This window comes from Dromaius novaehollandiae, chromosome 5 (assembly GCF_036370855.1).
Source record: "Dromaius novaehollandiae isolate bDroNov1 chromosome 5, bDroNov1.hap1, whole genome shotgun sequence".
In the NCBI taxonomy this organism is placed as follows: domain Eukaryota; kingdom Metazoa; phylum Chordata; class Aves; order Casuariiformes; family Dromaiidae; genus Dromaius; species Dromaius novaehollandiae.
Window position 1 is genome coordinate 74,704,204 of NC_088102.1, and position 137,205 is coordinate 74,841,408.

Below are 137,205 nucleotides of genomic sequence, written 5' to 3' on the forward strand. Positions count from 1 at the left end.
CTGCTGGTTGTGCTACAGAGGTCACAGCAGCCTCAGTGCTTCCTAGGCCAGTGGCAGGCTCATGGCTGCTGGCTGTGTTTGTGAGGTCACAGCAGCCTCAGTGCTTCCTAGGCCAGTGGCAGGCTCCTGGCTGCTGGTTGTGCTTGTGAGGTCACAGCAGCCTCAATGCCTCCTACACCAGTGACAGGCTTCTGGCTGCTGCCTGTGCTTGTGCGGTCACAGCAGCCTCAGTGCCTCATAGGTTAATATCTAGCGCCCCCTGCTGGCTGTGCTTGTGAGGTCACAGCAGCCTCAGTGCCTCGTAGGCCAGTGGCAGGCTCATGGTTGCTGGCTGTGCTTCTGAGGTCACAGCAGCCTCAGTGCCTTCAAGCTTAGTGTCTAGCGACCCCTGCTGACTGTGCTTGTGAGGTCACAGCAGCCTGGGTGCCTCGGAGGCCAGTGGCAGGCTCATGGCTTCTGACTATGCTTGTGACATCAAAGCAGCCTGAGTGCCTCCTAGGCCAGTGTCAGGATCATGGCTGCTGGCTGTGCTTGTGAGTTCACAGCAGCCTCAGTGCCTCATAGGTTAGCGACTAGTGGCCCCTGCTGGCTGTGCTTGTGAGGTCAAAGCAGCCTCAGTGCCTCATAGGTTAGCGACTAGTGCCCCCTGCTGGCTGTGCTTGTGAGGTCAAAGCAGCCTCAGTGCCTCTGAGGCTGTCCCGAGCCAATATCGGGAGGGTTTCGTTACGATCCCAACGACGAGATTAAGACACTAAAACCGGTCAAATATCGTACAACCTTTTACCTTTATTTTTCACCAAGTGGGGAGAAAAGGCGTGTGTGTGTGTGGGGAGGGGGACGAAGGGGAGGCGAAGGGAAAAAAGGGAACAAGGGTAAGGGGAAAAGATAGAGAAAAGTTGGAAAAGGAGAGAGGAAGCTAGCTACCACCACTCCGAGGCCGATGATGTTCCGCTGACTCCGCTCGAATCACAGCTCAAGCTGGGGGGCCTCCGGCGAGGGACGAGGAGCGAGGGCCGAGAGAGGGAGTGAGAAAGAGGGTGGAAGTTTTCCCACCCCTCCCGTGGTAGTTCAGACCAATAGTAATATTTGGGTCTGGGGTCTCCTGCTCCTTATTGGGTCTCATCACTGTCCCTAGGTAGGCCGTTGACTCTTGCCGTTTCTGCTGACAGGTGTGTCTCCATTCTTAGGTCCAGCCATTAGCTCTCAAGGTCCTGACAAAGAAGGTGATAACTCCAGCAATTAGCACTCTTTCAGCAGTGCACAGGAATGCAAATTGCTGGTGACGCCCTTATCATTCCCGCCTGCAGCAGCTCTGGGCCCTTTCTCACTGTACTAGGGAGTGCGGCCTAAGGCTTCAGCAAATTTAGCCATTCATGCCAAGCAGGTTTTATAGAAGTTCTCGTTCAGTGCAGGCTTGGTGTGTCCCGGGTGGTCGCAGGGAGACCATCTCAGGGGTCGCAGCAGCCCAGTGGTTGTGGCCTGCCTGCACCCCATGCACCAAGAAATGTTTAAGGCAAAAAAATCATTCATCAGTCCGCCACAGAGGCCAGTGGCAGCCTCCTGGCTGCTGGCTGTGCTTGTGAGGTCACAGCAGCCTCAGTGCCTCATCGTTTAGTGTCTAGCGCCCCCTGCTGGTTGTGCTACAGAGGTCACAGCAGCCTCAGTGCTTCCTAGGCCAGTGGCAGGCTCCTGGCTGCTGGCTGTGTTTGTGAGGTCACAGCAGCCTCAGTGCTTCCTAGGCCAGTGGCAGGCTCCTGGCTGCTGGTTGTGCTTGTGAGGTCACAGCAGCCTCAATGCCTCCTACACCAGTGACAGGCTTCTGGCTGCTGGCTGTGCTTGTGCGGTCACAGCAGCCTCAGTGACTCATAGGTTAATGTCTAGCGCCCCCTGCTGGCTGTGCTTGTGAGGTCACAGCAGACTCAGTGCCTCTGAGGCCAGTGGCAGGCTCATGGTTGCTGGTTGTGCTTGTGAGGTCACAGCAGCCTCAGTGCCTTCAAGCTTAGTGTCTAGCGACCCCTGCTGACTGTGCTTGTGAGGTCACAGCAGCCTGGGTGCCTCGGAGGCCAGTGGCAGGCTCATGGCTTCTGACTATGCTTGTGACATCAAAGCAGCCTGAGTGCCTCCTAGGCCAGTGTCAGGCTCATGGCTGCTGGCTGTGCTTGTGAGGTCACAGCAGCCTCAGTGCCTTATAGGTTAGTGCCTAGTGGCCCCTGCTGGCTGTGCTTGTGAGGTCAAAGCAGCCTCAGTGCCTCATAGGTTAGCGACTAGTGCCCCCTGCTGGCTGTGCTTGTGAGGTCAAAGCAGCCTCAGTGCCTCCTAGGCCATTGGCAGGCTCATGGCTGCTGGCTGTGCTTGTGAGGTCACAGCAGCCTCAGTGCCTCTGAGGCTGTCCCGAGCCAATATCGGGAGGGTTTCGTTACGATCCCAACGACGAGATTAAGACGCTTAATCTGGTCAAATATCGTACAACCTTTTACCTTTATTTTTCACACAGTGGGGAGAAAAGGCCTGTGTGTGTGTGTGGGGAGGGGGACGAAGGGGAGGCGAAGGGAAAAAAGGGAACAAGGGTAAGGGGAAAAGATAGAGAAAAGTTGGAAAAGGAGAGAGGAAGCTACCTACCACCACTCCGAGGCCGATGATGTTCCGCTGACTCCGCTCGAATCACAGCTCAAGCTGGGGGGCCTCCGGCGAGGGACGAGGAGCGAGGGCCGAGAGAGGGAGTGAGAAAGAGGGTGGAAGTTTTCCCACCCCTCCCGTGGTAGTTCAGACCAATAGTAATATTTGGGTCTGGGGTCTCCTGCTCCTTATTGGGTCTCATCACTGTCCCTAGGTAGGCCGTTGACTCTTGCCGTTTCTGCTGACAGGTGTGTCTCCATTCTTAGGTCCAGCCATTAGCTCTCAAGGTCCTGACAAAGAAGGTGATAACTCCAGCAATTAGCACTCTTTCAGCAGTGCACAGGAATGCAAATTGCTGGTGACGCCCTTATCATTCCCGCCTGCAGCAGCTCTGGGCCCTTTCTCACTGTACTAGGGAGTGCGGCCTAAGGCTTCAGCAAATTTAGCCATTCATGCCAAGCAGGTTTTATAGAAGTTCTCGTTCAGTGCAGGCTTGGTGTGTCCCGGGTGGTCGCAGGGAGACCATCTCAGGGGTCGCAGCAGCCCAGTGGTTGTGGCCTGCCTGCACCCCATGCACCAAGAAATGTTTAAGGCAAAAAAATCATTCATCAGTCCGCCACAGAGGCCAGTGGCAGACTCCTGGCTGCTGGCTGTGCTTGTGAGGTCACAGCAGCCTCCGTGCTTCCTAGGCCAGTGGCAGGCTCCTGGCTGCTGGCTGTGCTTGTGAGGTCACAGCAGCCTCCGTGCTTCCTAGGCCAGTGGCAGGCTCCTGGCTGCTGGCTGTGATTGTGAGGTCACAGCAGCCTCAGTGCTTCCTAGGCCAGTGGCAGGCTCCTGGCTGCTGGTTGTGCTTGTGAGGTCACAGCAGCCTGAGTGCCTCCTACACCAGCGACAGGCTTCTGGCTGCTGGCTGTGCTTGTGCGGTCACAGCAGCCTCAGTGACTCATAGGTTAATGTCTAGCGCCCTCTGCTGGCTGTGCTTCTGAGGTCACAGCAGCCTCAGTGCCTTCAAGCTTAGTGTCTAGCGACCCCTGCTGGCTGTGCTTGTGAGGTCACAGCAGCCTGGGTGCCTCGGAGGCCAGTGGCAGGCTCATGGCTTCTGACTATGCTTGTGACATCAAAGCAGCCTGAGTGCCTCCTAGGCCAGTGTCAGGCTCATGGCTGCTGGCTGTGCTTGTGAGTTCACAGCAGCCTCAGTGCATCTGATGCCAGTGGCAGGCTCCTGGCTGCTGGCTGTGCTTGTGAGGTCACAGCAGCCTCAGTGCCTTATAGGTTAGCGACTAGCGGCCCCTGCTGGCTGTGCTTGTGAGGTCACAGCAGCCTCAGTGCCTCTGAGGCTGTCCCGAGCCAATATCGGGAGGGTTTCGTTACGATCCCAAGGACGAGATTAAGACGCTTAATCTGGTCAAATATCGTACAACCTTTTACCTTTATTTTTCACCAAGTGGGGAGAAAAGGCGTGTGTGTGTGTTGGGGGGGCGGGGTATGAAGGGGAGGCGAAGGGAAAAAAGGGAACAAGGGTAAGGGGAAAAGATAGAGAAAAGTTGGAAAAGGAGAGAGGAAGCTAGCTACCACCACTCCGAGGCCGATGATGTTCCGCTGACTCCGCTCGAATCACAGCTCAAGCTGGGGGGCCTCCGGCGAGGGACGAGGAGCGAGGGCCGAGAGAGGGAGTGAGAAAGAGGGTGGAAGTTTTCCCACCCCTCCCGTGGTAGTTCAGACCAATAGTAATATTTGGGTCTGGGGTCTCCTGCTCCTTATTGGGTCTCATCACTGTCCCTAGGTAGGCCGTTGACTCTTGCCGTTTCTGCTGACAGGTGTGTCTCCATTCTTAGGTCCAGCCATTAGCTCTCAAGGTCCTGACAAAGAAGGTGATAGCTCCAGCAATTAGCACTCTTTCAGCAGTGCACAGGAATGCAAATTGCTGGTGACGCCCTTATCATTCCCGCCTGCAGCAGCTCTGGGCCCTTTCTCACTGTACTAGGGAGTGCGGCCTAAGGCTTCAGCAAATTTAGCCACTCATGCCAAGCAGGTTTTATAGAAGTTCTCGTTCAGTGCAGGCTTGGTGTGTCCCGGGTGGTCGCAGGGAGACCATCTCAGGGGTCGCAGCAGCCCAGTGGTTGTGGCCTGCCTGCACCCCATGCACCAAGAAATATTTAAGGCAAAAAAAATCATTCATCACTCCGCCACAGAGGCCAGTGGCAGACTCCTGGCTGCTGGTTGTGCTTGTGAGGTCACAGCAGCCTCAATGCCTCCTACACCAGTGACAGGCTTCTGGCTGCTGGCTGTGCTTGTGCGGTCACAGCAGCCTCAGTGATTCATAGGTTAATGTCTAGCGCCCCCTGCTGGCTGTGCTTGTGAGGTCACAGCAGCCTCAGTGCCTCGTAGGCCAGTGGCAGGCTCATGGCTGCTGGCTGTGCTTGTGAGGTCACAGCAGCCTGGGTGCCTCGGAGGCCAGTGGCAGGCTCATGGCTTCTGACTATGCTTGTGACATCAAAGCAGCCTGAGTGCCTCCTAGGCCAGTGTCAGGCTCATGGCTGCTGGCTGTGCTTGTGAGTTCACAGCAGCCTCAGTGCCTTATAGGTTAGTGCCTAGTGGCCCCTGCTGGCTGTGCTTGTGAGGTCAAAGCAGCCTCAGTGCCTCATAGGTTAGCGACTAGTGCCCCCTGCTGGCTGTGCTTGTGAGGTCAAAGCAGCCTCAGTGCCTCCTAGGCCATTGGCAGGCTCATGGCTGCTGGCTGTGCTTGTGAGGTCACAGCAGCCTCAGTGCCTCTGAGGCTGTCCCGAGCCAATATCGGGAGGGTTTCGTTACGATCCCAACGACGAGATTAAGACGCTTAATCTGGTCAAATATCGTACAACCTTTTACCTTTATTTTTCACACAGTGGGGAGAAAAGGCCTGTGTGTGTGTGTGGGGAGGGGGACGAAGGGGAGGCGAAGGGAAAAAAGGGAACAAGGGTAAGGGGAAAAGATAGAGAAAAGTTGGAAAAGGAGAGAGGAAGCTAGCTACCACCACTCCGAGGCCGATGATGTTCCGCTGACTCCGCTCGAATCACAGCTCAAGCTGGGGGGCCTCCGGCGAGGGACGAGGAGCGAGGGCCGAGAGAGGGAGTGAGAAAGAGGGTGGAAGTTTTCCCACCCCTCCCGTGGTAGTTCAGACCAATAGTAATATTTGGGTCTGGGGTCTCCTGCTCCTTATTGGGTCTCATCACTGTCCCTAGGTAGGCCGTTGACTCTTGCCGTTTCTGCTGACAGGTGTGTCTCCATTCTTAGGTCCAGCCATTAGCTCTCAAGGTCCTGACAAAGAAGGTGATAACTCCAGCAATTAGCACTCTTTCAGCAGTGCACAGGAATGCAAATTGCTGGTGACGCCCTTATCATTCCCGCCTGCAGCAGCTCTGGGCCCTTTCTCACTGTACTAGGGAGTGCGGCCTAAGGCTTCAGCAAATTTAGCCACTCATGCCAAGCAGGTTTTATAGAAGTTCTCGTTCAGTGCAGGCTTGGTGTGTCCCGGGTGGTCGCAGGGAGACCATCTCAGGGGTCGCAGCAGCCCAGTGGTTGTGGCCTGCCTGCACCCCATGCACCAAGAAATGTTTAAGGCAAAAAAATCATTCATCAGTCCGCCACAGAGGCCAGTGGCAGACTCCTGGCTGCTGGCTGTGCTTGTGAGGTCACAGCAGCCTCCGTGCTTCCTAGGCCAGTGGCAGGCTCCTGGCTGCTGGCTGTGTTTGTGAGGTCACAGCAGCCTCCGTGCTTCCTAGGCCAGTGGCAGGCTCCTGGCTGCTGGCTGTGATTGTGAGGTCACAGCAGCCTCAGTGCTTCCTAGGCCAGTGGCAGGCTCCTGGCTGCTGGTTGTGCTTGTGAGGTCACAGCAGCCTCAATGCCTCCTACACCAGTGACAGGCTTCTGGCTGCTGCCTGTGCTTGTGCGGTCACAGCAGCCTCAGTGACTCATAGGTTAATGTCTAGTGGCCCCCTGCTGGCTGTGCTTCTGAGGTCACAGCAGCCTCAGTGCCTTCAAGCTTAGTGTCTAGCGACCCCTGCTGGCTGTGCTTGTGAGGTCACAGCAGCCTGGGTGCCTCGGAGGCCAGTGGCAGGCTCATGGCTTCTGACTATGCTTGTGACATCAAAGCAGCCTGAGTGCCTCCTAGGCCAGTGTCAGGCTCATGGCTGCTGGCTGTGCTTGTGAGTTCACAGCAGCCTCAGTGCCTCATAGGTTAGCGACTAGTGGCCCCTGCTGGCTGTGCTTGTGAGGTCAAAGCAGCCTCAGTGCCTCATAGGTTAGCGACTAGTGCCCCCTGCTGGCTGTGCTTGTGAGGTCAAAGCAGCCTCAGTGCCTCATAGGTTAGCGACTAGTGCCCCCTGCTGGCTGTGTTTGTGAGGTCACAGCAGCCTCAGTGCCTCTGAGGCCAGTGGCAGGCTCCTGGCTGCTGGTTGTGCTTGTGAGGTCACAGCAGCCTCAATGCCTCCTACACCAGTGGCAGGCTCATGGCTGCTGGCTGTGCTTGTGAGGTCACAGCAGCCTGGGTGCCTCGGAGGCCAGTGGCAGGCTCATGGCTTCTGACTATGCTTGTGACATCAAAGCAGCCTGAGTGCCTCCTAGGCCAGTGTCAGGCTCATGGCTGCTGGCTGTGCTTGTGAGGTCAAAGCAGCCTCAGTGCCTCATAGGTTAGCGACTAGTGCCCCCTGCTGGCTGTGCTTGTGAGGTCAAAGCAGCCTCAGTGCCTCCTAGGCCAGTGTCAGGCTCATGGCTGCTGGCTGTGCTTGTGAGGTCACAGCAGCCTCAGTGCCTCTGAGGCTGTCCCGAGCCAATATCGGGAGGGTTTCGTTACGATCCCAAGGACGAGATTAAGACACTAAAACCGGTCAAATATCGTACAACCTTTTACCTTTATTTTTCACGAAGTGGGGAGAAAAGGCGTGTGTGTGTGTGGGGAGGGGGACGAAGGGGAGGCGAAGGGAAAAAAGGGAACAAGGGTAAGGGGAAAAGATAGAGAAAAGTTGGAAAAGGAGAGAGGAAGCTAGCTACCACCACTCCGAGGCCGATGATGTTCCGCTGACTCCGCTCGAATCACAGCTCAAGCTGGGGGGCCTCCGGCGAGGGACGAGGAGCGAGGGCCGAGAGAGGGAGTGAGAAAGAGGGTGGAAGTTTTCCCACCCCTCCCGTGGTAGTTCAGACCAATAGTAATATTTGGGTCTGGGGTCTCCTGCTCCTTATTGGGTCTCATCACTGTCCCTAGGTAGGCCGTTGACTCTTGCCGTTTCTGCTGACAGGTGTGTCTCCATTCTTAGGTCCAGCCATTAGCTCTCAAGGTCCTGACAAAGAAGGTGATAACTCCAGCAATTAGCACTCTTTCAGCAGTGCACAGGAATGCAAATTGCTGGTGACGCCCTTATCATTCCCGCCTGCAGCAGCTCTGGGCCCTTTCTCACTGTACTAGGGAGTGCGGCCTAAGGCTTCAGCAAATTTAGCCACTCATGCCAAGCAGGTTTTATAGAAGTTCTCGTTCAGTGCAGGCTTGGTGTGTCCCGGGTGGTCGCAGGGAGACCATCTCAGGGGTCGCAGCAGCCCAGTGGTTGTGGCCTGCCTGCACCCCATGCACCAAGAAATGTTTAAGGCAAAAAAATCATTCATCAGTCCGCCACAGAGGCCAGTGGCAGACTCCTGGCTGCTGGCTGTGCTTGTGAGGTCACAGCAGCCTCAGTGCCTCATCGTTTAGTGTCTAGCGCCCCCTGCTGGTTGTGCTACAGAGGTCACAGCAGCCTCAGTGCTTCCTAGGCCAGTGGCAGGCTCATGGCTGCTGGCTGTGTTTGTGAGGTCACAGCAGCCTCAGTGCTTCCTAGGCCAGTGGCAGGCTCCTGGCTGCTGGTTGTGCTTGTGAGGTCACAGCAGCCTCAATGCCTCCTACACCAGTGACAGGCTTCTGGCTGCTGCCTGTGCTTGTGCGGTCACAGCAGCCTCAGTGCCTCATAGGTTAATATCTAGCGCCCCCTGCTGGCTGTGCTTGTGAGGTCACAGCAGCCTCAGTGCCTCGTAGGCCAGTGGCAGGCTCATGGTTGCTGGCTGTGCTTCTGAGGTCACAGCAGCCTCAGTGCCTTCAAGCTTAGTGTCTAGCGACCCCTGCTGACTGTGCTTGTGAGGTCACAGCAGCCTGGGTGCCTCGGAGGCCAGTGGCAGGCTCATGGCTTCTGACTATGCTTGTGACATCAAAGCAGCCTGAGTGCCTCCTAGGCCAGTGTCAGGATCATGGCTGCTGGCTGTGCTTGTGAGTTCACAGCAGCCTCAGTGCCTCATAGGTTAGCGACTAGTGGCCCCTGCTGGCTGTGCTTGTGAGGTCAAAGCAGCCTCAGTGCCTCATAGGTTAGCGACTAGTGCCCCCTGCTGGCTGTGCTTGTGAGGTCAAAGCAGCCTCAGTGCCTCTGAGGCTGTCCCGAGCCAATATCGGGAGGGTTTCGTTACGATCCCAACGACGAGATTAAGACACTAAAACCGGTCAAATATCGTACAACCTTTTACCTTTATTTTTCACCAAGTGGGGAGAAAAGGCGTGTGTGTGTGTGGGGAGGGGGACGAAGGGGAGGCGAAGGGAAAAAAGGGAACAAGGGTAAGGGGAAAAGATAGAGAAAAGTTGGAAAAGGAGAGAGGAAGCTAGCTACCACCACTCCGAGGCCGATGATGTTCCGCTGACTCCGCTCGAATCACAGCTCAAGCTGGGGGGCCTCCGGCGAGGGACGAGGAGCGAGGGCCGAGAGAGGGAGTGAGAAAGAGGGTGGAAGTTTTCCCACCCCTCCCGTGGTAGTTCAGACCAATAGTAATATTTGGGTCTGGGGTCTCCTGCTCCTTATTGGGTCTCATCACTGTCCCTAGGTAGGCCGTTGACTCTTGCCGTTTCTGCTGACAGGTGTGTCTCCATTCTTAGGTCCAGCCATTAGCTCTCAAGGTCCTGACAAAGAAGGTGATAACTCCAGCAATTAGCACTCTTTCAGCAGTGCACAGGAATGCAAATTGCTGGTGACGCCCTTATCATTCCCGCCTGCAGCAGCTCTGGGCCCTTTCTCACTGTACTAGGGAGTGCGGCCTAAGGCTTCAGCAAATTTAGCCACTCATGCCAAGCAGGTTTTATAGAAGTTCTCGTTCAGTGCAGGCTTGGTGTGTCCCGGGTGGTCGCAGGGAGACCATCTCAGGGGTCGCAGCAGCCCAGTGGTTGTGGCCTGCCTGCACCCCATGCACCAAGAAATGTTTAAGGCAAAAAAATCATTCATCAGTCCGCCACAGAGGCCAGTGGCAGACTCCTGGCTGCTGGCTGTGCTTGTGAGGTCACAGCAGCCTCAGTGCCTCATCGTTTAGTGTCTAGCGCCCCCTGCTGGTTGTGCTACAGAGGTCACAGCAGCCTCAGTGCTTCCTAGGCCAGTGGCAGGCTCCTGGCTGCTGGCTGTGTTTGTGAGGTCACAGCAGCCTCAGTGCTTCCTAGGCCAGTGGCAGGCTCCTGGCTGCTGGTTGTGCTTGTGAGGTCACAGCAGCCTCAATGCCTCCTACACCAGTGACAGGCTTCTGGCTGCTGCCTGTGCTTGTGCGGTCACAGCAGCCTCAGTGACTCATAGGTTAATGTCTAGCGCCCCCTGCTGGCTGTGCTTGTGAGGTCACATCAGCCTCAGTGCCTCGTAGGCCAGTGGCAGGCTCATGGTTGCTGGCTGTGCTTGTGAGGTCACAGCAGCCTCAGTGCCTTCAAGCTTAGTGTCTAGCGACCGCTGCTGACTGTGCTTGTGAGGTCACAGCAGCCTGGGTGCCTCGGAGGCCAGTGGCAGGCTCATGGCTTCTGACTATGCTTGTGACATCAAAGCAGCCTGAGTGCCTCCTAGGCCAGTGTCAGGCTCATGGCTGCTGGCTGTGCTTGTGAGTTCACAGCAGCCTCAGTGCCTTATAGGTTAGTGCCTAGTGGCCCCTGCTGGCTGTGCTTGTGAGGTCAAAGCAGCCTCAGTGCCTCATAGGTTAGCGACTAGTGCCCCCTGCTGGCTGTGCTTGTGAGGTCAAAGCAGCCTCAGTGCCTCTGAGGCTGTCCCGAGCCAATATCGGGAGGGTTTCGTTACGATCCCAAGGACGAGATTAAGACGCTTAATCTGGTCAAATATCGTACAACCTTTTACCTTTATTTTTCACACAGTGGGGAGAAAAGGCCTGTGTGTGTGGGGGGGGGGAGGGGGACGAAGGGGAGGCGAAGGGAAAAAAGGGAACAAGGGTAAGGGGAAAAGATAGAGAAAAGTTGGAAAAGGAGAGAGGAAGCTAGCTACCACCACTCCGAGGCCGATGATGTTCCGCTGACTCCGCTCGAATCACAGCTCAAGCTGGGGGGCCTCCGGCGAGGGACGAGGAGCGAGGGCCGAGAGAGGGAGTGAGAAAGAGGGTGGAAGTTTTCCCACCCCTCCCGTGGTAGTTCAGACCAATAGTAATATTTGGGTCTGGGGTCTCCTGCTCCTTATTGGGTCTCATCACTGTCCCTAGGTAGGCCGTTGACTCTTGCCGTTTCTGCTGACAGGTGTGTCTCCATTCTTAGGTCCAGCCATTAGCTCTCAAGGTCCTGACAAAGAAGGTGATAACTCCAGCAATTAGCACTCTTTCAGCAGTGCACAGGAATGCAAATTGCTGGTGACGCCCTTATCATTCCCGCCTGCAGCAGCTCTGGGCCCTTTCTCACTGTACTAGGGAGTGCGGCCTAAGGCTTCAGCAAATTTAGCCACTCATGCCAAGCAGGTTTTATAGAAGTTCTCGTTCAGTGCAGGCTTGGTGTGTCCCGGGTGGTCGCAGGGAGACCATCTCAGGGGTCGCAGCAGCCCAGTGGTTGTGGCCTGCCTGCACCCCATGCACCAAGAAATATTTAAGGCAAAAAAATCATTCATCACTCCGCCACAGAGGCCAGTGGCAGACTCCTGGCTGCTGGTTGTGCTTGTGAGGTCACAGCAGCCTCAATGCCTCCTACACCAGTGACAGGCTTCTGGCTGCTGGCTGTGCTTGTGCGGTCACAGCAGCCTCAGTGATTCATAGGTTAATGTCTAGCGCCCCCTGCTGGCTGTGCTTGTGAGGTCACAGCAGCCTCAGTGCCTCGTAGGCCAGTGGCAGACTCATGGTTGCTGGCTGTGCTTGTGAGGTCACAGCAGCCTCAGTGCCTTCAAGCTTAGTGTCTAGCGACCCCTGCTGACTGTGCTTGTGAGGTCACAGCAGCCTGGGTGCCTCGGAGGCCAGTAGCAGACTCATGGCTTGTGACTATGCTTGTGACATCAAAGCAGCCTGAGTGCCTCCTAGGCCAGTGTCAGGCTCATGGCTGCTGGCTGTGTTTGTGAGGTCACAGCAGCCTCAGTGCTTCCTAGGCCAGTGGCAGGCTCATGGCTGCTGGCTGTCTTTGTGAGGTCACAGCAGACTCAGTGCCTCTGAGGCCAGTGGCAGGCTCCTGGCTGCTGGAGGTGCTTGTGAGGTCACAGCAGCCTCAATGCCTCCTACACCAGTGGCAGGCTCATGGCTGCTGGCTGTGCTTGTGAGGTCACAGCAGCCTCAGTGCCTTCAAGCTTAGTGTCTAGCGACCCCTGCTGGCTGTGCTTGTGAGGTCACAGCAGCCTGGGTGCCTCGGAGGCCAGTGGTAGGCTCATGGCTTCTGACTATGCTTGTGACATCAAAGCAGCCTGAGTGCCTCCTAGGCCAGTGTCAGGCTCATGGCTGTTGGCTGTGCTTCTGAGGTCACAGCAGCCTCAGTGCCTTATAGGTTAGTGTCTAGTGGCCCCTGCTGGCTGTGCTTGTGAGGTCAAAGCAGCCTCAGTGCCTCATAGGTTAGCGACTGGCGCCCCCTGCTGGCTGTGCTTGTGAGGTCAAAGCAGCCTCAGTGCCTCCTAGGCCATTGGCAGGCTCATGGCTGCTGGCTGTGCTTGTGAGGTCACAGCAGCCTCAGTGCCTCTGAGGCTGTCCCGAGCCAATATCGGGAGGGTTTCGTTACGATCCCAAGGAGAAGATTAAGACACTAAAACCGGTCAAATATCGTACAACCTTTTACCTTTATTTTTCACCAAGTGGGGAGAAAAGGCGTGTGTGTGTGTGGGGAGGGGGACGAAGGGGAGGCGAAGGGAAAAAAGGGAACAAGGGTAAGGGGAAAAGATAGAGAAAAGTTGGAAAAGGAGAGAGGAAGCTAGCTACAACCACTCCGAGGCCAATGATGTTCCGCTGACTCCGCTCGAATCACAGCTCAAGCTGGGGGGCCTCCGGCGAGGGACGAGGAGCGAGGGCCGAGAGAGGGAGTGAGAAAGAGGGTGGAAGTTTTCCCACCCCTCCCGTGGTAGTTCAGACCAATAGTAATATTTGGGTCTGGGGTCTCCTGCTCCTTATTGGGTCTCATCACTGTCCCTAGGTAGGCCGTTGACTCTTGCCGTTTCTGCTGACAGGTGTGTCTCCATTCTTAGGTCCAGCCATTAGCTCTCAAGGTCCTGACAAAGAAGGTGATAACTCCAGCAATTAGCACTCTTTCAGCAGTGCACAGGAATGCAAATTGCTGGTGACGCCCTTATCATTCCCGCCTGCAGCAGCTCTGGGCCCTTTCTCACTGTACTAGGGAGTGCGGCCTAAGGCTTCAGCAAATTTAGCCATTCATGCCAAGCAGGTTTTATAGAAGTTCTCGTTCAGTGCAGGCTTGGTGTGTCCCGGGTGGTCGCAGGGAGACCATCTCAGGGGTCGCAGCAGCCCAGTGGTTGTGGCCTGCCTGCACCCCATGCACCAAGAAATGTTTAAGGCAAAAAAATCATTCATCAGTCCGCCACAGAGGCCAGTGGCAGACTCCTGGCTGCTGGCTGTGCTTGTGAGGTCACAGCAGCCTCAGTGCCTCATCGTTTAGTGTCTAGCGCCCCCTGCTGGTTGTGCTACAGAGGTCACAGCAGCCTCAGTGCTTCCTAGGCCAGTGGCAGGCTCCTGGCTGCTGGCTGTGTTTGTGAGGTCACAGCAGCCTCAGTGCTTCCTAGGCCAGTGGCAGGCTCCTGGCTGCTGGTTGTGCTTGTGAGGTCACAGCAGCCTCAATGCCTCCTACACCAGTGACAGGCTTCTGGCTGCTGCCTGTGCTTGTGCGGTCACAGCAGCCTCAGTGACTCATAGGTTAATGTCTAGCGCCCCCTGCTGGCTGTGCTTGTGAGGTCACATCAGCCTCAGTGCCTCGTAGGCCAGTGGCAGGCTCATGGTTGCTGGCTGTGCTTGTGAGGTCACAGCAGCCTCAGTGCCTTCAAGCTTAGTGTCTAGCGACCCCTGCTGACTGTGCTTGTGAGGTCACAGCAGCCTGGGTGCCTCGGAGGCCAGTGGCAGGCTCATGGCTTCTGACTATGCTTGTGACATCAAAGCAGCCTGAGTGCCTCCTAGGCCAGTGTCAGGCTCATGGCTGCTGGCTGTGCTTGTGAGTTCACAGCAGCCTCAGTGCCTTATAGGTTAGTGCCTAGTGGCCCCTGCTGGCTGTGCTTGTGAGGTCAAAGCAGCCTCAGTGCCTCATAGGTTAGCGACTAGTGCCCCCTGCTGGCTGTGCTTGTGAGGTCACAGCAGCCTCAGTGCCTCTGAGGCTGTCCCGAGCCAATATCGGGAGGGTTTCGTTACGATCCCAAGGACGAGATTAAGACGCTTAATCTGGTCAAATATCGTACAACCTTTTACCTTTATTTTTCACACAGTGGGGAGAAAAGGCCTGTGTGTGTGGGGGGGGAGGGGGACGAAGGGGAGGCGAAGGGAAAAAAGGGAACAAGGGTAAGGGGAAAAGATAGAGAAAAGTTGGAAAAGGAGAGAGGAAGCTAGCTACCACCACTCCGAGGCCGATGATGTTCCGCTGACTCCGCTCGAATCACAGCTCAAGCTGGGGGGCCTCCGGCGAGGGACGAGGAGCGAGGGCCGAGAGAGGGAGTGAGAAAGAGGGTGGAAGTTTTCCCACCCCTCCCGTGGTAGTTCAGACCAATAGTAATATTTGGGTCTGGGGTCTCCTGCTCCTTATTGGGTCTCATCACTGTCCCTAGGTAGGCCGTTGACTCTTGCCGTTTCTGCTGACAGGTGTGTCTCCATTCTTAGGTCCAGCCATTAGCTCTCAAGGTCCTGACAAAGAAGGTGATAGCTCCAGCAATTAGCACTCTTTCAGCAGTGCACAGGAATGCAAATTGCTGGTGACGCCCTTATCATTCCCGCCTGCAGCAGCTCTGGGCCCTTTCTCACTGTACTAGGGAGTGCGGCCTAAGGCTTCAGCAAATTTAGCCATTCATGCCAAGCAGGTTTTATAGAAGTTCTCGTTCAGTGCAGGCTTGGTGTGTCCCGGGTGGTCGCAGGGAGACCATCTCAGGGGTCGCAGCAGCCCAGTGGTTGTGGCCTGCCTGCACCCCATGCACCAAGAAATGTTTAAGGCAAAAAAATCATTCATCAGTCCGCCACAGAGGCCAGTGGCAGCCTCCTGGCTGCTGGCTGTGCTTGTGAGGTCACAGCAGCCTCAGTGCCTCATCGTTTAGTGTCTAGCGCCCCCTGCTGGTTGTGCTACAGAGGTCACAGCAGCCTCAGTGCTTCCTAGGCCAGTGGCAGGCTCCTGGCTGCTGGCTGTGTTTGTGAGGTCACAGCAGCCTCAGTGCTTCCTAGGCCAGTGGCAGGCTCCTGGCTGCTGGTTGTGCTTGTGAGGTCACAGCAGCCTCAATGCCTCCTACACCAGTGACAGGCTTCTGGCTGCTGGCTGTGCTTGTGCGGTCACAGCAGCCTCAGTGACTCATAGGTTAATGTCTAGCGCCCCCTGCTGGCTGTGCTTGTGAGGTCACATCAGCCTCAGTGCCTCGTAGGCCAGTGGCAGGCTCATGGTTGCTGGCTGTGCTTGTGAGGTCACAGCAGCCTCAGTGCCTTCAAGCTTAGTGTCTAGCGACCGCTGCTGACTGTGCTTGTGAGGTCACAGCAGCCTGGGTGCCTCGGAGGCCAGTGGCAGGCTCATGGCTTCTGACTATGCTTGTGACATCAAAGCAGCCTGAGTGCCTCCTAGGCCAGTGTCAGGCTCATGGCTGCTGGCTGTGCTTGTGAGTTCACAGCAGCCTCAGTGCCTTATAGGTTAGTGCCTAGTGGCCCCTGCTGGCTGTGCTTGTGAGGTCAAAGCAGCCTCAGTGCCTCATAGGTTAGCGACTAGTGCCCCCTGCTGGCTGTGCTTGTGAGGTCAAAGCAGCCTCAGTGCCTCTGAGGCTGTCCCGAGCCAATATCGGGAGGGTTTCGTTACGATCCCAAGGACGAGATTAAGACGCTTAATCTGGTCAAATATCGTACAACCTTTTACCTTTATTTTTCACACAGTGGGGAGAAAAGGCCTGTGTGTGTGGGGGGGGGGAGGGGGACGAAGGGGAGGCGAAGGGAAAAAAGGGAACAAGGGTAAGGGGAAAAGATAGAGAAAAGTTGGAAAAGGAGAGAGGAAGCTAGCTACCACCACTCCGAGGCCGATGATGTTCCGCTGACTCCGCTCGAATCACAGCTCAAGCTGGGGGGCCTCCGGCGAGGGACGAGGAGCGAGGGCCGAGAGAGGGAGTGAGAAAGAGGGTGGAAGTTTTCCCACCCCTCCCGTGGTAGTTCAGACCAATAGTAATATTTGGGTCTGGGGTCTCCTGCTCCTTATTGGGTCTCATCACTGTCCCTAGGTAGGCCGTTGACTCTTGCCGTTTCTGCTGACAGGTGTGTCTCCATTCTTAGGTCCAGCCATTAGCTCTCAAGGTCCTGACAAAGAAGGTGATAGCTCCAGCAATTAGCACTCTTTCAGCAGTGCACAGGAATGCAAATTGCTGGTGACGCCCTTATCATTCCCGCCTGCAGCAGCTCTGGGCCCTTTCTCACTGTACTAGGGAGTGCGGCCTAAGGCTTCAGCAAATTTAGCCACTCATGCCAAGCAGGTTTTATAGAAGTTCTCGTTCAGTGCAGGCTTGGTGTGTCCCGGGTGGTCGCAGGGAGACCATCTCAGGGGTCGCAGCAGCCCAGTGGTTGTGGCCTGCCTGCACCCCATGCACCAAGAAATGTTTAAGGCAAAAAAATCATTCATCAGTCCGCCACAGAGGCCAGTGGCAGACTCCTGGCTGCTGGCTGTGCTTGTGAGGTCACAGCAGCCTCAGTGCCTCATCGTTTAGTGTCTAGCGCCCCCTGCTGGTTGTGCTACAGAGGTCACAGCAGCCTCAGTGCTTCCTAGGCCAGTGGCAGGCTCCTGGCTGCTGGCTGTGTTTGTGAGGTCACAGCAGCCTCAGTGCTTCCTAGGCCAGTGGCAGGCTCCTGGCTGCTGGTTGTGCTTGTGAGGTCACAGCAGCCTCAATGCCTCCTACACCAGTGACAGGCTTCTGGCTGCTGCCTGTGCTTGTGCGGTCACAGCAGCCTCAGTGACTCATAGGTTAATGTCTATCGCCCCCTGCTGGCTGTGCTTGTGAGGTCACATCAGCCTCAGTGCCTCGTAGGCCAGTGGCAGGCTCATGGTTGCTGGCTGTGCTTGTGAGGTCACAGCAGCCTCAGTGCCTTCAAGCTTAGTGTCTAGCGACCGCTGCTGACTGTGCTTGTGAGGTCACAGCAGCCTGGGTGCCTCGGAGGCCAGTGGCAGGCTCATGGCTTCTGACTATGCTTGTGACATCAAAGCAGCCTGAGTGCCTCCTAGGCCAGTGTCAGGCTCATGGCTGCTGGCTGTGCTTGTGAGTTCACAGCAGCCTCAGTGCCTTATAGGTTAGTGCCTAGTGGCCCCTGCTGGCTGTGCTTGTGAGGTCAAAGCAGCCTCAGTGCCTCATAGGTTAGCGACTAGTGCCCCCTGCTGGCTGTGCTTGTGAGGTCAAAGCAGCCTCAGTGCCTCTGAGGCTGTCCCGAGCCAATATCGGGAGGGTTTCGTTACGATCCCAAGGACGAGATTAAGACGCTTAATCTGGTCAAATATCGTACAACCTTTTACCTTTATTTTTCACACAGTGGGGAGAAAAGGCCTGTGTGTGTGGGGGGGGGGAGGGGGACGAAGGGGAGGCGAAGGGAAAAAAGGGAACAAGGGTAAGGGGAAAAGATAGAGAAAAGTTGGAAAAGGAGAGAGGAAGCTAGCTACCACCACTCCGAGGCCGATGATGTTCCGCTGACTCCGCTCGAATCACAGCTCAAGCTGGGGGGCCTCCGGCGAGGGACGAGGAGCGAGGGCCGAGAGAGGGAGTGAGAAAGAGGGTGGAAGTTTTCCCACCCCTCCCGTGGTAGTTCAGACCAATAGTAATATTTGGGTCTGGGGTCTCCTGCTCCTTATTGGGTCTCATCACTGTCCCTAGGTAGGCCGTTGACTCTTGCCGTTTCTGCTGACAGGTGTGTCTCCATTCTTAGGTCCAGCCATTAGCTCTCAAGGTCCTGACAAAGAAGGTGATAGCTCCAGCAATTAGCACTCTTTCAGCAGTGCACAGGAATGCAAATTGCTGGTGACGCCCTTATCATTCCCGCCTGCAGCAGCTCTGGGCCCTTTCTCACTGTACTAGGGAGTGCGGCCTAAGGCTTCAGCAAATTTAGCCATTCATGCCAAGCAGGTTTTATAGAAGTTCTTGTTCAGTGCAGGCTTGGTGTGTCCCGGGTGGTCGCAGGGAGACCATCTCAGGGGTCGCAGCAGCCCAGTGGTTGTGGCCTGCCTGCACCCCATGCACCAAGAAATGTTTAAGGCAAAAAAATCATTCATCAGTCCGCCACAGAGGCCAGTGGCAGACTCCTGGGTGCTGGCTGTGCTTGTGAGGTCACAGCAGCCTCAGTGCCTCATCGTTTAGTGTCTAGCGCCCCCTGCTGGTTGTGCTACAGAGGTCACAGCAGCCTCAGTGCTTCCTAGGCCAGTGGCAGGCTCCTGGCTGCTGGCTGTGTTTGTGAGGTCACAGCAGCCTCAGTGCTTCCTAGGCCAGTGGCAGGCTCCTGGCTGCTGGTTGTGCTTGTGAGGTCACAGCAGCCTCAATGCCTCCTACACCAGTGACAGGCTTCTGGCTGCTGGCTGTGCTTGTGCGGTCACAGCAGCCTCAGTGACTCATAGGTTAATGTCTAGCGCCCCCTGCTGGCTGTGCTTGTGAGGTCACATCAGCCTCAGTGCCTCGTAGGCCAGTGGCAGGCTCATGGTTGCTGGCTGTGCTTGTGAGGTCACAGCAGCCTCAGTGCCTTCAAGCTTAGTGTCTAGCGACCCCTGCTGACTGTGCTTGTGAGGTCACAGCAGCCTGGGTGCCTCGGAGGCCAGTGGCAGGCTCATGGCTTCTGACTATGCTTGTGACATCAAAGCAGCCTGAGTGCCTCCTAGGCCAGTGTCAGGCTCATGGCTGCTGGCTGTGCTTGTGAGTTCACAGCAGCCTCAGTGCCTCATAGGTTAGCGACTAGCCCCCCCTGCTGGCTGTGCTTGTGAGGTCAAAGCAGCCTCAGTGCCTCATAGGTTAGCGACTAGTGCCCCCTGCTGGCTGTGCTTGTGAGGTCAAAGCAGCCTCAGTGCCTCTGAGGCTGTCCCGAGCCAATATCGGGAGGGTTTCGTTACGATCCCAAGGACGAGATTAAGACACTAAAACCGGTCAAATATCGTACAACCTTTTACCTTTATTTTTCACACAGTGGGGAGAAAAGGCCTGTGTGTGGTGGGGGGGAGGGGGACGAAGGGGAGGCGAAGGGAAAAAAGGGAACAAGGGTAAGGGGAAAAGATAGAGAAAAGTTGGAAAAGGAGAGAGGAAGCTAGCTACCACCACTCCGAGGCCGATGATGCTCCGCTGACTCCGCTCGAATCACAGCTCAAGCTGGGGGGCCTCCGGCGAGGGACGAGGAGCGAGGGCCGAGAGAGGGAGTGAGAAAGAGGGTGGAAGTTTTCCCACCCCTCCCGTGGTAGTTCAGACCAATAGTAATATTTGGGTCTGGGGTCTCCTGCTCCTTATTGGGTCTCATCACTGTCCCTAGGTAGGCCGTTGACTCTTGCCGTTTCTGCTGACAGGTGTGTCTCCATTCTTAGGTCCAGCCATTAGCTCTCAAGGTCCTGACAAAGAAGGTGATAACTCCAGCAATTAGCACTCTTTCAGCAGTGCACAGGAATGCAAATTGCTGGTGACGCCCTTATCATTCCCACCTGCAGCAGCTCTGGGCCCTTTCTCACTGTACTAGGGAGTGCGGCCTAAGGCTTCAGCAAATTTAGCCATTCATGCCAAGCAGGTTTTATAGAAGTTCTCATTCAGTGCAGGCTTGGTGTGTCCCGGGTGGTCGCAGGGAGACCATCTCAGGGGTCGCAGCAGCCCAGTGGTTGTGGCCTGCCTGCACCCCATGCACCAAGAAATGTTTAAGGCAACAAATTCATTCATCAGTCCGCCACACCACCCCGTGACTTAAACATTGATTGGTATGTCTCCTTCCTGAAGTCTTCATAGCCTTTGTTCACAGTGGTGATAGGAGATAGAGATCAGAAGGAAGTATAGAAAGTGTAGAACACGTCGCGGGAAGAGTAAAAGGAAGGATATAGGTTCGGGTAAAAGGTGCTTAACAGTGATTAAACAGAGGTGTTGCCCGATGCAAGTTCATGCTTTAACAATTTTAGCAACATTTAACTTCACAGAATAGACATCAAAATTGAGTTAATGAAGGTAAGTGATTGTTACAACAGGTATAACAGCTGGCAGATACGGCATGAATGTCAATATGCAATTTCCTCCTTCAGGAGAAACTGGGAATGGGTTTAAATGATGGGTACTGTGGTTGGCTGCGGCCGATGGATGGCATGGATTTTCTTTATGTCGTCGGGTGAGGTGGTAGGAGCAAATTGCATATTTGACACAACATGTCGGATTAATTGAACAAAGCAAGGAATTATACAAGGTAAAAAACATTAAAGCGGCAACTGCACCTAACAAATACAATATTAACTGTTTCACCCATGGTGCCTCTGGTAACCAGGACCACAAATTGCCACTCCAGCCGTTCCAGGTTTGGACGGGGACGTGGGCTATTTTTCTAATATCTTTGGTTAACTGGAGAACTACCTTGCCTACATCATCTATTTCTAAACAACAGTTGGAAATATTTAATTTCCCACACACCCCTCCCTCTTCAGCTAACAGATAGTCTAAAACCATGTGGTGCTGAAGGATTGCCGTGCGCATCTGTTGGGACTGGAGAGTTAAAAGATCTATTGCATCAGCGGTTTTGTTGGTAATAATTTCTAGAGCCACTTTTAGGTTGTAAATTGGTTCTCTCGCTCCCGATATTAGTTCATTAGGATTCCAGGTTGCAGGCCCATAATGTTGAATTATTTGTTCAGGAGGCCACTCATTATTTCCCCATTTTTGCATCCCACCCAAATCTACCTTAATGGATCGCGTCTTACGGGCAACCCTTCTGTCTCCGAGGTTATCATATACCTTTATGCCTAACCGAGGTCCGCCTGTTTCTGGTAAAAGGAAAAACAACGGTCTGATAATCCCTATGTAACAAATTCCCGACCACCCCACGGGTAAAAATTTATATGCTGTGTGTCCACAGATCCAATAATGCCCCTTCTTAGCTCCGATGCCCTGAGCAAATGGCCCGTTTATCCCCGGTGGGAATTGAAAGTAAGTTGTGTCTCTGTCACCCAGAGGGCTGAAAAATGTGGTTGCCCCATCACCTATTCGGCCGGTACAATACCAAGCCCCAGAAGTGTCTTTCCATTCGCAGGTTCGCTTGTAAGGGGGATAATTGGGTCGTTGGTGAGTTACAGTTTCATTTTTGTTTGACCGGTATCCCTCAAGTCCCCAATTGTGCCCCGTTTCATCGAGCCACATCCATAGCTGGAGATTCCTGTCTTTATCGAGTAGCTTACAAGTGAGTGTCTATTGACTTTCCCCCACTTCAATCCCTCCCTCCTGGGTACAATTTAAACAATATTGTCCCATGGCTGGGAACTGAATTGGCCAGGTCCCACCGTCGTTCCACGTGTCATCCGCGGTTTCGCTGTAATTGCTTACGATCTGGTCTGGGGTGAGGGATGTGGACATCCACGGCCAGCTTGATAACCCTATCGGTCCTCTGCAAACCCAGCAGTGGCTTAAATTGAAAGTTTGGCTTACTGCTTTTGCCAGCAACACGAACTCGTTGTTCTCGAAGGGATTAAATGGGTGGGGGGAGTGGTCATTCGTCACCCTCGTGGATGCATCCTTGAATCAGGATGGTCCAGGGCAGTAGGTGCATCTTGGTCAGACCGCCGCCCTTGAAAACAGGAATAAGAACAAACTCGCTCCTTGGGTCAGAAGGAGGGAATAATCCATTTTGTGTGAATCTTGTGGGTTTTCCCACTAGCTCTCCAAGTACATTTATTATTCTATTAACCTCCCAGCTGTTTTGCTCCTGAAAAGGAAGCCATTCCGGGCAGCCTTTGAACACCATATATGAGTCCATGTAGATGTGTACAGGGGAAGTAGCCTGGCCTTTGCATTGGAATACACTCCACACTGCAGCCAGCTCTCCCACCTGTATGGGGACAGTTTTGAGCTCTTGTGCTAGCGCATGATGGGCTAGCACAGGGGAATGCTTGTACCCCTGAGGTAGTCGAGTGAATGTGTATTGCTGTCCCTCCCACGTGAAGGCAAAACGCTCTTGGTCCTCAGGCTGTAAAGGGACCATAAAAAACATGTCTTTGACATCAGTTGTTGCCATCACAGGGTGGGACTGCTCCTGGATAGTCGCTATTAATTCAGCAATGTTTGGCACAGCTGCCATCAATGGGCCTGTATTGTTATTTAATTGCCAATAGTCTACAGTTAGTCTCCACTTCTCATTTGGTTTTCGAACTGGCCATACAGGGGAATTGAAGGGGGACTGTGCTGGGATCACAACTCCCTGTTTTTTCAGGTCCTCCAATACTGGGCTAATTCCCTCTCTCGCTCCCAAAGGTAACGGATAGGGTTTTACACTAGTCAGCCGGGAAGGGGGGAGGGGAGGTGTCGCTTGCAGCGAGCGCACTGCCACACCGAAATCTCCGGTCAGTCTTCTGACCTGAGGAACGCCGAAAGACCACGAATTCCCCTGGGAATCCCGCCACTGTTTCCCCTTCAGGACGTCTATGCCTAAGAGGTTCATTTGAAAAGGCCCCACAGCCACCATGCTGTCCACAGGACTCTCTTCCCCTGGTAACCACAATGTTACCGGGGTCATGGGCACAGTCTGGGTCTTCCCCAGAGCACTTAAAACTATTAGGTGTTTGGAGGGGACCGAGATGCCACACCGTTCCGCCTCACTCCGTGTTAGCGCTGTAATTTGGGCCCCTGTGTCAATTAAAAAAGTTACAGGCCTTCTCTTCGGCCCCACTGCTAGGGTGATTAACAAGTCTCCTTTGTTCTTGCAGGTGAGCTGTCTTATAAACATCCGTCCTCCGCCTCCCCCCTCACCCTGAGGGGGCGGAGGAGCCAGTTTTCCCACCACCCTTTTGTCCTCCTCGAACTCCTCCCCCACGTTTAACGCCGGTCCGGGGGGTGGTTTCGGTCTGGGCGGGGGTCTCTGTCCAGACCACCTCCGTACCAGGAGCTCTAGTTTTTTGGTCAGGAGCCCGTCCATCAAATCTCGGGGCACGCCTTTTTGCAGCCCCAATTGCCATAGTCCCTGCCGGGTCAGGGATCTTTCTTTTCTGGCTAAATCTGGGCTCCTCCCAGAAAATGCCAGCGGCTTGTTTGCTGGCTCTGCCGCCTGCACGGCCCTAGTTTCTACCCTTTGGTAAATCCAGCTGACTGGCCCGTATTTTCTCTCATAATTAATCAATTCCTGGGCTATCTCCCCCCAGGTCCACACCTTTTTCCCTAGCCGCCCATGCTCGGGGGTTACCATCCCCTCCAGGGCAGCCGCGATTCTCTCCTCGCGGGGCACATTTTGGATTCTCCCCTGCAATTGAATCCCAATAGGTTTCAGGGAATCAGGAAGTCCCTGTATTAGGGGAGTCATCCGCTCGGGATCTACCGGCAATAACATCGGAGAGCTCAAGTTCGGCTTGAGTTCCCGATCGTACATCATTTGCAGACAAGCTGCCTTTTGTACACTCTCCAGCAATTGATCGACGGAACCTGTTATAGCTAGGGGATCCCCCCCTTTCCAAAGGGTTCAGCCCCCCCGCCCAATACGCGGCCCTCTGAGTCAGGGACCATGGGGCTCTGCGATCGCCGGTTGTGAGGAACACGCCCGGGCCCCAATATCCCTCTGCCTCCTTTTCAGATAGCAGGATCCCGTCCCCCCCCAACAGGGATACCCTCCACACGTATTCGGTTTTGGATTCCCTAGCCGTTCTGGCAAAATCCTTTCGCAGCTTGGCCAGTTCGGTAGCTGTGAAAGGGATTTCTTTGGTAACAACCTGGGGGCGGTTGTCGCTGTCATCCTCGTATACATATTCCGTTTTGACTAGTGGGCACATATGGCGGGGGCCGTCTACGGCCTCCTTTAATCTTTTTAGGTCCCTTTGGGGGTAAAATTGGCGTACCCCTTTTTCCTCGAGCAGCACCTCAGTTTTGGTGAGGGTGTCTGCCTCCCTCAGGAGCTGGTTTCTTAGCTCCTCTTTCAGTATCAGATTTTGGTGCTTCCCTTCCTCCAGTGCCCGCTTGGTTTCCCGTAATTGTTCTTGCAGCGGCGTTAGCGGGGGCCGTCTACGGCCTCCTTTAATCTTTTTAGGTCCCTTTGGGGGTAAAATTGGCGTACCCCTTTTTCCTCGAGCAGCACCTCAGTTTTGGTGAGGGTGTCTGCCTCCCTCAGGAGCTGGTTTCTTAGCTCCTCTTTCAGTATCAGATTTTGGTGCTTCCCTTCCTCCAGTGCCCGCTTGGTTTCCCGTAATTGTTCTTGCAGCGGCGTTAGCGCCGCTTGCAGCGCGGCAACCACGGCCTCTGCCTGACAAGGTGCCGGCTGCCTGTCCTCCACCGCAGCTGCTAAGCACGCTCCTAGCACAGCGCAAACAGTAGCTTTCCCTTTTCCTCTCTTAACTTTAGCTTCTTTTTGCAAGACCGCTATTCGGTCCACTACACTTTGCAATTGGAACCAATGGTCCCGTGCCCAGTCTCGTCCCGGGGGCGAGGGACGAGAACGGTGTACTTCCAAAAGGTCATATAATTTCTCGATATCCTCACAAAAATCGCCTGCCTTCTGGGCAGCCATATCCTACAAAGGGGATTTCGTCCCGGGAGGGCCAGACCTCAAAGGAGTCCAGGTTTCCCCTATATGCTACCGGGAGGCCAAACTATAAGCTGTAAGACCATCCCAGGGGTCGCAGCAGCCCACTGGTTGTGGCCTGCCTGCACCCCATGCACCAAGAAATATTTAAGACAAAAAAATCATTCATCAGTCCGCCACAGAGGCCAGTGGCAGACTCCTGGGTGCTGGCTGTGCTTGTGAGGTCACAGCAGCCTGAGTGCCTCGGAGGCCAGTGGCAGGCTCATGGCTGCTGGCTGTGCTTGTGAGGTTACAGCAGCCTCAGTGCCTCTGAGCCCACTGGCAGGTGCATGGCTGCTAGCTGTGCTTGTGAGATCTGAGCAGCCTCAGTGCCTCTGAGCCCACTGGCAGGCTCATGGCTGCTGTCTGTGCTTGTGAGGTTACAGAAGCCTCAGAGCCTCCTAGGCCAGTGTCAGGCTCATGGCTGCTGTCTGTGCTTGTGAGGTCACAGAAGCCTCAGAGCCTCCTAGGCCAGTGTCAGGCTCATGGCTGCTGTCTGTGCTTGTGAGGTCACAGAAGCCTCAGAGCCTCCTAGGCCAGTGTCAGGCTCATGGCTACTGGCTGTGCTTTTGAGGTCACAGCAGCCTTAGTGCCTCGCAGGCCAGTGGTAGGCTCATGGCTGCTGGCTGTGCTTGTGAGGTCAGAGCATCCTCAGTGCCTTATAGGTTTGTGTCTAGCGCCCCCTGCTGGCTGTGCTTGTGAGGTCACAGCAGCCTCAGTGCTTCCTAGGAAGTGGCAGGCTCATGGCAGCTGGCTGTGCTAGTGAGGTCACAGCAGCCTCGGTGCCTCCTAAGTTAGTGACAGACTCCTGGCTGCTTCCTATGTTTGCGAGGTCACAGCGGCCCTAGTGCCTCCTAGGCCAGTGGCAGGCTCCTGGCTGCTGGCTGTGCTTGTGAGGTCACAGACGCCTGAGTGCCTCAGAGGCCAGTGGCAGGCTCATGGCTGCTGGCTGTGCTTGTGATATCAAAGCAGCCTGAGTACCTCCGAGGCCAGTGTCAGACTTCTGGCTGTTGGCTGTGCTTGTGGGGTCAAAGCAGCCTGAGTGCCTCATAGCTTAGTGTGTAGCGCCCCATGCTGGCTGTGCTTTTGAGGTCACAGCAGCCTCAGTGTCTCCTAGACCAGTGGCAGGCTCCTGGCTGCTGGCTGTACTTGTGAGGTCACAGCAGCCTGAGTCCCTGCAAGGCCAGTGGCAGGCTCATGGCTGCTGGCTGTGCTTGTGAGGTCACAGCAGCCCTAGTGCATCTGATGCCAGTGGCAGGCTTCTGGCTGCTGGCTGTGCTTGTGAGGTCACAGCAGCCTCAGTGCCTCTGAGGCTGTCCCGAGCCAATATCGGGAGGGTTTCGTTACAATCCCAACGACGAGATTAAGACGCTTAATCCGGTCAAATATCGTACAACCTTTTGCCTTTATTTTTCACCAAGTGGGGAGAAAAGGCGTGTGTGTGTGTGTGGGGAGGGGGACAAAGGGGAGGCGAAGGGAAAAAAGGGAACAAGGGTAAGGGGAAAAGATAGAGAAAAGTTGGAAAAGGAGAGAGGAAGCTAGCTACCACCACTCCGAGGCCGATGATGTTCCGCTGACTCCGCTCGAATCACAGCTCAAGCTGGGGGGCCTCCGGCGAGGGACGAGGAGCGAGGGCCGAGAGAGGGAGTGAGAAAGAGGGTGGAAGTTTTCCCACCCCTCCCGTGGTAGTTCAGACCAATAGTAATATTTGGGTCTGGGGTCTCCTGCTCCTTATTGGGTCTCATCACTGTCCCTAGGTAGGCCGTTGACTCTTGCCGTTTCTGCTGACAGGTGTGTCTCCATTCTTAGGTCCAGCCATTAGCTCTCAAGGTCCTGACAAAGAAGGTGATAGCTCCAGCAATTAGCACTCTTTCAGCAGTGCACAGGAATGCAAATTGCTGGTGACGCCCTTATCATTCCCGCCTGCAGCAGCTCTGGGCCCTTTCTCACTGTACTAGGGAGTGCGGCCTAAGGCTTCAGCAAATTTAGCCACTCATGCCAAGCAGGTTTTATAGAAGTTCTCGTTCAGTGCAGGCTTGGTGTGTCCCGGGTGGTCGCAGGGAGACCATCTCAGGGGTCGCAGCAGCCCAGTGGTTGTGGCCTGCCTGCACCCCATGCACCAAGAAATGTTTAAGGCAAAAAATTCATTCATCAGTCCACCACAGAGGCCAGTGGCAGACTCCGGGCTGCTGGCTGTGCTTGTGAGGTCACAGCAGCCTCAGTGCCTCATCATTTAGTGTCTAGCGCCCCCTGCTGGCTGTGTTTGTGATGTCACAGCAGCCTTAGTGCTGAAAAGTTAGTCTACAGCGCCCCCTACTGGCTGTTCTTGTGAGGTCAAAGCCGCGTCAGTGACTCCGAGGCCAGTGGCAGGCTCCTGGCTGCTGCCTGTGCTTGTGAGGTCACAGCAGCCTGAGTGTCTCCTAGGACAGGGGCAGGCTCATGGGTGTTGGCTGTGTTTGTGAGGCCACAGCAGCCTGAGTGCCTCGTAGGTTAGCGACTAGCGCCCTCTGCTGGTTGTGCTTGTGAGGTCACAGCAGCCTCAGTGCCTCCGAGGGCAGTGGAAGGCTCATGGCTGCTGCCTGTGCTTGTGAGGTCACAACAGCCTCAGTGCCTCATCGGTTAGTGTCTAGCACCCCCTGCTGGCTGCGCTTGTGAGGTCACAGCAGCCTCCGTGCCTCCTAGGTTAGTGGCTAGAGAATCCTGCTGGCTGTGTTTGTGAGGTCACAGCGGCCTCACTGTCTCATAGCTTAGTGTTTAGCGCTCCATGCTGGCTGTTCTTGTGAGGTCACAGCAGCCTCCGTGCCTCTTAGGCCAGTGGCAGGCTCATGGCTCTTGGCTGTTCTTGCGAGGTCACAGCAGCCTCAGTGCCTTCTAGGCCAGTGTCAGGCTCCTGGCTGCTGGCTGTGCTTGTGAGGTCACAGCAGCCGAAGTGCCTTCAAGCTTAGTGTCTAGCGACCCCTGCTGGCTGTGCTTGTGAGGTCACAGCAGCCTGGGTGCCTCGGAGGCCAGTGGCAGGCTCATGTCTTCTGACTATGCTTGTGACATCAAAGCAGCCTGAGTGCCTCCTAGGCCAGTGTCAGACTCATGGCTGCTGGCTGTGCTTGTGAGGTCACCGCAGACTCAGTGCCTCTGAGGCCAGTGGCAGGCTCCTGGCTGCTGGTTGTGCTTGTGAGGTCACAGCAGCCTCAATGCCTCCTACACCAGTGGCAGGCTCATGGCTGCTGGCTGTGATTGTGATGTCACAGCAGCCTTAGTGCTGAAAAGTTAGTCTACAGCGCCCCCTACTGGCTGTTCTTGTGAGGTCAAAGCCGCGTCAGTGACTCCGAGGCCAGTGGCAGGCTCCTGGCTGCTGGCTGTGCTTGTGAGGTCACAGCAGCCTGAGTGTCTCCTAGGACAGTGGCAGGCTCATGGGTGTTGGCTGCGCTTGTGAGGTCACAGCAGCCTCCGTGCCTCCTAGGTTAGTGTCTAGAGAATCCTGCTGGCTGTGTTTGTGAGGTCACAGCAGCCTCACTGTCTCATAGCTTAGTGTTTAGCGCTCCAGGCTGGCTGTTCTTGTGAGGTCACAGCAGCCTCCGTGCCTCTTCGGCCAGTGGCAGGCTCATGGCTCTTGGCTGTTCTTGCGAGGTCACAGCAGCCTCAGTGCCTTCTAGGCCAGTGTCAAGCTCATGGCTGCTGGCTGTGCTTGTGAGGTCACAGCAGACTCAGTGCCTCTGAGGCCAGTGGCAGGCTCCTGGCTGCTGGTTGTGCTTGTGAGGTCACAGCAGCCTCAATGCCTCCTACACCAGTGGCAGGCTCATGGCTGCTGGCTGTGCTTGTGAGGTCACAGCAGCCTGGGTGCCTCGGAGGCCAGTGGCAGGCTCATGTCTTCTGACTATGCTTGTGACATCAAAGCAGCCTGAGTGCCTCCTAGGCCAGTGTCAGGCTCATGGCTGCTGGCTGTGCTTCTGAGGTCACAGCAGCCTCAGTGCCTCATAGGTTAGCGACTAGCGCCCCCTGCTGGCTGTGCTTGTGAGGTCAAAGCAGCCTCAGTGCCTCCTAGGCCATTGGCAGGCTCATGGCTGCTGGCTGTGCTTCTGAGGTCACAGCAGCCTCAGTGCCTCTGAGGCTGTCCCGAGCCAATATCGGGAGGGTTTCGTTACCATCCCAAGGACGAGATTAAGACACTAAAACCGGTCAAATATCGTACAACCTTTTACCTTTATTTTTCACACAGTGGGGAGAAAAGGCCTGTGTGTGGTGGGGGGGAGGGGGACGAAGGGGAGGCGAAGGGAAAAAAGGGAACAAGGGTAAGGGGAAAAGATAGAGAAAAGTTGGAAAAGGAGAGAGGAAGCTAGCTACCACCACTCCGAGGCCGATGATGCTCCGCTGACTCCGCTCGAATCACAGCTCAAGCTGGGGGGCCTCCGGCGAGGGACGAGGAGCGAGGGCCGAGAGAGGGAGTGAGAAAGAGGGTGGAAGTTTTCCCACCCCTCCCGTGGTAGTTCAGACCAATAGTAATATTTGGGTCTGGGGTCTCCTGCTCCTTATTGGGTCTCATCACTGTCCCTAGGTAGGCCGTTGACTCTTGCCATTTCTGCTGACAGGTGTGTCTCCATTCTTAGGTCCAGCCATTAGCTCTCAAGGTCCTGACAAAGAAGGCGATAGCTCCAGCAATTAGCACTCTTTCAGCAGTGCACAGGAATGCAAATTGCTGGTGACGCCCTTATCATTCCCGCCTGCAGCAGCTCTGGGCCCTTTCTCACTGTACTAGGGAGTGCGGCCTAAGGCTTCAGCAAATTTAGCCACTCATGCCAAGCAGGTTTTATAGAAGTTCTCATTCAGTGCAGGCTTGGTGTGTCCCGGGTGGTCGCAGGGAGACCATCTCAGGGGTCGCAGCAGCCCAGTGGTTGTGGCCTGCCTGCACCCCATGCACCAAGAAATGTTTAAGGCAAAAAAATCATTCATCAGTCCGCCACAGAGGCCAGTGGCAGACTCCTGGCTGCTGGCTGTGCTTGTGAGGTCACAGCAGCCTCAGTGCCTCATCGTTTAGTGTCTAGCGCCCCCTGCTGGTTGTGCTACAGAGGTCACAGCAGCCTCAGTGCTTCCTAGGCCAGTGGCAGGCTCCTGGCTGCTGGTTGTGCTTGTGAGGTCACAGCAGCCTCAATGCCTCCTACACCAGTGACAGGCTTCTGGCTGCTGGCTGTGCTTGTGCGGTCACAGCAGCCTCAGTGACTCATAGGTTAATGTCTAGCGCCCCCTGCTGGCTGTGCTTGTGAGGTCACAGCAGCCTCTATGCCTCCTACACCAGTGACAGGCTTCTGGCTGCTGGCTGTGCTTGTGCGGTCACAGCAGCCTCAGTGACTCATAGGTTAATGTCTAGCGCCCCCTGCTGGCTGTGCTTGTGAGGTCACAGCAGCCTCAGTGCCTCGTAGGCCAGTGGCAGGCTCATGGTTGCTGGCTGTGCTTGTGCGGTCACAGCAGCCTCAGTGACTCATAGGTTAATGTCTAGCGCCCCCTGCTGGCTGTGCTTGTGAGGTCACAGCAGCCTCAATGCCTCCTACACCAGTGACAGGCTTCTGGCTGCTGGCTGTGCTTGTGCGGTCACAGCAGCCTCAGTGACTCATAGGTTAATGTCTAGCGCCCCCTGCTGGCTGTGCTTGTGAGGTCACAGCAGCCTCTATGCCTCCTACACCAGTGACAGGCTTCTGGCTGCTGGCTGTGCTTGTGCGGTCACAGCAGCCTCAGTGACTCATAGGTTAATGTCTAGCGACCCCTGCTGGCTGTGCTTGTGAGGTCACAGCAGACTCAGTGCCTCGGAGGCCAGTGGCAGGCTCATGGCTTCTGACTATGCTTGTGACATCAAAGCAGCCTGAGTGCCTCCTAGGCCAGTGTCAGGCTCATGGCTGCTGGCTGTGCTTGTGAGTTCACAGCAGCCTCAGTGCCTCATAGGTTAGTGCCTAGTGGCCCCTGCTGGCTGTGCTTGTGAGGTCAAAGCAGCCTCAGTGCCTCTGAGGCTGTCCCGAGCCAATATCGGGAGGGTTTCGTTACGATCCCAACGACGAGATTAAGACGCTTAATCTGGTCAAATATCGTACAACCTTTTACCTTTATTTTTCACACAGTGGGGAGAAAAGGCCTGTGTGTGTGGGGGGGGAGGGGGACGAAGGGGAGGCGAAGGGAAAAAAGGGAACAAGGGTAAGGGGAAAAGATAGAGAAAAGTTGGAAAAGGAGAGAGGATGCTAGCTACCACCACTCCGAGGCCGATGATGTTCCGCTGACTCCGCTCGAATCACAGCTCAAGCTGGGGGGCCTCCGGCGAGGGACGAGGAGCGAGGGCCGAGAGAGGGAGTGAGAAAGAGGGTGGAAGTTTTCCCACCCCTCCCGTGGTAGTTCAGACCAATAGTAATATTTGGGTCTGGGGTCTCCTGCTCCTTATTGGGTCTCATCACTGTCCCTAGGTAGGCTGTTGACTCTTGCCGTTTCTGCTGACAGGTGTGTCTCCATTCTTAGGTCCAGCCATTAGCTCTCAAGGTCCTGACAAAGAAGGTGATAGCTCCAGCAATTAGCACTCTTTCAGCAGTGCACAGGAATGCAAATTGCTGGTGACGCCCTTATCATTCCCGCCTGCAGCAGCTCTGGGCCCTTTCTCACTGTACTAGGGAGTGCGGCCTAAGGCTTCAGCAAATTTAGCCACTCATGCCAAGCAGGTTTTATAGAAGTTCTCGTTCAGTGCAGGCTTGGTGTGTCCCGGGTGGTCGCAGGGAGACCATCTCAGGGGTCGCAGCAGCCCAGTGGTTGTGGCCTGCCTGCACCCCATGCACCAAGAAATGTTTAAGGCAAAAAAATCATTCATCAGTCCGCCACAGAGGCCAGTGGCAGACTCCTGGCTGCTGGCTGTGCTTGTGAGGTCACAGCAGCCTCAGTGCCTCATCGTTTAGTGTCTAGCGCCCCCTGCTGGTTGTGCTACAGAGGTCACAGCAGCCTCAGTGCTTCCTAGGCCAGTGGCAGGCTCCTGGCTGCTGGCTGTGTTTGTGAGGTCACAGCAGCCTCAGTGCTTCCTAGGCCAGTGGCAGGCTCCTGGCTGCTGGTTGTGCTTGTGAGGTCACAGCAGCCTCAATGCCTCCTACACCAGTGACAGGCTTCTGGCTGCTGGCTGTGCTTGTGCGGTCACAGCAGCCTCAGTGACTCATAGGTTAATGTCTAGCGCCCCCTGCTGGCTGTGCTTGTGAGGTCACAGCAGCCTCAGTGCCTCGTAGGCCAGTGGCAGGCTCATGGTTGCTGGCTGTGCTTGTGAGGACACAGCAGCCTCAGTGCCTTCAAGCTTAGTGTCTAGCGACCCCTGCTGACTGTGCTTGTGAGGTCACAGCAGCCTGGGTGCCTCGGAGGCCAGTGGCAGGCTCATGGCTTCTGACTATGCTTGTGACATCAAAGCAGCCTGAGTGCCTCCTAGGCCAGTGTCAGGCTCATGGCTGCTGGCTGTGCTTGTGAGTTCACAGCAGCCTCAGTGCCTTATAGATTAGTGCCTAGTGGCCCCTGCTGGCTGTGCTTGTGAGGTCAAAGCAGCCTCAGTGCCTCATAGGTTAGCGACTAGTGCCCCCTGCTGGCTGTGCTTGTGAGGTCAAAGCAGCCTCAGTGCCTCTGAGGCTGTCCCGAGCCAATATCGGGAGGGTTTCGTTACGATCCCAACGACGAGATTAAGACGCTTAATCTGGTCAAATATCGTACAACCTTTTGCCTTTATTTTTCACACAGTGGGGAGAAAAGGCCTGTGTGTGTGTGGGGGGAGGGGGACGAAGGGGAGGCGAAGGGAAAAAAGGGAACAAGGGTAAGGGGAAAAGATAGAGAAAAGTTGGAAAAGGAGAGAGGAAGCTAGCTACCACCACTCCGAGGCCGATGATGTTCCGCTGACTCCGCTCGAATCACAGCTCAAGCTGGGGGGCCTCCGGCGAGGGACGAGGAGTGAGGGCCGAGAGAGGGAGTGAGAAAGAGGGTGGAAGTTTTCCCACCCCTCCCGTGGTAGTTCAGACCAATAGTAATATTTGGGTCTGGGGTCTCCTGCTCCTTATTGGGTCTCATCACTGTCCCTAGGTAGGCCGTTGACTCTTGCCGTTTCTGCTGACAGGTGTGTCTCCATTCTTAGGTCCAGCCATTAGCTCTCAAGGTCCTGACAAAGAAGGTGATAACTCCAGCAATTAGCACTCTTTCAGCAGTGCACAGGAATGCAAATTGCTGGTGACGCCCTTATCATTCCCGCCTGCAGCAGCTCTGGGCCCTTTCTCACTGTACTAGGGAGTGCGGCCTAAGGCTTCAGCAAATTTAGCCATTCATGCCAAGCAGGTTTTATAGAAGTTCTCGTTCAGTGCAGGCTTGGTGTGTCCCGGGTGGTCGCAGGGAGACCATCTCAGGGGTCGCAGCAGCCCAGTGGTTGTGGCCTGCCTGCACCCCATGCACCAAGAAATGTTTAAGGCAAAAAAATCATTCATCAGTCCGCCACAGAGGCCAGTGGCAGACTCCTGGCTGCTGGCTGTGCTTGTGAGGTCACAGCAGCCTCAGTGCCTCATCGTTTAGTGTCTAGCGCCCCCTGCTGGTTGTGCTACAGAGGTCACAGCAGCCTCAGTGCTTCCTAGGCCAGTGGCAGGCTCCTGGCTGCTGGCTGTGTTTGTGAGGTCACAGCAGCCTCAGTGCTTCCTAGGCCAGTGGCAGGCTCCTGGCTGCTGGTTGTGCTTGTGAGGTCACAGCAGCCTCAATGCCTCCTACACCAGTGACAGGCTTCTGGCTGCTGCCTGTGCTTGTGCGGTCACAGCAGCCTCAGTGACTCATAGGTTAATGTCTAGCGCCCCCTGCTGGCTGTGCTTGTGAGGTCACATCAGCCTCAGTGCCTCGTAGGCCAGTGGCAGGCTCATGGTTGCTGGCTGTGCTTGTGAGGTCACAGCAGCCTCAGTGCCTTCAAGCTTAGTGTCTAGCGACCCCTGCTGACTGTGCTTGTGAGGTCACAGCAGCCTGGGTGCCTCGGAGGCCAGTGGCAGGCTCATGGCTTCTGACTATGCTTGTGACATCAAAGCAGCCTGAGTGCCTCCTAGGCCAGTGTCAGGCTCATGGCTGCTGGCTGTGCTTGTGAGTTCACAGCAGCCTCAGTGCCTTATAGGTTAGTGCCTAGTGGCCCCTGCTGGCTGTGCTTGTGAGGTCAAAGCAGCCTCAGTGCCTCATAGGTTAGCGACTAGTGCCCCCTGCTGGCTGTGCTTGTGAGGTCACAGCAGCCTCAGTGCCTCTGAGGCTGTCCCGAGCCAATATCGGGAGGGTTTCGTTACGATCCCAAGGACGAGATTAAGACGCTTAATCTGGTCAAATATCGTACAACCTTTTACCTTTATTTTTCACACAGTGGGGAGAAAAGGCCTGTGTGTGTGTGGGGGGGGGGGGACGAAGGGGAGGCGAAGGGAAAAAAGGGAACAAGGGTAAGGGGAAAAGATAGAGAAAAGTTGGAAAAGGAGAGAGGAAGCTAGCTACCACCACTCCGAGGCCGATGATGTTCCGCTGACTCCGCTCGAATCACAGCTCAAGCTGGGGGGCCTCCGGCGAGGGACGAGGAGCGAGGGCCGAGAGAGGGAGTGAGAAAGAGGGTGGAAGTTTTCCCACCCCTCCCGTGGTAGTTCAGACCAATAGTAATATTTGGGTCTGGGGTCTCCTGCTCCTTATTGGGTCTCATCACTGTCCCTAGGTAGGCCGTTGACTCTTGCCGTTTCTGCTGACAGGTGTGTCTCCATTCTTAGGTCCAGCCATTAGCTCTCAAGGTCCTGACAAAGAAGGTGATAACTCCAGCAATTAGCACTCTTTCAGCAGTGCACAGGAATGCAAATTGCTGGTGACGCCCTTATCATTCCCGCCTGCAGCAGCTCTGGGCCCTTTCTCACTGTACTAGGGAGTGCGGCCTAAGGCTTCAGCAAATTTAGCCATTCATGCCAAGCAGGTTTTATAGAAGTTCTCGTTCAGTGCAGGCTTGGTGTGTCCCGGGTGGTCGCAGGGAGACCATCTCAGGGGTCGCAGCAGCCCAGTGGTTGTGGCCTGCCTGCACCCCATGCACCAAGAAATGTTTAAGGCAAAAAAATCATTCATCAGTCCGCCACAGAGGCCAGTGGCAGACTCCTGGCTGCTGGCTGTGCTTGTGAGGTCACAGCAGCCTCAGTGCCTCATCGTTTAGTGTCTAGCGCCCCCTGCTGGTTGTGCTACAGAGGTCACAGCAGCCTCAGTGCTTCCTAGGCCAGTGGCAGGCTCCTGGCTGCTGGCTGTGTTTGTGAGGTCACAGCAGCCTCAGTGCTTCCTAGGCCAGTGGCAGGCTCCTGGCTGCTGGTTGTGCTTGTGAGGTCACAGCAGCCTCAATGCCTCCTACACCAGTGACAGGCTTCTGGCTGCTGCCTGTGCTTGTGCGGTCACAGCAGCCTCAGTGACTCATAGGTTAATGTCTAGCGCCCCCTGCTGGCTGTGCTTGTGAGGTCACATCAGCCTCAGTGCCTCGTAGGCCAGTGGCAGGCTCATGGTTGCTGGCTGTGCTTGTGAGGTCACAGCAGCCTCAGTGCCTTCAAGCTTAGTGTCTAGCGACCCCTGCTGACTGTGCTTGTGAGGTCACAGCAGCCTGGGTGCCTCGGAGGCCAGTGGCAGGCTCATGGCTTCTGACTATGCTTGTGACATCAAAGCAGCCTGAGTGCCTCCTAGGCCAGTGTCAGGCTCATGGCTGCTGGCTGTGCTTGTGAGTTCACAGCAGCCTCAGTGCCTTATAGGTTAGTGCCTAGTGGCCCCTGCTGGCTGTGCTTGTGAGGTCACAGCAGCCTCAGTGCCTCATAGGTTAGCGACTAGTGCCCCCTGCTGGCTGTGCTTGTGAGGTCACAGCAGCCTCAGTGCCTCTGAGGCTGTCCCGAGCCAATATCGGGAGGGTTTCGTTACGATCCCAACGACGAGATTAAGACGCTTAATCTGGTCAAATATCGTACAACCTTTTACCTTTATTTTTCACACAGTGGGGAGAAAAGGCCTGTGTGTGTGTGGCGGGGGGGGGACGAAGGGGAGGCGAAGGGAAAAAAGGGAACAAGGGTAAGGGGAAAAGATAGAGAAAAGTTGGAAAAGGAGAGAGGAAGCTAGCTACCACCACTCCGAGGCCGATGATGTTCCGCTGACTCCGCTCGAATCACAGCTCAAGCTGGGGGGCCTCCGGCGAGGGACGAGGAGCGAGGGCCGAGAGAGGGAGTGAGAAAGAGGGTGGAAGTTTTCCCACCCCTCCCGTGGTAGTTCAGACCAATAGTAATATTTGGGTCTGGGGTCTCCTGCTCCTTATTGGGTCTCATCACTGTCCCTAGGTAGGCCGTTGACTCTTGCCGTTTCTGCTGACAGGTGTGTCTCCATTCTTAGGTCCAGCCATTAGCTCTCAAGGTCCTGACAAAGAAGGTGATAGCTCCAGCAATTAGCACTCTTTCAGCAGTGCACAGGAATGCAAATTGCTGGTGACGCCCTTATCATTCCCGCCTGCAGCAGCTCTGGGCCCTTTCTCACTGTACTAGGGAGTGCGGCCTAAGGCTTCAGCAAATTTAGCCATTCATGCCAAGCAGGTTTTATAGAAGTTCTCGTTCAGTGCAGGCTTGGTGTGTCCCGGGTGGTCGCAGGGAGACCATCTCAGGGGTCGCAGCAGCCCAGTGGTTGTGGCCTGCCTGCACCCCATGCACCAAGAAATGTTTAAGGCAAAAAAATCATTCATCAGTCCGCCACAGAGGCCAGTGGCAGACTCCTGGGTGCTGGCTGTGCTTGTGAGGTCACAGCAGCCTCAGTGCCTCATCGTTTAGTGTCTAGCGCCCCCTGCTGGTTGTGCTACAGAGGTCACAGCAGCCTCAGTGCTTCCTAGGCCAGTGGCAGGCTCATGGCTGCTGGCTGTGCTTGTGAGGTCACAGCAGCCTCAATGTCTCCTACACCAGTGACAGGCTTCTGGCTCCTGGCTGTGCTTGTGCGGTCACAGCAGCCTCAGTGACTCATAGGTTAATGTCTAGCGCCCCCTGCTGGCTGTGCTTGTGAGGTCACAGCAGCCTCAGTGCCTCGTAGGCCAGTGGCAGGCTCATGGTTGCTGGCTGTGCTTGTGAGGTCACAGCAGCCGAAGTGCCTTCAAGCTTAGTGTCTAGCGACCCCTGCTGGCTGTGCTTGTGAGGTCACAGCAGACTCAGTGCCTCGGAGGCCAGTGGCAGGCTCATGGCTTCTGACTATGCTTGTGACATCAAAGCAGCCTGAGTGCCTCCTAGGCCAGTGTCAGGCTCATGGCTGCTGGCTGTGCTTGTGAGTTCACAGCAGCCTCAGTGCCTCATAGGTTAGTGCCTAGTGGCCCCTGCTGGCTGTGCTTGTGAGGTCAAAGCAGCCTCAGTGCCTCTGAGGCTGTCCCGAGCCAATATCGGGAGGGTTTCGTTACGATCCCAAGGACGAGATTAAGACGCTTAATCTGGTCAAATATCGTACAACCTTTTACCTTTATTTTTCACACAGTGGGGAGAAAAGGCCTGTGTGTGTGGGGGGGGAGGGGGACGAAGGGGAGGCGAAGGGAAAAAAGGGAACAAGGGTAAGGGGAAAAGATAGAGAAAAGTTGGAAAAGGAGAGAGGAAGCTAGCTACCACCACTCCGAGGCCGATGATGTTCCGCTGACTCCGCTCGAATCACAGCTCAAGCTGGGGGGCCTCCGGCGAGGGACGAGGAGCGAGGGCCGAGAGAGGGAGTGAGAAAGAGGGTGGAAGTTTTCCCACCCCTCCCGTGGTAGTTCAGACCAATAGTAATATTTGGGTCTGGGGTCTCCTGCTCCTTATTGGGTCTCATCACTGTCCCTAGGTAGGCCGTTGACTCTTGCCGTTTCTGCTGACAGGTGTGTCTCCATTCTTAGGTCCAGCCATTAGCTCTCAAGGTCCTGACAAAGAAGGTGATAACTCCAGCAATTAGCACTCTTTCAGCAGTGCACAGGAATGCAAATTGCTGGTGACGCCCTTATCATTCCCGCCTGCAGCAGCTCTGGGCCCTTTCTCACTGTACTAGGGAGTGCGGCCTAAGGCTTCAGCAAATTTAGCCATTCATGCCAAGCAGGTTTTATAGAAGTTCTCGTTCAGTGCAGGCTTGGTGTGTCCCGGGTGGTCGCAGGGAGACCATCTCAGGGGTCGCAGCAGCCCAGTGGTTGTGGCCTGCCTGCACCCCATGCACCAAGAAATGTTTAAGGCAAAAAAATCATTCATCAGTCCGCCACAGAGGCCAGTGGCAGACTCCTGGCTGCTGGCTGTGCTTGTGAGGTCACAGCAGCCTCAGTGCCTCATCGTTTAGTGTCTAGCGCCCCCTGCTGGTTGTGCTACAGAGGTCACAGCAGCCTCAGTGCTTCCTAGGCCAGTGGCAGGCTCCTGGCTGCTGGCTGTGTTTGTGAGGTCACAGCAGCCTCAGTGCTTCCTAGGCCAGTGGCAGGCTCCTGGCTGCTGGTTGTGCTTGTGAGGTCACAGCAGCCTCAATGCCTCCTACACCAGTGACAGGCTTCTGGCTGCTGGCTGTGCTTGTGCGGTCACAGCAGCCTCAGTGACTCATAGGTTAATGTCTAGCGCCCCCTGCTGGCTGTGCTTGTGAGGTCACATCAGCCTCAGTGCCTCGTAGGCCAGTGGCAGGCTCATGGTTGCTGGCTGTGCTTGTGAGGACACAGCAGCCTCAGTGCCTTCAAGCTTAGTGTCTAGCGACCCCTGCTGACTGTGCTTGTGAGGTCACAGCAGCCTGGGTGCCTCGGAGGCCAGTGGCAGGCTCATGGCTTCTGACTATGCTTGTGACATCAAAGCAGCCTGAGTGCCTCCTAGGCCAGTGTCAGGCTCATGGCTGCTGGCTGTGCTTGTGAGTTCACAGCAGCCTCAGTGCCTTATAGGTTAGTGCCTAGTGGCCCCTGCTGGCTGTGCTTGTGAGGTCAAAGCAGCCTCAGTGCCTCATAGGTTAGCGACTAGTGCCCCCTGCTGGCTGTGCTTGTGAGGTCAAAGCAGCCTCAGTGCCTCTGAGGCTGTCCCGAGCCAATATCGGGAGGGTTTCGTTACGATCCCAAGGACGAGATTAAGACGCTTAATCTGGTCAAGTATCGTACAACCTTTTACCTTTATTTTTCACACAGTGGGGAGAAAAGGCCTGTGTGTGTGGGGGGGGAGGGGGACGAAGGGGAGGCGAAGGGAAAAAAGGGAACAAGGGTAAGGGGAAAAGATAGAGAAAAGTTGGAAAAGGAGAGAGGAAGCTAGCTACCACCACTCCGAGGCCGATGATGTTCCGCTGACTCCGCTCGAATCACAGCTCAAGCTGGGGGGCCTCCGGCGAGGGACGAGGAGCGAGGGCCGAGAGAGGGAGTGAGAAAGAGGGTGGAAGTTTTCCCACCCCTCCCGTGGTAGTTCAGACCAATAGTAATATTTGGGTCTGGGGTCTCCTGCTCCTTATTGGGTCTCATCACTGTCCCTAGGTAGGCTGTTGACTCTTGCCGTTTCTGCTGACAGGTGTGTCTCCATTCTTAGGTCCAGCCATTAGCTCTCAAGGTCCTGACAAAGAAGGTGATAACTCCAGCAATTAGCACTCTTTCAGCAGTGCACAGGAATGCAAATTGCTGGTGACGCCCTTATCATTCCCGCCTGCAGCAGCTCTGGGCCCTTTCTCACTGTACTAGGGAGTGCGGCCTAAGGCTTCAGCAAATTTAGCCACTCATGCCAAGCAGGTTTTATAGAAGTTCTCGTTCAGTGCAGGCTTGGTGTGTCCCGGGTGGTCGCAGGGAGACCATCTCAGGGGTCGCAGCAGCCCAGTGGTTGTGGCCTGCCTGCACCCCATGCACCAAGAAATGTTTAAGGCAAAAAAATCATTCATCAGTCCGCCACAGAGGCCAGTGGCAGACTCCTGGCTGCTGGCTGTGCTTGTGAGGTCACAGCAGCCTCAGTGCCTCATCGTTTAGTGTCTAGCGCCCCCTGCTGGTTGTGCTACAGAGGTCACAGCAGCCTCAGTGCTTCCTAGGCCAGTGGCAGGCTCCTGGCTGCTGGCTGTGTTTGTGAGGTCACAGCAGCCTCAGTGCTTCCTAGGCCAGTGGCAGGCTCCTGGCTGCTGGTTGTGCTTGTGAGGTCACAGCAGCCTCAATGCCTCCTACACCAGTGACAGGCTTCTGGCTGCTGCCTGTGCTTGTGCGGTCACAGCAGCCTCAGTGACTCATAGGTTAATGTCTAGCGCCCCCTGCTGGCTGTGCTTGTGAGGTCACATCAGCCTCAGTGCCTCGTAGGCCAGTGGCAGGCTCATGGTTGCTGGCTGTGCTTGTGAGGTCACAGCAGCCTCAGTGCCTTCAAGCTTAGTGTCTAGCGACCCCTGCTGACTGTGCTTGTGAGGTCACAGCAGCCTGGGTGCCTCGGAGGCCAGTGGCAGGCTCATGGCTTCTGACTATGCTTGTGACATCAAAGCAGCCTGAGTGCCTCCTAGGCCAGTGTCAGGCTCATGGCTGCTGGCTGTGCTTGTGAGTTCACAGCAGCCTCAGTGCCTTATAGGTTAGTGCCTAGTGGCCCCTGCTGGCTGTGCTTGTGAGGTCAAAGCAGCCTCAGTGCCTCATAGGTTAGCGACTAGTGCCCCCTGCTGGCTGTGCTTGTGAGGTCACAGCAGCCTCAGTGCCTCTGAGGCTGTCCCGAGCCAATATCGGGAGGGTTTCGTTACGATCCCAAGGACGAGATTAAGACGCTTAATCTGGTCAAATATCGTACAACCTTTTACCTTTATTTTTCACACAGTGGGGAGAAAAGGCCTGTGTGTGGGGGGGGGGAGGGGGACGAAGGGGAGGCGAAGGGAAAAAAGGGAACAAGGGTAAGGGGAAAAGATAGAGAAAAGTTGGAAAAGGAGAGAGGAAGCTAGCTACCACCACTCCGAGGCCGATGATGTTCCGCTGACTCCGCTCGAATCACAGCTCAAGCTGGGGGGCCTCCGGCGAGGGACGAGGAGCGAGGGCCGAGAGAGGGAGTGAGAAAGAGGGTGGAAGTTTTCCCACCCCTCCCGTGGTAGTTCAGACCAATAGTAATATTTGGGTCTGGGGTCTCCTGCTCCTTATTGGGTCTCATCACTGTCCCTAGGTAGGCCGTTGACTCTTGCCGTTTCTGCTGACAGGTGTGTCTCCATTCTTAGGTCCAGCCATTAGCTCTCAAGGTCCTGACAAAGAAGGTGATAGCTCCAGCAATTAGCACTCTTTCAGCAGTGCACAGGAATGCAAATTGCTGGTGACGCCCTTATCATTCCCGCCTGCAGCAGCTCTGGGCCCTTTCTCACTGTACTAGGGAGTGCGGCCTAAGGCTTCAGCAAATTTAGCCATTCATGCCAAGCAGGTTTTATAGAAGTTCTCGTTCAGTGCAGGCTTGGTGTGTCCCGGGTGGTCGCAGGGAGACCATCTCAGGGGTCGCAGCAGCCCAGTGGTTGTGGCCTGCCTGCACCCCATGCACCAAGAAATGTTTAAGGGAAAAAAATCATTCATCAGTCCGCCACAGAGGCCAGTGGCAGACTCCTGGCTGCTGGCTGTGCTTGTGAGGTCACAGCAGCCTCAGTGCCTCATCGTTTAGTGTCTAGCGCCCCCTGCTGGTTGTGCTACAGAGGTCACAGCAGCCTCAGTGCTTCCTAGGCCAGTGGCAGGCTCCTGGCTGCTGGCTGTGTTTGTGAGGTCACAGCAGCCTCAGTGCTTCCTAGGCCAGTGGCAGGCTCCTGGCTGCTGGTTGTGCTTGTGAGGTCACCGCAGCCTCAATGCCTCCTACACCAGTGACAGGCTTCTGGCTGCTGCCTGTGCTTGTGCGGTCACAGCAGCCTCAGTGACTCATAGGTTAATGTCTAGCGCCCCCTGCTGGCTGTGCTTGTGAGGTCACATCAGCCTCAGTGCCTCGTAGGCCAGTGGCAGGCTCATGGTTGCTGGCTGTGCTTGTGAGGACACAGCAGCCTCAGTGCCTTCAAGCTTAGTGTCTAGCGCCCCCTGCTGACTGTGCTTGTGAGGTCACAGCAGCCTGGGTGCCTCGGAGGCCAGTGGCAGGCTCATGGCTTCTGACTATGCTTGTGACATCAAAGCAGCCTGAGTGCCACCTAGGCCAGTGTCAGGCTCATGGCTGCTGGCTGTGCTTGTGAGTTCACAGCAGCCTCAGTGCCTTATAGGTTAGTGCCTAGTGGCCCCTGCTGGCTGTGCTTGTGAGGTCAAAGCAGCCTCAGTGCCTCATAGGTTAGCGACTAGTGCCCCCTGCTGGCTGTGCTTGTGAGGTCAAAGCAGCCTCAGTGCCTCTGAGGCTGTCCCGAGCCAATATCGGGAGGGTTTCGTTACGATCCCAAGGACGAGATTAAGACGCTTAATCTGGTCAAATATCGTACAACCTTTTACCTTTATTTTTCACACAGTGGGGAGAAAAGGCCTGTGTGGGGGGGGGGGGAGGGGGACGAAGGGGAGGCGAAGGGAAAAAAGGGAACAAGGGTAAGGGGAAAAGATAGAGAAAAGTTGGAAAAGGAGAGAGGAAGCTAGCTACCACCACTCCGAGGCCGATGATGTTCCGCTGACTCCGCTCGAATCACAGCTCAAGCTGGGGGGCCTCCGGCGAGGGACGAGGAGCGAGGGCCGAGAGAGGGAGTGAGAAAGAGGGTGGAAGTTTTCCCACCCCTCCCGTGGTAGTTCAGACCAATAGTAATATTTGGGTCTGGGGTCTCCTGCTCCTTATTGGGTCTCATCACTGTCCCTAGGTAGGCCGTTGACTCTTGCCGTTTCTGCTGACAGGTGTGTCTCCATTCTTAGGTCCAGCCATTAGCTCTCAAGGTCCTGACAAAGAAGGTGATAACTCCAGCAATTAGCACTCTTTCAGCAGTGCACAGGAATGCAAATTGCTGGTGACGCCCTTATCATTCCCGCCTGCAGCAGCTCTGGGCCCTTTCTCACTGTACTAGGGAGTGCGGCCTAAGGCTTCAGCAAATTTAGCCACTCATGCCAAGCAGGTTTTATAGAAGTTCTCGTTCAGTGCAGGCTTGGTGTGTCCCGGGTGGTCGCAGGGAGACCATCTCAGGGGTCGCAGCAGCCCAGTGGTTGTGGCCTGCCTGCACCCCATGCACCAAGAAATGTTTAAGGGAAAAAAATCATTCATCAGTCCGCCACAGAGGCCAGTGGCAGACTCCTGGCTGCTGGCTGTGCTTGTGAGGTCACAGCAGCCTCAGTGCCTCATCGTTTAGTGTCTAGCGCCCCCTGCTGGTTGTGCTACAGAGGTCACAGCAGCCTCAGTGCTTCCTAGGCCAGTGGCAGGCTCCTGGCTGCTGGCTGTGTTTGTGAGGTCACAGCAGCCTCAGTGCTTCCTAGGCCAGTGGCAGGCTCCTGGCTGCTGGTTGTGCTTGTGAGGTCACAGCAGCCTCAATGCCTCCTACACCAGTGACAGGCTTCTGGCTGCTGGCTGTGCTTGTGCGGTCACAGCAGCCTCAGTGACTCATAGGTTAATGTCTAGCGCCCCCTGCTGGCTGTGCTTGTGAGGTCACATCAGCCTCAGTGCCTCGTAGGCCAGTGGCAGGCTCATGGTTGCTGGCTGTGCTTGTGAGGACACAGCAGCCTCAGTGCCTTCAAGCTTAGTGTCTAGCGACCCCTGCTGACTGTGCTTGTGAGGTCACAGCAGCCTGGGTGCCTCGGAGGCCAGTGGCAGGCTCATGGCTTCTGACTATGCTTGTGACATCAAAGCAGCCTGAGTGCCACCTAGGCCAGTGTCAGGCTCATGGCTGCTGGCTGTGCTTGTGAGTTCACAGCAGCCTCAGTGCCTTATAGGTTAGTGCCTAGTGGCCCCTGCTGGCTGTGCTTGTGAGGTCAAAGCAGCCTCAGTGCCTCATAGGTTAGCGACTAGTGCCCCCTGCTGGCTGTGCTTGTGAGGTCAAAGCAGCCTCAGTGCCTCTGAGGCTGTCCCGAGCCAATATCGGGAGGGTTTCGTTACGATCCCAAGGACGAGATTAAGACGCTTAATCTGGTCAAATATCGTACAACCTTTTACCTTTATTTTTCACACAGTGGGGAGAAAAGGCCTGTGTGTGGGGGGGGGGAGGGGGACGAAGGGGAGGCGAAGGGAAAAAAGGGAACAAGGGTAAGGGGAAAAGATAGAGAAAAGTTGGAAAAGGAGAGAGGAAGCTAGCTACCACCACTCCGAGGCCGATGATGTTCCGCTGACTCCGCTCGAATCACAGCTCAAGCTGGGGGGCCTCCGGCGAGGGACGAGGAGCGAGGGCCGAGAGAGGGAGTGAGAAAGAGGGTGGAAGTTTTCCCACCCCTCCCGTGGTAGTTCAGACCAATAGTAATATTTGGGTCTGGGGTCTCCTGCTCCTTATTGGGTCTCATCACTGTCCCTAGGTAGGCTGTTGACTCTTGCCGTTTCTGCTGACAGGTGTGTCTCCATTCTTAGGTCCAGCCATTAGCTCTCAAGGTCCTGACAAAGAAGGTGATAACTCCAGCAATTAGCACTCTTTCAGCAGTGCACAGGAATGCAAATTGCTGGTGACGCCCTTATCATTCCCGCCTGCAGCAGCTCTGGGCCCTTTCTCACTGTACTAGGGAGTGCGGCCTAAGGCTTCAGCAAATTTAGCCACTCATGCCAAGCAGGTTTTATAGAAGTTCTCGTTCAGTGCAGGCTTGGTGTGTCCCGGGTGGTCGCAGGGAGACCATCTCAGGGGTCGCAGCAGCCCAGTGGTTGTGGCCTGCCTGCACCCCATGCACCAAGAAATGTTTAAGGCAAAAAAATCATTCATCAGTCCGCCACAGAGGCCAGTGGCAGACTCCTGGCTGCTGGCTGTGCTTGTGAGGTCACAGCAGCCTCAGTGCCTCATCGTTTAGTGTCTAGCGCCCCCTGCTGGTTGTGCTACAGAGGTCACAGCAGCCTCAGTGCTTCCTAGGCCAGTGGCAGGCTCCTGGCTGCTGGCTGTGTTTGTGAGGTCACAGCAGCCTCAGTGCTTCCTAGGCCAGTGGCAGGCTCCTGGCTGCTGGTTGTGCTTGTGAGGTCACAGCAGCCTCAATGCCTCCTACACCAGTGACAGGCTTCTGGCTGCTGCCTGTGCTTGTGCGGTCACAGCAGCCTCAGTGACTCATAGGTTAATGTCTAGCGCCCCCTGCTGGCTGTGCTTGTGAGGTCACATCAGCCTCAGTGCCTCGTAGGCCAGTGGCAGGCTCATGGTTGCTGGCTGTGCTTGTGAGGTCACAGCAGCCTCAGTGCCTTCAAGCTTAGTGTCTAGCGACCCCTGCTGACTGTGCTTGTGAGGTCACAGCAGCCTGGGTGCCTCGGAGGCCAGTGGCAGGCTCATGGCTTCTGACTATGCTTGTGACATCAAAGCAGCCTGAGTGCCTCCTAGGCCAGTGTCAGGCTCATGGCTGCTGGCTGTGCTTGTGAGTTCACAGCAGCCTCAGTGCCTTATAGGTTAGTGCCTAGTGGCCCCTGCTGGCTGTGCTTGTGAGGTCAAAGCAGCCTCAGTGCCTCATAGGTTAGCGACTAGTGCCCCCTGCTGGCTGTGCTTGTGAGGTCAAAGCAGCCTCAGTGCCTCTGAGGCTGTCCCGAGCCAATATCGGGAGGGTTTCGTTACGATCCCAAGGACGAGATTAAGACGCTTAATCTGGTCAAATATCGTACAACCTTTTACCTTTATTTTTCACACAGTGGGGAGAAAAGGCCTGTGTGTGTGGGGGGGGAGGGGGACGAAGGGGAGGCGAAGGGAAAAAAGGGAACAAGGGTAAGGGGAAAAGATAGAGAAAAGTTGGAAAAGGAGAGAGGAAGCTAGCTACCACCACTCCGAGGCCGATGATGTTCCGCTGACTCCGCTCGAATCACAGCTCAAGCTGGGGGGCCTCCGGCGAGGGACGAGGAGCGAGGGCCGAGAGAGGGAGTGAGAAAGAGGGTGGAAGTTTTCCCACCCCTCCCGTGGTAGTTCAGACCAATAGTAATATTTGGGTCTGGGGTCTCCTGCTCCTTATTGGGTCTCATCACTGTCCCTAGGTAGGCCGTTGACTCTTGCCGTTTCTGCTGACAGGTGTGTCTCCATTCTTAGGTCCAGCCATTAGCTCTCAAGGTCCTGACAAAGAAGGTGATAGCTCCAGCAATTAGCACTCTTTCAGCAGTGCACAGGAATGCAAATTGCTGGTGACGCCCTTATCATTCCCGCCTGCAGCAGCTCTGGGCCCTTTCTCACTGTACTAGGGAGTGCGGCCTAAGGCTTCAGCAAATTTAGCCACTCATGCCAAGCAGGTTTTATAGAAGTTCTCGTTCAGTGCAGGCTTGGTGTGTCCCGGGTGGTCGCAGGGAGACCATCTCAGGGGTCGCAGCAGCCCAGTGGTTGTGGCCTGCCTGCACCCCATGCACCAAGAAATGTTTAAGGCAAAAAAATCATTCATCAGTCCGCCACAGAGGCCAGTGGCAGCCTCCTGGCTGCTGGCTGTGCTTGTGAGGTCACAGCAGCCTCAGTGCCTCATCGTTTAGTGTCTAGCGCCCCCTGCTGGTTGTGCTACAGAGGTCACAGCAGCCTCAGTGCTTCCTAGGCCAGTGGCAGGCTCCTGGCTGCTGGCTGTGTTTGTGAGGTCACAGCAGCCTCAGTGCTTCCTAGGCCAGTGGCAGGCTCCTGGCTGCTGGTTGTGCTTGTGAGGTCACCGCAGCCTCAATGCCTCCTACACCAGTGACAGGCTTCTGGCTGCTGGCTGTGCTTGTGCGGTCACAGCAGCCTCAGTGACTCATAGGTTAATGTCTAGCGCCCCCTGCTGGCTGTGCTTGTGAGGTCACATCAGCCTCAGTGCCTCGTAGGCCAGTGGCAGGCTCATGGTTGCTGGCTGTGCTTGTGAGGACACAGCAGCCTCAGTGCCTTCAAGCTTAGTGTCTAGCGCCCCCTGCTGACTGTGCTTGTGAGGTCACAGCAGCCTGGGTGCCTCGGAGGCCAGTGGCAGGCTCATGGCTTCTGACTATGCTTGTGACATCAAAGCAGCCTGAGTGCCTCCTAGGCCAGTGTCAGGCTCATGGCTGCTGGCTGTGCTTGTGAGTTCACAGCAGCCTCAGTGCCTTATAGGTTAGTGCCTAGTGGCCCCTGCTGGCTGTGCTTGTGAGGTCAAAGCAGCCTCAGTGCCTCATAGGTTAGCGACTAGTGCCCCCTGCTGGCTGTGCTTGTGAGGTCAAAGCAGCCTCAGTGCCTCTGAGGCTGTCCCGAGCCAATATCGGGAGGGTTTCGTTACGATCCCAACGACGAGATTAAGATGCTTAATCTGGTCAAATATCGTACAACCTTTTACCTTTATTTTTCACACAGTGGGGAGAAAAGGCCTGTGTGTGTGGGGGGGGAGGGGGACGAAGGGGAGGCGAAGGGAAAAAAGGGAACAAGGGTAAGGGGAAAAGATAGAGAAAAGTTGGAAAAGGAGAGAGGAAGCTAGCTACCACCACTCCGAGGCCGATGATGTTCCGCTGACTCCGCTCGAATCACAGCTCAAGCTGGGGGGCCTCCGGCGAGGGACGAGGAGCGAGGGCCGAGAGAGGGAGTGAGAAAGAGGGTGGAAGTTTTCCCACCCCTCCCGTGGTAGTTCAGACCAATAGTAATATTTGGGTCTGGGGTCTCCTGCTCCTTATTGGGTCTCATCACTGTCCCTAGGTAGGCCGTTGACTCTTGCCGTTTCTGCTGACAGGTGTGTCTCCATTCTTAGGTCCAGCCATTAGCTCTCAAGGTCCTGACAAAGAAGGTGATAACTCCAGCAATTAGCACTCTTTCAGCAGTGCACAGGAATGCAAATTGCTGGTGACGCCCTTATCATTCCCGCCTGCAGCAGCTCTGGGCCCTTTCTCACTGTACTAGGGAGTGCGGCCTAAGGCTTCAGCAAATTTAGCCATTCATGCCAAGCAGGTTTTATAGAAGTTCTCGTTCAGTGCAGGCTTGGTGTGTCCCGGGTGGTCGCAGGGAGACCATCTCAGGGGTCGCAGCAGCCCAGTGGTTGTGGCCTGCCTGCACCCCATGCACCAAGAAATGTTTAAGGCAAAAAAATCATTCATCAGTCCGCCACAGAGGCCAGTGGCAGACTCCTGGCTGCTGGCTGTGCTTGTGAGGTCACAGCAGCCTCAGTGCCTCATCGTTTAGTGTCTAGCGCCCCCTGCTGGTTGTGCTACAGAGGTCACAGCAGCCTCAGTGCTTCCTAGGCCAGTGGCAGGCTCCTGGCTGCTGGCTGTGTTTGTGAGGTCACAGCAGCCTCAGTGCTTCCTAGGCCAGTGGCAGGCTCCTGGCTGCTGGTTGTGCTTGTGAGGTCACAGCAGCCTCAATGCCTCCTACACCAGTGACAGGCTTCTGGCTGCTGCCTGTGCTTGTGCGGTCACAGCAGCCTCAGTGACTCATAGGTTAATGTCTAGCGCCCCCTGCTGGCTGTGCTTGTGAGGTCACATCAGCCTCAGTGCCTCGTAGGCCAGTGGCAGGCTCATGGTTGCTGGCTGTGCTTCTGAGGTCACAGCAGCCTCAGTGCCTTCAAGCTTAGTGTCTAGCGACCCCTGCTGACTGTGCTTGTGAGGTCACAGCAGCCTGGGTGCCTCGGAGGCCAGTGGCAGGCTCATGGCTTCTGACTATGCTTGTGACATCAAAGCAGCCTGAGTGCCTCCTAGGCCAGTGTCAGGCTCATGGCTGCTGGCTGTGCTTGTGAGTTCACAGCAGCCTCAGTGCCTTATAGGTTAGTGCCTAGTGGCCCCTGCTGGCTGTGCTTGTGAGGTCAAAGCAGCCTCAGTGCCTCATAGGTTAGCGACTAGTGCCCCCTGCTGGCTGTGCTTGTGAGGTCAAAGCAGCCTCAGTGCCTCTGAGGCTGTCCCGAGCCAATATCGGGAGGGTTTCGTTACGATCCCAACGACGAGATTAAGACGCTTAATCTGGTCAAATATCGTACAACCTTTTACCTTTATTTTTCACACAGTGGGGAGAAAAGGCCTGTGTGTGTGTGTGGGGGGAGGGGGACGAAGGGGAGGCGAAGGGAAAAAAGGGAACAAGGGTAAGGGGAAAAGATAGAGAAAAGTTGGAAAAGGAGAGAGGAAGCTAGCTACCACCACTCCGAGGCCGATGATGTTCCGCTGACTCCGCTCGAATCACAGCTCAAGCTGGGGGGCCTCCGGCGAGGGACGAGGAGCGAGGGCCGAGAGAGGGAGTGAGAAAGAGGGTGGAAGTTTTCCCACCCCTCCCGTGGTAGTTCAGACCAATAGTAATATTTGGGTCTGGGGTCTCCTGCTCCTTATTGGGTCTCATCACTGTCCCTAGGTAGGCCGTTGACTCTTGCCGTTTCTGCTGACAGGTGTGTCTCCATTCTTAGGTCCAGCCATTAGCTCTCAAGGTCCTGACAAAGAAGGTGATAGCTCCAGCAATTAGCACTCTTTCAGCAGTGCACAGGAATGCAAATTGCTGGTGACGCCCTTATCATTCCCGCCTGCAGCAGCTCTGGGCCCTTTCTCACTGTACTAGGGAGTGCGGCCTAAGGCTTCAGCAAATTTAGCCATTCATGCCAAGCAGGTTTTATAGAAGTTCTCGTTCAGTGCAGGCTTGGTGTGTCCCGGGTGGTCGCAGGGAGACCATCTCAGGGGTCGCAGCAGCCCAGTGGTTGTGGCCTGCCTGCACCCCATGCACCAAGAAATGTTTAAGGCAAAAAAATCATTCATCAGTCCGCCACAGAGGCCAGTGGCAGCCTCCTGGCTGCTGGCTGTGCTTGTGAGGTCACAGCAGCCTCAGTGCCTCATCGTTTAGTGTCTAGCGCCCCCTGCTGGTTGTGCTACAGAGGTCACAGCAGCCTCAGTGCTTCCTAGGCCAGTGTCAGGCTCATGGCTGCTGGCTGTGCTTGTGAGTTCACAGCAGCCTCAGTGCCTCATAGGTTAGCGACTAGCCCCCCCTGCTGGCTGTGCTTGTGAGGTCAAAGCAGCCTCAGTGCCTCATAGGTTAGCGACTAGTGCCCCCTGCTGGCTGTGCTTGTGAGGTCACAGCAGCCTCAGTGCCTCTGAGGCTGTCCCGAGCCAATATCGGGAGGGTTTCGTTACGATCCCAAGGACAAGATTAAGACACTAAAACCGGTCAAATATCGTACAACCTTTTACCTTTATTTTTCACCAAGTGGGGAGAAAAGGCGTGTGTGTGTGTGGGGAGGGGGACGAAGGGGAGGCGAAGGGAAAAAAGGGAACAAGGGTAAGGGGAAAAGATAGAGAAAAGTTGGAAAAGGAGAGAGGAAGCTAGCTACCACCACTCCGAGGCCGATGATGTTCCGCTGACTCCGCTCGAATCACAGCTCAAGCTGGGGGGCCTCCGGCGAGGGACGAGGAGCGAGGGCCGAGAGAGGGAGTGAGAAAGAGGGTGGAAGTTTTCCCACCCCTCCCGTGGTAGTTCAGACCAATAGTAATATTTGGGTCTGGGGTCTCCTGCTCCTTATTGGGTCTCATCACTGTCCCTAGGTAGGCCGTTGACTCTTGCCGTTTCTGCTGACAGGTGTGTCTCCATTCTTAGGTCCAGCCATTAGCTCTCAAGGTCCTGACAAAGAAGGTGATAACTCCAGCAATTAGCACTCTTTCAGCAGTGCACAGGAATGCAAATTGCTGGTGACGCCCTTATCATTCCCGCCTGCAGCAGCTCTGGGCCCTTTCTCACTGTACTAGGGAGTGCGGCCTAAGGCTTCAGCAAATTTAGCCATTCATGCCAAGCAGGTTTTATAGAAGTTCTCGTTCAGTGCAGGCTTGGTGTGTCCCGGGTGGTCGCAGGGAGACCATCTCAGGGGTCGCAGCAGCCCAGTGGTTGTGGCCTGCCTGCACCCCATGCACCAAGAAATGTTTAAGGCAACAAATTCATTCATCAGTCCGCCACACCACCCCGTGACTTAAACATTGATTGGTATGTCTCCTTCCTGAAGTCTTCATAGCCTTTGTTCACAGTGGTGATAGGAGATAGAGATCAGAAGGAAGTATAGAAAGTGTAGAACACGTCGCGGGAAGAGTAAAAGGAAGGATATAGGTTCGGGTAAAAGGTGCTTAACAGTGATTAAACAGAGGTGTTGCCCGATGCAAGTTCATGCTTTAACAATTTTAGCAACATTTAACTTCACAGAATAGACATCAAAATTGAGTTAATGAAGGTAAGTGATTGTTACAACAGGTATAACAGCTGGCAGATACGGCATGAATGTCAATATGCAATTTCCTCCTTCAGGAGAAACTGGGAATGGGTTTAAATGATGGGTACTGTGGTTGGCTGCGGCCGATGGATGGCATGGATTTTCTTTATGTCGTCGGGTGAGGTGGTAGGAGCAAATTGCATATTTGACACAACATGTCGGATTAATTGAACAAAGCAAGGAATTATACAAGGTAAAAAACATTAAAGCGGCAACTGCACCTAACAAATACAATATTAACTGTTTCACCCATGGTGCCTCTGGTAACCAGGACCACAAATTGCCACTCCAGCCGTTCCAGGTTTGGACGGGGACGTGGGCTATTTTTCTAATATCTTTGGTTAACTGGAGAACTACCTTGCCTACATCATCTATTTCTAAACAACAGTTGGAAATATTTAATTTCCCACACACCCCTCCCTCTTCAGCTAACAGATAGTCTAAAACCATGTGGTGCTGAAGGATTGCCGTGCGCATCTGTTGGGACTGGAGAGTTAAAAGATCTATTGCATCAGCGGTTTTGTTGGTAATAATTTCTAGAGCCACTTTTAGGTTGTAAATTGGTTCTCTCGCTCCCGATATTAGTTCATTAGGATTCCAGGTTGCAGGCCCATAATGTTGAATTATTTGTTCAGGAGGCCACTCATTATTTCCCCATTTTTGCATCCCACCCAAATCTACCTTAATGGATCGCGTCTTACGGGCAACCCTTCTGTCTCCGAGGTTATCATATACCTTTATGCCTAACCGAGGTCCGCCTGTTTCTGGTAAAAGGAAAAACAACGGTCTGATAATCCCTATGTAACAAATTCCCGACCACCCCACGGGTAAAAATTTATATGCTGTGTGTCCACAGATCCAATAATGCCCCTTCTTAGCTCCGATGCCCTGAGCAAATGGCCCGTTTATCCCCGGTGGGAATTGAAAGTAAGTTGTGTCTCTGTCACCCAGAGGGCTGAAAAATGTGGTTGCCCCATCACCTATTCGGCCGGTACAATACCAAGCCCCAGAAGTGTCTTTCCATTCGCAGGTTCGCTTGTAAGGGGGATAATTGGGTCGTTGGTGAGTTACAGTTTCATTTTTGTTTGACCGGTATCCCTCAAGTCCCCAATTGTGCCCCGTTTCATCGAGCCACATCCATAGCTGGAGATTCCTGTCTTTATCGAGTAGCTTACAAGTGAGTGTCTATTGACTTTCCCCCACTTCAATCCCTCCCTCCTGGGTACAATTTAAACAATATTGTCCCATGGCTGGGAACTGAATTGGCCAGGTCCCACCGTCGTTCCACGTGTCATCCGCGGTTTCGCTGTAATTGCTTACGATCTGGTCTGGGGTGAGGGATGTGGACATCCACGGCCAGCTTGATAACCCTATCGGTCCTCTGCAAACCCAGCAGTGGCTTAAATTGAAAGTTTGGCTTACTGCTTTTGCCAGCAACACGAACTCGTTGTTCTCGAAGGGATTAAATGGGTGGGGGGAGTGGTCATTCGTCACCCTCGTGGATGCATCCTTGAATCAGGATGGTCCAGGGCAGTAGGTGCATCTTGGTCAGACCGCCGCCCTTGAAAACAGGAATAAGAACAAACTCGCTCCTTGGGTCAGAAGGAGGGAATAATCCATTTTGTGTGAATCTTGTGGGTTTTCCCACTAGCTCTCCAAGTACATTTATTATTCTATTAACCTCCCAGCTGTTTTGCTCCTGAAAAGGAAGCCATTCCGGGCAGCCTTTGAACACCATATATGAGTCCATGTAGATGTGTACAGGGGAAGTAGCCTGGCCTTTGCATTGGAATACACTCCACACTGCAGCCAGCTCTCCCACCTGTATGGGGACAGTTTTGAGCTCTTGTGCTAGCGCATGATGGGCTAGCACAGGGGAATGCTTGTACCCCTGAGGTAGTCGAGTGAATGTGTATTGCTGTCCCTCCCACGTGAAGGCAAAACGCTCTTGGTCCTCAGGCTGTAAAGGGACCATAAAAAACATGTCTTTGACATCAGTTGTTGCCATCACAGGGTGGGACTGCTCCTGGATAGTCGCTATTAATTCAGCAATGTTTGGCACAGCTGCCATCAATGGGCCTGTATTGTTATTTAATTGCCAATAGTCTACAGTTAGTCTCCACTTCTCATTTGGTTTTCGAACTGGCCATACAGGGGAATTGAAGGGGGACTGTGCTGGGATCACAACTCCCTGTTTTTTCAGGTCCTCCAATACTGGGCTAATTCCCTCTCTCGCTCCCAAAGGTAACGGATAGGGTTTTACACTAGTCAGCCGGGAAGGGGGGAGGGGAGGTGTCGCTTGCAGCGAGCGCACTGCCACACCGAAATCTCCGGTCAGTCTTCTGACCTGAGGAACGCCGAAAGACCACGAATTCCCCTGGGAATCCCGCCACTGTTTCCCCTTCAGGACGTCTATGCCTAAGAGGTTCATTTGAAAAGGCCCCACAGCCACCATGCTGTCCACAGGACTCTCTTCCCCTGGTAACCACAATGTTACCGGGGTCATGGGCACAGTCTGGGTCTTCCCCAGAGCACTTAAAACTATTAGGTGTTTGGAGGGGACCGAGATGCCACACCGTTCCGCCTCACTCCGTGTTAGCGCTGTAATTTGGGCCCCTGTGTCAATTAAAAAAGTTACAGGCCTTCTCTTCGGCCCCACTGCTAGGGTGATTAACAAGTCTCCTTTGTTCTTGCAGGTGAGCTGTCTTATAAACATCCGTCCTCCGCCTCCCCCCTCACCCTGAGGGGGCGGAGGAGCCAGTTTTCCCACCACCCTTTTGTCCTCCTCGAACTCCTCCCCCACGTTTAACGCCGGTCCGGGGGGTGGTTTCGGTCTGGGCGGGGGTCTCTGTCCAGACCACCTCCGTACCAGGAGCTCTAGTTTTTTGGTCAGGAGCCCGTCCATCAAATCTCGGGGCACGCCTTTTTGCAGCCCCAATTGCCATAGTCCCTGCCGGGTCAGGGATCTTTCTTTTCTGGCTAAGTCTGGGCTCCTCCCAGAAAATGCCAGCGGCTTGTTTGCTGGCTCTGCCGCCTGCACGGCCCTAGTTTCTACCCTTTGGTAAATCCAGCTGACTGGCCCGTATTTTCTCTCATAATTAATCAATTCCTGGGCTATCTCCCCCCAGGTCCACACCTTTTTCCCTAGCCGCCCATGCTCGGGGGTTACCATCCCCTCCAGGGCAGCCGCGATTCTCTCCTCGCGGGGCACATTTTGGATTCTCCCCTGCAATTGAATCCCAATAGGTTTCAGGGAATCAGGAAGTCCCTGTATTAGGGGAGTCATCCGCTCGGGATCTACCGGCAATAACATCGGAGAGCTCAAGTTCGGCTTGAGTTCCCGATCGTACATCATTTGCAGACAAGCTGCCTTTTGTACACTCTCCAGCAATTGATCGACGGAACCTGTTATAGCTAGGGGATCCCCCCCTTTCCAAAGGGTTCAGCCCCCCCGCCCAATACGCGGCCCTCTGAGTCAGGGACCATGGGGCTCTGCGATCGCCGGTTGTGAGGAACACGCCCGGGCCCCAATATCCCTCTGCCTCCTTTTCAGATAGCAGGATCCCGTCCCCCCCCAACAGGGATACCCTCCACACGTATTCGGTTTTGGATTCCCTAGCCGTTCTGGCAAAATCCTTTCGCAGCTTGGCCAGTTCGGTAGCTGTGAAAGGGATTTCTTTGGTAACAACCTGGGGGCGGTTGTCGCTGTCATCCTCGTATACATATTCCGTTTTGACTAGTGGGCACATATGGCGGGGGCCGTCTACGGCCTCCTTTAATCTTTTTAGGTCCCTTTGGGGGTAAAATTGGCGTACCCCTTTTTCCTCGAGCAGCACCTCAGTTTTGGTGAGGGTGTCTGCCTCCCTCAGGAGCTGGTTTCTTAGCTCCTCTTTCAGTATCAGATTTTGGTGCTTCCCTTCCTCCAGTGCCCGCTTGGTTTCCCGTAATTGTTCTTGCAGCGGCGTTAGCGGGGGCCGTCTACGGCCTCCTTTAATCTTTTTAGGTCCCTTTGGGGGTAAAATTGGCGTACCCCTTTTTCCTCGAGCAGCACCTCAGTTTTGGTGAGGGTGTCTGCCTCCCTCAGGAGCTGGTTTCTTAGCTCCTCTTTCAGTATCAGATTTTGGTGCTTCCCTTCCTCCAGTGCCCGCTTGGTTTCCCGTAATTGTTCTTGCAGCGGCGTTAGCGCCGCTTGCAGCGCGGCAACCACGGCCTCTGCCTGACAAGGTGCCGGCTGCCTGTCCTCCACCGCAGCTGCTAAGCACGCTCCTAGCACAGCGCAAACAGTAGCTTTCCCTTTTCCTCTCTTAACTTTAGCTTCTTTTTGCAAGACCGCTATTCGGTCCACTACACTTTGCAATTGGAACCAATGGTCCCGTGCCCAGTCTCGTCCCGGGGGCGAGGGACGAGAACGGTGTACTTCCAAAAGGTCATATAATTTCTCGATTTCCTCACAAAAATCGCCTGCCTTCTGGGCAGCCATATCCTACAAAGGGGATTTCGTCCTGGGAGGGCCAGACCTCAAAGGAGTCCAGGTTTCCCCTATATGCTCCCGGGAGGCCAAACTGTAAGCTGTAAGACCATCCCAGGGGTCGCAGCAGCCCACTGGTTGTGGCCTGCCTGCACCCCATGCACCAAGAAATATTTAAGACAAAAAAATCATTCATCAGTCCGCCACAGAGGCCAGTGGCAGACTCCTGGGTGCTGGCTGTGCTTGTGAGGTCACAGCAGCCTGAGTGCCTCGGAGGCCAGTGGCAGGCTCATGGCTGCTGGCTGTGCTTGTGAGGTTACAGCAGCCTCAGTGCCTCTGAGCCCACTGGCAGGTGCATGGCTGCTAGCTGTGCTTGTGAGATCTGAGCAGCCTCAGTGCCTCTGAGCCCACTGGCAGGCTCATGGCTGCTGTCTGTGCTTGTGAGGTTACAGAAGCCTCAGAGCCTCCTAGGCCAGTGTCAGGCTCATGGCTGCTGTCTGTGCTTGTGAGGTCACAGAAGCCTCAGAGCCTCCTAGGCCAGTGTCAGGCTCATGGCTGCTGTCTGTGCTTGTGAGGTCACAGAAGCCTCAGAGCCTCCTAGGCCAGTGTCAGGCTCATGGCTACTAGCTGTGCTTTTGAGGTCACAGCAGCCTTAGTGCCTCTGAGGCCAGTGGCAGGCTCATGGCTGCTGGCTGTGCTTGTGAGGTCAGAGCATCCTCAGTGCCTTATAGGTTTGTGTCTAGCGCCCCCTGCTGGCTGTGCTTGTGAGGTCACAGCAGCCTCAGTGCTTCCTAGGAAGTGGCAGGCTCATGGCAGCTGGCTGTGCTAGTGAGGTCACAGCAGCCTCGGTGCCTCCTAAGTTAGTGACAGACTCCTGGCTGCTTCCTATGTTTGCGAGGTCACAGCAGCCCTAGTGCCTCCTAGGCCAGTGGCAGGCTCCTGGCTGCTGGCTGTGCTTGTGAGGTCACAGACGCCTGAGTGCCTCAGAGGCCAGTGGCAGGCTCATGGCTGCTGGCTGTGCTTGTGATATCAAAGCAGCCTGAGTACCTCCGAGGCCAGTGTCAGGCTTCTGGCTGTTGGCTGTGCTTGTGGGGTCAAAGCAGCCTGAGTGCCTCATAGGTTAGTGTGTAGCGCCCCATGCTGGCTGTGCTTTTGAGGTCACAGCAGCCTCAGTGTCTCCTAGACCAGTGGCAGGCTCCTGGCTGCTGGCTGTACTTGTGAGGTCACAGCAGCCTGAGTCCCTGCAAGGCCAGTGGCAGGCTCATGGCTGCTGGCTGTGCTTGTGAGGTCACAGCAGCCCTAGTGCATCTGATGCCAGTGGCAGGCTTCTGGCTGCTGGCTGTGCTTGTGAGGTCACAGCAGCCTCAGTGCCTCTGAGGCTGTCCCGAGCCAATATCGGGAGGGTTTCGTTACAATCCCAACGACGAGATTAAGACGCTTAATCCGGTCAAATATCGTACAACCTTTTACCTTTATTTTTCACCAAGTGGGGAGAAAAGGCGTGTGTGTGTGTGGGGAGGGGGACAAAGGGGAGGCGAAGGGAAAAAAGGGAACAAGGGTAAGGGGAAAAGATAGAGAAAAGTTGGAAAAGGAGAGAGGAAGCTAGCTACCACCACTCCGAGGCCGATGATGTTCCGCTGACTCCGCTCGAATCACAGCTCAAGCTGGGGGGCCTCCGGCGAGGGACGAGGAGCGAGGGCCGAGAGAGGGAGTGAGAAAGAGGGTGGAAGTTTTCCCACCCCTCCCGTGGTAGTTCAGACCAATAGTAATATTTGGGTCTGGGGTCTCCTGCTCCTTATTGGGTCTCATCACTGTCCCTAGGTAGGCCGTTGACTCTTGCCGTTTCTGCTGACAGGTGTGTCTCCATTCTTAGGTCCAGCCATTAGCTCTCAAGGTCCTGACAAAGAAGGTGATAACTCCAGCAATTAGCACTCTTTCAGCAGTGCACAGGAATGCAAATTGCTGGTGACGCCCTTATCATTCCCGCCTGCAGCAGCTCTGGGCCCTTTCTCACTGTACTAGGGAGTGCGGCCTAAGGCTTCAGCAAATTTAGCCATTCATGCCAAGCAGGTTTTATAGAAGTTCTCGTTCAGTGCAGGCTTGGTGTGTCCCGGGTGGTCGCAGGGAGACCATCTCAGGGGTCGCAGCAGCCCAGTGGTTGTGGCCTGCCTGCACCCCATGCACCAAGAAATGTTTAAGGCAACAAATTCATTCATCAGTCCGCCACACCACCCCGTGACTTAAACATTGATTGGTATGTCTCCTTCCTGAAGTCTTCATAGCCTTTGTTCACAGTGGTGATAGGAGATAGAGATCAGAAGGAAGTATAGAAAGTGTAGAACACGTCGCGGGAAGAGTAAAAGGAAGGATATAGGTTCGGGTAAAAGGTGCTTAACAGTGATTAAACAGAGGTGTTGCCCGATGCAAGTTCATGCTTTAACAATTTTAGCAACATTTAACTTCACAGAATAGACATCAAAATTGAGTTAATGAAGGTAAGTGATTGTTACAACAGGTATAACAGCTGGCAGATACGGCATGAATGTCAATATGCAATTTCCTCCTTCAGGAGAAACTGGGAATGGGTTTAAATGATGGGTACTGTGGTTGGCTGCGGCCGATGGATGGCATGGATTTTCTTTATGTCGTCGGGTGAGGTGGTAGGAGCAAATTGCATATTTGACACAACATGTCGGATTAATTGAACAAAGCAAGGAATTATACAAGGTAAAAAACATTAAAGCGGCAACTGCACCTAACAAATACAATATTAACTGTTTCACCCATGGTGCCTCTGGTAACCAGGACCACAAATTGCCACTCCAGCCGTTCCAGGTTTGGACGGGGACGTGGGCTATTTTTCTAATATCTTTGGTTAACTGGAGAACTACCTTGCCTACATCATCTATTTCTAAACAACAGTTGGAAATATTTAATTTCCCACACACCCCTCCCTCTTCAGCTAACAGATAGTCTAAAACCATGTGGTGCTGAAGGATTGCCGTGCGCATCTGTTGGGACTGGAGAGTTAAAAGATCTATTGCATCAGCGGTTTTGTTGGTAATAATTTCTAGAGCCACTTTTAGGTTGTAAATTGGTTCTCTCGCTCCCGATATTAGTTCATTAGGATTCCAGGTTGCAGGCCCATAATGTTGAATTATTTGTTCAGGAGGCCACTCATTATTTCCCCATTTTTGCATCCCACCCAAATCTACCTTAATGGATCGCGTCTTACGGGCAACCCTTCTGTCTCCGAGGTTATCATATACCTTTATGCCTAACCGAGGTCCGCCTGTTTCTGGTAAAAGGAAAAACAACGGTCTGATAATCCCTATGTAACAAATTCCCGACCACCCCACGGGTAAAAATTTATATGCTGTGTGTCCACAGATCCAATAATGCCCCTTCTTAGCTCCGATGCCCTGAGCAAATGGCCCGTTTATCCCCGGTGGGAATTGAAAGTAAGTTGTGTCTCTGTCACCCAGAGGGCTGAAAAATGTGGTTGCCCCATCACCTATTCGGCCGGTACAATACCAAGCCCCAGAAGTGTCTTTCCATTCGCAGGTTCGCTTGTAAGGGGGATAATTGGGTCGTTGGTGAGTTACAGTTTCATTTTTGTTTGACCGGTATCCCTCAAGTCCCCAATTGTGCCCCGTTTCATCGAGCCACATCCATAGCTGGAGATTCCTGTCTTTATCGAGTAGCTTACAAGTGAGTGTCTATTGACTTTCCCCCACTTCAATCCCTCCCTCCTGGGTACAATTTAAACAATATTGTCCCATGGCTGGGAACTGAATTGGCCAGGTCCCACCGTCGTTCCACGTGTCATCCGCGGTTTCGCTGTAATTGCTTACGATCTGGTCTGGGGTGAGGGATGTGGACATCCACGGCCAGCTTGATAACCCTATCGGTCCTCTGCAAACCCAGCAGTGGCTTAAATTGAAAGTTTGGCTTACTGCTTTTGCCAGCAACACGAACTCGTTGTTCTCGAAGGGATTAAATGGGTGGGGGGAGTGGTCATTCGTCACCCTCGTGGATGCATCCTTGAATCAGGATGGTCCAGGGCAGTAGGTGCATCTTGGTCAGACCGCCGCCCTTGAAAACAGGAATAAGAACAAACTCGCTCCTTGGGTCAGAAGGAGGGAATAATCCATTTTGTGTGAATCTTGTGGGTTTTCCCACTAGCTCTCCAAGTACATTTATTATTCTATTAACCTCCCAGCTGTTTTGCTCCTGAAAAGGAAGCCATTCCGGGCAGCCTTTGAACACCATATATGAGTCCATGTAGATGTGTACAGGGGAAGTAGCCTGGCCTTTGCATTGGAATACACTCCACACTGCAGCCAGCTCTCCCACCTGTATGGGGACAGTTTTGAGCTCTTGTGCTAGCGCATGATGGGCTAGCACAGGGGAATGCTTGTACCCCTGAGGTAGTCGAGTGAATGTGTATTGCTGTCCCTCCCACGTGAAGGCAAAACGCTCTTGGTCCTCAGGCTGTAAAGGGACCATAAAAAACATGTCTTTGACATCAGTTGTTGCCATCACAGGGTGGGACTGCTCCTGGATAGTCGCTATTAATTCAGCAATGTTTGGCACAGCTGCCATCAATGGGCCTGTATTGTTATTTAATTGCCAATAGTCTACAGTTAGTCTCCACTTCTCATTTGGTTTTCGAACTGGCCATACAGGGGAATTGAAGGGGGACTGTGCTGGGATCACAACTCCCTGTTTTTTCAGGTCCTCCAATACTGGGCTAATTCCCTCTCTCGCTCCCAAAGGTAACGGATAGGGTTTTACACTAGTCAGCCGGGAAGGGGGGAGGGGAGGTGTCGCTTGCAGCGAGCGCACTGCCACACCGAAATCTCCGGTCAGTCTTCTGACCTGAGGAACGCCGAAAGACCACGAATTCCCCTGGGAATCCCGCCACTGTTTCCCCTTCAGGACGTCTATGCCTAAGAGGTTCATTTGAAAAGGCCCCACAGCCACCATGCTGTCCACAGGACTCTCTTCCCCTGGTAACCACAATGTTACCGGGGTCATGGGCACAGTCTGGGTCTTCCCCAGAGCACTTAAAACTATTAGGTGTTTGGAGGGGACCGAGATGCCACACCGTTCCGCCTCACTCCGTGTTAGCGCTGTAATTTGGGCCCCTGTGTCAATTAAAAAAGTTACAGGCCTTCTCTTCGGCCCCACTGCTAGGGTGATTAACAAGTCTCCTTTGTTCTTGCAGGTGAGCTGTCTTATAAACATCCGTCCTCCGCCTCCCCCCTCACCCTGAGGGGGCGGAGGAGCCAGTTTTCCCACCACCCTTTTGTCCTCCTCGAACTCCTCCCCCACGTTTAACGCCGGTCCGGGGGGTGGTTTCGGTCTGGGCGGGGGTCTCTGTCCAGACCACCTCCGTACCAGGAGCTCTAGTTTTTTGGTCAGGAGCCCGTCCATCAAATCTCGGGGCACGCCTTTTTGCAGCCCCAATTGCCATAGTCCCTGCCGGGTCAGGGATCTTTCTTTTCTGGCTAAGTCTGGGCTCCTCCCAGAAAATGCCAGCGGCTTGTTTGCTGGCTCTGCCGCCTGCACGGCCCTAGTTTCTACCCTTTGGTAAATCCAGCTGACTGGCCCGTATTTTCTCTCATAATTAATCAATTCCTGGGCTATCTCCCCCCAGGTCCACACCTTTTTCCCTAGCCGCCCATGCTCGGGGGTTACCATCCCCTCCAGGGCAGCCGCGATTCTCTCCTCGCGGGGCACATTTTGGATTCTCCCCTGCAATTGAATCCCAATAGGTTTCAGGGAATCAGGAAGTCCCTGTATTAGGGGAGTCATCCGCTCGGGATCTACCGGCAATAACATCGGAGAGCTCAAGTTCGGCTTGAGTTCCCGATCGTACATCATTTGCAGACAAGCTGCCTTTTGTACACTCTCCAGCAATTGATCGACGGAACCTGTTATAGCTAGGGGATCCCCCCCTTTCCAAAGGGTTCAGCCCCCCCGCCCAATACGCGGCCCTCTGAGTCAGGGACCATGGGGCTCTGCGATCGCCGGTTGTGAGGAACACGCCCGGGCCCCAATATCCCTCTGCCTCCTTTTCAGATAGCAGGATCCCGTCCCCCCCCAACAGGGATACCCTCCACACGTATTCGGTTTTGGATTCCCTAGCCGTTCTGGCAAAATCCTTTCGCAGCTTGGCCAGTTCGGTAGCTGTGAAAGGGATTTCTTTGGTAACAACCTGGGGGCGGTTGTCGCTGTCATCCTCGTATACATATTCCGTTTTGACTAGTGGGCACATATGGCGGGGGCCGTCTACGGCCTCCTTTAATCTTTTTAGGTCCCTTTGGGGGTAAAATTGGCGTACCCCTTTTTCCTCGAGCAGCACCTCAGTTTTGGTGAGGGTGTCTGCCTCCCTCAGGAGCTGGTTTCTTAGCTCCTCTTTCAGTATCAGATTTTGGTGCTTCCCTTCCTCCAGTGCCCGCTTGGTTTCCCGTAATTGTTCTTGCAGCGGCGTTAGCGGGGGCCGTCTACGGCCTCCTTTAATCTTTTTAGGTCCCTTTGGGGGTAAAATTGGCGTACCCCTTTTTCCTCGAGCAGCACCTCAGTTTTGGTGAGGGTGTCTGCCTCCCTCAGGAGCTGGTTTCTTAGCTCCTCTTTCAGTATCAGATTTTGGTGCTTCCCTTCCTCCAGTGCCCGCTTGGTTTCCCGTAATTGTTCTTGCAGCGGCGTTAGCGCCGCTTGCAGCGCGGCAACCACGGCCTCTGCCTGACAAGGTGCCGGCTGCCTGTCCTCCACCGCAGCTGCTAAGCACGCTCCTAGCACAGCGCAAACAGTAGCTTTCCCTTTTCCTCTCTTAACTTTAGCTTCTTTTTGCAAGACCGCTATTCGGTCCACTACACTTTGCAATTGGAACCAATGGTCCCGTGCCCAGTCTCGTCCCGGGGGCGAGGGACGAGAACGGTGTACTTCCAAAAGGTCATATAATTTCTCGATTTCCTCACAAAAATCGCCTGCCTTCTGGGCAGCCATATCCTACAAAGGGGATTTCGTCCCGGGAGGGCCAGACCTCAAAGGAGTCCAGGTATCCCCTATATGCTCCCGGGAGGCCAAACTGTAAGCTGTAAGACCATCCCAGGGGTCGCAGCAGCCCACTGGTTGTGGCCTGCCTGCACCCCATGCACCAAGAAATATTTAAGACAAAAAAATCATTCATCAGTCCGCCACAGAGGCCAGTGGCAGACTCCTGGGTGCTGGCTGTGCTTGTGAGGTCACAGCAGCCTGAGTGCCTCGGAGGCCAGTGGCAGGCTCATGGCTGCTGGCTGTGCTTGTGAGGTTACAGCAGCCTCAGTGCCTCTGAGCCCACTGGCAGGTGCATGGCTGCTAGCTGTGCTTGTGAGATCTGAGCAGCCTCAGTGCCTCTGAGCCCACTGGCAGGCTCATGGCTGCTGTCTGTGCTTGTGAGGTTACAGAAGCCTCAGAGCCTCCTAGGCCAGTGTCAGGCTCATGGCTGCTGTCTGTGCTTGTGAGGTCACAGAAGCCTCAGAGCCTCCTAGGCCAGTGTCAGGCTCATGGCTGCTGTCTGTGCTTGTGAGGTCACAGAAGCCTCAGAGCCTCCTAGGCCAGTGTCAGGCTCATGGCTACTAGCTGTGCTTTTGAGGTCACAGCAGCCTTAGTGCCTCGCAGGCCAGTGGTAGGCTCATGGCTGCTGGCTGTGCTTGTGAGGTCAGAGCATCCTCAGTGCCTTATAGGTTTGTGTCTAGCGCCCCCTGCTGGCTGTGCTTGTGAGGTCACAGCAGCCTCAGTGCTTCCTAGGAAGTGGCAGGCTCATGGCAGCTGGCTGTGCTAGTGAGGTCACAGCAGCCTCGGTGCCTCCTAAGTTAGTGACAGACTCCTGGCTGCTTCCTATGTTTGCGAGGTCACAGCAGCCCTAGTGCCTCCTAGGCCAGTGGCAGGCTCATGGCTGCTGGCTGTGCTTGTGAGGTCACAGACGCCTGAGTGCCTCAGAGGCCAGTGGCAGGCTCATGGCTGCTGGCTGTGCTTGTGATATCAAAGCAGCCTGAGTACCTCCGAGGCCAGTGTCAGGCTTCTGGCTGTTGGCTGTGCTTGTGGGGTCAAAGCAGCCTGAGTGCCTCATAGGTTAGTGTGTAGCGCCCCATGCTGGCTGTGCTTTTGAGGTCACAGCAGCCTCAGTGTCTCCTAGACCAGTGGCAGGCTCCTGGCTGCTGGCTGTACTTGTGAGGTCACAGCAGCCTGAGTCCCTGCAAGGCCAGTGGCAGGCTCATGGCTGCTGGCTGTGCTTGTGAGGTCACAGCAGCCCTAGTGCATCTGATGCCAGTGGCAGGCTTCTGGCTGCTGGCTGTGCTTGTGAGGTCACAGCAGCCTCAGTGCCTCTGAGGCTGTCCCGAGCCAATATCGGGAGGGTTTCGTTACAATCCCAACGACGAGATTAAGACGCTTAATCCGGTCAAATATCGTACAACCTTTTACCTTTATTTTTCACCAAGTGGGGAGAAAAGGCGTGTGTGTGTGTGGGGAGGGGGACAAAGGGGAGGCGAAGGGAAAAAAGGGAACAAGGGTAAGGGGAAAAGATAGAGAAAAGTTGGAAAAGGAGAGAGGAAGCTAGCTACCACCACTCCGAGGCCGATGATGTTCCGCTGACTCCGCTCGAATCACAGCTCAAGCTGGGGGGCCTCCGGCGAGGGACGAGGAGCGAGGGCCGAGAGAGGGAGTGAGAAAGAGGGTGGAAGTTTTCCCACCCCTCCCGTGGTAGTTCAGACCAATAGTAATATTTGGGTCTGGGGTCTCCTGCTCCTTATTGGGTCTCATCACTGTCCCTAGGTAGGCCGTTGACTCTTGCCGTTTCTGCTGACAGGTGTTTCTCCATTCTTAGGTCCAGCCATTAGCTCTCAAGGTCCTGACAAAGAAGGTGATAGCTCCAGCAATTAGCACTCTTTCAGCAGTGCACAGGAATGCAAATTGCTGGTGACGCCCTTATCATTCCCGCCTGCAGCAGCTCTGGGCCCTTTCTCACTGTACTAGGGAGTGCGGCCTAAGGCTTCAGCAAATTTAGCCACTCATGCCAAGCAGGTTTTATAGAAGTTCTCGTTCAGTGCAGGCTTGGTGTGTCCCGGGTGGTCGCAGGGAGACCATCTCAGGGGTCGCAGCAGCCCAGTGGTTGTGGCCTGCCTGCACCCCATGCACCAAGAAATGTTTAAGGCAAAAAATTCATTCATCAGTCCACCACAGAGGCCAGTGGCAGACTCCGGGCTGCTGGCTGTGCTTGTGAGGTCACAGCAGCCTCAGTGCCTCATCATTTAGTGTCTAGCGCCCCCTGCTGGCTGTGTTTGTGATGTCACAGCAGCCTTAGTGCTGAAAAGTTAGTCTACAGCGCCCCCTACTGGCTGTTCTTGTGAGGTCAAAGCCGCGTCAGTGACTCCGAGGCCAGTGGCAGGCTCCTGGCTGCTGCCTGTGCTTGTGAGGTCACAGCAGCCTGAGTGTCTCCTAGGACAGTGGCTGGCTCATGGGTGTTGGCTGTGTTTGTGAGGCCACAGCAGCCTGAGTGCCTCGTAGGTTAGCGACTAGCGCCCTCTGCTGGTTGTGCTTGTGAGGTCACAGCAGCCTCAGTGCCTCCGAGGGCAGTGGCAGGCTCATGGCTGCTGCCTGTGCTTGTGAGGTCACAACAGCCTCAGTGCCTCATCGGTTAGTGTCTAGCACCCCCTGCTGGCTGCGCTTGTGAGGTCACAGCAGCCTCCGTGCCTCCTAGGTTAGTGGCTAGAGAATCCTGCTGGCTGTGTTTGTGAGGTCACAGCAGCCTCACTGTCTCATAGCTTAGTGTTTAGCGCTCCATGCTGGCTGTTCTTGTGAGGTCACAGCAGCCTCCGTGCCTCTTAGGCCAGTGGCAGGCTCATGGCTCTTGGCTGTTCTTGCGAGGTCACAGCAGCCTCAGTGCCTTCTAGGCCAGTGTCAGGCTCCTGGCTGCTGGCTGTGCTTGTGAGGTCACAGCAGCCGAAGTGCCTTCAAGCTTAGTGTCTAGCGACCCCTGCTGGCTGTGCTTGTGAGGTCACAGCAGCCTGGGTGCCTCGGAGGCCAGTGGCAGGCTCATGGCTTCTGACTATGCTTGTGACATCAAAGCAGCCTGAGTGCCTCCTAGGCCAGTGTCAGACTCATGGCTGCTGGCTGTGCTTGTGAGGTCACAGCAGACTCAGTGCCTCTGAGGCCAGTGGCAGGCTCCTGGCTGCTGGTTGTGCTTGTGAGGTCACAGCAGCCTCCGTGCCTCCTAGGTTAGTGTCTAGAGAATCCTGCTGGTTGTGTTTGTGAGGTCACAGCAGCCTCACTGTCTCATAGCTTAGTGTTTAGCGCTCCAGGCTGGCTGTTCTTGTGAGGTCACAGCAGCCTCCGTGCCTCTTCGGCCAGTGGCAGGCTCATGGCTCTTGGCTGTTCTTGCGAGGTCACAGCAGCCTTAGTGCCTTCTAGGCCAGTGTCAAGCTCATGGCTGCTGTCTGTGCTTGTGAGGTCACAGCAGACTCAGTGCCTCTGAGGCCAGTGGCAGGCTCCTGGCTGCTGGTTGTGCTTGTGAGGTCACAGCAGCCTCAATGCCTCCTACACCAGTGGCAGGCTCATGGCTGCTGGCTGTGCTTGTGAGGTCACAGCAGCCTGGGTGCCTCGGAGGCCAGTGGCAGGCTCATGTCTTCTGACTATGCTTGTGACATCAAAGCAGCCTGAGTGCCTCCTAGGCCAATGGCAGGCTCATGGCTGCTGGCTGTGCTTGTGAGGTCACAGCAGCCTCAGTGCATCTGATGCCAGTGGCAGGCTCCTGGCTGCTGGTTGTGCTTGTGAGGTCACAGCAGCCTCAATGCCTCCTACACCAGTGACAGGCTTCTGGCTGCTGGCTGTGCTTGTGCGGTCACAGCAGCCTCAGTGACTCATAGGTTAATATCTAGCGCCCCCTGCTGGCTGTGCTTGTGAGGTCACAGCAGCCTCAGTGCCTCGTAGGCCAGTGGCAGGCTCATGGCTGCTGGCTGTGCTTGTGAGGTCACAGCAGCCTCAGTGCATCTGATGCCAGTGGCAGGCTCCTGGCTGCTGGCTGGGCTTGTGAGGTCACAGCAGCCTGAGTGCCTTATAGGTTAGTGTCTAGTGGCCCCTGCTGGCTGTGCTTGTGAGGTCAAAGCAGCCTCAGTGCCTCATAGGTTAGCGACTAGCGCCCCCTGCTGGCTGTGCTTGTGAGGTCAAAGCAGCCTCAGTGCCTCCTAGGCCATTGGCAGGCTCATGGCTGCTGGCTGTGCTTGTGAGGTCACAGCAGCCTCAGTGCCTCTGAGGCTGTCCCGAGCCAATATCGGGAGGGTTTCCTTACCATCCCAACGACGAGATTAAGACACTAAAACCGGTCAAATATCGTACAACCTTTTACCTTTATTTTTCACGAAGTGGGGAGAAAAGGCGTGTGTGTGTGTGGGGAGGGGGACGAAGGGGAGGCGAAGGGAAAAAAGGGAACAAGGGTAAGGGGAAAAGATAGAGAAAAGTTGGAAAAGGAGAGAGGAAGCTAGCTACCACCACTCCGAGGCCGATGATGTTCCGCTGACTCCGCTCGAATCACAGCTCAAGCTGGGGGGCCTCCGGCGAGGGACGAGGAGCGAGGGCCGAGAGAGGGAGTGAGAAAGAGGGTGGAAGTTTTCCCACCCCTCCCGTGGTAGTTCAGACCAATAGTAATATTTGGGTCTGGGGTCTCCTGCTCCTTATTGGGTCTCATCACTGTCCCTAGGTAGGCCGTTGACTCTTGCCGTTTCTGCTGACAGGTGTGTCTCCATTCTTAGGTCCAGCCATTAGCTCTCAAGGTCCTGACAAAGAAGGTGATAGCTCCAGCAATTAGCACTCTTTCAGCAGTGCACAGGAATGCAAATTGCTGGTGACGCCCTTATCATTCCCGCCTGCAGCAGCTCTGGGCCCTTTCTCACTGTACTAGGGAGTGCGGCCTAAGGCTTCAGCAAATTTAGCCACTCATGCCAAGCAGGTTTTATAGAAGTTCTCGTTCAGTGCAGGCTTGGTGTGTCCCGGGTGGTCGCAGGGAGACCATCTCAGGGGTCGCAGCAGCCCAGTGGTTGTGGCCTGCCTGCACCCCATGCACCAAGAAATGTTTAAGGCAAAAAAATCATTCATCAGTCCGCCACAGAGGCCAGTGGCAGACTCCTGGCTGCTGGCTGTGCTTGTGAGGTCACAGCAGCCTCAGTGCCTCATCGTTTAGTGTCTATCGCCCCCTGCTGGTTGTGCTACAGAGGTCACAGCAGCCTCAGTGCTTCCTAGGCCAGTGGCAGGCTCCTGGCTGCTGGCTGTGTTTGTGAGGTCACAGCAGCCTCAGTGCCTCCTAGGTTAGTGACACGCTCCTGGTTGCTGGCTGTGCTTGTGAGGTCACAGCAGCCTCAGTGCCTCCTAGGTTAGTGACAGGCTTCTGGCTGCTGGCTGTGCTTGTGCGGTCACAGCAGCCTCAGTGACTCATAGGTTAGTGTCTAGCGCCCCCTGCTGGCTGTGCTTGTGAGGTCAAAGCAGCCTCAGTGCCTCCTAGGCCAGTGGCAGGTTCGTGGCTGCTACCTGTGCTTGTGAGTTTACAGCAGCCTGAGTGCCTTGGAGGCCAGTGGAAGGCTCATGGCTGCTGGCTGTGCTTGTGAGGTCACAGCAGCCTCAGTGTCTCTGAGCCCACTGGCAGGCTCATGGCTGCTGTCTGTGCTTGTGAGGTCACAGAAGCCTCAGAGCCTCCTAGGCAAGTGTCAGGCTCATGGCTGCTGGCTGTGCTTGTGAGGTCACAGCAGCCTTAGTGCCTCGCAGGCCAGTGGCACGCTCATGGCTGCTGACTATGCCTGTGTGGTCACAGCTGCCTTAGTGCCTCCTACACTAGTGTCAGGCTCATGGTTGCTGGCTGTGCTTGTGAGGTCACAGCAGCCTCAGTGCCTCCTAGGCAGTGGCAGGCTCATGGCAGCTGGCTGTGCTTGTTAGGTCACAGCAGCCTCAGTTCCTCCTAGGTTAGTGACAGACTCCTGGCTGCTTCCTATGCTTGCGAGGTCACAGCAGCCCTAGTGCCTCCTAGGCCAGTGGCAGGCTCCTGGCTGCTGGCTGTGCTTGTGAGGTCACAGCAGCTTGAGAGCCTCTGAGGCCAGTGGCAAGCTCATGACTGCTGGCTGTTCTTGTGAGTTCACAGCAGCCGCAGTGCTTCTGAGCCCAATGTCAGGCTCATGGCTGCTGGCTGTGTTTGTGAGGTCACAGCCGCCTCAGTGCCTTCTAGTTTAGTGTCTAGCACCCCCTGCTGGCTGTGCTTGTGAGGTCACAGCAGCCTCAGTGCCTCCTAGGCCAGGGTCAGGCTCATGGGTGCTGGTTGTGTTTGTGAGGTCACAGCAGCCTCAGTGCCTCATAAACCAGTGTTAGGCTCATGGCTGCTGTCTGTGCTTGTGAGGTCACAGCAGCCTCAGTGCCTCGGAGGCCAGTGGCAGGCTCCTGGCTGCTGGCTGTGCTTGTGAGGTCACAGCAGCCTGATTACCTCTTAGGCCACTGTCAGGCTCCTGGCTGCTGGCTGTGATTGTGATGTCACAGATGCCCCAGTGCCTCGGAGGCCAGTGGCAGGCTCATGGTTCCTGGCTGTGCTTGTGAGGTCACAGCAGCCTGATTACCTCTTAGGCCACTGTCAGGCTCATGGCTGCTGCCTGTGCTTGTGAGGTCACAGCAGCCTCAGTGCATCTGATGCCAGTGGCAGGCTCCTGGCTGCTGGCTGTGCTTGTGAGGTCACAGCAGCCTCACTGCCTCCGAGGCCAGTGGAAGACTCATGGTTGCTGCCTGTGCTTGTGAGGTCACAACAGCCTCAGTGCCTCATCGGTTAGTGTCTAGAGACTCCTGCTGGCTGTGCTTGTGAGGTCACGGCAGCCTCACTGTCTCATAGGTTAGTGTTTAGCGCCCCATGCTGCCTGTTCTTGTGAGGTCACAGCAGCCTCAGTGCCTCTTAGGCCATTGGCAGGCTCATGGCTGCTGGCTGTTCTTGTGCGGTCACAGCAGCCTCAGTGACTCATAGGCCAGTGTCAGGCTCATGGCTGCTGGCTGTGCTTGTGAGGTCACAACAGCCTCAGTGCCTCATCGATTAGTGTCTAGCGCCCTCTGCTGGCTGTGCTACAGAGGTCACAGCAGCCTCAGTGCTTCCTAGGCCAGTGGCAGGCTAATGGCTGCTGGCTGTGTTTGTGAGGTCACAGCAGCCTCAGTGCCTCTGAGGCCAGTGGCAGGCTCCTGGCTGCTGGCTGTGCTTGTGAGGTCACAGCAGCCTCAGTGCCTCCTAGACCAGTGGCAGGCTCCTGGCTGCTGGCTGTGCTTGTGAGGTCACAGCAGACTCAGTTCATCGGGTGACAGTGGAAGGCTCCTGGCTGCTGTCTGTGCTTGTGCGGTCACAGCAGCCTCAGTGACTCATAGGTTAATGTCTAGCGCCCCCTGCTGGCTGTGCTTCTGAGGTCACAGCAGCCTCAGTGCCTCGTAGGCCATTGGCAGGCTCATGATTGCTGGCTGTGCTTGTGAGGTCACAGCAGCCTCAGTGCCTTCAAGGTTAGTGTCTAGCGGCCATTGCTGGCTATGCTTCTGACATCACAGCAGCCTGGGTGCCTCGGAGGCCAGTGGCAGGCTCATGGCTGCTGACTATGCTTGTGATATCAAAGCAGCCTGAGTGCCTCCTAGGCCAGTGTCAGGCTCATGGCTGCTGGCTGTGATTGTGAGGTCACAGCAGCCTCAGTGCGTCTGATGCCAGTGGCAGGCTCCTGGCTGCTGGCTGGGCTTCTGAGGTCAGAGCAGCCTCAGTGCCTTATAGGTTAGTGTCTAGTGTCCCCTGCTGGCTGTGCTTGTGAGGTCAAAGCAGCCTCAGTGCCTCCTAAGCCAGTGGCAGGTTCGTGGCTGCTACCTGTGCTTGTGAGGTTACAGCAGCCTGAGTGCCTTGGAGGCCAGTGGAAGGCTCATGGCTGCTGGCTGTGCTTGTGAGGTTACAGCAGCCTCAGGGCCTCTGAGCCCACTGGCAGGCTCATGGCTGCTGTCTGTGCTTGTGAGGTCACAGCAGCCTTAGTGCCTCGCAGGCCAGTGGCAGGCTCATGGCTGCTGACTATGCTTGTGTGGTCACAGCTGCCTTAGTGCCTCCTACACTAGTGTCAGGCTCATGGTTGCTGGCTGTGCTTGTGAGGTCACAGCAGCCTCAGTGCCTCCTAGGCAGTGGCAGGCTCATGGCAGCTGGCTGTGCTTGTTAGGTCACAGCAGCCTCAGTTCCTCCTGGGTTAGTGACAGACTCCTGGCTGCTTCCTATGCTTGCGAGGTCACAGCAGCCCTGGTGCCTCCTAGGCCAGTGTAAGGCTCCTGGCTGCTGGCTGTGCTTGTGAGGTCACAGCAGCTTGAGTGCCTCTGAGGCCAGTGGCAAGCTCATGACTGCTGGCTGTTCTTTTGAGTTCACAGCAGCCTCAGTGCTTCTTAGGCCAATGTCAGGCTCATGGGTGCTGGTTGTGTTTGTGAGGTCACAGCAGCCTCAGTGCCTCATAAACCAGTGTTAGGCTCATGGCTGCTGTCTGTGCTTGTGAGGTCACAGCAGCCTCAGTGCCTCGGAGGCCAGTGGCAGGCTCCTGGCTGCTGGCTGTGCTTGTGAGGTCACAGCAGCCTGATTACCTCTTAGGCCACTGTCAGGCTCCTGGCTGCTGGCTGTGATTGTGATGTCACAGATGCCCCAGTGCCTCGGAGGCCAGTGGCAGGCTCATGGTTCCTGGCTGTGCTTGTGAGGTCACAGCAGCCTGATTACCTCTTAGGCCACTGTCAGGCTCATGGCTGCTGCCTGTGCTTGTGAGGTCACAGCAGCCTCAGTGCATCTGATGCCAGTGGCAGGCTCCTGGCTGCTGGCTGTGCTTGTGAGGTCACAGCAGCCTCACTGCCTCCGAGGCCAGTGGAAGACTCATGGTTGCTGCCTGTGCTTGTGAGGTCACAACAGCCTCAGTGCCTCATCGGTTAGTGTCTAGAGACTCCTGCTGGCTGTGCTTGTGAGGTCACGGCAGCCTCACTGTCTCATAGGTTAGTGTTTAGCGCCCCATGCTGCCTGTTCTTGTGAGGTCACAGCAGCCTCAGTGCCTCTTAGGCCATTGGCAGGCTCATGGCTGCTGGCTGTTCTTGTGCGGTCACAGCAGCCTCAGTGACTCATAGGCCAGTGTCAGGCTCATGGCTGCTGGCTGTGCTTGTGAGGTCACAACAGCCTCAGTGCCTCATCGATTAGTGTCTAGCGCCCTCTGCTGGCTGTGCTACAGAGGTCACAGCAGCCTCAGTGCTTCCTAGGCCAGTGGCAGGCTAATGGCTGCTGGCTGTGTTTGTGAGGTCACAGCAGCCTCAGTGCCTCTGAGGCCAGTGGCAGGCTCCTGGCTGCTGGCTGTGCTTGTGAGGTCACAGCAGCCTCAGTGCCTCCTAGACCAGTGGCAGGCTCCTGGCTGCTGGCTGTGCTTGTGAGGTCACAGCAGACTCAGTTCATCGGGTGACAGTGGAAGGCTCCTGGCTGCTGTCTGTGCTTGTGCGGTCACAGCAGCCTCAGTGACTCATAGGTTAATGTCTAGCGCCCCCTGCTGGCTGTGCTTCTGAGGTCACAGCAGCCTCAGTGCCTCGTAGGCCATTGGCAGGCTCATGATTGCTGGCTGTGCTTGTGAGGTCACAGCAGCCTCAGTGCCTTCAAGGTTAGTGTCTAGCGGCCATTGCTGGCTATGCTTCTGACATCACAGCAGCCTGGGTGCCTCGGAGGCCAGTGGCAGGCTCATGGCTGCTGACTATGCTTGTGATATCAAAGCAGCCTGAGTGCCTCCTAGGCCAGTGTCAGGCTCATGGCTGCTGGCTGTGATTGTGAGGTCACAGCAGCCTCAGTGCGTCTGATGCCAGTGGCAGGCTCCTGGCTGCTGGCTGGGCTTCTGAGGTCAGAGCAGCCTCAGTGCCTTATAGGTTAGTGTCTAGTGTCCCCTGCTGGCTGTGCTTGTGAGGTCAAAGCAGCCTCAGTGCCTCCTAAGCCAGTGGCAGGTTCGTGGCTGCTACCTGTGCTTGTGAGGTTACAGCAGCCTGAGTGCCTTGGAGGCCAGTGGAAGGCTCATGGCTGCTGGCTGTGCTTGTGAGGTTACAGCAGCCTCAGGGCCTCTGAGCCCACTGGCAGGCTCATGGCTGCTGTCTGTGCTTGTGAGGTCACAGCAGCCTTAGTGCCTCGCAGGCCAGTGGCAGGCTCATGGCTGCTGACTATGCTTGTGTGGTCACAGCTGCCTTAGTGCCTCCTACACTAGTGTCAGGCTCATGGTTGCTGGCTGTGCTTGTGAGGTCACAGCAGCCTCAGTGCCTCCTAGGCAGTGGCAGGCTCATGGCAGCTGGCTGTGCTTGTTAGGTCACAGCAGCCTCAGTTCCTCCTGGGTTAGTGACAGACTCCTGGCTGCTTCCTATGCTTGCGAGGTCACAGCAGCCCTGGTGCCTCCTAGGCCAGTGTAAGGCTCCTGGCTGCTGGCTGTGCTTGTGAGGTCACAGCAGCTTGAGTGCCTCTGAGGCCAGTGGCAAGCTCATGACTGCTGGCTGTTCTTTTGAGTTCACAGCAGCCTCAGTGCTTCTTAGGCCAATGTCAGGCTCATGGCTGCTGGCTGTGCTTGCGAGGTCACAGCAGCATCAGTGCCGCCCAGGTCAGTGGCAGGCTCCTGGCTGCTGGCTGTGCTTGTGACATCACAGCAGCCTCAGTGCCTGCAGGGCCAGTGACAGGCTCCTGGCTGCTGGTTTGCTTCTGAGGTCACAGCAGCCGCAGTGCCTCCTAGGTTAGTGTCTAACGCCCTCTGCTGGCTGTGCTTGGGAAGTCACAGCAGGCTCAGTGCCTCCTAAGCCAGTGGAAGGCTCCTGCCTGCTGACTGTGCTTGTGACATCCAAGCAGCCTGACTGCCTCCAAGGCCAGTATCAGGCTCATGGCTGCTGGCTGTGCTTGTAAGGTCACAGCAGCCTGAGTTCATCTGATGCCAGTGGTAGGCTCCTGGCTGCTGGCTGTGCTTGTGAGGTCACAGCAGCCTGGGTGCCTCCGAGGCCAGTGGCAGGCTCATGTCTTCTGACTATGCTTGTGACATCAAAGCAGCCTCAGTGCCTCTGAGGCTGTCCCAAGCCAATATCGGGAGGGTTTCGTTACCATCCCAACGACGAGATTAAGACACTAAAACCGGTCAAATATCGTACAACCTTTTACCTTTATTTTTCACGAAGTGGGGAGAAAAGGCGTGTGTGTGTGTGGGGTGGGGGGACGAAGGGAAGGCGAAGGGGAAAAAGGGAACAAGGGTAAGGGGAAAAGATAGAGAAAAGTTGGAAAAGGAGAGAGGAAGCTAGCTACCACCACTCCGAGGCCGATGATGTTCCGCTGACTCCGCTCGAATCACAGCTCAAGCTGGGGGGCCTCCGGCGAGGGACGAGGAGCGAGGGCCGAGAGAGGGAGTGAGAAAGAGGGTGGAAGTTTTCCCACCCCTCCCGTGGTAGTTCAGACCAATAGTAATATTTGGGTCTGGGGTCTCCTGCTCCTTATTGGGTCTCATCACTGTCCCTAGGTAGGCCGTTGACTCTTGCCGTTTCTGCTGACAGGTGTGTCTCCATTCTTAGGTCCAGCCATTAGCTCTCAAGGTCCTGACAAAGAAGGTGATAGCTCCAGCAATTAGCACTCTTTCAGCAGTGCACAGGAATGCAAATTGCTGGTGACGCCCTTATCATTCCCGCCTGCAGCAGCTCTGGGCCCTTTCTCACTGTACTAGGGAGTGCGGCCTAAGGCTTCAGCAAATTTAGCCACTCATGCCAAGCAGGTTTTATAGAAGTTCTCGTTCAGTGCAGGCTTGGTGTGTCCCGGGTGGTCGCAGGGAGACCATCTCAGGGGTCGCAGCAGCCCAGTGGTTGTGGCCTGCCTGCACCCCATGCACCAAGAAATATTTAAGGCAAAAAAATCATTCATCAGTCCGCCACAGAGGCCAGTGGCAGACTCCGGGCTGCTGGCTGTGCTTGTGAGGTCACAGCAGCCTCAGTGCCTCATCGTTTAGTGTCTAGCACCCCCTGCTGGCTGTGATTGTGATGTCACAGCAGCCTTAGTGCTGAAAAGTTAGCCTACAGCGCTCCCTACTGGCTGTTCTTGTGAGGTCAAAGCCGCGTCAGTGACTCCGAGGCCAGTGGCAGGCTCCTGGCTGCTGCCTGTGCTTGTGAGGTCACAGCAGCCTGAGTGTCTCCTAGGACAGTGGCAGGCTCATGGGTGTTGGCTGTGCTTGTGAGGCCACAGCAGCCTGAGTGCCTCATAGGTTAGCTACTAGCGCCCTCTGCTGGTTGTGCTTGTGAGGTCACAGCAGCCTCAGTGCCTCCGAGGGCAGTGGAAGGCTCATGGCTGCTGCCTGTGCTTGTGAGGTCACAACAGCCTCAGTGCCTCATCGGTTAGTGTCTAGCACCCCCTGCTGGCTGTGCTTGTGAGGTCACAGCAGCCTCCGTGCCTCCTAGGTTAGTGTCTAGGGAATCCTGCTGGCTGTGTTTGTGAGGTCACAGCAGCCTCACTGTCTCATAGCTTAGTGTTTAGCGCTCCATGCTGGCTGTTCTTGTGAGGTCACAGCAGCCTCCGTGCCTCTTAGGCCAGTGGAAGGCTCATGGCTCTTGGCTGTTCTTGCGAGGTCACAGCAGCCTCAGTGCCTTCTAGGCCAGTGTCAGGCTCATGGCTGCTGGCTGTGCTTGTGAGGTCACAGCAGACTCAGTGCCTCTGAGGCCAGTGGCAGGCTCCTGGCTGCTGGTTGTGCTTGTGAGGTCACAGCAGCCTCAATGCCTCCTACACCAGTGGCAGGCTCATGGCTGCTGGCTGTGCTTGTGAGGTCACAGCAGCCTCAGTGCCTTCAAGCTTAGTGTCTAGCGACCTCTGCTGGCTGTGCTTGTGAGGTCACAGCAGCCTGGGTGCCTCCGAGGCCATTGGCAGGCTCCTGGCTGCTGGTTGTGCTTGTGAGGTCACAGCAGCCTCAATGCCTCCTACACCAGTGGCAGGCTCATGGCTGCTGGCTGTGCTTGTGAGGTCACAGCAGACTCAGTGCCTCTGAGGCCAGTGGCAGGCTCCTGGCTGCTGGTTGTGCTTGTGAGGTCACAGCAGGCTGAGTGACTCCTACACCAGTGGCAGGCTCATGGCTGCTGGCTGTGCTTGTGAGGTCACAGCAGCCTCAGTGCCTTCAAGCTTAGTGTCTAGCGACCCCTGCTGGCTGTGCTTGTGAGGTCACAGCAGCCTGGGTGCCTCCGAGGCCAGTGGCAGGCTCATGTCTTCTGACTATGCTTGTGACATCAAACAGCCTGAGTGCCTCCTAGGCCAGTGTCAGGCTCATGGCTGCTGGCTGTGCTTGTGAGGTCACAGCAGCCTCAGTGCATCTGATGCCAGTGGCAGGCTCCTGGCTGCTGGCTGTGCTTGTGAGGTCACAGCAGCCTCAGTGCATCTGATGCCAGTGTCAGGCTGCTGGCTGCTGGCTGGGCTTCTGAGGTCACAGCAGCCTCAGTGCCTTATAGGTTAGCGACTAGCGCCCCCTGCTGTCTGTGCTTGTGAGGTCAAAGCAGCCTGAGTGCCTCCTAGGCCATTGGCAGGCTCATGGCTGCTGGCTGTGCTTGTGAGGTCACAGCAGCCTCAGTGCCTCTGAGGCTGTCCCAAGCCAATATCGGGAGGGTTTCGTTACGATCCCAACGACGAGATTAAGACACTAAAACCGGTCAAATATCGTACAACCTTTTACCTTTATTTTTCACACAGTGGGGAGAAAAGGCGTGTGTGTGTGGGGGGAGGGGGACGAAGGGGAGGCGAAGGGAAAAAAGGGAACAAGGGTAAGGGGAAAAGATAGAGAAAAGTTGGAAAAGGAGAGAGGAAGCTAGCTACCACCACTCCGAGGCCGATGATGTTCCGCTGACTCCGCTCGAATCACAGCTCAAGCTGGGGGGCCTCTGGCGAGGGACGAGGAGCGAGGGCCGAGAGAGGGAGTGAGAAAGAGGGTAGAAGTTTTCCCACCCCTCCCGTGGTAGTTCAGACCAATAGTAATATTTGGGTCTGGGGTCTCCTGCTCCTTATTGGGTCTCATCACTGTCCCTAGGTAGGCCGTTGACTCTTGCCGTTTCTGCTGACAGGTGTGTCTCCATTCTTAGGTCCAGCCATTAGCTCTCAAGGTCCTGACAAAGAAGGTGATAACTCCAGCAATTAGCACTCTTTCAGCAGTGCACAGGAATGCAAATTGCTGGTGACGCCCTTATCATTCCCGCCTGCAGTAGCTCTGGGCCCTTTCTCACTGTACTAGGGAGTGCGGCCTAAGGCTTCAGCAAATTTAGCCACTCATGCCAAGCAGGTTTTATAGAAGTTCTCATTCAGTGCAGGCTTGGTGTGTCCCAGGTGGTCGCAGGGAGACCATCTCAGGGGTCGCAGCAGCCCAGTGGTTGTGGCCTGCCTGCACCCCATGCACCAAGAAATATTTAAGGCATAAAAATCATTCATCAGTCCACCACAGAGGCCAGTGGCAGACTCCTGGCTGCTGGCTGTGCTTGTGAGGTCACAGCAGCCTGAGTGCTTCCTAGGCCAGTGGCAGGCTCCTGGCTGCTGGTTGTGCTTGTGAGGTCACAGCAGCCTGAGTGCTTCCAAGGCCAGTGGAAGGCTCATGGCTGCTGCCTGTGCTTGTGACATCAAAGCAGCATGAGTGCCTCCGAGGCCAGTGTAAGGCTCATGGCTGCTGGCTGTGCTTGTGAGGTCACAGCAGCCTGAGAGCCTCCTAGTTTAGTGAGAAGCTCATGGCTGCTGGCTGTGATTAGGAGGTGAAAGCAGCCCGAGTGCCCCAAAGGTTAGCGACTAGCACCCTCTGCTGGCTGTGCTTGTGAGGTTACAGCAGACTCATTGCGTCTGAGGCCAGTGGCAGGCTCCTGGCTGCTGGCTGTGCTTTGGAGGTTACAGCAGCCTGAGTGCCTCCTAGGCCAGTGGCAGACTAATGGTTGCTGGCTGTGCTTGTGACATCAGAGCAGCCAGAGTGCCTCTGAGCCCATTGGCAGGCTCCTGGCTGCTGGCTGAGCATGTGGGGTCACAGCCGCCTCAGTGGCTCCTAGGTTAGTGGCAGGCTCCTGGCTGCTGGCTGTGCTTGTGAGGTCACAGCAGCCTCAGTGCCTCTGAGCCCACTGGCAGGCTCATGGCTGCTAGCATTGTTTGTGAAGTTACAGCAGCCTGAGTGCCTTGGAGGCCAGTGGAAGGCTCATGGCTGCTGGCTGAGCCTGGGGAGTCACAGCAGCCTGAGTTCTTCCTAGGCCAGTGGCAGGCTCCTGGGTGCTGCCCGTGCTTGTGAGGTCACAGCAGCCTCAGTGCCTCGAAGGACAGTGGAAGGCTCATGGCTGCTGTCTGTGCTTGTGAAGTCACAGCAGCCTCAGTGCCTCAATGGTTAGTGGCTAGCGTCTCTTGCTGACTGTGCTTGTGAGGTCAGAGCAGCCTCAGTGCCTCCTACGCCAGTGGCAGGCTCCTGGCTGCTGGCTGTGCTTGTGAGGTCAGAGCAGCGCCAGTGCTTCTGAGGCCAGTGTCAGGCTCATGGCTGCTGGCTTTACCTGTGAGGTCACAGCAGCCTCAGTGCCTCCCACGCCAGTGGCAGGCTCATGACGGCTAGCTGTGCTTGTGAGGTCACGGCAGCCTCAGTGTCTCCTACGCCAGGGGCAGGCTCCTGGCTACTGGCTGTGCTTGTGAGGTCACAGCAGCCTGAGTGCCTCGGAGGGCAGTGGAAGGCTCATGGCTGCTGAGTGTTCTTGTGATATCAAAGCAGCCTGAGTGCTTCCTACATCAGTGTAGAGCTCCTGGCTGCTGGCTGTACTTGTGAGGTCACAGCAGCCTCAGTGCCTCCTAGGCAGTGGCAGGCTCCTGGTTGCTGGCTGTGCTTGTGAGGTCACAGCAGCCTCAGTGCCTCCTAGGTTAGTGACACGCTCCTGGCTGCTGGCTGTGCTTGGGAGGTCAAAGCAGCCTCAGTGCCTCATAGGTTAGTGTCTAGCGCCCCCTGCTGGCTGTGTTTGTGAGGTCAAAGCAGCCTCAGTGCCTCCTAGGCCAGTGGCAGGTTCGTGGCTGCTACCTGTGCTTGTGAGTTTACAGCAGCCTGAGTGCCTTGGAGGCCAGTGGAAGGCTCATGGCTGCTGGCTGTGCTTGTGAGGTCACAGAAGCCTCAGAGCCTCCTAGGCAAGTGTCAGGCTCATGGCTACTGGCTGTGCTTGTGACGTCACAGCAGCCTTAGTGCCTCGCAGGCCAGTGGCACGCTCATGGCTGCTGACTATGCTTGTGTGGTCACAGCTGCCTTAGTGCCTCCTACACTAGTGTCAGGCTCATGGTTGCTGGCTGTGCTTGTGAGGTCACAGCAGCCTCAGTGCCTCCTAGGCAGTGGCAGGCTCATGGCAGATGGCTGTGCTTGTTAGGTCACAGCAGCCTCAGTTCCTCCTAGGTTAGTGACAGACTCCTGGCTGCTTCCTATGCTTGCGAGGTCACAGCAGCCCTAGTGCCTCCTAGGCCAGTGGCAGGCTCCTGGGTGCTGGCTGTGCTTGTGAGGTCACAGCAGCTTGACAGCCTCTGAGGCCAGTGGCAAGCTCATGACTGCTGGCTGTTCTTGTGAGTTCACAGCAGCCTCAGTGCTTCTGAGGCCAATGTCAGGCTCATGGCTGCTGGCTGTGCTTGCGAGGTCACAGCAGCATCAGTGCCGCCCAGGTCAGTGGCAGGCTCCTGGCTGCTGGCTGTGCTTGTGACATCACAGCAGCCTCAGTGCCTGCAGGGCCAGTGACAGGCTTCTGGCTGCTGGCTTTGCTTCTGAGGTCACAGCAGCCTCAGTGCCTCCTAGGTTAGTGTCTAACGCCCTCTGCTGGCTGTGCTTGGGAGGTCACAGCAGGCTGAGTGACTCCTAAGCCAGTGGAAGGCTCCTGCCTGCTGACTGTGTTTGTGACATTCAAGCAGCCTGACTACCTCCAAGGCCAGTGTCAGGCTCCTGGCTGCTGGCTGTGCTTGTAAGGTCACAGCAGCCTCAGTGCATCTGATGCCAGTGGTAGGCTCCTGGCTGCTGACTGTCCTTGTGAGGTCATAGCAGTCTCAGTGCCTTCTAGGTTAGTGTCTAGCACCCCCTGCTGGCTGTGCTTGTGAGGTCACAGCAGCCTCAGTGCCTCCTAGGCCAGTGGCAGGCTCATGGGTGCTGGTTGTGTTTGTGAGGTCACAGCAGCCTCAGTGCCTCATAAACCAGTGTTAGGCTCATGGCTGCTGTCTGTGCTTGTGAGGTCACAGCAGCCTCAGTGCCTCGGAGTCCAGTGGCAGGCTCCTGGCTGCTGGCTGTGCTTGTGAGGTCACAGCAGCCTGATTACCTCTTCGGCCACTGTCAGGCTCATGGCTGCTGGCTGTTCTTGCAAGGTCACAGCAGCCTCAGTGCCTCTTAGGTCTGTGGCAGGCTCATGGCTGCTGGCTGTGCTTGCAAGGTCACAGCAGCCTCAGTGCATCTGATGCCAGTGTCTGGCTGCTGGCTTCTGGCTGTGCTTGTGAGGTCACAGCAGCCTGATTACCTCTTAGGCCACTGTCAGGCTCATGGCTGCTGGCTGTGCTTGTGAGGTCACAGCAGCCTCAGTGCCTCAATGGTTAGTGTGTAGTGCCCCCTGCTGCCTGTGCTTGTGAGGTCACAGCAGCCTCAGTGCCTCCGAGGGCAGTGGAAGGCTCATGGCTGCTGCCTGTGCTTGTGAGGTCACAGCAGCCTCACTGCCTCCGAGGCCAGTGGAAGACTCATGGTTGCTGCCTGTGCTTGTGAGGTCACAACAGCCTCAGTGCCTCTTCGGTTAGTGTCTAGAGACTCCTGCTGGCTGTGCTTGTGAGGTCACGGCAGCCTCACTGTCTCATAGGTTAGTGTTTAGCGCCCCATGCTGCCTGTTCTTGTGAGGTCACAGCAGCCTCCGTGCCTCTTAGGCCATTGGCAGGCTCATGGCTGCTGGCTGTTCTTGTGCGGTCACAGCAGCCTCAGTGACTCATAGGTCAGTATCAGGCTCATGGCTGCTGGCTGTGCTTGTGAGGTCACAACAGCCTCAGTGCCTCATCGTTTAGTGTCTAGCGCCCTCTGCTGGCTGTGCTACAGAGGTCACAGCAGCCTCAGTGCTTCCTAGGCCAGTGGCAGGCTCATGGCTGCTGTCTGTGTTTGTGAGGTCACAGCAGCCTCAGTGCATCTGATGCCAGTGGCAGGCTCCTGGCTGCTGCCTGTGCTTGTGAGGTCACAGCAGCCTCAGTGCATCTGATGCCAGTGGCAGGCTCCTGGCTGCTGCCTGTGCTTGTGAGGTCACAGCAGCCTCAGTGCCTCTGAGGCCAGTGGCAGGCTCCTGGCTGCTGGCTGTGCTTGTTAGGTCACAGCAGCCTCACTGCCTCCGAGGCCAGTGGAAGGCTCATGGTTGCTGCCTGTGCTTGTGAGGTCACAACAGCCTCAGTGCCTCATCGGTTAGTGTCTAGAGACTCCTGCTGGCTGTGCTTGTGAGGTCACGGCAGCCTCACTGTCTCATAGGTTAGTGTTTAGCGCCCCATGCTGCCTGTTCTTGTGAGGTCACAGCAGCCTCAGTGCCTCTTAGGCCATTGGCAGGCTCATGGCTGCTGGCTGTTCTTGTGCGGTCACAGCAGCCTCAGTGACTCATAGGCCAGTGTCAGGCTCATGGCTGCTGGCTGTGATTGTGAGGTCACAACAGCCTCAGTGCCTCATCGTTTAGTGTCTAGCGCCCTCTGCTGGCTGTGCTACAGAGGTCACAGCAGCCTCAGTGCTTCCTAGGCCAGTGGCAGGCTAATGGCTGCTGGCTGTGTTTGTGAGGTCACAGCAGCCTCAGTGCCTCTGAGGCCAGTGGCAGGCTCCTGGCTGCTGGCTGTGCTTGTGAGGTCACAGCAGCCTCAGTGCCTCCTAGACCAGTGGCAGGCTCCTGGCTGCTGTCTGTGCTTGTGCGATCACAGCAGCCTCAGTGACTCATAGGTTAATGTCTAGCGCCCCCTGCTGGCTGTGCTTCTGAGGTCACAGCAGCCTCAGTGCCTCATAGGCCATTGGCAGGCTCATGATTGCTGGCTGTGCTTGTGAGGTCACAGCAGCCTCAGTGCCTTCAAGGTTAGTGTCTAGCGGCCATTGCTGCCTATGCTTCTGACATCACAGCAGCCTGGGTGCCTCGGAGGCCAGTGGCAGGCTCATGTCTTCTGACTATGCTTGTGACATCAAAGCAGCCTGAGTGCCTCCTAGGCCAGTGTCAGGCTCATGGCTGCTGGCTGTGCTTGTGAGGTCACAGCAGCCTCAGTGCATCTGATGCCAGTGGCAGGCTCCTGGCTGCTGGCTGGGCTTCTGAGGTCACAGCAGCCTCAGTGCCTTATAGGTTAGTGTCTAGTGTCCCCTGCTGGCTGTGCTTGTGAGGTCAAAGCAGCCTCAGTGCCTCCTAAGCCAGTGGCAGGTTCGTGGCTGCTACCTGTGCTTGTGAGGTTACAGCAGCCTGAGTGCCTTGGAGGCCAGTGGAAGGCTCATGGCTGCTGGCTGTGCTTGTGAGGTTACAGCAGCCTCAGGGCCTCTGAGCCCACTGGCAGGCTCATGGCTGCTGTCTGTGCTTGTGAGGTCACAGCAGCCTTAGTGCCTCGCAGGCCAGTGGCAGGCTCATGGCTGCTGACTATGCTTGTGTGGTCACAGCTGCCTTAGTGCCTCCTACACTAGTGTCAGGCTCATGGTTGCTGGCTGTGCTTGTGAGGTCATAGCAGCCTCAGTGCCTCCTAGGCAGTGGCAGGCTCATGGCAGCTGGCTGTGCTTGTTAGGTCACAGCAGCCTCAGTTCCTCCTAGGTTAGTGACAGACTCCTGGCTGCTTCCTATGCTTGCGAGGTCACAGCAGCCCTGGTGCCTCCTAGGCCAGTGTAAGGCTCCTGGCTGCTGGCTGTGCTTGTGAGGTCACAGCAGCTTGAGTGCCTCTGAGGCCAGTGGCAAGCTCATGACTGCTGGCTGTTCTTGTGAGTTCACAGCAGCCTCAGTGCTTCTGAGGCCAATGTCAGGCTCCTGGCTGCTGGCTGTGCTTGCGAGGTCACAGCAGCATCAGTGCCGCCCAGGTCAGTGGCAGGCTCCTGGCTGCTGGCTGTGCTTGTGACATCACAGCAGCCTCAGTGCCTGCAGGGCCAGTGACAGGCTCCTGGCTGCTGGTTTGCTTCTGAGGTCACAGCAGCCGCAGTGCCTCCTAGGTTAGAGTCTAACGCCCTCTGCTGGCTGTGCTTGGGAAGTCACAGCAGGCTGAGTGACTCCTAAGCCAGTGGAAGGCTCCTGCCTGCTGACTGTGCTTGTGACATCCAAGCAGCCTGACTGCCTCCAAGGCCAGTGGTAGGCTCCTGGCTGCTGGCTGTGCTTGTAAGGTCACAGCAGCCTGGGTGCATCTGATGCCAGTGGCAGGCTTCTGGCTGCTGACTGTGCTTGTGAGGCCACAGCAGCCTCAGTGCCTCTGAGGCTGTCCCGAGCCAATATCGGGAGGGTTTCGTTACCATCCCAACGACGAGATTAAGACGCTAAAACCGGTCAAATATCGTACAACCTTTTACCTTTATTTTTCACGAAGTGGGGAGAAAAGGCGTGTGTGTGTGTGGGGAGGGGGACGAAGGGGAGGCGAAGGGAAAAAAGGGAACAAGGGTAAGGGGAAAAGATAGAGAAAAGTTGGAAAAGGAGAGAGGAAGCTAGCTACCACCACTCCGAGGCCGATGATGTTCCGCTGACTCCGCTCGAATCACAGCTCAAGCTGGGGGGCCTCCGGCGAGGGACGAGGAGCGAGGGCCGAGAGAGGGAGTGAGAAAGAGGGTGGAAGTTTTCCCACCCCTCACGTAGTAGTTCAGACCAATAGTAATATTTGGGTCTGGGGTCTCCTGCTCCTTATTGGGTCTCATCACTGTCCCTAGGTAGGCCGTTGACTCTTGCCGTTTCTGCTGACAGGTGTGTCTCCATTCTTAGGTCCAGCCATTAGCTCTCAAGGTCCTGACAAAGAAGGTGATAGCTCCAGCAATTAGCACTCTTTCAGCAGTGCACAGGAATGCAAATTGCTGGTGACGCCCTTATCATTCCCGCCTGCAGCAGCTCTGGGCCCTTTCTCACTGTACTAGGGAGTGCGGCCTAAGGCTTCAGCAAATTTAGCCATTCATGCCAAGCAGGTTTTATAGAAGTTCTCGTTCAGTGCAGGCTTGGTGTGTCCCGGGTGGTCGCAGGGAGACCATCTCAGGGGTCGCAGCAGCCCAGTGGTTGTGGCCTGCCTGCACCCCATGCACCAAGAAATGTTTAAGGCAAAAAATTCATTCATCAGTCCACCACAGAGGCCAGTGGCAGACTCCAGGCTGCTGGTTGTGCTTGTGAGGTCACAGCAGCCTCAGTGCCTCATCGTTTAGTGTCTAGCACCCCCTGCTGGCTGTGTTTGTGAGGTCACAGCAGCCTCCGTGCTTCCTAGGCCAGTGGCAGGCTCCTGGCTGCTGGCTGTGATTGTGATGTCACAGCAGCCTTAGTGCTGAAAAGTTAGTCTACAGCGCCCCCTGCTGGCTGTTCTTGTGAGGTCAAAGCCGCGTCAGTGACTCCGAGGCCAGTGGCAGGCTCCTGGCTGCTGACTGTGCTTGTGAGGTCACAGCAGCCTGGGTGCCTCGGAGGCCAGTGGCAGGCTCATGGCTTCTGACTATGCTTGTGACATCAAAGCAGCCTGAGTGCCTCCTAGGCCAGTGTCAGGCTCATGGCTGCTGGCTGTGCTTGTGAGGTCACAGCAGCCTCAGTGCATCTGATGCCAGTGGCAGGCTCCTGGCTGCTGGCTGGGCTTCTGAGGTCACAGCAGCCTCAGTGCCTTATAGGTTAGCGACTAGCGCCCCCTGCTGGCTGTGCTTGTGAGGTCAAAGCAGCCTCAGTGCCTCCTAGGCCATTGGCAGGCTCATGGCTGCTGGCTGTGCTTGTGAGGTCACAGCAGCCTCAGTGCCTCTGAGGCTGTCCCGAGCCAATATCGGGAGGGTTTCGTTACCATCCCAAGGACGAGATTAAGACACTAAAACCGGTCAAATATCGTACAACCTTTTACCTTTATTTTTCAGGAAGTGGGGAGAAAAGGCGTGTGTGTGTGTGGGGAGGGGGACGAAGGGGAGGCGAAGGGAAAAAAGGGAACAAGGGTAAGGGGAAAAGATAGAGAAAAGTTGGAAAAGGAGAGAGGAAGCTAGCTACAACCACTCCGAGGCCGATGATGTTCCGCTGACTCCGCTCGAATCACAGCTCAAGCTGGGGGGCCTCCGGCGAGGGACGAGGAGCGAGGGCCGAGAGAGGGAGTGAGAAAGAGGGTGGAAGTTTTCCCACCCCTCCCGTGGTAGTTCAGACCAATAGTAATATTTGGGTCTGGGGTCTCCTGCTCCTTATTGGGTCTCATCACTGTCCCTAGGTAGGCCGTTGACTCTTGCCGTTTCTGCTGACAGGTGTGTCTCCATTCTTAGGTCCAGCCATTAGCTCTCAAGGTCCTGACAAAGAAGGTGATAACTCCAGCAATTAGCACTCTTTCAGCAGTGCACAGGAATGCAAATTGCTGGTGACGCCCTTATCATTCCCGCCTGCAGCAGCTCTGGGCCCTTTCTCACTGTACTAGGGAGTGCGGCCTAAGGCTTCAGCAAATTTAGCCACTCATGCCAAGCAGGTTTTATACAAGTTCTCATTCAGTGCAGGCTTGGTGTGTCCCGGGTGGTCGCAGGGAGACCATCTCAGGGGTCGCAGCAGCCCAGTGGTTGTGGCCTGCCTGCACCCCATGCACCAAGAAATATTTAAGGCAAAAAAATCATTCATCAGTCCGCCACAGAGGCCAGTGGCAGACTCCTGGCTGCTGGCTGTGCTTGTGAGGTCACAGCAGCCTGAGTGCTTCCTAGGCCAGTGGCAGGCTCCTGGCTGCTGGTTGTGCTTGTGAGGTCACAGCAGCCTGAGTGCTTCCAAGGCCAGTGGAAGGCTCATGGCTGCTGACTGTGCTTATGACATCAAAGCAGCCTGAGTGCCTCCTAGACCAGTGGCAGGCTGCTGGCTGCTGGCTGTGCTTGTGAGGTCACAGCAGCATCAGTGCCTCGTATGCTTATGTCTAGCACCCCCTGCTGGCTGTGTTTGTGAAGTCACAGCAGCCTCCGTGTTTCCTACGCCAGTGGCAGGCTCATGGCTGCTGGCTGTGATTGTGATGTCACAGCAGCCTTAGTGCTTAAAAGTTAGTCTACAGCGCCCCCTACTGGCTGTGCTTGTGAGGTCAAAGCAGCGTCAGTGACTCTGAGGCCAGTGGCAGGCTCCTGGCTGCTGCCTGTGCTTGTGAGGTCACAGCAGCCTGAGTGTCTCCTAGGACAGTGGCAGGCTCATGGGTGTTGGCTGTGTTTGTGAGGCCACAGCAGCCTGAGTGCCTCATAGATTAGCGACTAGCGCCCACTGCTGGTTGTGCTTGTGAGGTCAAACAGCCTCAGTGCCTCCGAGGGCAGTGGAAGGCTCATGGCTGCTGCCTGTGCTTGTGACGTTAAAGCAGCCTGAGTGCCTCCGAGGCCAGTGTAAGGCTCATGGCTGCTGGCTGTGCTTGTGAGGTCACAGCAGCCTGAGAGCCTCCTAGTTTAGTGACAAGCTCATGGCTGCTGGCTGTGATTAGGAGGTGAAAGCAGCCTGAGTGCCCCAAAGGTTAGCGACTAGCACCCTCTGCTGGCTGTGCTTGTGAGGTTACAGCAGACTCATTGCCTCTGAGGCCAGTGGCAGGCTCCTGGCTGCTGGCTGTGCTTCGGAGGTTACAGCAGCCTGAGTGCCTCCTAGGCCAGTGGCAGACTAATGGTTGCTGGCTGTGCTTGTGACATCAGAGCAGCCAGAGTGCCTCTGAGCCCATTGGCAGGCTCCTGGCTGCTGGCTGAGCATGTGGGGTCACAGCCGCCTCAGTGGCTCCTAGGTTAGTGGCAGGCTCCTGGCTACTGGCTGTGCTTGTGAGGTCACAGCAGCCTCAATGCCTCTGAGCCCACTGGCAGGCTCATGGCTGCTAGCATTGTTTGTGAAGTTACAGCAGCCTGATTGCCTTGGAGGCCAGTGGAAGGCTCCTGGCTGCTGGCTGTGCTTGTGAGGTCACAGCAGCCTCAGTGTCTCATAGGATAATGTCTAGCGCGTCCTGCTTACTTTGCTTGTGAGGTCACAGCAGTCTCAGTGCCTCGTAGGCCAGTGGCAGGCTCATGGTTCCTGGCTGTGCTTGTGAGGTCACAGCAGCCTGAGTGCCTCCTAGGCCAGTGGCAGGCTCCTGGCTGCTGACTGTGCTTGTGAGGTCACAGCAGCCTGGGTGCCTCGGAGGCCAGTGGCAGGCTCATGGCTGCTGGCTGTGCTTGTGACATCAAAGCAGCCTGAGTGCCTCCTAGGCCAGTGTCATTCTCATGGCTGCTGGCTGTGCTTGTGAGGTCACAGCAGCCTCAGTGCATCTGATGCCAGTGGCAGGCTCCTGGCTGCTGGCTGGGCTTCTGAGGTCACAGCAGCCTCAGTGCCTTATAGGTTAGCGACTAGCGCCCCCTGCTGGCTGTGCTTGTGAGGTCAAAGCAGCCTCAGTGCCTCCTAGGCCATTGGCAGGCTCATGGCTGCTGGCTGTGCTTGTGAGGTCACAGCAGCCTCAGTGCCTCTGAGGCTGTCCCGAGCCAATATCGGGAGGGTTTCGTTACCATCCCAACGACGAGATTAAGACACTAAAACCGGTCAAATATCGTACAACCTTTTACCTTTATTTTTCACACAGTGGGGAGAAAAGGCGTGTGTGTGTGGGGGGAGGGGGACGAAGGGGAGGCGAAGGGAAAAAAGGGAACAAGGGTAAGGGGAAAAGATAGAGAAAAGTTGGAAAAGGAGAGAGGAAGCTAGCTACCACCACTCCGAGGCCGATGATGTTCCGCTGACTCCGCTCGAATCACAGCTCAAGCTGGGGGGCCTCCGGCGAGGGACGAGGAGCGAGGGCCGAGAGAGGGAGTGAGAAAGAGGGTGGAAGTTTTCCCACCCCTCCCGTGGTAGTTCAGACCAATAGTAATATTTGGGTCTGGGGTCTCCTGCTCCTTATTGGGTCTCATCACTGTCCCTAGGTAGGCCGTTGACTCTTGCCGTTTCTGCTGACAGGTGTGTCTCCATTCTTAGGTCCAGCCATTAGCTCTCAAGGTCCTGACAAAGAAGGTGATAACTCCAGCAATTAGCACTCTTTCAGCAGTGCACAGGAATGCAAATTGCTGGTGACGCCCTTATCATTCCCGCCTGCAGCAGCTCTGGGCCCTTTCTCACTGTACTAGGGAGTGCGGCCTAAGGCTTCAGCAAATTTAGCCACTCATGCCAAGCAGGTTTTATAGAAGTTCTCATTCAGTGCAGGCTTGGTGTGTCCCGGGTGGTCGCAGGGAGACCATCTCAGGGGTCGCAGCAGCCCAGTGGTTGTGGCCTGCCTGCACCCCATGCACCAAGAAATATTTAAGGCAAAAAAATCATTCATCAGTCCGCCACAGAGGCCAGTGGCAGACTCCTGGCTGCTGGCTGTGCTTGTGAGGTCACAGCAGCCTGAGTGCTTCCTAGGCCAGTGGCAGGCTCCTGGCTGCTGGTTGTGCTTGTGAGGTCACAGCAGCCTGAGTGCTTCCAAGGCCAGTGGAAGGCTCATGGCTGCTGACTGTGCTTATGACATCAAAGCAGCCTGAGTGCCTCCTAGACCAGTGGCAGGCTGCTGGCTGCTGGCTGTGCTTGTGAGGTCACAGCAGCATCAGTGCCTCGTATGCTTATGTCTAGCACCCCCTGCTGGCTGTGTTTGTGAAGTCACAGCAGCCTCCGTGTTTCCTACGCCAGTGGCAGGCTCATGGCTGCTGGCTGTGATTGTGATGTCACAGCAGCCTTAGTGCTTAAAAGTTAGTCTACAGCGCCCCCTACTGGCTGTGCTTGTGAGGTCAAAGCAGCGTCAGTGACTCTGAGGCCAGTGGCAGGCTCCTGGCTGCTGCCTGTGCTTGTGAGGTCACAGCAGCCTGAGTGTCTCCTAGGACAGTGGCAGGCTCATGGGTGTTGGCTGTGTTTGTGAGGCCACAGCAGCCTGAGTGCCTCATAGATTAGCGACTAGCGCCCACTGCTGGTTGTGCTTGTGAGGTCAAACAGCCTCAGTGCCTCCGAGTGCAGTGGAAGGCTCATGGCTGCTGCCTGTGCTTGTGACATTAAAGCAGCCTGAGTGCCTCCGAGGCCAGTGTAAGGCTCATGGCTGCTGGCTGTGCTTGTGAGGTCACAGCAGCCTGAGAGCCTCCTAGTTTAGTGACAAGCTCATGGCTGCTGGCTGTGATTAGGAGGTGAAAGCAGCCTGAGTGCCCCAAAGGTGAGCGACTAGCACCCTCTGCTGGCTGTGCTTGTGAGGTTACAGCAGACTCATTGCCTCTGAGGCCAGTGGCAGGCTCCTGGCTGCTGGCTGTGCTTCGGAGGTTACAGCAGCCTGAGTGCCTCCTAGGCCAGTGGCAGACTAATGGTTGCTGGCTGTGCTTGTGACATCAGAGCAGCCAGAGTGCCTCTGAGCCCATTGGCAGGCTCCTGGCTGCTGGCTGAGCATGTGGGGTCACAGCCGCCTCAGTGGCTCCTAGGTTAGTGGCAGGCTCCTGGCTACTGGCTGTGCTTGTGAGGTCACAGCAGCCTCAATGCCTCTGAGCCCACTGGCAGGCTCATGGCTGCTAGCATTGTTTGTGAAGTTACAGCAGCCTGATTGCCTTGGAGGCCAGTGGAAGGCTCCTGGCTGCTGGCTGTGCTTGTGAGGTCACAGCAGCCTCAGTGTCTCATAGGATAATGTCTAGCGCGTCCTGCTTACTTTGCTTGTGAGGTCACAGCAGTCTCAGTGCCTCGTAGGCCAGTGGCAGGCTCATGGTTCCTGGCTGTGCTTGTGAGGTCACAGCAGCCTGAGTGCCTCCTAGGCCAGTGGCAGGCTCCTGGCTGCTGGCTGTGCTTGTGAGGTCACAACAGCCTGATTACCTCTTCGGCCACTGGCAGCATCATGGCTGCTGGCTGTGATTGTGATGTCACAGCAGCCTCAGTGCCTCGGAGGCCAGTGGCAGGCTCATGGTTCCTGGCTGTGCTTGTGAGGTCACAGCAGCCTGATTACCTCTTAGGCCACTATCAGGCTCATGGCTGCTGGCTGTGCTTGTGACATCACAGCAGCCTCAGTGCCTCAATGGTTAGTGTGTAGTGCCCCCTGCTGCCTGTGCTTGTGAGGTCACAGCAGCCTCAGTGCATCTGATGCCAGTGGCAGGCTCCTGGCTGCTGGCTGTGCTTGTGAGGTCACAGCAGCCTCAGTGCCTCATCGGTTAGTGTCTAGAGACTCCTGCTGGCTGTGCTTGTGAGGTCACGGCAGCCTCACTGTCTCATAGGTTAGTGTTTAGCATCCCATGCTGCCTGTTCTTGTGAGGTCACAGCAGCCTCAGTGCCTCTTAGGCCATTGCCAGGCTCATGGCTGCTGGCTGTTCTTGTGCGGTCACAGCAGCCTCAGTGACTCATAGGCCAGTGTCAGGCTCATGGTTCCTGGCTGTGCTTGTGAGGTCACAGCAGCCTGATTACCTCTTAGGCCACTATCAGGCTCATGGCTGCTGGCTGTGCTTGTGACATCACAGCAGCCTCAGTGCCTTATAGGTTAGCGACTAGCGCCCCCTGCTGGCTGTGCTTGTGAGGTCAAAGCAGCCTCAGTGCCTCCTAGGCCATTGGCAGGCTCATGGCTGCTGGCTGTGCTTGTGAGGTCACAGCAGCCTCAGTGCCTCTGAGGCTGTCCCGAGCCAATATCGGGAGGGTTTCGTTACCATCCCAACGACGAGATTAAGACACTAAAACCGGTCAAATATCGTACAACCTTTTACCTTTATTTTTCACACAGTGGGGAGAAAAGGCGTGTGTGTGTGGGGGGAGGGGGACGAAGGGGAGGCGAAGGGAAAAAAGGGAACAAGGGTAAGGGGAAAAGATAGAGAAAAGTTGGAAAAGGAGAGAGGAAGCTAGCTACCACCACTCCGAGGCCGATGATGTTCCGCTGACTCCGCTCGAATCACAGCTCAAGCTGGGGGGCCTCCGGCGAGGGACGAGGAGCGAGGGCCGAGAGAGGGAGTGAGAAAGAGGGTGGAAGTTTTCCCACCCCTCCCGTGGTAGTTCAGACCAATAGTAATATTTGGGTCTGGGGTCTCCTGCTCCTTATTGGGTCTCATCACTGTCCCTAGGTAGGCCGTTGACTCTTGCCGTTTCTGCTGACAGGTGTGTCTCCATTCTTAGGTCCAGCCATTAGCTCTCAAGGTCCTGACAAAGAAGGTGATAACTCCAGCAATTAGCACTCTTTCAGCAGTGCACAGGAATGCAAATTGCTGGTGACGCCCTTATCATTCCCGCCTGCAGCAGCTCTGGGCCCTTTCTCACTGTACTAGGGAGTGCGGCCTAAGGCTTCAGCAAATTTAGCCACTCATGCCAAGCAGGTTTTATAGAAGTTCTCATTCAGTGCAGGCTTGGTGTGTCCCGGGTGGTCGCAGGGAGACCATCTCAGGGGTCGCAGCAGCCCAGTGGTTGTGGCCTGCCTGCACCCCATGCACCAAGAAATATTTAAGGCAAAAAAATCATTCATCAGTCCGCCACAGAGGCCAGTGGCAGACTCCTGGCTGCTGGCTGTGCTTGTGAGGTCACAGCAGCCTGAGTGCTTCCTAGGCCAGTGGCAGGCTCCTGGCTGCTGGTTGTGCTTGTGAGGTCACAGCAGCCTGAGTGCTTCCAAGGCCAGTGGAAGGCTCATGGCTGCTGACTGTGCTTATGACATCAAAGCAGCCTGAGTGCCTCCTAGACCAGTGGCAGGCTGCTGGCTGCTGGCTGTGCTTGTGAGGTCACAGCAGCATCAGTGCCTCGTATGCTTATGTCTAGCACCCCCTGCTGGCTGTGTTTGTGAAGTCACAGCAGCCTCCGTGTTTCCTACGCCAGTGGCAGGCTCATGGCTGCTGGCTGTGATTGTGATGTCACAGCAGCCTTAGTGCTTAAAAGTTAGTCTACAGCGCCCCCTACTGGCTGTGCTTGTGAGGTCAAAGCAGCGTCAGTGACTCTGAGGCCAGTGGCAGGCTCCTGGCTGCTGCCTGTGCTTGTGAGGTCACAGCAGCCTGAGTGTCTCCTAGGACAGTGGCAGGCTCATGGGTGTTGGCTGTGTTTGTGAGGCCACAGCAGCCTGAGTGCCTCATAGATTAGCGACTAGCGCCCACTGCTGGTTGTGCTTGTGAGGTCAAACAGCCTCAGTGCCTCCGAGTGCAGTGGAAGGCTCATGGCTGCTGCCTGTGCTTGTGACATTAAAGCAGCCTGAGTGCCTCCGAGGCCAGTGTAAGGCTCATGGCTGCTGGCTGTGCTTGTGAGGTCACAGCAGCCTGAGAGCCTCCTAGTTTAGTGACAAGCTCATGGCTGCTGGCTGTGATTAGGAGGTGAAAGCAGCCTGAGTGCCCCAAAGGTGAGCGACTAGCACCCTCTGCTGGCTGTGCTTGTGAGGTTACAGCAGACTCATTGCCTCTGAGGCCAGTGGCAGGCTCCTGGCTGCTGGCTGTGCTTCGGAGGTTACAGCAGCCTGAGTGCCTCCTAGGCCAGTGGCAGACTAATGGTTGCTGGCTGTGCTTGTGACATCAGAGCAGCCAGAGTGCCTCTGAGCCCATTGGCAGGCTCCTGGCTGCTGGCTGAGCATGTGGGGTCACAGCCGCCTCAGTGGCTCCTAGGTTAGTGGCAGGCTCCTGGCTACTGGCTGTGCTTGTGAGGTCACAGCAGCCTCAATGCCTCTGAGCCCACTGGCAGGCTCATGGCTGCTAGCATTGTTTGTGAAGTTACAGCAGCCTGATTGCCTTGGAGGCCAGTGGAAGGCTCCTGGCTGCTGGCTGTGCTTGTGAGGTCACAGCAGCCTCAGTGTCTCATAGGATAATGTCTAGCGCGTCCTGCTTACTTTGCTTGTGAGGTCACAGCAGTCTCAGTGCCTCGTAGGCCAGTGGCAGGCTCATGGTTCCTGGCTGTGCTTGTGAGGTCACAGCAGCCTGAGTGCCTCCTAGGCCAGTGGCAGGCTCCTGGCTGCTGGCTGTGCTTGTGAGGTCACAACAGCCTGATTACCTCTTCGGCCACTGGCAGCATCATGGCTGCTGGCTGTGATTGTGATGTCACAGCAGCCTCAGTGCCTCGGAGGCCAGTGGCAGGCTCATGGTTCCTGGCTGTGCTTGTGAGGTCACAGCAGCCTGCTTACCTCTTAGGCCACTATCAGGCTCATGGCTGCTGGCTGTGCTTGTGACATCACAGCAGCCTCAGTGCCTCAATGGTTAGTGTGTAGTGCCCCCTGCTGCCTGTGCTTGTGAGGTCACAGCAGCCTCAGTGCATCTGATGCCAGTGGCAGGCTCCTGGCTGCTGGCTGTGCTTGTGAGGTCACAGCAGCCTCAGTGCCTCATCGGTTAGTGTCTAGAGACTCCTGCTGGCTGTGCTTGTGAGGTCACGGCAGCCTCACTGTCTCATAGGTTAGTGTTTAGCATCCCATGCTGCCTGTTCTTGTGAGGTCACAGCAGCCTCAGTGCCTCTTAGGCCATTGCCAGGCTCATGGCTGCTGGCTGTTCTTGTGCGGTCACAGCAGCCTCAGTGACTCATAGGCCAGTGTCAGGCTCATGGCTGCTGGCTGTGCTTGTGATGTCAAATCAGCCTCAGTGCCTCATCGTTTAGTGTCTAGCGCCCTCTGCTGGCTGTGCTACAGAGGTCACAGCAGCCTCAGTGCTTCCTAGGCCAGTGGCAGGCTCATGGCTGCTGGCTGTGTTTGTGAGGTCACAGCAGCCTCAGTGCCTCTGAGGCCAGTGGCAGGCTCCTGGCTGCTGGCTGTGCTTGTGAGGTCACAGCAGCCTCAGTGCCTCCTAGACCAGTGGCAGGCTCCTGGCTGCTGGCTGTGCTTGTGAGGTCACAGCAGACTCAGTTCCTCGGGTGACAGTGGAAGGCTCATGGCTGCTGTCTGTGCTTGTGCGGTCACAGCAGCCTCAGTGACTCATAGGTTAATGTCTAGCGCCCCCTGCTGGCTGTGCTTCTGAGGTCACAGCAGCCTCAGTGCCTCGTAGGCCATTGGCAGGCTCATGATTGCTGGCTGTGCTTGTGAGGTCACAGCAGCCTCAGTGCCTTCAAGGTTAGTGTCTAGCGGCCATTGCTGGCTATGCTTCTGACATCACAGCAGCCTGGGTGCCTCGGAGGCCAGTGGCAGGCTCATGGCTGCTGACTATGCTTGTGACATGAAAGCAGCCTGAGTGCCTCCTAGGCCAGTGTCAGGCTCATGGCTGCTGGCTGTGCTTGTGAGGTCACAGCAGCCTCAGTGCATCTGATGCCAGTGGCAGGCTCCTGGCTGCTGGCTGGGCTTCTGAGGTCACAGCAGCCTCAGTGCCTTATAGGTTAGTGTCTAGTGTCCCCTGCTGGCTGTGCTTGTGAGGTCAAAGCAGCCGCAGTGCCTCCTAAGCCAGTGGCAGGTTCGTGGCTGCTACCTGTGCTTGTGAGGTTACAGCAGCCTGAGTGCCTTGGAGGCCAGTGGAAGGCTCATGGCTGCTGGCTGTGCTTGTGAGGTCACAGCAGCCTCAGTTCCTCCTAGGTTACTGACAGACTCCTGGCTGCTTCCTATGCTTGCGAGGTCACAGCAGCCCTGGTGCCTCCTAGGCCAGTGTACGGCTCCTGGCTGCTGGCTGTGCTTGTGAGGTCACAGCAGCTTGAGTGCCTCTGAGGCCAGTGGCAAGCTCATGACTGCTGGCTGTTCTTGTGAGTTCACAGCAGCCTCAGTGCTTCTGAGGCCAATGTCAGGCTCATGGCTGCTGGCTGTGCTTGCGAGGTCACAGCAGCATCAGTGCCGCCCAGGTCAGTGGCAGGCTCCTGGCTGCTGGCTGTGCTTGTGACATCACAGCAGCCTCAGTGCCTGCAGGGCCAGTGACAGGCTCCTGGCTGCTGGTTTGCTTCTGAGGTCACAGCAGCCGCAGTGCCTCCTAGGTTAGTGTCTAACGCCCTCTGCTGGCTGTGCTTGGGAAGTCACAGCAGGCTGAGTTACTCCTAAGCCAGTGGAAGGCTCCTGCCTGCTGACTGTGCTTGTGACATCCAAGCAGCCTGACTGCCTCCAAGGCCAGTGTCAGGCTCATGTCTGCTGGCTGTGCTTGTAAGGTCACAGCAGCCTGAGTTCATCTGATGCCAGTGGTAGGCTCCTGGCTGCTGGCTGTGCTTGTGAGGTCACAGCAGCCTCAGTGCCTCCTAGGCCAGGGGCAGGCTCATGGGTGCTGGTTGTGCTTGTGAGGTCACAGCAGCCTCAGTGCCTCATAAACCAGTGTTAGGCTCATGGCTGCTGGCTGTGCTTGTGAGGTCACAGCAGCCTCAGTGCCTCGGAGGCCAGTGGAATGCTCCTGGCTGCTGGCTGTGCTTGTGAGGTCATAGCAGCCTGATTGCCTCTTCGGCCACTGGCAGCATCATGGCTGCTGGCTGTGTTTGTGAGTTCACAGCAGCCTCAGTGCCTCGGAGTCCAGTGGCAGGCTCATGGCTGCTGGCTGTGCTTAGGAGGTCACAGCAGCCTGAGTGCCACCGAGGCCAGTGTCTGGCTGCTGGCTGCTGGCTGTGCTTGTGAGGTCACAGTAGCCTCAGTGTCTCATAGGATAATGTCTAGCGCGCCCTGCTTACTTTGCTTGTGAGGTCACAGCAGTCTCAGTGCCTCGTAGGCCAGTGGCAGGCTCATGGTTCCTGGCTGTGCTTGTGAGGTCACAGCAGCCTGAGTGCCTCCTAGGCCAGTGGCAGACTAATGGTTGCTGGTTGTGCTTGTGAGGTCACAGCAGCCAGAGTGCCTCTGAGCCCATTGGCAGGCTCCTGGCTGCTGGCTGAGCATGTGGGGTCACAGCCGCCTCAGTGGCTCCTAGGTTAGTGGCAGGCTCCTGGCTGCTGGCTGTGCTTGTGAGGTCACAGCAGCCTCAGTGCCTCTGAGCCCACTGGCAGGCTCATGGCTGCTAGCTTTGTTTGTGAAGTTACAGCAGCCTCAGTGCCTTGGAGGCCAGTGGAAGGCTCATGGCTGCTGGCTGTGCTTGGGGGGTCACAGCAGCCTCAGTGCTTCCTAGGCCAGTGGCAGGCTCCTGGGTGCTGCCTGTGCTTGTGAGGTCACAGCCGCCTCAGTGCCTCCTAGGCCAGTGGCAGGCTCATGGCTGCTGGCTGTGCTTGTGAGGTCACAGCAGCCTCAGTGCCTCAATGGTTAGTGTCTAGCCTCTCCTGCTGGCTGTGCTTTTGAGGTCAGAACAGCCTCAGTGCCTCCTACGCCAGTGGCAGGCTCATGGCTGCTGGCGGTAATTGTGAGGTACAGCAGCCTGAGTGCTTCCTAGGCCAGTGTCAGGCTCATGGCTGCTGGCTGTGCTTGTGATATGTCAGCAGCCTCAGTGTCTCCTACGCCAGTGTCAGGCTGCTGGCTGCTGGCTGTGCTTGTGAGGACACAGCAGCACCAGTGAAACTGATGCCAGTGTCAGGCTCCTGGCTGCTGGCTGTGCTTTTGAGGTCACAGCAGCCTCAGTGCATCCTAGGCCAGTGGCATGCGCATGACGGCTAGCTGTGCTTCTGAGGTCACGGCAGCCTCAGTGCCTCCTTCGCCAGGGGCAGGCTCCTGGCTGCTGGCTGTGCTTGTGAGGTCACAGCAGCCTCAGTGCCTCCTAGGCCAGTGGCAGGCTCATGGCTGCTGGCTGTGCTTGGGACATCAAAGCAGCCTTAGTGCCTCCTAGGTTAGTGTCTAGCGCCCTCTGCTGGCTGTGCTTGAGAGGTCACAGCAGGCTGAGTGACTCCTAAGCCCGTGGAAGGCTCCTGCCTGCTGACTGTGCTTGTGACATCAAAGCAGCCTGACTGCCTCCAAGGCCAGTGTCAGGTTAATGGCTGCTGGCTGTGCTTGTAAGGTCACAGCAGCCTGAGTGCATCTGATGCCAGTGGTAGGCTCCTGGCTGCTGGCTGTGTTTGTGAGGTCATAGCAGTCTCAGTGCCTTCTAGGATAGTGTCTAGCACCCCCTGCTGGCTGTGCTACAGAGGTCACAGCAGCCTCAGTGCTTCCTAGGCCAGTGGCAGGCTCATGGCTGCTGGCTGTGTTTGTGAGGTCACAGCAGCCTCAGTGCCGCTGAGGCCAGTGGCAGGCTCCTGGCTGCTGGCTGTGCTTGTGAGGTCACAGCAGCCTCCGTGCCTCTGAGGCCAGTGGCAGGCTCCTGGCTGCTGGCTGTGCTTGTGAGGTCACAGCAGCCTCCGTGCCTCCTAGACCAGTGGCAGGCTCCTGGCTGCTGGCTGTTCTTGTGAGTTCACAGCAGCCTCAGTGCTTCTGAGGCCAATGTCAGGCTCATGGCTGCTGGCTGTGCTTGCGAGGTCACAGCAGCATCAGTGCCGCCCAGGTCAGTGGCAGGCTCCTGGCTGCTGGCTGTGCTTGTGACATCACAGCAGCCTCAGTGCCTGCAGGGCCAGTGACAGGCTCCTGGCTGCTGGTTTGCTTCTGAGGTCACAGCAGCCGCAGTGCCTCCTAGGTTAGTGTCTAACGCCCTCTGCTGGCTGTGCTTGGGAAGTCACAGCAGGCTGAGTTACTCCTAAGCCAGTGGAAGGCTCCTGCCTGCTGACTGTGCTTGTGACATCCAAGCAGCCTGACTGCCTCCAAGGCCAGTGTCAGGCTCATGTCTGCTGGCTGTGCTTGTAAGGTCACAGCAGCCTGAGTTCATCTGATGCCAGTGGTAGGCTCCTGGCTGCTGGCTGTGCTTGTGAGGTCACAGCAGCCTCAGTGCCTCCTAGGCCAGGGGCAGGCTCATGGGTGCTGGTTGTGCTTGTGAGGTCACAGCAGCCTCAGTGCCTCATAAACCAGTGTTAGGCTCATGGCTGCTGGCTGTGCTTGTGAGGTCACAGCAGCCTCAGTGCCTCGGAGGCCAGTGGAATGCTCCTGGCTGCTGGCTGTGCTTGTGAGGTCATAGCAGCCTGATTGCCTCTTCGGCCACTGGCAGCATCATGGCTGCTGGCTGTGTTTGTGAGTTCACAGCAGCCTCAGTGCCTCGGAGTCCAGTGGCAGGCTCATGGCTGCTGGCTGTGCTTGGGAGGTCACAGCAGCCTGAGTGCCACCGAGGCCAGTGTCTGGCTGCTGGCTGCTGGCTGTGCTTGTGAGGTCACAGTAGCCTCAGTGTCTCATAGGATAATGTCTAGCGCGCCCTGCTTACTTTGCTTGTGAGGTCACAGCAGTCTCAGTGCCTCGTAGGCCAGTGGCAGGCTCATGGTTCCTGGCTGTGCTTGTGAGGTCACAGCAGCCTGAGTGCCTCCTACCCCAGTGGCAGACTAATGGTTGCTGGTTGTGCTTGTGAGGTCACAGCAGCCAGAGTGCCTCTGAGCCCATTGGCAGGCTCCTGGCTGCTGGCTGAGCATGTGGGGTCACAGCCGCCTCAGTGGCTCCTAGGTTAGTGGCAGGCTCCTGGCTGCTGGCTGTGCTTGTGAGGTCACAGCAGCCTCAGTGCCTCTGAGCCCACTGGCAGGCTCATGGCTGCTAGCTTTGTTTGTGAAGTTACAGCAGCCTCAGTGCCTTGGAGGCCAGTGGAAGGCTCATGGCTGCTGGCTGTGCTTGGGGGGTCACAGCAGCCTCAGTGCTTCCTAGGCCAGTGGCAGGCTCCTGGGTGCTGCCTGTGCTTGTGAGGTCACAGCCGCCTCAGTGCCTCCTAGGCCAGTGGCAGGCTCATGGCTGCTGGCTGTGCTTGTGAGGTCACAGCAGCCTCAGTGCCTCAATGGTTAGTGTCTAGCCTCTCCTGCTGGCTGTGCTTTTGAGGTCAGAACAGCCTCAGTGCCTCCTACGCCAGTGGCAGGCTCATGGCTGCTGGCGGTAATTGTGAGGTACAGCAGCCTGAGTGCTTCCTAGGCCAGTGTCAGGCTCATGGCTGCTGGCTGTGCTTGTGATATGTCAGCAGCCTCAGTGTCTCCTACGCCAGTGTCAGGCTGCTGGCTGCTGGCTGTGCTTGTGAGGACACAGCAGCACCAGTGAAACTGATGCCAGTGTCAGGCTCCTGGCTGCTGGCTGTGCTTTTGAGGTCACAGCAGCCTCAGTGCATCCTAGGCCAGTGGCATGCGCATGACGGCTAGCTGTGCTTGTGAGGTCACGGCAGCCTCAGTGCCTCCTTCGCCAGGGGCAGGCTCCTGGCTGCTGGCTGTGCTTGTGAGGTCACAGCAGCCTCAGTGCCTCCTAGGCCAGTGGCAGGCTCATGGCTGCTGGCTGTGCTTGGGACATCAAAGCAGCCTTAGTGCCTCCTAGGTTAGTGTCTAGCGCCCTCTGCTGGCTGTGCTTGAGAGGTCACAGCAGGCTGAGTGACTCCTAAGCCCGTGGAAGGCTCCTGCCTGCTGACTGTGCTTGTGACATCAAAGCAGCCTGACTGCCTCCAAGGCCAGTGTCAGGTTAATGGCTGCTGGCTGTGCTTGTAAGGTCACAGCAGCCTGAGTGCATCTGATGCCAGTGGTAGGCTCCTGGCTGCTGGCTGTGTTTGTGAGGTCATAGCAGTCTCAGTGCCTTCTAGGTTAGTGTCTAGCACCCCCTGCTGGCTGTGCTACAGAGGTCACAGCAGCCTCAGTGCTTCCTAGGCCAGTGGCAGGCTCATGGCTGCTGGCTGTGTTTGTGAGGTCACAGCAGCCTCAGTGCCTCTGAGGCCAGTGGCAGGCTCCTGGCTGCTGGCTGTGCTTGTGAGGTCACAGCAGCCTCCGTGCCTCCTAGACCAGTGGCAGGCTCCTGGCTGCTGGTTGTGCTTGTGAGGTCACAGCAGACTCAGTTCCTCGGGTGACAGTGGCAGGCTCCTGGCTGCTGTCTGTGCTTGTGTGGTCACAGCAGCCTCAGTGACTCATAGGTTAATGTCTAGCCCCCCCTGCTGGCTGTGCTTCTGAGGTCACAGCAGCCTCAGTGCCTCGTAGGCCATTGGCAGGCTCATGATTGCTGGCTGTGCTTGTGAGGTCACAGCAGCCTCAGTGCCTTCAAGGTTAGTGTCTAGCGGCCATTGCTGGCTATGCTTCTGACATCACAGCAGCCTGGGTGCCTCGGAGGCCAGTGGCAGGCTCATGGCTGCTGACTATGCTTGTGACATGAAAGCAGCCTGAGTGCCTCCTAGGCCAGTGTCAGGCTCATGGCTGCTGGCTGTGCTTGTGAGGTCACAGCAGCCTCAGTGCATCTGATGCCAGTGGCAGGCTCCTGGCTGCTGGCTGGGCTTCTGAGGTCACAGCAGCCTCAGTGCCTTATAGGTTAGTGTCTAGTGTCCCCTGCTGGCTGTGCTTGTGAGGTCAAAGCAGCCTCAGTGCCTCCTAAGCCAGTGGCAGGTTCGTGGCTGCTACCTGTGCTTGTGAGGTTACAGCAGCCTGAGTGCCTTGGAGGCCAGTGGAAGGCTCATGGCTGCTGGCTGTGCTTGTGAGGTTACAGCAGCCTCAGGGCCTCTGAGCCCACTGGCAGGCTCATGGCTGCTGTCTGTGCTACAGAGGTCACAGCAGCCTTAGTGCCTCGCAGGCCAGTGGCAGGCTCATGGCTGCTGACTATGCTTGTGTGGTCACAGCTGCCTTAGTGCCTCCTACACTAGTGTCAGGCTCATGGTTGCTGGCTGTGCTTTTGAGGTCATAGCAGCCTCAGTGCCTCCTAGGCAGTGGCAGGCTCCTGGCTGCTTCCTATGCTTGCGAGGTCACAGCAGCCCTGGTGCCTCCTAGGCCAGTGTACGGCTCCTGGCTGCTGGCTGTGCTTGTGAGGTCACAGCAGCTTGAGTGCCTCTGAGGCCAGTGGCAAGCTCATGACTGCTGGCTGTTCTTGTGAGTTCACAGCAGCCTCAGTGCTTCTGAGGCCAATGTCAGGCTCATGGCTGCTGGCTGTGCTTGCGAGGTCACAGCAGCATCAGTGCCGCCCAGGTCAGTGGCAGGCTCCTGGCTGCTGGCTGTGCTTGTGACATCACAGCAGCCTCAGTGCCTGCAGGGCCAGTGACAGGCTCCTGGCTGCTGGTTTGCTTCTGAGGTCACAGCAGCCGCAGTGCCTCCTAGGTTAGTGTCTAACGCCCTCTGCTGGCTGTGCTTGGGAAGTCACAGCAGGCTGAGTTACTCCTAAGCCAGTGGAAGGCTCCTGCCTGCTGACTGTGCTTGTGACATCCAAGCAGCCTGACTGCCTCCAAGGCCAGTGTCAGGCTCATGGCTGCTGGCTGTGCTTGTAAGGTCACAGCAGCCTGAGTTCATCTGATGCCAGTGGTAGGCTCCTGGCTGCTGGCTGTGCTTGTGAGGTCACAGCAGCCTCAGTGCCTCCTAGGCCAGGGGCAGGCTCATGGGTGCTGGTTGTGCTTGTGAGGTCACAGCAGCCTCAGTGCCTCATAAACCAGTGTTAGGCTCATGGCTGCTGGCTGTGCTTGTGAGGTCACAGCAGCCTCAGTGCCTCGGAGGCCAGTGGAATGCTCCTGGCTGCTGGCTGTGCTTGTGAGGTCATAGCAGCCTGATTACCTCTTCGGCCACTGGCAGCATCATGGCTGCTGGCTGTGTTTGTGAGTTCACAGCAGCCTCAGTGCCTCGGAGTCCAGTGGAAGGCTCATGGCTGCTGGCTGTGCTTGGGAGGTCACAGCAGCCTGAGTGCCACCGAGGCCAGTGTCTGGCTGCTGGCTGCTGGCTGTGCTTGTGAGGTCACAGCAGCCTCAGTGTCTCATAGGATAATGTCTAGCGCGCCCTGCTTACTTTGCTTGTGAGGTCACAGCAGTCTCAGTGCCTCGTAGGCCAGTGGCAGGCTCATGGTTCCTGGCTGTGCTTGTGAGGTCACAGCAGCCTGAGTGCCTCCTAGGCCAGTGGCAGACTAATGGTTGCTGGTTGTGCTTGTGAGGTCACAGCAGCCAGAGTGCCTCTGAGCCCATTGGCAGGCTCCTGGCTGCTGGCTGAGCATGTGGGGTCACAGCCGCCTCAGTGGCTCCTAGGTTAGTGGCAGGCTCCTGGCTGCTGGCTGTGCTTGTGAGGTCACAGCAGCCTCAGTGCCTCTGAGCCCACTGGCAGGCTCATGGCTGCTAGCTTTGTTTGTGAAGTTACAGCAGCCTCAGTGCCTTGGAGGCCAGTGGAAGGCTCATGGCTGCTGGCTGTGCTTGGGGGGTCACAGCAGCCTCAGTGCTTCCTAGGCCAGTGGCAGGCTCCTGGGTGCTGCCTGTGCTTGTGAGGTCACAGCCGCCTCAGTGCCTCCTAGGCCAGTGGCAGGCTCATGGCTGCTGGCTGTGTTTGTGAGGCCAGAGCAGCCTCAGTGCCTCGAAGGACAGTGGCAGGCTCATGGCTGCTGGCTGTGCTTGTGAGGTCACAGCAGCCTCAGTGCCTCAATGGTTAGTGTCTAGCTTCTCCTGCTGGCTGTGCTTTTGAGGTCAGAACAGCCTCAGTGCCTCCTACGCCAGTGGCAGGCTCATGGCTGCTGGCGGTAATTGTGAGGTACAGCAGCCTGAGTGCTTCCTAGGCCAGTGTCAGGCTCATGGCTGCTGGCTGTGCTTGTGATATGTCAGCAGCCTCAGTGTCTCCTACGCCAGTGTCAGGCTGCTGGCTGCTGGCTGTGCTTGTGAGGACACAGCAGCACCAGTGAAACTGATGCCAGTGTCAGGCTCCTGGCTGCTGGCTGTGCTTTTGAGGTCACAGCAGCCTCAGTGCATCCTAGGCCAGTGGCATGCGCATGACGGCTAGCTGTGCTTGTGAGGTCACGGCAGCCTCAGTGCCTCCTTCGCCAGGGGCAGGCTCCTGGCTGCTGGCTGTGCTTGTGAGGTCACAGCAGCCTCAGTGCCTCCTAGGCCAGTGGCAGGCTCATGGCTGCTGGCTGTGCTTGGGACATCAAAGCAGCCTTAGTGCCTCCTAGGTTAGTGTCTAGCGCCCTCTGCTGGCTGTGCTTGAGAGGTCACAGCAGGCTGAGTGACTCCTAAGCCCGTGGAAGGCTCCTGCCTGCTGACTGTGCTTGTGACATCAAAGCAGCCTGACTGCCTCCAAGGCCAGTGTCAGGTTAATGGCTGCTGGCTGTGCTTGTAAGGTCACAGCAGCCTGAGTGCATCTGATGCCAGTGGTAGGCTCCTGGCTGCTGGCTGTGTTTGTGAGGTCATAGCAGTCTCAGTGCCTTCTAGGTTAGTGTCTAGCACCCCCTGCTGGCTGTGCTACAGAGGTCACAGCAGCCTCAGTGCTTCCTAGGCCAGTGGCAGGCTCATGGCTGCTGGCTGTGTTTGTGAGGTCACAGCAGCCTCAGTGCCTCTGAGGCCAGTGGCAGGCTCCTGGCTGCTGGCTGTGCTTGTGAGGTCACAGCAGCCTCCGTGCCTCCTAGACCAGTGGCAGGCTCCTGGCTGCTGGTTGTGCTTGTGAGGTCACAGCAGACTCAGTTCCTCGGGTGACAGTGGCAGGCTCCTGGCTGCTGTCTGTGCTTGTGTGGTCACAGCAGCCTCAGTGACTCATAGGTTAATGTCTAGCCCCCCCTGCTGGCTGTGCTTCTGAGGTCACAGCAGCCTCAGTGCCTCGTAGGCCATTGGCAGGCTCATGATTGCTGGCTGTGCTTGTGAGGTCACAGCAGCCTCAGTGCCTTCAAGGTTAGTGTCTAGCGGCCATTGCTGGCTATGCTTCTGACATCACAGCAGCCTGGGTGCCTCGGAGGCCAGTGGCAGGCTCATGGCTGCTGACTATGCTTGTGACATGAAAGCAGCCTGAGTGCCTCCTAGGCCAGTGTCAGGCTCATGGCTGCTGGCTGTGCTTGTGAGGTCACAGCAGCCTCAGTGCGTCTGATGCCAGTGGCAGGCTCCTGGCTGCTGGCTGGGCTTGTGAGGTCACAGCAGCCTCAGTGCCTTATAGGTTAGTGTCTAGTGTCCCCTGCTGGCTGTGCTTGTGAGGTCAAAGCAGCCTCAGTGCCTCCTAAGCCAGTGGCAGGTTCGTGGCTGCTACCTGTGCTTGTGAGGTTACAGCAGCCTGAGTGCCTTGGAGGCCAGTGGAAGGCTCATGGCTGCTGGCTGTGCTTGTGAGGTTACAGCAGCCTCAGGGCCTCTGAGCCCACTGGCAGGCTCATGGCTGCTGTCTGTGCTACAGAGGTCACAGCAGCCTTAGTGCCTCGCAGGCCAGTGGCAGGCTCATGGCTGCTGACTATGCTTGTGTGGTCACAGCTGCCTTAGTGCCTCCTACACTAGTGTCAGGCTCATGGTTGCTGGCTGTGCTTTTGAGGTCATAGCAGCCTCAGTGCCTCCTAGGCAGTGGCAGGCTCCTGGCTGCTTCCTATGCTTGCGAGGTCACAGCAGCCCTGGTGCCTCCTAGGCCAGTGTAAGGCTCCTGGCTGCTGGCTGTGCTTGTGAGGTCACAGCAGCTTGAGTGCCTCTGAGGCCAGTGGCAAGCTCATGACTGCTGGCTGTTCTTGTGAGTTCACAGCAGCCTCAGTGCTTCTGAGGCCAATGTCAGGCTCATGGCTGCTGGCTGTGCTTGCGAGGTCACAGCAGCATCAGTGCCGCCCAGGTCAGTGGCAGGCTCCTGGCTGCTGGCTGTGCTTGTGACATCACAGCAGCCTCAGTGCCTGCAGGGCCAGTGACAGGCTCCTGGCTGCTGGTTTGCTTCTGAGGTCACAGCAGCCGCAGTGCCTCCTAGGTTAGTGTCTAACGCCCTCTGCTGGCTGTGCTTGGGAAGTCACAGCAGGCTGAGTTACTCCTAAACCAGTGGAAGGCTCCTGCCTGCTGACTGTGCTTGTGACATCCAAGCAGCCTGACTGCCTCCAAGGCCAGTGTCAGGCTCATGGCTGCTGGCTGTGCTTGTAAGGTCACAGCAGCCTGAGTTCATCTGATGCCAGTGGTAGGCTCCTGGCTGCTGGCTGTGCTTGTGAGGTCACAGCAGCCTCAGTGCCTCCTAGGCCAGGGGCAGGCTCATGGGTGCTGGTTGTGCTTGTGAGGTCACAGCAGCCTCAGTGCCTCATAAACCAGTGTTAGGCTCATGGCTGCTGGCTGTGCTTGTGAGGTCACAGCAGCCTCAGTGCCTCGGAGGCCAGTGGAATGCTCCTGGCTGCTGGCTGTGCTTGTGAGGTCATAGCAGCCTGATTACCTCTTCGGCCACTGGCAGCATCATGGCTGCTGGCTGTGTTTGTGAGTTCACAGCAGCCTCAGTGCCTCGGAGTCCAGTGGAAGGCTCATGGCTGCTGGCTGTGCTTGGGAGGTCACAGCAGCCTGAGTGCCACCGAGGCCAGTGTCTGGCTGCTGGCTGCTGGCTGTGCTTGTGAGGTCACAGCAGCCTCAGTGTCTCATAGGATAATGTCTAGCGCGCCCTGCTTACTTTGCTTGTGAGGTCACAGCAGTCTCAGTGCCTCGTAGGCCAGTGGCAGGCTCATGGTTCCTGGCTGTGCTTGTGAGGTCACAGCAGCCTGAGTGCCTCCTAGGCCAGTGGCAGACTAATGGTTGCTGGTTGTGCTTGTGAGGTCACAGCAGCCAGAGTGCCTCTGAGCCCATTGGCAGGCTCCTGGCTGCTGGCTGAGCATGTGGGGTCACAGCCGCCTCAGTGGCTCCTAGGTTAGTGGCAGGCTCCTGGCTGCTGGCTGTGCTTGTGAGGTCACAGCAGCCTCAGTGCCTCTGAGCCCACTGGCAGGCTCATGGCTGCTAGCTTTGTTTGTGAAGTTACAGCAGCCTCAGTGCCTTGGAGGCCAGTGGAAGGCTCATGGCTGCTGGCTGTGCTTGGGGGGTCACAGCAGCCTCAGTGCTTCCTAGGCCAGTGGCAGGCTCCTGGGTGCTGCCTGTGCTTGTGAGGTCACAGCCGCCTCAGTGCCTCCTAGGCCAGTGGCAGGCTCATGGCTGCTGGCTGTGTTTGTGAGGCCAGAGCAGCCTCAGTGCCTCGAAGGACAGTGGCAGGCTCATGGCTGCTGGCTGTGCTTGTGAGGTCACAGCAGCCTCAGTGCCTCAATGGTTAGTGTCTAGCTTCTCCTGCTGGCTGTGCTTTTGAGGTCAGAACAGCCTCAGTGCCTCCTACGCCAGTGGCAGGCTCATGGCTGCTGGCGGTAATTGTGAGGTACAGCAGCCTGAGTGCTTCCTAGGCCAGTGTCAGGCTCATGGCTGCTGGCTGTGCTTGTGATATGTCAGCAGCCTCAGTGTCTCCTACGCCAGTGTCAGGCTGCTGGCTGCTGGCTGTGCTTGTGAGGACACAGCAGCACCAGTGAAACTGATGCCAGTGTCAGGCTCCTGGCTGCTGGCTGTGCTTTTGAGGTCACAGCAGCCTCAGTGCATCCTAGGCCAGTGGCATGCGCATGACGGCTAGCTGTGCTTGTGAGGTCACGGCAGCCTCAGTGCCTCCTTCGCCAGGGGCAGGCTCCTGGCTGCTGGCTGTGCTTGTGAGGTCACAGCAGCCTCAGTGCCTCCTAGGCCAGTGGCAGGCTCATGGCTGCTGGCTGTGCTTGGGACATCAAAGCAGCCTTAGTGCCTCCTAGGTTAGTGTCTAGCGCCCTCTGCTGGCTGTGCTTGAGAGGTCACAGCAGGCTGAGTGACTCCTAAGCCCGTGGAAGGCTCCTGCCTGCTGACTGTGCTTGTGACATCAAAGCAGCCTGACTGCCTCCAAGGCCAGTGTCAGGTTAATGGCTGCTGGCTGTGCTTGTAAGGTCACAGCAGCCTGAGTGCATCTGATGCCAGTGGTAGGCTCCTGGCTGCTGGCTGTGTTTGTGAGGTCATAGCAGTCTCAGTGCCTTCTAGGTTAGTGTCTAGCACCCCCTGCTGGCTGTGCTACAGAGGTCACAGCAGCCTCAGTGCTTCCTAGGCCAGTGGCAGGCTCATGGCTGCTGGCTGTGTTTGTGAGGTCACAGCAGCCTCAGTGCCTCTGAGGCCAGTGGCAGGCTCCTGGCTGCTGGCTGTGCTTGTGAGGTCACAGCAGCCTCCGTGCCTCCTAGACCAGTGGCAGGCTCCTGGCTGCTGGTTGTGCTTGTGAGGTCACAGCAGACTCAGTTCCTCGGGTGACAGTGGCAGGCTCCTGGCTGCTGTCTGTGCTTGTGTGGTCACAGCAGCCTCAGTGACTCATAGGTTAATGTCTAGCCCCCCCTGCTGGCTGTGCTTCTGAGGTCACAGCAGCCTCAGTGCCTCGTAGGCCATTGGCAGGCTCATGATTGCTGGCTGTGCTTGTGAGGTCACAGCAGCCTCAGTGCCTTCAAGGTTAGTGTCTAGCGGCCATTGCTGGCTATGCTTCTGACATCACAGCAGCCTGGGTGCCTCGGAGGCCAGTGGCAGGCTCATGGCTGCTGACTATGCTTGTGACATGAAAGCAGCCTGAGTGCCTCCTAGGCCAGTGTCAGGCTCATGGCTGCTGGCTGTGCTTGTGAGGTCACAGCAGCCTCAGTGCATCTGATGCCAGTGGCAGGCTCCTGGCTGCTGGCTGGGCTTGTGAGGTCACAGCAGCCTCAGTGCCTTATAGGTTAGTGTCTAGTGTCCCCTGCTGGCTGTGCTTGTGAGGTCAAAGCAGCCTCAGTGCCTCCTAAGCCAGTGGCAGGTTCGTGGCTGCTACCTGTGCTTGTGAGGTTACAGCAGCCTGAGTGCCTTGGAGGCCAGTGGAAGGCTCATGGCTGCTGGCTGTGCTTGTGAGGTTACAGCAGCCTCAGGGCCTCTGAGCCCACTGGCAGGCTCATGGCTGCTGTCTGTGCTACAGAGGTCACAGCAGCCTGAGTGCCTCGCAGGCCAGTGGCAGGCTCATGGCTGCTGACTATGCTTGTGTGGTCACAGCTGCCTTAGTGCCTCCTACGCTAGTGTCAGGCTCATGGTTGCTGGCTGTGCTTTTGAGGTCATAGCAGCCTCAGTGCCTCCTAGGCAGTGGCAGGCTCCTGGCTGCTTCCTATGCTTGCGAGGTCACAGCAGCCCTGGTGCCTCCTAGGCCAGTGTAAGGCTCCTGGCTGCTGGCTGTGCTTGTGAGGTTACAGCAGCTTGAGTGCCTCTGAGGCCAGTGGCAAGCTCATGACTGCTGGCTGTTCTTGTGAGTTCACAGCAGCCTCAGTGCTTCTGAGGCCAATGTCAGGCTCATGGCTGCTGGCTGTGCTTGCGAGGTCACAGCAGCATCAGTGCCGCCCAGGTCAGTGGCAGGCTCCTGGCTGCTGGCTGTGCTTGTGACATCACAGCAGCCTCAGTGCCTGCAGGGCCAGTGACAGGCTCCTGGCTGCTGGTTTGCTTCTGAGGTCACAGCAGCCGCAGTGCCTCCTAGGTTAGTGTCTAACGCCCTCTGCTGGCTGTGCTTGGGAAGTCACAGCAGGCTGAGTGACTCCTAAGCCAGTGGAAGGCTCCTGCCTGCTGACTGTGCTTGTGACATCCAAGCAGCCTGACTGCCTCCAAGGCCAGTGTCAGGCTCATGGCTGCTGGCTGTGCTTGTAAGGTCACAGCAGCCTGAGTTCATCTGATGCCAGTGATAGGCTCCTGGCTGCTGGCTGTGCTTGTGAGGTCATAGCAGCCTGATTGCCTCTTCGGCCACTGGCAGCATCATGGCTGCTGGCTGTGTTTGTGAGTTCACAGCAGCCTCAGTGCCTCGGAGTCCAGTGGAAGGCTCATGGCTGCTGGCTGTGCTTGGGAGGTCACAGCAGCCTGAGTGCCACCGAGGCCAGTGTCTGGCTGCTGGCTGCTGGCTGTGCTTGTGAGGTCACAGCAGCCTCAGTGTCTCATAGGATAATGTCTAGCGCGCCCTGCTTACTTTGCTTGTGAGGTCACAGCAGCCTGGGTGCCTCGGAGGCCAGTGGCAGGCTCATGGCTGCTGGCTGTGCTTGTGAGGTCACAGCAGCCTGAGTGCCTCCTAGGCCAGTGGCAGGCTCCTGGCTGCTGGCTGCGCTTGTGAGGTCACTACAGCCTGATTACCTCTTCGGCCACTGGCAGCATCATGGCTGCTGGCTGTGATTGTGATGTCACAGCAGCCTCAGTGCCTCGGAGGCCAGTGGCAGGCTCATGGTTCCTGGCTGTGCTTGTGAGGTCACAGCAGCCTGATTACCTCTTAGGCCACTGGCAGGCTCATGGCTGCTAGCTTTGTTTGTGAAGTTACAGCAGCCTCAGTGCCTTGGAGGCCAGTGGAAGGCTCCTGGCTGCTGGCTGTGCTTGGGGGGTCACAGCAGCCTCAGTGCTTCCTAGGCCAGTGGCAGGCTCATGGCTGCTGGCTGTGTTTGTGAGGCCAGAGCAGCCTCAGTGCCTCGAAGGACAGTGGAAGGCTCATGGCTGCTGGCTGTGCTTGTGAGGTCACAGCAGCCTCAGTGCCTCAATGGTTAGTGTCTAGCTTCTCCTGCTGACTGTGCTTTTGAGGTCAGAACAGCCTCAGTGCCTCCTACGCCAGTGGCAGGCTCATGGCTGCTGGCGGTAATTGTGAGGTACAGCAGCCTCAGTGCTTCCTAGGCCAGTGTCAGGCTCATGGCTGCTGGCTGTGCTTGTGATATGTCAGCAGCCTCAGTGTCTCCTACGCCAGTGGCAAGCTCATGGCTGCTGGCTGTGCTTGTGAGGATACAGCAGCGCCAGTGAAACTGATGCCAGTGTCAGGCTCCTGGCTGCTGGCTGTGCTTTTGAGGTCACAGCAGCCTCAGTGCATCCTAGGCCAGTGGCAGGCGCATGACGGCTAGCTGTGCTTGTGAGGTCACGGCAGCCTCAGTGCCTCCTTCGCCAGGGGCAGGCTCCTGCATACTGGCTGTGCTTGTGAGGTCACAGCAGCCTCAGTGCCTCCTAGGCCAGTGGCAGGCTCATGGCTGCTGGCTGTGCTTGGGACATCAAAGCAGCCTTAGTGCCTCCTAGGTTAGTGTCTAGCGCCCTCTGCTGGCTGTGCTTGAGAGGTCACAGCAGGCTGAGTGACTCCTAAGCCCGTGGAAGGCTCCTGCCTGCTGACTGTGCTTGTGACATCAAAGCAGCCTGACTGCCTCCAAGGCCAGTGTCAGGTTAATGGCTGCTGGCTGTGCTTGTAAGGTCACAGCAGCCTGAGTGCATCTGATGCCAGTGGTAGGCTCCTGGCTCCTGTCTGTGCTTGTGAGGTCATAGCAGTCTCAGTGCCTTCTAGGTTAGTGTCTAGCACCCCCTGCTGGCTGTGCTTGTGAGGTCACAGCAGCCTCAGTGCCTCGGAGGCCAGTGGAATGCTCATGGCTGCTGGCTGTGCTTGTGAGGTCACAGCAGCCTGATTACCTCTTAGGCCACTGGCAGTATCACCCCTGCTGGCTGTGTTTGTGAGGTCACAGCAGCCTCAGTGCCTCGGAGGCCAGTGGCAGGCTCCTGGCTGCTGGCTGTGCTTGGGAGGTCACAGCAGCCTGATTACCTCTTAGGCCACTGTCAGGGTCCTGGCTGCTGGCTGTACTTGTGAGGTCACAGCAGCCTCACTGCCTCTTAGGTCAGTGGCAGGCTCATGGCTGCTGGCTGTTCTTGCAAGGTCACAGCAGCCTCAGTGCCTCGAAGGACAGTGGAAGGCTCATGGCTGCTAGCTGTGCTTGTGAGGTCACAGCAGACTCAGTGCCTCATAGGTTAGCGACTAGCGCCCCCTGCTGGTTGTGCTACAGGGGTCACAGCAGCCTCAGTGCTTCCTAGGCCAGTGGCAGGCTCATGGCTGCTGGCTGTGTTTGTGAGCTCTCAGCAGCCTCAGTGCCTCTGAGGCTAGTGCCAGGCTCATGGCTGCTGGCTGTGCTTGTGAGGTCACAGCAGCCTCAGTGCCTCCTAGACCAGTGGCAGGCTCCTGGCTGCTGGCTGTGCTTGTGAGGTCACAGCAGACTGAGTGCCTCCTAGACCACTGGCAGGCTCCTGGCTGCTGGCTGTGCTTGTGAGGTCACAACAGCCTCAGTGCCTCAGCGATTAGTGTCTAGCACCACCTGCTGGCTGTGCTTGTCAGGTCACAGCAGCCTCAGTGCCTTATAGTTTAGTGTCTAGAGACTCCTGCTGGCTGTGCTTTTGAGGTCACAGCAGCCTCAGTGCCTCCTACACAAATGGCAGGCTTCTGGCTGCTGGCTGTGTTTGTGAGGTCACAGCAGCCTCAGTGCATCTGATGCCAGTGTCAGGCTCCGGGCTACTGGCTGTGCTTGTGAGGTCACAGCAGCCTGAGTGCTTCGGAGGGCAGTGGAAGGCTCATGGCTGATGAGTGTTCTTGTGATATCAAAGCAGCCTCAGTGCTTCCTACATCAGTGTAAGGCTCATGGCTGCTGCCTGTGCTTGTGAGGTCACAGCAGCCTCAGTGCCTCCTAGGCAGTATCAGGCTGCTGGCTGCTGGCTGTGCTTGTGAGGTCACAGCTGCCTCAGTGCCTCCTAGGTTAGTGACACGCTCATGGCTGCTGGCTGTGCTTGAGAGGTCAAAGCAGCCTGAGTGCCTCATAGGTTAGTGTCTAGCGCCCCCTGCTGGCTGTGCTTGTGAGGTCAAAGCAGCCGCAGTTCCTCCTTGACCAGCGGCAGGCTCATGGATGCTAGCTGTGCTTGTGAGGTCACAGCAGCCTGAGTGCCTTGGAGGCCAGTGGAAGGCTCATGGCTGCTGGCTGTGCTTGTGAGGTTACAGCAGTCTCAGGGCCTCTGAGCCCACTGGCAGGCTCATGGCTGCTGTCTGTTCTTGTGAGGTCACAGCAGCCTGGGTGCCTCCGAGGTTAGTGACAGACTCCTGGCTGCCTCCTATGCTTGCGAGGTCACAGCCGCCCTAGTGCCTCCTAGGCCAGTGGCATGCTCCTGGCTGCTGGCTGCGCTTTTGAGGGCACAGCAGCCTCAGTGCCTCATATTCCAGTGGAAGGCTCATTGCTGTTGGCTGTGCTTGTGAGGTCACAGCCGCCTGAGTGCCTCAGAGGGCAGTGGTAGTCTCATGGCTGCTGACTGTGCTTGTGATATCAAACAGCCTGAGTACCTCCGAGGCCAGTGTCAGGCTTCTGGCTGTTGGCTGTGCTTGAGAGGTCAAAGCAGCCTGAGTGCCTCATAGGTTAGTGTCTAGCGCTCCATGCTGGCTGTGCTTTTGAGGTCCCAGCAGCCTCAGTGCCTCTGAGGCCAGTGGCAGGCTCCTGGCTGCTGGCTGTGCTTGTGAGGTCACAGCAGCCTGAGTGCCTCCTAGGCCAGTGGCAGGCTGCAGGCTGCTGGCTGTGCTTGTGAGGTCACAGCAGCCTCAGAGCCTCTGAGGCCAGTGGCAGGCTCCTGGCTGCTGGCTGTGCTTGTGAGGTCACAGCAGCCTTAGTGCCTCCTAGGCCAGTGGCAGGCTCTTGGCTGCTGGCTGTGCTTGTGCGGTCACAGCAGCCTTAGTGCCTCTGAGGTCAGTGGCAAGCTCATGGCTGCTGCCTGTGCTTGTGAGGTCACAGCAGCCTCAGAGCCTGACAGGCCAGTGTCAGGCTCCTGGTTACTGGCTGTGTTTGTGAGTTCACAGCAGCCTCAGTGCCTCCTAGACCAGTGGTAGGTTCCTGCCTGCTTTTTGTGCTTGTGAGGTCACAGCAGACTCAGCGCCTCCTAGGCCAGTGGCAGGCTCCAGGCTTCTGGCTGTGCTTGCGAGATCACAGCAGCCTCAGTGCCTCCTAGGCCAGTGGCAGGCTCATGGCTGCTGGCTGTGCTTGTGAGGTCACAGCAGTCTCAGAGCCTGACAGGCCAGTGTCAGGCTCCTGGCTGCTGGCTGTTCTTGTGAGTTCACAGCAGCCTCAGTGCTTCTGAGGCCAGTGCCAGGCTCATGGCTGCTGGCTGTGCTTGTGAGGTCACAGCAGACCAAGTGCCTATGAGGCCAGTGGCAGCCTCCTGGTTCCTGGCTGTGCTTGTGAGGTCACAGCAGCCTCAGTGCGTCCTAGGCCAGTGGCAGGCTCATGGCTGCTAGCTGTGCTTGTGAGGTCACAGCAGCCTCAGTGCCTCGGAGTCCAGTGGAAGGCTCATGGTTGCTGCCTGTACTTGGGAGGTCACAGCAGCCTGAGTGCCACCGAGGCCAGTGTCTGGCTGCTGGCTGCTGGCTGTGCTTGTGAGGTCACAGCAGCCTCAGTGTCTCATAGGATAATGTCTAGCGCGTCCTGCTTACTTTGCTTGTGAGGTCACAGCAGTCTCAGTGCCTCGTAGGCCAGTGGCAGGCTCATGGTTCCTGGCTGTGCTTGTGAGGTCACAGCAGCCTGAGTGCCTCCTAGGCCAGTGGCAGGCTCCTGGCTGCTGGCTGTGCTTGTGAGGTCACAACAGCCTGATTACCTCTTCGGCCACTGGCAGCATCATGGCTGCTGGCTGTGATTGTGATGTCACAGCAGCCTCAGTGCCTCGGAGGCCAGTGGCAGGCTCATGGTTCCTGGCTGTGCTTGTGAGGTCACAGCAGCCTGATTACCTCTTAGGCCACTATCAGGCTCATGGCTGCTGGCTGTGCTTGTGACATCACAGCAGCCTCAGTGCCTCAATGGTTAGTGTGTAGTGCCCCCTGCTGCCTGTGCTTGTGAGGTCACAGCAGCCTCAGTGCATCTGATGCCAGTGGCAGGCTCCTGGCTGCTGGCTGTGCTTGTGAGGTCACAGCAGCCTCAGTGCCTCCTAGGTTAGTGTCTAGAGACTCCTGCTGGCTGTGCTTGTGAGGTCACGGCAGCCTCACTGTCTCATAGGTTAGTGTCAGGCTCATGGCTGCTGGCTGTGATTGTGAGGTCACATCAGCCTCAGTGCCTCATCGTTTAGTGTCTAGCGCCCTCTGCTGGCTGTGCTACAGAGGTCACAGCAGCCTCAGTGCTTCCTAGGCCAGTGGCAGGCTCATGGCTGCTGGCTGTGTTTGTGAGGTCACAGCAGCCTCAGTGCCTCTGAGCCCACTGGCAGGCTCATGGCTGCTGTCTGTGCTTGTGAGGTCACAGCAGCCTGGGTGCCTCCGAGGTTAGTGACAGACTCCTGGCTGCCTCCTATGCTTGCGAGGTCACAGCCGCCCTAGTGCCTCCTAGGCCAGTGGCATGCTCCTGGCTGCTGGCTGCGCTTTTGAGGGCACAGCAGCCTCAGTGCCTCATATTCCAGTGGAAGGCTCATTGCTGTTGGCTGTGCTTGTGAGGTCACAGCCGCCTGAGTGCCTCAGAGGGCAGTGGTAGTCTCATGGCTGCTGACTGTGCTTGTGATATCAAACAGCCTGAGTACCTCCGAGGCCAGTGTCAGGCTTCTGGCTGTTGGCTGTGCTTGAGAGGTCAAAGCAGCCTGAGTGCCTCATAGGTTAGTGTCTAGCGCCTCATGCTGGCTGTGCTTTTGAGGTCCCAGCAGCCTCAGTGCCTCTGAGGCCAGTGGCAGGCTCATGGCTGCTGGCTGTGCTTGTGAGGTCACAGCAGCCTGAGTGCCTCCTAGGCCAGTGGCAGGCTGCAGGCTGCTGGCTGTGCTTGTGAGGTCACAGCAGCCTCAGAGCCTCTGAGGCCAGTGGCAGGCTCCTGGCTGCTGGCTGTGCTTGTGAGGTCACAGCAGCCTTAGTGCCTCCTAGGCCAGTGGCAGGCTCTTGGCTGCTGGCTGTGCTTGTGCGGTCACAGCAGCCTTAGTGCCTCTGAGGTCAGTGGCAAGCTCATGGCTGCTGCCTGTGCTTGTGAGGTCACAGCAGCCTCAGAGCCTGACAGGCCAGTGTCAGGCTCCTGGTTACTGGCTGTGTTTGTGAGTTCACAGCAGCCTCAGTGCCTCCTAGACCAGTGGTAGGTTCCTGCCTGCTGGTTGTGCTTGTGAGGTCACAGCAGACTCAGCGCCTCCTAGGTAAGTCTTCAGGGTTACCTGCTGGCTGTGATTGTGAGGTCACAGGAGCCTCAGTGCCTCCTAGGCCAGTGGCAGGCTCCAGGCTTCTGGCTGTGCTTGCGAGATCACAGCAGCCTCAGTGCCTCCTAGGCCAGTGGCAGGCTCCTGGCTGCTGGCTGTGCTTGTGAGGTCACAGCAGTCTCAGAGCCTGACAGGCCAGTGTCAGGCTCCTGGCTGCTGGCTGTTCTTGTGAGTTCACAGCAGCCTCATTGCTTCTGAGGCCAGTGCCAGGCTCATGGCTGCTGGCTGTGCTTGTGAGGTCACAGCAGACCAAGTGCCTATGAGGCCAGTGGCAGCCTCCTGGTTCCTGGCTGTGCTTGTGAGGTCACAGCAGCCTCAGTGCGTCCTAGGCCAGTGGCAGGCTCATGGCTGCTAGCTGTGCTTGTGAGGTCACAGCAGCCTCAGTGCCTCCTAGGCCAGGGGCAGGCTCATGGGTGCTGGTTGTGCTTGTGAGGTCACAGCAGCCTCAGTGCCTCATAAACCAGTGTTAGGCTCATGGCTGCTGGCTGTGCTTGTGAGGTCACAGCAGCCTCAGTGCCTCGGAGGCCAGTGGAATGCTCCTGGCTGCTGGCTGTGCTTGTGAGGTCATAGCAGCCTGATTGCCTCTTCGGCCACTGGCAGCATCATGGCTGCTGGCTGTGTTTGTGAGTTCACAGCAGCCTCAGTGCCTCGGAGTCCAGTGGAAGGCTCCTGGCTGCTGGCTGTGTTTGTGAGTTCACAGCAGCCTCAGTGCCTTGGAGTCCAGTGGAAGGCTCATGGCTGCTGGCTGTGCTTGGGAGGTCACAGCAGCCTGAGTGCCACCGAGGCCAGTGTCTGGCTGCTGGCTGCTGGCTGTGCTTGTGAGGTCACAGCAGCCTCAGTGTCTCATAGGATAATGTCTAGCGCGCCCTGCTTACTTTGCTTGTGAGGTCACAGCAGTCTCAGTGCCTCGTAGGCCAGTGGCAGGCTCATGGTTCCTGGCTGTGCTTGTGAGGTCACAGCAGCCTGAGTGCCTCCTAGGCCAGGGGCAGGCTCATGGCTGCTGGCTGTGTTTGTGAGGTCACAACAGCCTGATTACCTCTTCGGCCACTGGCAGCATCATGGCTGCTGGCTGTGATTGTGATGTCACAGCAGCCTCAGTGCCTCGGAGGCCAGTGGCAGGCTCATGGTTCCTGGCTGTGCTTGTGAGGTCACAGCAGCCTGATTACCTCTTAGGCCACTGGCAGGCTCATGGCTGCTAGCTTTGTTTGTGAAGTTACAGCAGCCTCAGTGCCTTGGAGGCCAGTGGAAGGCTCATGGCTGCTGGCTGTGCTTGGGGGGTCACAGCAGCCTCAGTGCTTCCTAGGCCAGTGGCAGGCTCATGGCTGCTGGCTGTGCTTGTAAGGTCACAGCAGCCTGAGTTCATCTGATGCCAGTGGTAGGCTCCTGGCTGCTGGCTGTGCTTGTGAGGTCACAGCCGCCTCAGTGCCTCCTAGGCCAGGGGCAGGCTCATGGCTGCTGGCTGTGCTTGTGAGGTCACAGCAGACTCAGTGCCTCATAAACCAGTGTTAGGCTCATGGCTGCTGGCTGTGCTTGTGAGGTCACAGCAGCCTCAGTGCGTCGGAGGCCAGTGGAATGCTCCTGGCTGCTGGCTGTGCTTGTGAGGTCTCAGGGGTCGCAGCAGCCCAGTGGTTGTGGCCTGCCTGCACCCCATGCACCAAGAAATGTTTAAGGCAAAAAAATCATTCATCAGTCCGCCACAGAGGCCAGTGGCAGACTCCTGGCTGCTGGCTGTGCTTGTGAGGTCACAGCAGCCTCAGTGCCTCATAGGCCAGTGGCAGGCTCATGGTTGCTGGCTGTGCTTGTGAGGTCACAGCAGCCTCAGTGCCTTCAAGCTTAGTGTCTAGCGACCCATGCTGACTGTGCTTGTGAGGTCACAGCAGCCTGGGTGCCTCGGAGGCCAGTGGCAGGCTCATGGCTTCTGGCTGTGCTTGTGACATCAAAGCAGCCTGAGTGCCTCCTAGGCCAGTGTCAGGCTCATGGCTGCTGGCTGTGCTTGTGAGGTCACAGCAGCCTCAGTGCATCTGATGCCAGTGGCAGGCTCCTGGCTGCTGGCTGTGCTTGTGAGGTCACAGCAGCCTCAGTGCCTTCAAGCTTAGTGTCTAGTGCCCCCTGCTGGCTGTGCTTGTGACATCAAAGCAGCCTGAGTGCCTCATAGGTTAGCGACTAGCGCCCCCTGCTGGCTGTGCTTGTGAGGTCAAAGCAGCCTCAGTGCCTCCTAGGCCATTGGCAGGCTCATGGCTGCTGGCTGTGCTTGTGAGGTCAAAGCAGCCTCAGTGCCTCTGAGGCTGTCCCGAGCCAATATCGGGAGGGTTTCGTTACGATCCCAACGACGAGATTAAGATGCTAAAACCGGTCAAATATCGTACAACCTTTTACCTTTATTTTTCACCAAGTGGGGAGAAAAGGCGTGTGTGTGTGTGTTTGTGGGGGGACAAAGGGGAGGCGAAGGGAAAAAAGGGAACAAGGGTAAGGGGAAAAGATAGAGAAAAGTTGGAAAAGGAGAGAGGAAGCTAGCTACCACCACTCCGAGGCCGATGATGTTCCGCTGACTCCGCTCGAATCACAGCTCAAGCTGGGGGGCCTCCGGCGAGGGACGAGGAGCGAGGGCCGAGAGAGGGAGTGAGAAAGAGGGTGGAAGTTTTCCCACCCCTCCCGTGGTAGTTCAGACCAATAGTAATATTTGGGTCTGGGGTCTCCTGCTCCTTATTGGGTCTCATCACTGTCCCTAGGTAGGCCGTTGACTCTTGCCGTTTCTGCTGACAGGTGTGTCTCCATTCTTAGGTCCAGCCATTAGCTCTCAAGGTCCTGACAAAGAAGGCGATAACTCCAGCAATTAGCACTCTTTCAGCAGTGCACAGGAATGCAAATTGCTGGTGACACCCTTATCATTCCCGCCTGCAGCAGCTCTGGGCCCTTTCTCACTGTACTAGGGAGTGCAGCCTAAGGCTTCAGCAAATTTAGCCACTCATGCCAAGCAGGTTTTATAGAAGTTCTCGTTCAGTGCAGGCTTGGTGTGTCCCGGGTGGTCGCAGGGAGACCATCTCAGGGGTCGCAGCAGCCCAGTGGTTGTGGCCTGCCTGCACCCCATGCACCAAGAAATGTTTAAGGCAAAAAAATCATTCATCAGTCCGCCACAGAGGCCAGTGGCAGACTCCTGGCTGCTGGCTGTGCTTGTGAGGTCACAGCAGCCTCAGTGCCTCATCGTTTAGTGTCTAGCACCCCCTGCTGGCTGTGTTTGTGAGGTCACAGCAGCCTCAGTGCTTCCTAGGCCAGTGGCAGGCTCCTGGCTGCTGGCTGTGTTTGTGAGGTCACAGCAGCCTCAGTGCTTCCTAGGCCAGTGGCAGGCTCCTGGCTGCTGGTTGTGCTTGTGAGGTCACAGCAGCCTCAATGCCTCCTACACCAGTGACAGGCTTCTGGCTGCTGGCTGTGCTTGTGCGGTCACAGCAGCCTCAGTGCCTTCAAGCTTAGTGTCTAGCGACCCCTGCTGACTGTGCTTGTGAGGTCACAGCAGCCTGGGTGCCTCGGAGGCCAGTGGCAGGCTCATGGCTTCTGGCTGTGCTTGTGACATCAAAGCAGCCTGAGTGCCTCCTAGGCCAGTGTCAGGCTCATGGCTGCTGGCTGTGCTTGTGAGGTCACAGCAGCCTCAGTGCATCTGATGCCAGTGGCAGGCTCCTGGCTGCTGGCTGGGCTTCTGAGGTCACAGCAGCCTCAGTGCCTTCAAGCTTAGTGTCTAGTGCCCCCTGCTGGCTGTGCTTGTGACATCAAAGCAGCCTGAGTGCCTCATAGGTTAGCGACTAGCGCCCCCTGCTGGCTGTGCTTGTGAGGTCAAAGCAGCCTCAGTGCCTCCTAGGCCATTGGCAGGCTCATGGCTGCTGGCTGTGCTTGTGAGGTCAAAGCAGCCTCAGTGCCTCTGAGGCTGTCCCGAGCCAATATCGGGAGGGTTTCGTTACCATCCCAACGACGAGATTAAGACGCTAAAACCGGTCAAATATCGTACAACCTTTTACCTTTATTTTTCACCAAGTGGGGAGAAAAGGCGTGTGTGTGTGTGTTTGTGGGGGGACAAAGGGGAGGCGAAGGGAAAAAAGGGAACAAGGGTAAGGGGAAAAGATAGAGAAAAGTTGGAAAAGGAGAGAGGAAGCTAGCTACCACCACTCCGAGGCCGATGATGTTCCGCTGACTCCGCTCGAATCACAGCTCAAGCTGGGGGGCCTCCGGCGAGGGACGAGGAGCGAGGGCCGAGAGAGGGAGTGAGAAAGAGGGTGGAAGTTTTCCCACCCCTCCCGTGGTAGTTCAGACCAATAGTAATATTTGGGTCTGGGGTCTCCTGCTCCTTATTGGGTCTCATCACTGTCCCTAGGTAGGCCGTTGACTCTTGCTGTTTCTGCTGACAGGTTGTCTCCATTCTTAGGTCCAGCCATTAGCTCTCAAGGTCCTGACAAAGAAGGCGATAACTCCAGCAATTAGCACTCTTTCAGCAGTGCACAGGAATGCAAATTGCTGGTGACGCCCTTATCATTCCCGCCTGCAGCAGCTCTGGGCCCTTTCTCACTGTACTAGGGAGTGCGGCCTAAGGCTTCAGCAAATTTAGCCACTCATGCCAAGCAGGTTTTATAGAAGTTCTCGTTCAGTGCAGGCTTGGTGTGTCCCGGGTGGTCGCAGGGAGACCATCTCAGGGGTCGCAGCAGCCCAGTGGTTGTGGCCTGCCTGCACCCCATGCACCAAGAAATGTTTAAGGCAAAAAAATCATTCATCAGTCCGCCACAGAGGCCAGTGGCAGACTCCTGGCTGCTGGCTGGGCTTCTGAGGTCACAGCAGTCTCAGTGCCTCATCGTTTAGTGTCTAGCACCCCCTGCTGGCTGTGTTTGTGAGGTCACAGCAGCCTCAGTGCTTCCTAGGCCAGTGGCAGGCTCCTGGCTGCTGGTTGTGCTTGTGAGGTCACAGCAGCCTCAGTGCCTCCTACACCAGTGACAGGCTTCTGGCTGCTGGCTGTGCTTGTGCGGTCACAGCAGCCTCAGTGACTCATAGGTTAATGTCTAGCGCCCCCTGCTGGCTGTGCTTGTGAGGTCACAGCAGCCTCAGTGCCTCGTAGGCCAGTGGCAGGCTCATGGTTGCTGGCTGTGCTTGTGAGGTCACAGCAGCCTCAGTGCCTTCAAGCTTAGTGTCTAGCGACCCCTGCTGACTGTGCTTGTGAGGTCACAGCAGCCTGGGTGCCTCGGAGGCCAGTGGCAGGCTCATGGCTTCTGGCTGTGCTTGTGACATCAAAGCAGCCTGAGTGCCTCCTAGGCCAGTGTCAGGCTCATGGCTGCTGCCTGTGCTTGTAAGGCCACAGCAGCCTCAGTGCATCTGATGCCAGTGGCAGGCTCCTGGCTGCTGGCTGTGCTTGTGCGGTCACTGCAGCCTCAATGCCTCTGAGGCTGTCCCGAGCCAATATCGGGAGGGTTTCGTTACCATCCCAACGACGAGATTAAGACGCTTAATCCGGTCAAATATCGTACAACCTTTTACCTTTATTTTTCACCAAGTGGGGAGAAAAGGCGTGTGTGTGGGCGGGGGGGGGGACGAAGGGGAGGCGAAGGGAAAAAAGGGAACAAGGGTAAGGGGAAAAGATAGAGAAAAGTTGGAAAAGGAGAGAGGAAGCTAGCTACCACCACTCCGAGGCCGATGATGTTCCGCTGACTCCGCTCGAATCACAGCTCAAGCTGGGGGGCCTCCGGCGAGGGACGAGGAGCGAGGGCCGAGAGAGGGAGTGAGAAAGAGGGTGGAAGTTTTCCCACCCCTCCCGTGGTAGTTCAGACCAATAGTAATATTTGGGTCTGGGGTCTCCTGCTCCTTATTGGGTCTCATCACTGTCCCTAGGTAGGCCGTTGACTCTTGCTGTTTCTGCTGACAGGTGTGTCTCCATTCTTAGGTCCAGCCATTAGCTCTCAAGGTCCTGACAAAGAAGGTGATAACTCCAGCAATTAGCACTCTTTCAGCAGTGCACAGGAATGCAAATTGCTGGTGACGCCCTTATCATTCCCGCCTGCAGCAGCTCTGGGCCCTTTCTCACTGTACTAGGGAGTGCGGCCTAAGGCTTCAGCAAATTTAGCCACTCATGCCAAGCAGGTTTTATAGAAGTTCTCGTTCAGTGCAGGCTTGGTGTGTCCCGGGTGGTCGCAGGGAGACCATCTCAGGGGTCGCAGCAGCCCAGTGGTTGTGGCCTGCCTGCACCCCATGCACCAAGAAATGTTTAAGGCAAAAAAATCATTCATCAGTCCGCCACAGAGGCCAGTGGCAGACTCCTGGCTGCTGGCTGGGCTTCTGAGGTCACAGCAGTCTCAGTGCCTCATCGTTTAGTGTCTAGCACCCCCTGCTGGCTGTGTTTGTGAGGTCACAGCAGCCTCAGTGCTTCCTAGGCCAGTGGCAGGCTCCTGGCTGCTGGCTGTGCTTGTGAGGTCACAGCAGCCTCAGTGCCTCCTACACCAGTGACAGGCTTCTGGCTGCTGGCTGTGCTTGTGCGGTCACAGCAGCCTCAGTGACTCATAGGTTAATGTCTAGCGCCCCCTGCTGGCTGTGCTTGTGAGGTCACAGCAGCCTCAGTGCCTCGTAGGCCAGTGGCAGGCTCATGGTTGCTGGCTGTGCTTGTGAGGTCACAGCAGCCTCAGTGCCTTCAAGCTTAGTGTCTAGCGACCCCTGCTGACTGTGCTTGTGAGGTCACAGCAGCCTGGGTGCCTCGGAGGCCAGTGGCAGGCTCATGGCTTCTGGCTGTGCTTGTGACATCAAAGCAGCCTGAGTGCCTCCTAGGCCAGTGTCAGGCTCATGGCTGCTGCCTGTGCTTGTAAGGCCACAGCAGCCTCAGTGCATCTGATGCCAGTGGCAGGCTCCTGGCTGCTGGCTGTGCTTGTGCGGTCACTGCAGCCTCAATGCCTCTGAGGCTGTCCCGAGCCAATATCGGGAGGGTTTCGTTACCATCCCAACGACGAGATTAAGACGCTTAATCCGGTCAAATATCGTACAACCTTTTACCTTTATTTTTCACCAAGTGGGGAGAAAAGGCGTGTGTGTGTGTTTGTGGGGGGACGAAGGGGAGGCGAAGGGAAAAAAGGGAACAAGGGTAAGGGGAAAAGATAGAGAAAAGTTGGAAAAGGAGAGAGGAAGCTAGCTACCACCACTCCGAGGCCGATGATGTTCCGCTGACTCCGCTCGAATCACAGCTCAAGCTGGGGGGCCTCCGGCGAGGGACGAGGAGCGAGGGCCGAGAGAGGGAGTGAGAAAGAGGGTGGAAGTTTTCCCACCCCTCCCGTGGTAGTTCAGACCAATAGTAATATTTGGGTCTGGGGTCTCCTGCTCCTTATTGGGTCTCATCACTGTCCCTAGGTAGGCCGTTGACTCTTGCTGTTTCTGCTGACAGGTGTGTCTCCATTCTTAGGTCCAGCCATTAGCTCTCAAGGTCCTGACAAAGAAGGTGATAACTCCAGCAATTAGCACTCTTTCAGCAGTGCACAGGAATGCAAATTGCTGGTGACGCCCTTATCATTCCCGCCTGCAGCAGCTCTGGGCCCTTTCTCACTGTACTAGGGAGTGCGGCCTAAGGCTTCAGCAAATTTAGCCACTCATGCCAAGCAGGTTTTATAGAAGTTCTCGTTCAGTGCAGGCTTGGTGTGTCCCGGGTGGTCGCAGGGAGACCATCTCAGGGGTCGCAGCAGCCCAGTGGTTGTGGCCTGCCTGCACCCCATGCACCAAGAAATGTTTAAGGCAAAAAAATCATTCATCAGTCCGCCACAGAGGCCAGTGGCAGACTCCTGGCTGCTGGCTGTGCTTGTGAGGTCACAGCAGCCTCAGTGCCTCGCAGGCCAGTGGCAGGCTCATGGCTGCTGACTGTGCTTGTGACATCAAAGCAGCCTGAGTGCCTCCTAGGCCAGTGTAAGACTCATGGCAGCTGGCTGTGCTTGTGAGGTCACAGCAGCCTCAGTGCCTCCTACGCCAGTGGCAGGCTCATGGCTGCTGGCTGTGCTTGTGAGGTACAGCTGCCTGAGTGCTTCCTAGGCCGGTGGAAGGCTCATGGCTGCTGGCTGTGTTTGTGAGTTCTCAGCAGTCTCAGTGCTTCTGAGACCAGTGGCAGGCTCATGGATGCTGGCTGTGCTTGTGAGGTCACAGCAGCCTGAGTGCCTCACAGGTTTGTGTCTAGCACGCACTGCTGGCTGTGCTTGTGAGGTCACAGCAGCCTCAGTGCCTCCTAGGTTAAGTCTAGAGACTCCTGTTGGCTGTGCTTCTGAGGTCACAGCAGCCTGCGTGCCTCCTACACCAGTAGCAGGCTCCTGGCTGCTGGCTGTGCTTGTGAGGTCACAGCAGCCTCAGTGCCTGCCAGGCCATTGGCAGCCTCATGGCTGCTGGCTGTGCTTGTGAGGTTACAGCGGACTCAGGGCCTCTGAGGCCAGTGGAAGGCTCATGGCAGCTGGCTGTGCTTGGGGGGTCACAGCAACCTGAGTGCCTCCTAGGCCAGTGGCAGGCTCCTGGGTGTTGGCTGTGCTTGTGAGGTCACAGCCGCCTCAGTGCCTCGTAGGCCAGTGGCAGGCCCATGGCTGCTGGCTGTGTTTGTGAGGTCACAGCAGCCTCAGTGACTCGAAGGACCGTGGAAGGCTCATGGCTGCTGGCTGTGCCTGTGAGGTCATAGCAGCCTCAGTACCTCCTAGGCCAGTGGCATGCTCATGACGGCTAGCTGTGCTTGTGAGGTCACAGCAGCCTGAGTGCCTCCCAGGTTAGTTTACAGCGTCCCCTGCTGGCTGTGCTTGTTAGCACACAGCAGCCTTGGTGCCTCGGAGGCAAGTTTCAGGCTCATGGTTGCTGGCTGATCTTGTGAGGTCACAGCAGCCTCAGTGCCTCTGAGGCCAGTGGCAGGCTCCTGGCTGCTGGCTGTGGTTGTAAGGTCACAGCAGCCTGAGTGCCTCCTAGGCCAGTGGCAGGCTGCAGGCTGTTCGCTGTGCTTGTGAGGTCATAGCAGCTTGAGAACCTCTGAGGCCAGTGGCAAGCTCATGGCTGCTGGCTGTGCTTGTGAGTTCACAGCAGCCTGAGTGCTTCTAAGGCCATTTGCAGGCTCCTGGCTGCTGGCTGTGCTTGGGAGGTCACAACAGCTTCAGAGCCTCATAGGTTAGTGTCAGGCTCATGGGTGCTGGCTGTGCCTGTGAGGTCACATCAGCCTCAGTGCCTCCTAGTCCAGTGGCATTCTCTTGGCTGCTGCCTCTGCTTGTGAGGTCACAGCAGCCTGAGTGCCTCTGAATCCAGTGACATGCTCCTGGCTGCTGGCTGTGCTTGTGAGGTCACAGCAGCCTCAGTGCCTGACAGGTTTGCGGCAGGCTCATGGCTGCTGGCTGTGCTTGTGAGGTAACAGCAGATTGAGTGCCTCTGAGGCCAGTGGCAAGCTCCTGGCTGCTGGCTGTACTTGGGAGGTTACAGCAGCCTCAGAGCCTGACAGGCCACTGTCAGGCTCCTGGCTGCTGGCTGTGCTTGTGAGTTCACAGCTGCCTCAGTGCCTCATAGATTAGTGCCTGGCTCCTGGCTCCTGGCTGTGCTTGTGAGGTCACACCAGCCTCAGTGCCCCCTAGGCCAGTGGCAGGCTCCTGGCTGCTGGCTGTGCCTGTGAGGTCACAGCAGCCTCAGTGCCCCCTAGGCCAGTGGCAGGCTCCTGGCTGCTGGTTGTGGTTGTGAGGTCAAAGCAGACTCAGTGCCTCCTAAGCCAGTAGCAGGCTCCTGGCTGCTGGCTGTACTTGTTGGGTCATAGCAGCCTGAGTGCCTCCTAGGCCAGTAACAGGCTCTTGGCTGCTGGCTGTGCTTTGGAGGTCACAGCAGCCTGAGTGCCTCTGAGCCCAGTGGCAGGCTCATGGCTGCTAGCTGTGCTTGTGAGGTCACAGCAGCCTCTGTGCCTCCTAGGCCAGTGGCAGGGTCCAGGCTGCTGGCTTAACTTCTAAGGTCACAGCAGACACAATGCCTCTTAGGATTCTGGCAGGCTCATGGGAGGTGGCTGAGCTTGTGAGGTCACAGGAGACTGAGTGCCTCCTACGCCAGTGGCAGGCTCATGGCTGCTAGCTGTGCTTGTTGGGTCACAGCAGCCTGAGTGCCTCCTAGGCCAGTGGCAGGCTGCAGGCTGTTCGCTGTGCTTGTGAGGTCACAGCAGCTTGAGAACCTCTGAGGCCAGTGGCAAGCTCATGGCTGCTGGCTGTGCTTGTGAGGTCACAGCAGCCTGAGTGCTTCTGAGGCCATTTGCAGGCTCCTGGCTGCTGGCTGTGCTTGGGAGGTCACAACAGCTTCAGAGCCTCATAGGTTAGTGTCAGGCTCATGGCTGCTGCCTGTGCTTGTGAGGCCACAGCAGCCTAAGTGCCTCGTAGGCCAGTGGCATTCTCCTGGCTTCTGCCTGTGCTTGTGAGGTCACAGCAGCCTGAGTGCCTCCGAGGCCAGCGGCAGGCTCCTGGCTGCTCTCTGTGCTTGTGACATCACAGCAGCCTCAGTCCTTGGAGGCCAGTGGCAGGCTGCTGGCTGCTGGCTGTACTTGTGAGGTCACAGCAGCCTCAGTCCCTCCAAGGCCAGTGTCAGGTTCATGGCTGCTGGCTGTGCTTGTGAGGTCACAGCAGCCTCAGTGCCTCATCGTTTAGTGTCTAGCACCCCCTGCTGGTTGTGCTACAGAGGTCACAGCAGCCTCAGTGCTTCCTAGGCCAGTGGCAGGCTCCTGGCTGCTGGCTGTGTTTGTGAGGTCACAGCAGCCTCAGTGCTTCCTAGGCCAGCGGCAGGCTCCTGGCTGCTGGTTGTGCTTGTGAGGTCACAGCAGCCTCAATGCCACCAACACCAGTGACAGGCTTCTGGCTGCTGGCTGTGCTTGTGCGGTCACAGCAGCCTCAGTGACTCATAGGTTAATGTCTAGCGCCCCCTGCTGGCTGTGCTTGTGAGGTCACAGCAGCCTCAGTGCCTCGTAGGCCAGTGGCAGGCTCATGGTTGCTGGCTGTGCTTGTGAGGTCACAGCAGCCTCAGTGCCTTCAAGCTTAGTGTCTAGCGACCCCTGCTGACTGTGCTTGTGAGGTCACAGCAGCCTGGGTGCCTCGGAGGCCAGTGGCAGGCTCATGGCTTCTGGCTGTGCTTGTGACATCAAAGCAGCCTGAGTGCCTCCTAGGCCAGTGGCAGGCTCATGGCTGCTGGCTGGGCTTCTGAGGTCACAGCAGCCTCAGTGCCTCATAGGTTAGCGACTAGCGCCCCCTGCTGGCTGTGCTTGTGAGGTCAAAGCAGCCTCAGTGCCTCCTAGGCCATTGGCAGGCTCCTGGCTGCTGGCTGTGCTTGTGGGGTCAAAGCAGCCTCAGTGCCTCTGAGGCTGTCCCGAGCCAATATCGGGAGGGTTTCGTTACCATCCCAACGACGAGATTAAGACGCTTAATCCGGTCAAATATCGTACAACCTTTTACCTTTATTTTTCACCAAGTGGGGAGAAAAGGCGTGTGTGTGGGCGGGGGGGGGGACGAAGGGGAGGCGAAGGGAAAAAAGGGAACAAGGGTAAGGGGAAAAGATAGAGAAAAGTTGGAAAAGGAGAGAGGAAGCTAGCTACCACCACTCCGAGGCCGATGATGTTCCGCTGACTCCGCTCGAATCACAGCTCAAGCTGGGGGGCCTCCGGCGAGGGACGAGGAGCAAGGGCCGAGAGAGGGAGTGAGAAAGAGGGTGGAAGTTTTCCCACCCCTCCCGTGGTAGTTCAGACCAATAGTAATATTTGGGTCTGGGGTCTCCTGCTCCTTATTGGGTCTCATCACTGTCCCTAGGTAGGCCGTTGACTCTTGCCGTTTCTGCTGACAGGTGTGTCTCCATTCTTAGGTCCAGCCATTAGCTCTCAAGGTCCTGACAAAGAAGGTGATAACTCCAGCAATTAGCACTCTTTCAGCAGTGCACAGGAATGCAAATTGCTGGTGACGCCCTTATCATTCCCGCCTGCAGCAGCTCTGGGCCCTTTCTCACTGTACTAGGGAGTGCGGCCTAAGGCTTCAGCAAATTTAGCCACTCATGCCAAGCAGGTTTTATAGAAGTTCTCGTTCAGTGCAGGCTTGGTGTGTCCCGGGTGGTCGCAGGGAGACCATCTCAGGGGTCGCAGCAGCCCAGTGGTTGTGGCCTGCCTGCACCCCATGCACCAAGAAATGTTTAAGGCAAAAAATTCATTCATCAGTCCACCACAGAGGCCAGTGGCAGACTCCTGGCTGCTGGCTGTGCTTGTGAGGTCACAGCAGCCTCCGTGCTTCCTAGGCCAGTGGCAGGCTCCTGGCTGCTGGCTGTGATTGTGAGGTCACAGCAGCCTTAGTGCTGAAAAGTTAGTCTACAGCGCCCCCCACTGGCTGTTCTTGTGGGGTCAAAGCCGCGTCAGTGACTCCGAGGCCAGTGGCAGGCTCCTGGCTGATGGTTGTGCTTGTGCGGTCACAGCAGCCTCAATGCCTCCTACACCAGTGACAGGCTTCTGGCTGCTGGCTGTGCTTGTGAGGTCACAGCAGCCTCAGTGACTCATAGGTTAATGTCTAGCGCCCCCTGCTGGCTGTGCTTGTGAGGTCACAGCAGCCTCAGTGCCTCGTAGGCCAGTGGCAGGCTCATGGTTGCTGGCTGTGCTTGTGAGGTCACAGCAGCCTCAGTGCCTTCAAGCTTAGTGTCTAGCGACCCCTGCTGACTGTGCTTGTGAGGTCACAGCAGCCTGGGTGCCTCGGAGGCCAGTGGCAGGCTCATGGCTTCTGGCTGTGCTTGTGACATCAAAGCAGCCTGAGTGCCTCCTAGGCCAGTGTCAGGCTCATGGCTGCTGCCTGTGCTTGTAAGGCCACAGCAGCCTCAGTGCATCTGATGCCAGTGGCAGGCTCCTGGCTGCTGGCTGTGCTTGTGCGGTCACAGCAGCCTCAGTGCCTCTGAGGCTGTCCCGAGCCAATATCGGGAGGGTTTCGTTACCATCCCAACGACGAGATTAAGACGCTTAATCCGGTCAAATATCGTACAACCTTTTACCTTTATTTTTCACCAAGTGGGGAGAAAAGGCGTGTGTGTATGTGTTTGTGGGGGGACGAAGGGGAGGCGAAGGGAAAAAAGGGAACAAGGGTAAGGGGAAAAGATAGAGAAAAGTTGGAAAAGGAGAGAGGAAGCTAGCTACCACCACTCCGAGGCCGATGATGTTCCGCTGACTCCGCTCGAATCACAGCTCAAGCTGGGGGGCCTCCGGCGAGGGACGAGGAGCGAGGGCCGAGAGAGGGAGTGAGAAAGAGGGTGGAAGTTTTCCCACCCCTCCCGTGGTAGTTCAGACCAATAGTAATATTTGGGTCTGGGGTCTCCTGCTCCTTATTGGGTCTCATCACTGTCCCTAGGTAGGCCGTTGACTCTTGCTGTTTCTGCTGACAGGTGTGTCTCCATTCTTAGGTCCAGCCATTAGCTCTCAAGGTCCTGACAAAGAAGGTGATAACTCCAGCAATTAGCACTCTTTCAGCAGTGCACAGGAATGCAAATTGCTGGTGACGCCCTTATCATTCCCGCCTGCAGCAGCTCTGGGCCCTTTCTCACTGTACTAGGGAGTGCGGCCTAAGGCTTCAGCAAATTTAGCCACTCATGCCAAGCAGGTTTTATAGAAGTTCTCGTTCAGTGCAGGCTTGGTGTGTCCCGGGTGGTCGCAGGGAGACCATCTCAGGGGTCGCAGCAGCCCAGTGGTTGTGGCCTGCCTGCACCCCATGCACCAAGAAATGTTTAAGGCAAAAAATTCATTCATCAGTCCACCACAGAGGCCAGTGGCAGACTCCTGGCTGCTGGCTGTGCTTGTGAGGTCACAGCAGCCTCAGTGCCTCATCGTTTAGTGTCTAGCACCCCCTGCTGGTTGTGCTACAGAGGTCACAGCAGCCTGAGTGCTTCCTAGGTCAGTGGCAGGCTCATGGCTGCTGGCTGTGTTTGTGAGGTCACAGCAGCCTCAGTGCCTCTGAGGCCAGTGGCAGGCTCTTGGCTGCTGGCTGTGCTTGTCAGGTCACAGCAGCCTGAGTACGTCCTAGGCCGGTGTCAGGCTCATGGCTGCTGGCTGTGCTTGTGAGGTCACAGCAGCCTCAGTGCCTCCTAGACCAGTGGCATTCTCTTGGCTGCTGCCTGTGCTTGTGAGGTCACAGCAGCCTGAGTGCCTCTGAATCCAGTGGCATGCTCCTGGCTGCTGGCTGTGCTTCTGAGGTCACAGCAGCCTGAGTGCCTCCGAGGCCAGCGGCAGGCTCCTGGCTGCTCTCTGTGCTTGTGACATCACAGCAGCCTCAGTGCCTCGGAGGCCAGTGGCAGGTTCATGGCTGCTGGCTGTACTTGGGAGGTCACAGCAGCCTGTGTGTCTCCCAGGTCAGTGGCAGGCTCCTGGCTGCTGGCTGTACTTGGGAGGTCACAGCAGACTCAGTGCCTCACAGGTTTGTGGCAGGCTCATGTCAGCTGGCTGTGCTTGTGAGGTCACAGCAGACTGAGTGCCTCTGAGGCCAGTGGCAGACTCATGGCTGCTGGCTGTGCTTGTGAAGTCACAACAGCCTCAGTGCCACTTAGGTTAGTGTCTAGCACCCCCTGCTGGCTGTGCTTGTGAGGTCACAGCAGCCTCAGTGCCTCCTAGGTTAGTGTCTAGACACTCCTACTGGCTGTGTTTGTGAGTTCACAGCACCCTCACTGTCTCATAGCTTAGTGTTTAGCGCCCCATGCTGGCTGTTCTTGTGAGGTCACAGCAGCCTCAATATCTCTTAGGCCAGTAGCAGGCTCATGGCTGCTGGCTGTTCTTGCGAGGTCACAGCAGCCTCAGCGCCTTCTAGGCCAGTGTAAGGCTCGTGGCTGCTGGCTGTGCTTGTGAGGTCACAACAGCCTCAGTGCCTCATCGTTTAGTGTCTAGCGCCCCCTGATGGTTGTGCTACAGAGGTCTGAGCAGCCTCAGTGCTTCCTAGGTCAGTGGCAGGCTCATGGCTGCTGGCTGTACTTGTGAGGTCACAGCAGCCTCAGTCCCTCCAAGGCCAGTGGCAGGCTCATGGCTGCTGGCTGTGCTTGTCAGGTCACAGCAGCCTGAGTACGTCCTAGGCCAGTGTCAGGCTCATGGCTGCTAGCTGTGTTTGTGAGGACACAGCAGCCTGAGTGCATCTGATGCCAGTGGTAGGCTCCTGGCTGCTGGTTGTGCTTGTGAGGTCACAGCAGCCTGAGTGCCTCCGAGGGCAGTGGTAGTCTCATGGCTGCTCTCTGTGCTTGTGACATCACAGCAGCCTACATGCCTCCTAGTTATGTCTACAGCATTCCCTGCTGGTTCTGCTTGTGAGGTCACAGCAGCCTCAGTGCCTCCGAGGCCAGTGGCAGGCTCATGGCTGCTGGCTGTGCTTGTGACATCAAAGCAGCCTGAGTGCCTCCTAGGCCAGTGTCAGGCTCATGGCAGCTGGCTGTGCTTGTGAGGTCACAGCAGCCTCAGTGCATCTGATGCCAGTGGCAGGCTCCTGGCTGCTGGCTGGGCTTCTGAGGTCACAGCAGCCTCAGTGCCTGATAGGTTAGTATCCAGTGCCCCCTGCTGGCTGTGCTTGTGAGGTCAAAGCAGCCTCAGTGCCTCATAGGTTAGCGACTAGCGCCCCCTGCTGGCTGTGCTTGTGAGGTCAAAGCAGCCTCAGTGCCTCCTAGGCCATTGGCAGGCTCATGGCTGCTGGCTGTGCTTGTGAGGTCAAAGCAGCCTCAGTGCCTCTGAGGCTGTCCCGAGCCAGTATCGGGAGGGTTTCTTTACCATCCCAACGACGAGATTAAGACGCTAAAACCGGTCAAATATCGTACAACCTTTTACCTTTATTTTTCACCAAGTGGGGAGAAAAGGCGTGTGTGTGTGTGTTTTGTGGGGGGACAAAGGGGAGGCGAAGGGAAAAAAGGGAACAAGGGTAAGGGGAAAAGATAGAGAAAAGTTGGAAAAGGAGAGAGGAAGCTAGCTACCACCACTCCGAGGCCGATGATGTTCCGCTGACTCCGCTCGAATCACAGCTCAAGCTGGGGGGCCTCCGGCGAGGGACGAGGAGCGAGGGCCGAGAGAGGGAGTGAGAAAGAGGGTGGAAGTTTTCCCACCCCTCCCGTGGTAGTTCAGACCAATAGTAATATTTGGGTCTGGGGTCTCCTGCTCCTTATTGGGTCTCATCACTGTCCCTAGGTAGGCCGTTGACTCTTGCCGTTTCTGCTGACAGGTGTGTCTCCATTCTTAGGTCCAGCCATTAGCTCTCAAGGTCCTGACAAAGAAGGTGATAACTCCAGCAATTAGCACTCTTTCAGCAGTGCACAGGAATGCAAATTGCTGGTGACGCCCTTATCATTCCCGCCTGCAGCAGCTCTGGGCCCTTTCTCACTGTACTAGGGAGTGCGGCCTAAGGCTTCAGCAAATTTAGCCACTCATGCCAAGCAGGTTTTATAGAAGTTCTCGTTCAGTGCAGGCTTGGTGTGTCCCGGGTGGTCGCAGGGAGACCATCTCAGGGGTCGCAGCAGCCCAGTGGTTGTGGCCTGCCTGCACCCCATGCACCAAGAAATGTTTAAGGCAAAAAAATCATTCATCAGTCCACCACAGAGGCCAGTGGCAGACTCCTGGCTGCTGGCTGTGCTTGTGAGGTCACAGCAGCCTCAGTGCCTCATTGTTTAGTGTCTAGCACCCCCTGCTGGCTGTGCTACAGAGGTCACAGCAGCCTCAGTGCTTCCTAGGCCAGTGGCAGGCTCCTGGCTGCTGGCTGTGCTTGTGAGGTCAAAGCAGCCTCAGTGCCTCTGAGGCTGTCCCGAGCCAATATCGGGAGGGTTTCGTTACCATCCCAACGACGAGATTAAGACGCTTAATCCGGTCAAATATCGTACAACCTTTTACCTTTATTTTTCACCAAGTGGGGAGAAAAGGCGTGTGTGTGTGTGTTTGTGGGGGGACAAAGGGGAGGTGAAGGGAAAAAAGGGAACAAGTGTAAGGGGAAAAGATAGAGAAAAGTTGGAAAAGGAGAGAGGAAGCTAGCTACCACCACTCCGAGGCCGATGATGTTCCGCTGACTCCGCTCGAATCACAGCTCAAGCTGGGGGGCCTCCGGCGAGGGACGAGGAGCGAGGGCCGAGAGAGGGAGTGAGAAAGAGGGTGGAAGTTTTCCCACCCCTCCCGTGGTAGTTCAGACCAATAGTAATATTTGGGTCTGGGGTCTCCTGCTCCTTATTGGGTCTCATCACTGTCCCTAGGTAGGCCGTTGACTCTTGCTGTTTCTGCTGACAGGTGTGTCTCCATTCTTAGGTCCAGCCATTAGCTCTCAAGGTCCTGACAAAGAAGGTGATAGCTCCAGCAATTAGCACTCTTTCAGCAGTGCACAGGAATGCAAATTGCTGGTGACGCCCTTATCATTCCCGCCTGCAGCAGCTCTGGGCCCTTTCTCACTGTACTAGGGAGTGCGGCCTAAGGCTTCAGCAAATTTAGCCACTCATGCCAAGCAGGTTTTATAGAAGTTCTCGTTCAGTGCAGGCTTGGTGTGTCCCGGGTGGTCGCAGGGAGACCATCTCAGGGGTCGCAGCAGCCCAGTGGTTGTGGCCTGCCTGCACCCCATGCACCAAGAAATGTTTAAGGCAAAAAAATCATTCATCAGTCCGCCACAGAGGCCAGTGGCAGACTCCTGGCTGCTGGCTGTGCTTGTGAGGTCACAGCAGCCTCAGTGCCTCATTGTTTAGTGTCTAGCACCCCCTGCTGGCTGTGTTTGTGAGGTCACAGCAGCCTCAGTGCTTCCTAGGCCAGTGGCAGGCTCCTGGCTGCTGGTTGTGCTTGTGAGGTCACAGCAGCCTCAATGCCTCCTACACCAGTGACAGGCTTCTGGCTGCTGGCTGTGCTTGTGCGGACACAGCAGCCTCAGTGACTCATAGGTTAATGTCTAGCGCCCCCTGCTGGCTGTGCTTGTGAGGTCACAGCAGCCTCAGTGCATCTGATGCCAGTGGCAGGCTCCTGGCTGCTGGCTGTGCTTGTGAGGCCACAGCAGCCTCAGTGCCTCTGAGGCTGTCCCGAGCCAATATCGGGAGGGTTTCGTTACCATCCCAACGACGAGATTAAGACGCTTAATCCGGTCAAATATCGTACAACCTTTTACCTTTATTTTTCACCAAGTGGGGAGAAAAGGCGTGTGTGTGTGTTTGTGGGGGGACGAAGGGGAGGCGAAGGGAAAAAAGGGAACAAGGGTAAGGGGAAAAGATAGAGAAAAGTTGGAAAAGGAGAGAGGAAGCTAGCTACCACCACTCCGAGGCCGATGATGTTCCGCTGACTCCGCTCGAATCACAGCTCAAGCTGGGGGGCCTCCGGCGAGGGACGAGGAGCAAGGGCCGAGAGAGGGAGTGAGAAAGAGGGTGGAAGTTTTCCCACCCCTCCCGTGGTAGTTCAGACCAATAGTAATATTTGGGTCTGGGGTCTCCTGCTCCTTATTGGGTCTCATCACTGTCCCTAGGTAGGCCGTTGACTCTTGCCGTTTCTGCTGACAGGTGTGTCTCCATTCTTAGGTCCAGCCATTAGCTCTCAAGGTCCTGACAAAGAAGGTGATAACTCCAGCAATTAGCACTCTTTCAGCAGTGCACAGGAATGCAAATTGCTGGTGACGCCCTTATCATTCCCGCCTGCAGCAGCTCTGGGCCCTTTCTCACTGTACTAGGGAGTGCGGCCTAAGGCTTCAGCAAATTTAGCCACTCATGCCAAGCAGGTTTTATAGAAGTTCTCGTTCAGTGCAGGCTTGGTGTGTCCCGGGTGGTCGCAGGGAGACCATCTCAGGGGTCGCAGCAGCCCAGTGGTTGTGGCCTGCCTGCACCCCATGCACCAAGAAATGTTTAAGGCAAAAAAATCATTCATCAGTCCGCCACAGAGGCCAGTGGCAGACTCCTGGCTGCTGGCTGTGCTTGTGAGGTCACAGCAGCCTGAGTGCCTCCTAGGCCAGTGGCAGGCTCATGGCTGCTGACTGTGCTTGTGACATCAAAGCAGCCTGAGTGCCTCCTAGGCCAGTGTAAGACTCATGGCAGCTGGCTGTGCTTGTGAGGTCACAGCAGCCTCAGTGCCTCCTACGCCAGTGGCAGGCTCATGGCTGCTGGCTGTGCTTGTGAGGTACAGCTGCCTGAGTGCTTCCTAGGCCGGTGGAAGGCTCATGGCTGCTGGCTGTGTTTGTGAGTTCTCAGCAGTCTCAGTGCTTCTGAGACCAGTGGCAGGCTCATGGATGCTGGCTGTGCTTGTGAGGTCACAGCAGCCTGAGTGCCTCACAGGTTTGTGTCTAGCACGCACTGCTGGCTGTGCTTGTGAGGTCACAGCAGCCTCAGTGCCTCCTAGGTTAAGTCTAGAGACTCCTGTTGGCTGTGCTTCTGAGGTCACAGCAGCCTGCGTGCCTCCTACACCAGTAGCAGGCTCCTGGCTGCTGGCTGTGCTTGTGAGGTCACAGCAGCCTCAGTGCCTGCCAGGCCATTGGCAGCCTCATGGCTGCTGGCTGTGCTTGTGAGGTTACAGCGGACTCAGGGCCTCTGAGGCCAGTGGAAGGCTCATGGCAGCTGGCTGTGCTTGGGGGGTCACAGCAGCCTGAGTGCCTCCTAGGCCAGTGGCAGGCTCCTGGGTGTTGGCTGTGCTTGTGAGGTCACAGCCGCCTCAGTGCCTCGTAGGCCAGTGGCAGGCCCATGGCTGCTGGCTGTGTTTGTGAGGTCACAGCAGCCTCAGTGACTCGAAGGACCGTGGAAGGCTCATGGCTGCTGGCTGTGCCTGTGAGGTCATAGCAGCCTCAGTACCTCCTAGGCCAGTGGCATGCTCATGACGGCTAGCTGTGCTTGTGAGGTCACAGCAGCCTGAGTGCCTCCCAGGTTAGTTTACAGCGTCCCCTGCTGGCTGTGCTTGTTAGCACACAGCAGCCTTGGTGCCTCGGAGGCAAGTTTCAGGCTCATGGTTGCTGGCTGATCTTGTGAGGTCACAGCAGCCTCAGTGCCTCTGAGGCCAGTGGCAGGCTCCTGGCTGCTGGCTGTGGTTGTAAGGTCACAGCAGCCTGAGTGCCTCCTAGGCCAGTGGCAGGCTGCAGGCTGTTCGCTGTGCTTGTGAGGTCATAGCAGCTTGAGAACCTCTGAGGCCAGTGGCAAGCTCATGGCTGCTGGCTGTGCTTGTGAGTTCACAGCAGCCTGAGTGCTTCTAAGGCCATTTGCAGGCTCCTGGCTGCTGGCTGTGCTTGGGAGGTCACAACAGCTTCAGAGCCTCATAGGTTAGTGTCAGGCTCATGGGTGCTGGCTGTGCCTGTGAGGTCACATCAGCCTCAGTGCCTCCTAGTCCAGTGGCATTCTCTTGGCTGCTGCCTCTGCTTGTGAGGTCACAGCAGCCTGAGTGCCTCTGAATCCAGTGACATGCTCCTGGCTGCTGGCTGTGCTTGTGAGGTCACAGCAGCCTCAGTGCCTGACAGGTTTGCGGCAGGCTCATGGCTGCTGGCTGTGCTTGTGAGGTAACAGCAGATTGAGTGCCTCTGAGGCCAGTGGCAAGCTCCTGGCTGCTGGCTGTACTTGGGAGGTTACAGCAGCCTCAGAGCCTGACAGGCCACTGTCAGGCTCCTGGCTGCTGGCTGTGCTTGTGAGTTCACAGCTGCCTCAGTGCCTCATAGATTAGTGCCTGGCTCCTGGCTCCTGGCTGTGCTTGTGAGGTCACACCAGCCTCAGTGCCCCCTAGGCCAGTGGCAGGCTCCTGGCTGCTGGCTGTGCCTGTGAGGTCACAGCAGCCTCAGTGCCCCCTAGGCCAGTGGCAGGCTCCTGGCTGCTGGTTGTGGTTGTGAGGTCAAAGCAGACTCAGTGCCTCCTAAGCCAGTAGCAGGCTCCTGGCTGCTGGCTGTACTTGTTGGGTCACAGCAGCCTGAGTGCCTCCTAGGCCAGTAACAGGCTCTTGGCTGCTGGCTGTGCTTTGGAGGTCACAGCAGCCTGAGTGCCTCTGAGCCCAGTGGCAGGCTCATGGCTGCTAGCTGTGCTTGTGAGGTCACAGCAGCCTCTGTGCCTCCTAGGCCAGTGGCAGGGTCCAGGCTGCTGGCTGAACTTCTAAGGTCACAGCAGACACAATGCCTCTTAGGATTCTGGCAGGCTCATGGGAGGTGGCTGAGCTTGTGAGGTCACAGGAGACTGAGTGCCTCCTACGCCAGTGGCAGGCTCATGGCTGCTAGCTGTGCTTGTTGGGTCACAGCAGCCTGAGTGCCTCCTAGGCCAGTGGCAGGCTGCAGGCTGTTCGCTGTGCTTGTGAGGTCACAGCAGCTTGAGAACCTCTGAGGCCAGTGGCAAGCTCATGGCTGCTGGCTGTGCTTGTGAGGTCACAGCAGCCTGAGTGCTTCTGAGGCCATTTGCAGGCTCCTGGCTGCTGGCTGTGCTTGGGAGGTCACAACAGCTTCAGAGCCTCATAGGTTAGTGTCAGGCTCATGGCTGCTGGCTGTGCTTGTGAGGCCACAGCAGCCTAAGTGCCTCGTAGGCCAGTGGCATTCTCCTGGCTGCTGCCTGTGCTTGTGAGGTCACAGCAGCCTGAGTGCCTCCGAGGCCAGTGGCAGGCTCCTGGCTGCTCTCTGTGCTTGTGACATCACAGCAGCCTCAGTCCTTGGAGGCCAGTGGCAGGCTGCTGGCTGCTGGCTGTACTTGTGAGGTCACAGCAGCCTCAGTCCCTCCAAGGCCAGTGTCAGGTTCATGGCTGCTGGCTGTGCTTGTGAGGGCACAGCAACCTCAGTGCCTCATCGTTTAGTGTCTAGCGTCCCCTGCTGGTTGTGCTACAGAGGTCACAGCAGCCTCAGTGCTTCCTAGGCCAGTGGCAGGCTCCTGGCTGCTGGCTGTGCTTGTGAGGTCACAGCAGCCTGAGTGCCTCCTTGGCCAGTGTAAGACTCATGGCAGCTGGCTGTGCTTGTGAGGTCAGAGCAGCCTCAGTGCCTCCTACGCCAGTGGCAGGCTCATGGCTGCTGGCTGTGCTTGTGAGGTACAGCTGCCTGAGTGCTTCCTAGGCCGGTGGAAGGCTCATGGCTGCTGGCTGTGTTTGTGAGGTCTCAGCAGTCTCAGTGCTTCTGAGACCAGTGGCAGGCTCATGGCTGCTGGCTGTGCTTGTGAGGTCACAGCAGCCTTAGTGCCTCACAGGTTTGTGTCTAGCACGCCCTGCTGGCTGTGCTTGTGAGGTCACAGCAGGCTCAGTGCCTCCTAGGTTAAGTCTAGAGACTCCTGTTGGCTGTGCTTCTGAGGTCACAGCAGCCTGCGTGCCTCCTACGCCAGTGGCAGGCTTCTGGCTGCTGGCTGTGTTTGTGAGTTCACAGCAGCCTCAGTGCCTCGTAGGCCAGTGGCAGGCTCCTGGCTGCTGGCTGTGCTTCTGAGATCAAACCAGCCTCAGTGCCTCCTTAGTTAGTCTATAGTGCCCCCTGCTGACTGTGCTTGTGAGGTCAAAGCAGCCTCAGTGCATCTGATGCCATTGGCAGGCCCCCTGCTGGCTGTGCTTGTGAGGCCACAGCAGCCTCAGTGCCTCTGAGGCTGTCCCGAGCCAATATCGGGAGGGTTTCGTTACCATCCCAACGACGAGATTAAGACGCTTTATCCGGTCAAATATCATACAACCTTTTACCTTTATTTTTCACCAAGTGGGGAGAAAAGGCGTGTGTGTGGGCGGGGGGGGGGGACGAAGGGGAGGCGAAGGGAAAAAAGGGAACAAGGGTAAGGGGAAAAGATAGAGAAAAGTTGGAAAAGGAGAGAGGAAGCTAGCTACCACCACTCCGAGGCCGATGATGTTCCGCTGACTCCGCTCGAATCACAGCTCAAGCTGGGGGGCCTCCGGCGAGGGACGAGGAGCAAGGGCCGAGAGAGGGAGTGAGAAAGAGGGTGGAAGTTTTCCCACCCCTCCCGTGGTAGTTCAGACCAATAGTAATATTTGGGTCTGGGGTCTCCTGCTCCTTATTGGGTCTCATCACTGTCCCTAGGTAGGCCGTTGACTCTTGCTGTTTCTGCTGACAGGTGTGTCTCCATTCTTAGGTCCAGCCATTAGCTCTCAAGGTCCTGACAAAGAAGGTGATAACTCCAGCAATTAGCACTCTTTCAGCAGTGCACAGGAATGCAAATTGCTGGTGACGCCCTTATCATTCCCGCCTGCAGCAGCTCTGGGCCCTTTCTCACTGTACTAGGGAGTGCGGCCTAAGGCTTCAGCAAATTTAGCCACTCATGCCAAGCAGGTTTTATAGAAGTTCTCGTTCAGTGCAGGCTTGGTGTGTCCCGGGTGGTCGCAGGGAGACCATCTCAGGGGTCGCAGCAGCCCAGTG